Genomic DNA, 144,179 nt, shown 5'->3' with positions numbered 1-144,179 from the left:
CTGTACCACTTCAGACTGGAGTGCAGATAGTCACATGACTCTCTTCCCTGCTATGCAGTCAGTAAAGCATGAGGCTCCTAATCCCAGGGTCTTGGGTTCAAGCCCCACGTTGGGCAAAAGAGTCCTGCATTGCAAGGGGTTGGACTAGATGACCTGCATGGTACCGCCCAACTCGACAATTTTGTTTGTTTTATTTCTTTATTTTGACATCCTCGTATCCTGCTTTTGTTCAAAGGGAACCACAGTGACTAAGAATAATAATTTTGCATGGGGTGGTGGTGGTGGATGCAAAGGAATTTACTTGTGCTTTTTAGTCCCGCTGGAATTAACTAACTTCCTCTGCATCCAGTCCATAATAATCAAAACAACAAAATCGCAACTGTCAGAACATCACTGTAAAAGAAATAAACAAAGATTTTCTTTTTTATTAAAAAAGCAGCAGCAAAAAATATAGAAGCAATCAGCAGAAAGGCAAGAACTCCCAATATAATCCAGTGAAGTTCTTCTTGCAATGTGCCCATTTCTAAAAAAAGTGACGGGCTAGGAGAGGTTCCCAGGGGACATAGATAAATACCGTATTTTTCGCTCTATAAGACGCACCAGACCACAAGACACACCTAGTTTTTGGAGGAGGAAAACAAACAAAAAAATATTCTGAATCTCAGAAGCCAGAACAGCAGGAGGGATCTCTGCGCAGTGAAAGCAGCAATCCCTCTTGCTGTTCTGGCTTTGGGATAGCTGCACAGCCTGCATTCGCTCCATAAGACGCACACACATTTCCCCTTACTTTTTAGGAGGGAAAAAGTGAGTCTTATAGAGCAAAAAATACGGTAGTTACAGCCCAGTCCTTGCCTGTCACACTCAATTTCTGATGGGAGCCGTCGCCCGTGCAATGCCCCACCTGCATTCTGAAACCTCAGAATGACCTGACTCTGTGATGAGCTGTTGCTGTCCAGAGAGGCTCTCCATGTTGGCTGTACATACCTTATGGTGGCGTGTCAACCCATGATCAATGGTCTAACCTGTTCTGCAGGTATGCATGGTGCTTTGAGCTGTATTTTGGGGAAGCAGATAAAATCCCTAGGATAAAAAAAACCCCAGCACTAGAGGTATGCGCATTTTGATATAACTCAGGAGCCTGCCGGAAGTTAACACCCATATACACTGTTCTAACTCAAGTGCAGTCTGGCAACTTTCTTTTTTAAAAGGTCTTTGTTTCCAGGGCTGCCCACCTATTAAATAATTTTGAGCTGAATAATCAGCTGAAATAAACAGTGCAGGTTTCTGCATGCTTACTCAGAAGTCTGACTCCTTTTTTAAAAATCAGTTGTAATCAATAGGCTTTATTCCTAGGTATGCAGCCCAGATTAAGCAAGTTCACATACTAGCAAACTCCCAAATGGTGCTTTATAAAAAGGACACTGAAGAAGGAAGCACTATTTTATAGATATGCAATAAAACTCCAATATTCTCTAACAGTTACCATTTACCAAACATAGCCTTTTTTCTGACGTCTTTTGCAAATCCCTGGCCGCAACAGAATGAGGCACTAAACCAAATGGATATGTTGTCTCCCAAGGAGGAGATCGTGGGCACTGGGTTCTTTGGTCGGTATAACAACTAAGTTTTGTCCTACGACAAGTTTTGTCCTGTGATTACAAGATGTGGTAAAGGAGGAGAGACTCACGTGAAGCAAAGCGATTGCAATCTCCTCCGCAGGGGCCAAAATATTTATGTGCTCATGGTAAGCCATTTTCTAGCTTACCGTGTTGTACAAACCACACCACTACCCCGTTTTGTCCAGACCAGGGATGGCTCCGGGTTGGAGTGGGCATCAATCAGTATCAGTACTGGGAGGCCGGTGACATTGCAGAAAAGCTTTCTGTTTCTGTCACCCATTGCAAACCCACTGCAACCAGTTGTTCAGAAAAGACATCTCTTTTCTTTTCTTTTCTTTTTGATGATAAAAAGGAGAGAAAAGTAATAATAATAATAATAATAATAATAATAATAATAATAATAATTTATACCCCGCCCATCTGGCTGGGTCCCCCTAGCCACTCTGGGCGGCTTCCAACAAAACACTAAAATACAATAACCTATTAAACATTAAAAGCTTCCCTAAACAGGGCTGCCTTTAGATGTCTTCTAAAAGTTTGGTAGTTATTTTTCTCTTTGACATCTGATGGGAGGGCGTTCCACAGGGCGGGCGCCACTACCGAGAAGGCCCTCTAACTTTTATGCTTTCTGTCATTGTGCATACAGTGGTACCTCGGGTTACAGACTCTTTAGGTTACAGACGCTTCAGGTTACAGACTCTGCTAACCCAGAAATAGTACCTCGTATTATGAACTTTATCTTAGGATGAGAACAGAAATCGCTTGCCAGCAGCCCGGCAGCAGCAGGACATCCCATTAGCTAAAGTGGTACCTCAGGTTAAGAACAGTTTCAGGTTAAGAATGGACCTCCGGAACGAATTAAGTTCTTAACTTGAGGTACCACTGTACTTGTGAGGGGGGCTAAAACGAGAAATTAAAAGAAACAGCAACAAACTCCTGGTTTTTTTCTCTTTCCTGTGCTGATAGTAAGCCAGGACTGGGTTGCAGGAGCCTGGGGGAAAAGGATAAAGATGGACTTGGGCAAGGTTACAAATTTGGTTACAAGGTTACAAAGCCAGTGTGGTGTAGTGGTTAAGAGCGGTAGTCTCGTAATCTGGGTAACCGGGTTCGCGTCTCCGCTCCTCCACATGCAGCTGCTGGGTGACCTTGGGCCAGTCACACTTCTTTGAAGTCTCTCAGCCCCACTCACCCCACAGAGTGTTTGTTGTGGGGGAGGAAGGGAAAGGAGAATGTTAGCCGCTTTGAGACTCCTAAAGGGGAGTGAAAGGCAGGATATCAAATCCAAACTCTTCTTCTTGTTATCTGCAAGGGGAATGAGAAGCTAAAGGCAGTCTGGAAATGGTGCTGGAGAAGTCAAAGTCCTGGCAAATGGCACCTCTCTATTGTCTGCACCTGCTGTATGTGGCAGGGTTTTCCTCAGCATGGAGCTGTTTGCTTTGATCTGATGGCAGATGAGCGTACCAGGTTCTTCATCCCTGAGCAAAATTGATGGAGCATGAGGTGCTTGAGCGAGCCCTGCTATTTCTGGAGGCTGATGCGTTTTCTGGAACCATTTCAGCTGGGCCTCAGTTCCGGGCCTCAGAAGCAGCCAACCTCAGGTGCCCTGGCACTATCTTTCACCAAAGGCAGAGGAGGAGGGTGAACTTGGTTGCGTTGGACATCTCAATGGCTTTGGTTGGCACCTGGAACTGCACCACAGAATCACAGACTTGTGGAGTTTGAAGGGACCCAACAGTCATCTAGACCAACCCAATGCAGTCGGAACAATTATATCAACTATGTCAGCCATTCACTTTCTTGGGATTTCGCTACCATCACTGGTGCCTTGGTAGCCATGCTTGTTTCTTTATGTTAAAGTATTTCTAGGCCAACTTTCTGAGTGCCATTCTTAGTTGGGCTGGCATTTGTCTGTCTTGGGAAGCAGTGCGCCTTTAGGAGTGAAGTGAAACTGTTGGAAGGTTGCAGCGCCTGAAGTGGCAGTAGAGCGGGGGTAGGCAACCTAAGGCCCGGGGGCCGGATGCGGCCCATTTGCCTACTCAATCCGGCCTGCGGACGGTTGAGGAATCAGCGTGTTTTTACATGAGTAGAATGTGTGCTCTTATTTAAAATGCATCTTTGGGTTATTTGTGGGGCATAGGAATTCGTTCAGTTTCCTCCCTCAAAATATAGTCTGGCCCACCACATAGTCTGAGGGATAGTGGACTGGCCCATGGCTGAAAAAGGTTGCTGACCCCTGCTGTAGAGGCTGACACGAGAAAGAGAGAGAGAGAGAGAGAGAGAGAGAGAGAGAGAGAGAGAGAGAGAGATGTTTTATTGCATGTGCAGCAGATGAAGCAGTCCAGTTGTACCATGGCATTCTTTCTCTCTGTGCTCCTCCCAGCAGTCATTCCTCCTCTGGTCGCTGCAATTCTTAGTGGTTCAGCAACAAAACTGCTAGGCGCGTTTGCAAAGCTAAGCAGGGTCCAGTATGGTTTCAAATCGGATGGGGCACCATGTGTTGAGATTCCTGCATTGCAGGGGGTTGGACTAGATGACCCTTGGGTCTCTCCCAACTCTACGATTCTATGGCTGATTTACATGGAGTCACTTATACCCGAAACTGGTTTGGAAGCTGAAGTTTGCCTGTATGAATACAGGAGGATAACAAACCTGTCATTATTTTCAGGTTACGGAAAAACTCGTGACGCACAAGGGTTTGCTTCTTCTCATTTAAGCCTCTTTTTAATGCACTAACCTCTACTTCCCCTTTGACAGATAAGCATCTTGTTTTTAGAGTCAAATGGCCAAATGTGGATAAAGGGAGGAAAACAGCTTTTATTCATTCCTTTGGCTTTGCTTCCGAGTTTAGATTTATGGCATGGGAATCTCTTCCTCTTTCTCCTTTTCTCTGAAAGCGCTTCCTACCACACAGCAAGCCAAAGGGTGAAGCTTCACATTTTCCACCTCGGCATGCACTCTGCACATGGACGAACCTCTTTCAAGAATCACCAAGGCTGCTTAGTTGTCTCAAAACGTAAGATCGTAAGAACTGTGCAGGATCAGGCCAGTGGCCCATCTAGTCCAGCATCCTGTTCTGACAGTGGCCAACCAGTTCACAACACAGCCACAGGGATCAGCCAGCCAGGGAGGGGCCACTGAAGAACCCAAGAACACATTTATTTTTTATTCTCCTCCTTATGTCTTCTTACATGCTGAGCAGCATAGTAGTAGCCAATGAAACAGTCAAGAATGGTCTGTGATCAGTTTCCTTTTTAATATCTGACATGTTTTTAGTTCCTTCCCTTTACAGCAGTTGGTGTGAACAAATTTAGCACTGGTCCGAATTTCCCCAAAGAGAACTTTGGGCTGAATTGGGTGGGGAAGGATTTCATAGGTGTTTGGGGGCACCCAAAGCACCCCCAAACAAGGGGGCAAAAGCCACTAACACTTCTCTGTGCTCCTCCTGGATGGTGGCTGCTTTGCTTGTTGGCTGAATATACGTTTCTGCAAACCGTGTGCAATTTCTTGTATATTCCTCCATCATTCTGTGTAGATGGCAACTTTTGCATTGTGAAGAGCTGTGCTGTTCCAGCCCAGCTTTGTCTTATGTCTCCCGGTTTTCATTATCTATTTATGCATATTCATGGCTGTCTCTTTTTGTAATTGTTACAAGAGGACTTGTCCCCAGTAAGCGCCGCAGATGAGCAACTATGTTTTCATTGCGCCTGAGTGCTGTGACCTTGAGCCATGTCTCACCAGATAGAACTTCTGGCCTTCAGAGAATTGGGAGATTGCCAATATGCATATGCACTGCATAGATAAACCCTAAGTGGATTGGGGAGCACTTCAAGCCACTCCATGTGGCAGCTGTTTCTGCTTCAACATCATGCCTGATGCTGAATTGCAGGGCTGGCCCTCCCGTAGGGCAGAGTGAAGTAGCTGCCTCAGGTGGCTCAGAACTGAGGAGCTGGGAAGCTCCCATTTCCCCTGAGACCTCTAAACTAGTATGCTTGCAGTCTTCTGCCAAAGTGGAGGGTCTGGGCCATAGCTGTCAACTTACCAATTTGAAAATAAGGGATCCGCAGCCCAAATAAGGGATTTTCCGGGCACAGGTATGTTCAGCTTCTGAGCCCCTCTGAGCCAAAGGCAGAAAGCCCAGCCAGCAGCCAAACGAAGCCTCAAGCGGTGGTTCCCACAATGCAGCAACCCGGCAAAGGGGATGCAGCAAGGGAAACCACCGTCACCTCTCCGCTGGGAAGCACTGAGCAAAGGCGAGTCCCCAGGCAATGCGGCCGATTTGATCGGCACAAGGCATGCAAGCTCCACCCCCCCGTCGTTCTTAGACTCCGTATTGGGTGAGCAACGCAGCCAAGCAACACAGTTGGAGCCTCCCTCCTCCCTGGCCGGCAGGGAGGGAGGGAGAGGAGCTGCTTCCTTTGAAACCCGGGAAATTTAAGGGACATCGTCAATAAGGGACAGCAGCGGGACACGGTGCTGGGATAAGGGAGTTTCCCGCCAAATAAGGGACGGTTGACAGCTATGGTCTGGGCCCACTGTGAATGTCGAAGTGAGATTCCACTTGCTGACCAGGTTAGTTTAGGAACAGAGGACGCTTATACAGAGTCAGGCCCTTGATCCATCTAAGCTCAGTATTTTCTACAACGGCTGACAGCAGCTCTACAGAGTTTTCGGGGAGGGAATATTCCTGCAGATGTTGGGGATTGAACCTTGGGACCTTTCTGCATGCAAAGCGGGCAGTGTACCCTTGAGATACTGCCCAGGTCTATGTGGAATGTGAGGTCACAGTGCTGTCAGGCAAGGAATGCCCAGAGTGAGGAATAAACTCTTTATTGTGCAATTACAAGTTGGGAAAAGGCATGTTCATCAGTCCCATGTCTCTCAGCTGCTCCTAGGTGTGCAGCCAATGAGGCAGTTACTACAACAGAGAGGCAGGCCACACTCCCCACCCTGGCTTATGTACCTCCCCTATCCGCAGGGACGGAGCAAGGTGGGGGCGGTGCGCCCCCGGTGTCATCTCTGAGCAAGGTGACATTCGACACGCTGGCCGCCACTCCCACCTACCGTAATCTGTCTGGGGTACGGATTCCCCCCTTCCTTCCCCCTTTGTTTTGACATCCTGTGCCTGGGTTGCAGGAGGAGGCATGCAGGCATGCAGGGAGAGGATGGGAAGGAGGCAGGCGAGAAAACAAGCGGAGAGTGGAAGGAACTCTGGACCCAAACCCAAAAAAGCTCAACAACTTTGACCAACCCTCCGCTAATGGGTAGATCACAGGCAGTCTTTTTATACTGTGAGTAGATCGCAGTCTCTTGGGAGTCTAACTAGATTTCAATGTATGTGTGTGTGGGGGGGGGGTTTACAAGAAATTTTCCGCACTGGTACCACCTCACTTTGCTACGCCACTGCCTATCTGAGCTACACATAAGCAGATGGAGACTCCACCTGCATGTAACCTCTGCTCCTCCTGCTTCAGTCCTCTTCTCATCCAGGGAGACTGTGGGGCAGGAGGAGGATATGTGGAAGTCCTTGACTCTACACCAACCTAAGCTCTCTCTTTCTCCTCCCTGCACCTGCTCTTCACCAGGGCCTTGCAGAGCCAGGCAGAGGCCTGGGCCAGGTAAATAATGTGCCCCCCCTTTTTTACCCTGGGGATAACTGAAGTCTTATAAATAAATAAGTATATAAATAATTTTCACAAAAGTTATGCTGACAAATAACTTTATTTCAAGGCTTGAACCATATCTGCATATAAAGACAAAATGGAAAATATAGATATACAATAGTGCTTTTTAAAAATACATAGGGAAAAGGATTATTTTAAGTGTTTACATTTAAAAATGCTTTCCTAGCTTTCTTTTCTGCAAATTCTTGAATTACGCAGGAAAAATCAAGCAACTTCGCCTTATCGTGGTTTATGTTTGCACCTCCGCGTTCGCCCCAGTGCATCCCCTGCGATTGTGAATATGCTGACTGAGGGCCCCTTTGGAATCGGAGGCCCGGGCCAAGTGGCCCATATGGCCCCCCTCTGTCTGGACCTGCTCTGCACTCTCTAATCTTGCAGCTTCTCCCGCCTCTGATTCTCATCTCCTGGCTGACTGTTACAGGCTCCCTCAGATACCTGATCCCTTCTTCCAAACCAGTCCCCCAACCAGCCTTCTCCTAGTGCCCTCTCATCAGTCTCCAGCCGGCGCTCCTCAGCCCCGAGTCAGTCCCTGACATCTGAGGAGCATCTTCTCCTTGCCATTTCTGTTGTACCTGCAAATGGCTTTGCGCAGCTTCAGACTTGTCCTACCAATAAGCCTCTGAGCTTTAGCCGAGCAATGGCGACTTCAAGGCCATCGAAGTAGCATCGACAGTCACACTGGCCACCGGTCACGGTGCCTCACGGCTCTCACTGCCCATGAGCAAGGAGGAGGCGCTGGTGAGCACATCACTTACGTTGCCAGACTGGCTTGTGAAGAAATACTTAGTATTGTACATTCTCCTGCAGGACGGGTGGTGCAGCCACAGCCCCGGGGTCATTCTCTGGGGCTCTTGCTGTGGAAAATAATAGAGCGCTTCAGCCTCCAAAGCATTCTTGGTTTAATTGTTCTATTTTGAAACGCCGCCTGTCCCTAGTTACGTGGACGCCTGCCAGAGAGGGAGAAAGACGATCATTTTCAGAAAGTTTAAACAATTTATATTGGGGTCTCTCCCTTCCTCCCAGCCCTGCTCTTTTTAAATATTTTTTGGTACAGATTCTGAAGCTACATAAAGGGGAAGAGGAAGTTTTGAAACTGCATGTTACTTGCCACCAGCAGCAGCCTCCAGGATCGGGCCTCCAGGATCGGGCCAAGCTTGTAGGAAGAGTATTTTTGCTTTCAAATACAGGCAACTCCCTGTTTACGTGAGGGTTATGTTCCAAGGCACTGCACATTTAAGTGAAATTGAGTATATAGGGAACACCATTGGAAAAGCCTGCAAACACCCTCTAAACTCCTGCAAACCCTCGAAAAACCATTTCAAAAACCCACCAAACTCCACTACAATCACTCCCTTCGAAATCTCCTTGCTCAAATTCCCCAGGCCTCAATGGTCGGTGCAGAGGCTCCTGGGATTGCATGATGCCTTTATGGTTTGTGCACGTGGCCTAACACAGCAGAGTGCATTCAGCTATTAAATGCTGCTTGTGGGAGTGTGGGGAGGGGAGATGTAAGGTTCTGGACAGCAGCTGGCAGGTTTTCTGGTACCAAAAGATGGGGGGAAAGACACGCTTGCTCCTTCAGGCAAGGTGGGCGTCTTCTCTTTCAGCAAGAGCTTAATCCAGAAACTGGAAGATTTCAGTTAACATCTGTTCACTCCAGTAACTTGGCTTTTATGGTTTTAATTTTATGCCAGCCCAAAAAACTGGCCACTGGAGTCCAGGGCGTTTCTAATATTGTACAAAGAACCTTATTTTGAAATTTTAAAAAAGTACAGGCTCCTACAATGGCAGAAAGAGGACCAAAAGACTTCCTGGGACCCAGAAAACTTGGAGGCAGCCCTGAGGAGAAACCAGCCTCACATAACAGTCTGCAGCTCAAGCAGAGGCCGAGACAACTCCCGAAGGAACCAAAGTCTCCTGACAATTATTTTACGACGTTGCCCCACTGAACAGAGAGGAAGATCCAGCCGCTTTTCATAACAGGCATCGCTTCTTTTCAACTGACGGAAGAAATAAATATTTCCCTCTCTATATTTAGATCCTTGCTTTGACGGCTCGGCCCTAGGGAGTTTGTGTAGCCATAATGGCCAGTGCCTTGTGAGTTTCTGCACTGTTGCCAGCTTGTTTAGCAGCAGTAGCAGCTCCCTGTTTTGCATGCAGAGCCAAACAGCTGGATGGATGTCTTTGGTGAAGGACGTCCCCCTGGCTGTTTTCTAAAACCAACTGATCAAGAGGTGGAAGGGAGCAGCAAAACAGAAAGAGAAAAGGCAGAGGCAAATGGAGGAAAAATGGGGGAGTGGGAATGTTGTTTAGTTGTGTCTGACTCTTTGTGACCCCATGGACCAGAGCATGCCAGGCACTCCTGTCTTACACTGCCTCCCGCAGTTTGGTCAAACTCATGCTGGTAGCTTCGAGAACACTGTCCAACCATCTCGTCCTCTGTCGTCCCCTTCTCCTTGTGCCCTCCATCTTTCCCAGCATCAGGGTCTTTTCCAGGAAGTCTTCTCTTCTCATGAGGTGGCCAAAGTAGTGGAGCCTCAGCTTCACGATCTGTCTTTCCAGTGAGCACTCAGGGCTGATTTCCTTCAGAATGGAGAGGTTTGTTCTTCTTGCAGTCCATGGGACTCTCAAGAGTCTCCTCCAGCACCATAATTCAAAAGCATCAATTCTTTAGTGATCAGCCTTCTTTATGGTCCAGCTCTCACTTCCATACATCACTACTGGGAAATCCATAGCTTTAACTATACGGACCTTTGTTGGCAAGGTGATGTCTCTGCTTTTTAAGATGCTGTCTAGGAGTGGGAATACCATATGTATCTACAGACATACCAATTTTGTTAATGATTGAGTCATGGTTTTAATGTTGCCTCTGCCCCAAGACAGAGTAGTCTGTACTTTCCAAGGCAGCCTTCCCCAACCTTTCCAGATGTTTTGGACCACAACCAGGGCCAGCAACAGGAAATGGACATATTGAAGCTCTCCAACTCCCGTTTGCCCTGACCTTTGGCCAGCAACATCTGGAGGGCCACAGGTTCTCCTCATCCCTGTCCTACAACGGTATCTTACGCCTTCTGCATTTCCAGATGTTGGAATGTACAACAAACAACTCCTTCTGCACAAGAACCGATTCTGACCAATGTTAAATCAGCCGGCAGTTTCCCGATCTCATGCCAGACATTCATCACCGTGAATGTCACCATGGGCTTGGGGGGACTTTTAAGTGTTTGTTATCTACGCCGCTGGTTCATTTCCCAATGAAACTGGCACGTTTATTTCTCCACTGTTTGTGGAGACAAATGGGGCACCAGCCATCTCTATTGTGGGCATGCCTCAGCTTGCCTCCCCTACAATAACCCGCCTCAGTTGAGTGGTTTTCCCCCTCCTCCCCTTTCATGTTTGCTATTCGTTTGACATTTATAGTCAAGAAACAATCAGCATATTTACCCAGAAGCAGAGTCAACATTTCTTTAATGGGAATTGAGCAATTTATCAGCGGCCAGCTGGAAACGGTTGCCTCCAGTGTAGGGCGAGTAGCTGCAGCAGTTTTAACTGCACTTGGATGGGGACAGCTCTTACAAAGTGTTGCGTATTTCCGAATGCCCAGTTTTAAGTCCAGTTCAAAGATTTTGGTTGTCATCACCACCACATAGAGGCTGCTGGGATTGGGGGGTGGGGTTTGCGCCTGGCACTAACGCAGCCTGTATACGCAGTGTGCGTTTAAGGCACATTCATTCAGTGTAAAGATTCTTGGGAACTGTAGTTTAACCCCCCCCAACAGAACTACAATTCCCAGCACCCTTAACAAACTGCAATTAGCAGGATTCTTTTCATGCGCTTTAAAAGTATGGCGTGTGCTCAGCCTCTCATACCTTTTAACATATTAATTTTTCCACAACGTAACAGCAGAACAGCAAAAAAAAAAAGTGTACCTTATTGTATAATCTTGTAGAAAAAAACGTTACAATGCAAACTCATGAGTGCTCCATTTTGTTCCCAGTCTTGCTTATTAGGAAGAAGTGTGCTTGAGTTCTAATCCTGTATTAAGCACATAAAACAACATAAAATCACAATACAAAAACACAAAATACATAATAAAAGCAAGAACAGCCCAATAATCCCTCCCAAACACATTTCAAAAGGGCACTGGATGTTAATCAGCCAAAGGCCTGATTAAAGAGGAAAGTTTTTGCCTGGTGCCTACAGGTGTATAATGAAGGCGCCAGGCAAACCTCCCTGGGGAGAGCATTCCTCAAACAGGGGAGCCACTGTAGAAAAGGCCCTTTCTCATGTTGCCACCTTCTGGATCTCTTGGTAATAGATCCTGGAGAGGTGGATTGGGGCCACCTGAAAGGGAAAGTTGCAGCAAAACCTGCTCTACCCGAGGAGTTTCCCTAGCGGAACTTCACAGGGGTTGTGAATCAGGGTTGGTGAGAGTTGTGGTTCAAGAATGTGAGTGGCCTGGTGAAAATCACTAGAGAGGAAGGTTGCTTTTTGCCCTAGAGCCTGAGGTTCCCCATTGCGTAAGCAAGGCATAACCATGCATTTCCTCCTCAGAATAAAGACAGCAAGCAGAGAGGAAAACAGGAGGAGATACGGAATTGGCACATTTTAATGTGGGAGCTGCAGCTGATGTTACTATGGTAGACGGGGTTGGGGGGCAGGAGGCCAGATGCGAGCATGAATGTGCCCCTAGACCCCAATCCTGGCCTTGTTTCATAAATGGCACCAGACAGAAGAGCTGCAGGGCCTGGCGCTCTCTGTCTACAGCCATCCCGCCTTTTCTGGCCGCCCTGCCTGGATGTTGGTAGCTGTGCAAACAATCCCTGGCTGTCTTTGTTCGCCCAGCGTTCACGGCAGGTGCTATTTGCATTGTCTTCCCCAGCCCGCTTGTTCCTTGGCAAATCCACCACAAAGCCTACAGGGTTGGTTGCTATTTATTTTCCTGCCCCTCGCCTGCTTTGTTCCCTGTGACCAGGTGGGCAGGTGGTTGCTTGCTTCTCCCGGCCATTTGTTAACAGGGCCAGAGGAGACGTTAAGAGAGCTATTTGCATAATGGGTTTCAGGAGGCTGTTGTTGCACAATCACAAGCGAAACAGAGCTGTTGAGGAAAATGCAAGCCAAGAATTTCTAAGGCCCTGGGTTAGCTTTCCTCCATCTGGTGCCTTCCAGATGTTTTGGGGCTATAATGCCCATAAACCCTAATAATCAGAGCTGGGTTGGGGAGCACCCCTCCAGACTGGGGTTGTGTTTTTTATTGGGGAGATGCAGTTGTATCCTGCAATACGTCACTGATGGAACAATAGTGTAAATAAATAAATAAATCCAGTAGCACCTTAAAGGTTAAGGTAAAGGGACCCCTGACCATTAGGTCCAGTCGTGACATACTCTGGGGTTGCGGTGCTCATCTCACTTTATTGGCCGAGGGAGCCTGCGTACAGCTTCCGAGTCATGTGGCCAGCATGACTAAGCCACTTCTGGCGTACCAGAGCAGAACACGGAAACGCCATTTACCTTCCCGCTATTTATCTACTTGCACTTTGACGTGCTTTCAAACTGCTAGGTTGGCAGGAGCAGGGACCGAGCAATGGGAGCTCACCCTGTCGCGGGGATTTGAACCGTCAACCTTCCGATCAGCAAGTCCTAGGCTATGTGGTTTGACCCACAGTGCCACCCGCATCCCTTATCGCCACCCGCATCCCTTATATCCCTTAGTAGCACCCTAGAGACCAGCTAAGTATGTTCTGGATATAAGCTTTCATGTGCCTGCACACTTGTTCAGATACACTGAAACAGAAGCCACCAGACCCTTATATATAGTGGGAGGGTGGGGTGGGTTTTTTCTCAGTAGGGTAGTAGGAGATGGGTGATTGACTCAATGGGGATGGTAAATCAATCACCCATCTCCTACTACCCTACTGAGAAAAATCCCACCCCACCCTCCACACTACTTAGCTGGTCTCCAAGGTGCTACTGGACATTTTTATTTATTTATTTTGACTGTGTCAGACCAACACGGCTATCTACCTGAATCTGGAACAATAGTGTGTTAGTGGTGGATTGATACAGGACTGTCCACACTGCATTCACTTTCTTAGTGATTCTATGTTAATTCCTCAATGTAATTGGATTATTGCTTTCTGGAGGGGCAAGCAAAATGAGACAACAAAATAAACAGAGCTTTTGTGATAGAGCAGATTACAGGATACTGGTAGAGGGCATGCATTGATTGGCAATGAAGCAGTGTATCTTCCATGAAACCTTTGCAAGCACAAACAGTATCGAAATCAGGACCTCAGCCCTGTTTAGGGAAGTTTTTAATGTTTGATGCTTTATTGTATTTTTAATATTCTGTTGGAAGCTGCCCAGAGCAGCTGGGGAAACCCAGCCAGATGGGCAGGGTATAAATATATTATTATTATTATTATTATTATTATTATTATTATTATTATTAATGGCCTGATATAATCATGAACATGAATTTTGGCACCTGAGGTGAACCAGAGGTCTGTTCTTAACCTGAAACTGTTCTTAACCTGAGGTACCACTTTAGCTAATGGGGCCACCCACTGCTGCCGCACCACCGCCGCATGATTTCTGTTCTCATCCTGAAGCAAAGTTCTTAACCCGAGGTACTATTTCTGGGTTAGCGGAGTCTGTAACCTGAAGTGTATGTAACCTGAAGCGTATGTAACCCGAGGTACCACTGTACTGGGGAAAAGGATATCTGAAGGGGCCCAAAAGCTGATTTAGGTAATCTGCACCCAACATTTCTCAACCAGATTGTACTCGAAGCAGAAAACACAAGAGAACCAGCTTATCTCTGTCTACTTATATGGAGTAACCAAATTATGGATGCTTCACTGCTTGCTCCCCACTTTATGGGCCCTACATGCACATCATTTGCACACCAGATTCCCCTGCACCTGGAGGGCCAAAGGTTCCTCACACCTGGCCCTTGAATATGCGCCGCAGGACTATTGCAGCATTGCAGAAACAGTGCTGGATCACGCCTTCAACATCTAGCTCCCAATGAACCAATTGAAACTGGAGTAAAAGAATTGCCTGGACTTTTACTGGATCCGCACCCGCACCCCAACTTCACCGCCCAGAATCTTGGCCCAGAATCTTCCCCGTATCGTGACTAATCCAGTGTCACAAACTATTACATCACCGCTCAAGTTACAGAGCAAAGCCCAAACATCTCTGCTAACAAATGTTAGGCTGAAAACCTATTTTAGGCATTCATGGAGGAGCAAAGGTATTAGTTTTTAATAAGGTCACTGCAACGCTTTTTGAAAAGAAGTGGCTTCTTCCCAAGATTGAAAGGGGGGAAAAAAGGAATCAGCTGAAGCATGGCCTTAGCAAATGTACCAATTTGTTCTGGTTTTCAGTGAGCAAGACATGGGATCCAACTTGGAACTGACCTCCTGGTGACCTGCCCTGTGACTAAGTCATTGCAGCTCCTGCTTACAGGAAATGTGTTCAGTTGGAAGACGATGAGACTTGTAATCTCAGGGTCATTGAGTTCAGTTGAGCCTCACGTTGAGCAAACTAATCCTGCACTGAAGGGGGGTTGGGCTAGATGACCCTCAGGGTCCCTTCCAACTCTGCATTTCTATGATTCAACCAGCACCAGTTCACTGCCTGCCAGGACTGTGGCCATCTCCTCCAAAGTTTCCAGCTGACCAGACAATAACCAGACTGGTCTGGTCTTGTGTCTTTAAGAGCAGAATGATTTATAGAAATGGAGGAAGAATTTACAGGGTGGAGATAAATGTCCACACATCAAACTGCTATTAAAGGCACAGCTACAGAGTTCATGGTGGTCCATTATCAGATAATGGGGGGGTTTGGGGGGGAGGGGTGCCTGCACTATGGGATGCGGGTGGCGCTGTGGGTTAAACCACAGAACCTAGAGCTTGCCGATCAGAAGGTCAGCGGTTCGAATCCCCGCGACGGGGTGAGCTTCCGTTGCTCCTGCCAATCTAGCAGTTCGAAAGCACATCAAAGTGCAAGTAGATAAATCGGTACCGCTCCTGCGGGAAGGTAAACGGCGTTTCCGTGCGCTGCTCTGGTTCACCAGAAGCGGCTTAGTCATGCTGGCCACATGACCCAGAAGCTGCACGCCGGCTCCCTCAGCCTATAGAGCGAGATGAGTGCCACAACCCCAGAGTCGGTCACGACTGGACCTAATGGTCAGGGGTTCCTTTACCTTTACCTGCACTATGGACTTAGGGTGGTATTAACAGAAAACCTACTGGAATGAATGAACATTGACTATGCTAGGTCCATTAATGTCAACAGGCCTACTCTAAGTGAAACCTACTTGATTACTACCCATAGACTGGTTTTAATACAGGGGTAGGGAACCTTTGGCCCTCCAGATGTTACTGAACTACAACTCCCATCCACCCCAACCAGTATGGCCAGTGGCCAAAGACTATAGGAATTGCAGTTCAGCAACATCTGGAGGGGGCAGATGTTCACCACCCCTGGAGTAAGTAGGGGAATCCAGCACCCAATTGATGTGCATGTAACCCCCAAAAGGGAGGGGGAGTGAAGCACCCATATAGTCAGGACTTTTTTTCAGCCACAAGTCAGTGGAACTCAATTCCGGCACCTCTCAGGTGGGCGCCATTGCCATTATAAGAGAATGAGGGAGGTGTGAATGGTAAGTTCTGGCACCTCTTTTTCTAGAAAAATAGCATGGCATACATTTCCTTGTAGGCAGACAGAGAGAAGCTGATTCTGTTGTGTTTTGTGCTCCTATTGCAAATCTCGGGTGCAAATGATTACCTATGCCAGCCTTGCAACCAAAACATCAGGAGCAGGGTAACTACATGGTCAGGAAAGCAAAGAGTTAAAGAAAGGGACTCTGGAAAAAGCAAGGTTTTCAGGGGTCTTTAAGGGGAAGGAGAAACCACAGGAGAATTTTTTTTTTACTTGGAGAAGTCCTGGAGTAAGGCAACTGAAGAAACAGCAGACTCTGGAAGAAGAGAGCTTTTCAGGGATATCTAAAAGGAAGGAGAAGTCCAGGCACAAGGGGCCACTGAAATAGAAGGAGCCTTTTTTTGCCACTCCTTGAAAGTTCTGCACGGGAACCGTGTGTCTAGCTCACAATTGGATTCTCTCTGTGAGTGTGTCTCTTTTGCTCTACGAAAGCTTTGCACAATTCCGGCTGTAGCCTCTGTGATGATGCTTTCTTTTTCTCCTGACATTAAGCCAAGGCATTAAAGGCCCTTATTTGGCTGTTCCCGGGACTATTGTTAGCTTGTGCAGTCGGATGCCCCGTCCCTGGAAAAAGAGGATGTTGGTGTGTTTGCAGCTCCTGCTACCAAGGGGATTGGGTTCCTTTGGCCCAGGCCCCCTGGTCTCTCTCAGCAAAGGGTCAGCTGGGGTCAGCTTCTCACAAGTCCCTTTGCCATTTCTTGTGTGTGTGTGTGTGCGTACAGGAGGGGATGGAAGCAATTAGGAGGCAACCGCGTGACGTGCTCACATATCCATGCATGCTCTGTGGGGAGCCTGCCACGCTTTCCGTCCTGCAAGCTCCCTCCTCCCAGCCGAGGGGATTCCCTACCTTTTGCCTATATATGGCCTGCGAACGACAGTGCGACCACAACAGGAGAAGTTGCTATCCTTCATTCAGCATTGTTTAAAGAGGCTGTTTGGCACCGGGCATCGAGAGAGTGTCTTGTTAAAAAACCTGGCACCAGGCATTGTTTGACAGATTTTGGCATTCCAAAGGCTTTACGAGGAGCATGCGGGTGGGATGGCGAAGAGAAAGGAGGCAGCGTGCATGTGTGTTTTGTGTTTTTAAGACCAAATGTTCACTTTCCCGTTAAGTTTGGGCAGAATAAGTTCGGACAGCTTTATGCAATGTGGACATTATGGGGAAGGGCTGTAACTCAGTGATAGAGGACCAATTTTTTTGCATATAGAAGTTGCAAAGTTTTGATTCCTGGTGTTTTTCCGGATAGGGTTGGGGGAGATACACCCTATTGTACAACCCTGACGAGCAAGTTACTGTAGACATTGTGTGCATGTACTGGATCAACAGAGCTGCCTTCCTTTTTAAACTGTCCTTGGGAGCTGTCAGGGTGAACCCCTGCACTTCAAAATTCACCACTACAATCAGTGGTCCCACACAAACATAGAATCATGGAATCATAGACTTGGAAGGGACCACAAGCGTTATCTAGTCCAGCCCCCTGCAAAACAGGAATTTTTTGCCCAGTGTTCCCCCCCCCCAAAAAAAAATGTTTAGGGGTACTCTCATTTTGACTCAAGAAAATAGAAAATCACCATTTCATAGTTCAAACCGGGAAAAATAAATACAGTAAATGGACAAAAGTACAAAGAACATGCATTACACCGGGAAAGGAAATGAAGCCGCCATCAGAGGTGGTAACAACGAAACTGACCAGCTGTTAGATTCCAACTCCTGCTTCACACATTAAATGCTTGCTTCTGTCGGAGACTCAGGAAGCGCCATGACAGGAAATGAGGCCGCCATTGGAGGTAGCAATGGAACTGACGATTCACCGTGCTAGAGAAGAAACTATTTTCTAAAAATGAAAATAAAAATAAAAATAATTAATTTCTTCTCCCGTTAGATTCACAATTTTTTTAGGGGAATGTGTACCCCTCATCCCCACAGAAAAAAGGACTGCTTTTGCCCAACATGGGGCTCAAACCCACAACCTTGACATTAAGAGTCTCATGCTCTCCCAACTGAACTATTGAAGCTGTCTAGATATTCACCCAGACTAGTATTGTTTACTCTCAGTGGCAGTAGCAATACTAGGTCTAAGCCTTTCCGAGTCATGCTCAGGGCATCCTTGTTGTTGTTGTTTAGTCATTTAGTCGTGTCCGACTCTTCGTGACCCCTTGGACCAGAGCACACCAGGCACTCCTGTCCACTGCCTCCCACAGTTTGGTCAAACTCATGCTGGTAGCTTCGAGAACACTGTCTAACCATCTTGTCCTCTGTCGTCCCCTTCTCCTTGTGCCCTCCATCTTTCCCAACATCAGGAAGTCTTCTCTTCTCATGAGGTGGCCAAAGTCTTGGAGCCTCAGCTTCAGGACCTGTCCTTCCAGTGAGCACTCAGGGCTGATTTCCTTAATAATGGAGAGGTTTGATCTTCTTGCAGGGCATCCTTAGGCAGATGCAAAGGCACCCATGTGCTGATGCCCCATTTTGCCCTCCCACCTGCCCATTTCTCCAATTCTGAGCTTACTTGGAAGCAGCAGCTGGCTCTGGGAAGCTGCCTGCCACTTAGATTTCCCACAGTGCCCCAGAGCATTCAATGCAGTGTCCCCCAGGAGCACTCTGGGAAATTTATCATGGCAGGTGGCTTCCTAGACCCAGCTGCTGTCTCTGGGTGAGCCACAGCCAGGGAGAAGACAGCCTGCAGGTAAGAGAAACACTCGCCTGGAGATGCCAGGAGTTGAATTTGGGGTCCTTGACATGTAAAGCCTACTTTACCACTTAGCTACAGGCTCTCCAGTTGTAGATTACTGATGCAGTCAGGGATAATCCGGTGAAGCTGTAATAGCTGGAACTGGAAGGCAGAGAGACTTTTCTGTGGGAAACCTCTTACATAAATATACAATAAGAGTAAAGTGACTATGGGCGGAGGATGCTTATTCTACTTGTCATGGAAAATGGAACCCTCAAATGGTCTCTTGATTACCTAGGGATCCGCAGTCTTGCAATACCAGATGCTTCCAGATGCCCTGTTCATTGGGTAGAGATGGATGAATCTGTCAGCGGTGGTTCTCTCAGTTCCTCATCTTTCAATCTTAAATTCAGTGCACCACATTTCTGAAGCAATTTGTGAATTTTGATTAAAATAATCCTCATGAAAATTCACCAGCAATTCAGTGTGAATTTCTGCCAATAAACATCTTTTTGTAAGCAGTTTTGACTACCCATGTTTGCAAGCAACTCCACCCAATAGAATGCAATTTTGTATGCTGTTTATATGCATTTATATGCACGCGGGTGGCGCTGTGGTCTAAACCACAGAGCCTAGGACTTGCCGATCAGAAGGTCAGCAGTTCAAATCCCTCCGACGGGGTGAGCTCCCATTGCTCAGTCCCTGCTCCTGCCAACCTAGCAGTTCGAAAGCACCTCAAAGTGCAAGTAGATGAATAGGTACTGCTCCGGCGGGAAGGAAAACGGCGTTTCCATGCGCTGCTCTGGTTCGCCAGAAGCAGCTTAGTCATGTTGGCCACATGACCTGGAAGCTGTACGCTGGCTCCCTTGGCCAATAAAGCGAGATGAGCACCGCAACCCCAGAGCTGTCTGCTACTGGACTTAGCGGTCAGGGGTCCTTTCCCTTTCCCTTACCTTTGTACACAATACTTGTACACATGGCAAAATTCAGAGAAATGCGAATTTCAAAGGAAGGCTGTGTTTCAGTTCTCATCCTGTTTTTGGAAAGGGCAGCATAGGCTTGTTTACTGCAGGATATGAACTGAATCAAATTTCTCCTCCACCTGTATTATTAAGCATTTATCCTGATCTTTTTGCAGGGAGGATGCAAGTGTCACCCCACACTTTCCAGGGCATTTCCCCGTCACTTTCCTTACCGCAAAAGACCTATCTTTTGAGGAAGTGGGCTTGTTGCTTATGACCTTCAAAATCATTTCACAATCTGAATTTGCCAGGGTGTGGTCAGACCCAACCCCCTGCAAATAGCGACAGCCTGGAATCGCCCACTGTTAGCAAGTCCTCCCCATGTGATGATACCCTACATCACGCTATGCTAGGGCTGCCATACGCCTGGATTTTCCAGGACATTAGTGGGATTTCAAAGGTGGAATTGACGTTCACAACCCGAGCATCGACTGTGATCTTGCTTTCTGATTTGGTCATCTGCTGTAGCCAAAGTATCACCATCCAGGCACCAAAAGAAGCTGTCAGGGAACCCGAGAGAAAGATACCGCACCATCGAATCTAATGCGCACCCCAATTTCCATGATGCGATTTGGCAAAAGAGGTGTGCATTACATTTGAGTAAATACGGTAAATAAAAACCTTCAGGGATAATAATAATAAATGCTAAGAGGGGGAAACCCAAGCAGCAGCGACTATGATGGAGAAATGGAGTGTCTGGCAGGGGCGGGTTGTAAAACCAAGGGAGGGGGAACGTGGTTGGCTGGCATCTTGAAGAGGAGCACACCATGCTGCAACATTTTGTTGCAGCATAATAAATCACCATCCAATTCCTGACCCTCCTGCACCCCATGCTCCATCTAGGCCCTCAGGTACACAGAGCTTCATTAAGTTAATAGGGAACAGGAAGGAGGACCTCCCCCTTTGCGCGCCAAGCAAACTTTTAGGGTAATTGATTTCTTTTGCATTGTGCTGCTGTCGCCGCTCGTAAATCCCGATTCAGGGGGGAATTACGTGCTGCTGCGCTGTCCGCTCCGAAATCTAAATTGCCGGTTAGCTCCAGCAGCCAACGCTGGAAAGGGCACTCGCCTCGTGGCTCGGCAGCGAGAACAGACCAGTTAGGAGAGCGTCCGCCAGGGACTGCAGATTTATAGGCTGTTTCTCCTCCGTCAGGCAGCTCAGGATAATAAGGCAACATAAATCCCTCCCTGCAAAAGGGCATCGTCTTCATAAAAGCACAAGTGCTGAGGGCTGCAGTTCAGGGTGTTTGTGAAAGTCTCGGTGCCTCCCTGTGACCTGCAATTTCCTCTATGACTTCGCTTTGCTCGCACAAGAGTGGCAGCCTGCAGGGAGGTTGACTGGCAGGTCACATCTAGGAGGGACCAGGATGCTGGTGGGCTAGGACTGGTCAGGGCCCTAGGCCTGTCCCCTGGGTGGTATTATTATTATTATTATTATTATTATTATTATTACTACAGTGGACCCTCAGGTTACATACCGCTCTGGATACATGATCTTCGGGTTGCGAAAGTGGCAAACCTGGAAGTGTATTCTTCTGGGTTTTGCCTCTCGCATGTGCACAGAAGTGCTCTATTGAGTCATGCTCATGCACAGAACCAGCAGTTACAGATTTTTCAAGGTGCGCACGGACCCCTGAAACGAATTAAATTCATAACCAGAAGGTCCACTGTACAGTGGTACTTCGGGTTAAGAACTTAATTCATTCTGGAGGTCTGTTCTTAACCTGAAAGTGTTCTTAACCTGAGGTACCACTTTAGCTAATGGGGCCTCCAGCTGCCGCTGCTGCCATGCGATTTCTGTTCTCATCCTGAAGCAAAGTTTTTAACCCGAGGTACTATTTCTGGGTTAGCGGAACCCGAGGTACTATTTCTGGGTTAGCGGAACACTTCTGTAATCTGAAGTGTCTGTAACCTGAAGCGTCTGTAACACGAGGTACTACTGTATTATTATTATTATTTGTTAAATTTATATACCGTCCTATAATCAGGGGTCTCAGAGCAGTTCACACAATAAAATCGAGATATAAAACCACAAAATACAAAATGAAAACAAGCCAATAGCCACCCCCCCCCAATAAAACACATTTTAAAAGGGCATAGGATGTCAGTCAGATGAACCAAAGGCCTGGTGAAAAAGGAATATTTTTGCCTGGCACCTGAAGGTGTATAATGAAGGTGCCAGGTGAATCTCCCTGGGGAGAGCATTCCACAGACAGGGAGCCACTGGAGAGAAGGCCCTGTTCTCATGTTGCCACCCTCCGGACCTCTGGAGGAGGAGGCACACGAAGAAGAGCCTCAGAAGATGATCTCAGGATCCGGGTAGGTTCATACGGAAAGAGGCAGTCCTTGAGGTATTGTGATCCTGAGCCATTTATTCCTGGAATACCAGCCAAAATTTCAGATCTGGTGCAGATGAGCATCAGAGCTCATGGGAGCACTGACAGTCTCCAATAGCTGGTGGATGAAGAGGAAGAAAAAAAATCAGGTCGGGTCATAGAACCATAGCATTGCATAGTTTCTGCAATGAAAACAGTTAAAAACACAACAACAACAGATGCATTTAGAATGAGAGTAAACCCTACAAATTGGACACTAATGGTAAAGACCCATTGATTCAGCTGGGAAAGCAAGTCAGAACAAACATGTCTTCAGTTGTTTCCCCACTCTCTGGAGAGGAACCTGACATAGAATCATAGCTGTCCCTCAGCAACCATAGAAACGGGGATATCCTTGTTTGACTGTTGTAGCAAAGAGAAAGGAGAAAGCAGGTGTTGTGAAAGTGTTTTTAGAGCTACTGTGCTTGCGGCACCGATTCCCCATTCACTCTGCACCTCCAGCCCTGCTGAAAATTCTATTTTTAAAAGCTTGTGACTGTTTTCTCTCTGGAGCAGCCTGTCTGTGGGCCCCCTCCCTCCATCTCTCGCCCTCTCAAACTTATTTTAAACAGGAGACGGAACACAGCGGCTGATAAAGCATGAGAGAAGAGATATGGCAACAGAGGGGAGAGATTTCAAGGCTAATGGAAGAAAAGCAGGAGACGAAAGAACAAGGCCCAGCTCTCTTGAGGAAAAGGACTCAGGGGTGTGTTCAGAACCGTGAGAAGGTTGCAAATAAATAAATAAAATGAAATAAAAATAAAGACATACGCAAAACTGTCCCATTTTAAGTGGGACATCCTGGATTTACCACTGTGGCTTCCAATTCCAATTCCTGTTTTAGCTCCTGCTCTCTGGCCTTGCATTTTTTGCTCTGGCCCAAGTCAGTTAGCTCCCACCAGAGTGCAGACGGGACCAAAAGATGTGCTCTCACCTTGTGCATGCCTGCCGCCCACTCCTCTTCCTCCTTCCAGAGGTATCACATGGCAGGACAATGTTTTGAATAGAGATGTGCTCTCTCAAGCCCACATTCCCAGCACGTTCACACTCCTGTCTCAGCGACGTCTACACTGGCTTAGTCAATAGAATATGACAGGATCCCTAAGGACATGATCTATGGGACACTGGCTTCCGGCACCAGGCCCCTTGGCAGACCAACTTTGCATTACAAAGATGTCTGCAAATGTGGCATGAAGGCTGGCGACGTCATCCCCGCCATGTGGAAACACCTTGCAGACGACCGCAGTGCCTGGAGACAGGCAGTCAGGTTGTGCATCCATAGCAGTGGCCAGAGGAGAAATGAGCGCTGGGAGGAGCACAGAGAGAAGAAAAGCCCTGGCGCATTTGCAGTAGCACAAGTGGACGCCTTCACCTGCCCCAGCTGCAATGAAACATGTCTCTTCAGCCACAACCTCCAAACAGTTTGACTTTACCCCCAAAGGCGCACTCCTCCATTATCTCCCGAGACAGACGGATGCCAACAACAACTCATGTGTGTTTGGTGTGGCGTGGGAGATGAAAATGCTTGCAAATTCCTCCTGTGGGGGCAGAGGTGGAAATACAGCATGCTGTGCGTTTGTTTGCAACTCCCACATAACCCACAGCTCTCATGAGTCGACCGTCTGATGGACATTTTTTAGTCCAAGTTGGTCCTATTTATTATTACCATATTTTTCCGTGTATAAGACGCCCCTATGTATAAGACGACCCCTATTTTTTTGAGCCCAAAATTAAGAAACAAATATGTTAAACACCAAAGAGAACAGCTTTGATATTTTATTAAATGTCCAAAACGCGGTATATTTAGCACCGTGTATTTAAACATCAAACAGTGAGGCAAGCTGTGTAATGGCGGCTGCTCCTGTCAGCTCAGTGTAACTCCACTGTAGCTGAAGCTCTCCTGCCTGTGTGTTGCACTTTTGTCTCAGTATTTAGAGTATGTACCGTGTTTACTCCACGAGCGCCGGCAGATGAGAACACTAATTGAGGAGCTGCGACTGCCAGAGCTGCCTGAGTGAAGAAGAAGACGAGTTTGGATTTGATATCCCGCTTTATCACTACCCGAAGGAGTCTCAAAGCGGCTAACATTCTCCTTTCCCTTCCTCCCCCACAACAAACACTCTGTGAGGTGAGTGGGGCTGAGAGACTTCAGAGAAGTGTGACTGGCCCAAGGTCACCCAGCAGCTGCATGTGGAGGAGCGGGGAAGCAAACCCAGTTCACCAGATTACAAGACTACCGCTCTTAACCACTACACCACACTGAGTGCACTTGGGGAATGGGGGGGGTCTGCATAGCCAGGGGGTGGCTGAGGGAACCAGGTGGAAGGGTCAATGTCCGGAGTGGGGGCTGCTGGGCGGCGGGGGGGGGGAGTATCAGACCAGGGTTTGTCATGAGGCCAATAGTGAGGGGAGGCTGTGGGGAAAAAACATGGATGGCAACATATATTTATTTATACAGTAGCGCCTTGGGCTACGTTACCCTCGGGTAATGTAATCTTCAGGTTTCGAAAACGGCAAAGCCAGAAGTGTTTCGCCACATGCGCATGCGCAGAAGAGGTCTACTGTCGCATGCATGTGTATAACAGTGATCCTCAGGTTGCGAAAACCTCGGGATCCGGCCGGACCTCTGGAACAGATCCCGTTTGCAACCGGAGGTACCACTGTATATTTAATTGCAACGTTCCGTGTATAAGACAACCCCCAATTTCAAACTTTATTAAAATGGGGGGAAATATCGTCTTATACACGGAATAATACGGTATTTTGGTGGGAATGCATTTCACGCTACAGATTTCTCACGCTGCAGCCAAAACACTTTAATAAGTCAATAAGCTGGAGCATACCTCCTGCTGCTCCACTGGCGTTGAGCGAACCTAGATCAACCTGTCACTCACTCTGCATATGGTATGGGCTAAACTTCATTAGCCAGCCGCTATCTGCCTGCTGATGATTATAAGGGGGGGGGGGGACGACGACCCAGGTAAACCGTATTTATTGCCTCTGAAGTGGCATAAGCTGATTAACCAGCAGCAGTCTGTTGCTTGTTTCTTAAGAATCCATTTCAGTCTTTTCCATTGGCAAAAGTCCCTTGGAAAGACAACGCACGGCCATTCTGGTCCATAGATCCTCGCAGGCAACTGCGAGCTGTTTCTATCTGCATGAGAATCTCTGTGAATGTGGTCACAGAATGTGGTCGTCAGAATTAGAAGGGGGTTGCAGGCATCTCCCCCAATAGGTGCCATCACTGGCTGGGTGAGGGAGAATGGGCATGGATCCAGCCTTTCTTTCCTCCTACATAGGGCGATTGGCATTACTCTCAGAGATGACCTCTGAGGGGGTTCAGTGCGGAGAACTGGCAAAGAGATATGGGTGACTTGAGTTTTGCAAACAGAAGGGATTTTTCACCCCATAAAACACTTCTTTTCAGAAGGAGATCATATTCTAGATAATAATCCCATCTACAACCCTCTGAACACCAGGGACAAGTGACCTCAGTAAAGTTAAAATGTATGAAGCCCATAAACAAAATAGATACTAAGAGTAAAAGTCACAGTATATTTTTTATTGTTATTTGATTAGCAGGCAGTCTATATAAGTAAATTGCATGCTTCATATCTAAGCATCCAACTGTTTCATTTATTATTATTATTTATTATTTATAATTTTTTTAAATGTATTTCATAGAATCATAGACTCATAGAGTTGGAAGAGACCACAAGGGCCATCGAGTCCAACCCCCTGCCAAGCAGGAAACACCATCAGAGCACTCCTGACATATGGTTGTCAAGCCTCTGCTTAAAGACCTCCAAAGAAGGAGACTCCACCACACTCCTTGGCAGCAAATTCCACTGTCGAACAGCTCTCACTGTCAGGAAGTTCTTCCTAATGTTTAGGTGGAATCTTCTTTCTTGTAGTTTGGATCCATTGCTCCGTGTCCGCTTCTCTGGAGCAGCAGAAAACAACCTTTCTCCCTCCTCTATGTGACATCCTTTTATATATTTGAACATGGCTATCATATCACCCCTTAACCTCCTCTTCTCCAGGCTAAACATGCCCAGCTCCCTTAGCCGTTCCTCATAAGGCATCGTTTCCAGGCCTTTGACCATTTTGGTTCCAGGCCATTGACCATTTATTTATTTTAAAATGGTTTCTTTTTTTTATCAAGGTAACTTTGTTCAGACAGGACTCAATTCTGTTTTTGTGATGTTTTTGCATTTTATATGATCTTTCACACAAATGCAGAAGCCGCTTCTGGAGAGTTAACAGAGTCTAGTGGTTCTTTCTTGTTAATTGTTTCCAGGGGGGCGGAGATCTGTTTGCAACCCCATTAATCCAGAAAGTCGTCAGTTGGGCAGTGCTCTGGCACACAGTTTCCCCCCAACATTTTTACTGGTGAATATTGGGAGAACAGAAGCCAGAATGTGCATAAGGAGTGGTAGCATGTCCACCACACACACTGGTGCAAATGAAATTTAGCATGACATGGTGTAGCGGTCAAAAAGCCACAATTCCATAATGTAACAGTAAAACATCCACAAAACTCTTAGATGACCATTACTACAGTTTAAGAGCAAAGGTTCATTATCATATGTGGCAGATTGAATTGCTCTTCTGATTTGTCCTTCTTTTGATACACCTTTATTGATTAGTTTATTGTCTGTAAGAAACTTTCCATAAAGGATGTAATCAATCAATGGCCTTTTAAATGTGTCTGGGCGTGTTGTTTTTGTTGTTGTTGTTGTTGCTGCTGCTGCTGTTGCTGTTGTGTTGTGTTGTGTTATGTATTTCGTGTTTTATAATGTTAACCTGCCTTTGATCTTTGGATGAAGGGCAGTAAATCAATCAATCAATCAATGTCCTGATTTCTAATATTCCTTTAACACTGCATTATTATCTGTCTATCATCTATCTATCTAATTAGATAGATAATAATGCAGTGTTAAAGGAATATTAGAAATTAGGATAAAATAAATAAATAAATAAATAAATAAATAAATAACCAACCAACCAACCAACCAACCAACCAACCAACCAACCAGGCCAGGTAACACAATAATCCCCAGGTATGAATTCACCCTTGCTGATGTGCATATAGAAAAATGTAGAGGTACTTCAAAATCTTGTGAAGAACTTTCACCTGAGCTGCTAACTTTGGATTCCTAACTTAGCAAGCTATTTATGATAACTGATGGGGTATGTTCACCCATCCCTATTTTTAACCCAGAGCTCAGTTCCACAAACTAACGTCAGGTTATATTGCACATATTAATCATAAGCCAGCGTCGTTGCCAGGAATATGTTCTTCCCTGAGAATAGAACTTTGATTTGCTAATTACTACCAGAGAAATGCTGAAGGCTATTTATTATTATACACAAGGCCAGAAAAGTCCCGAGGACGTAATGTTTTGATGTCATGCACCGAGACATTTCAAACATCTTGTGGATCTTGATGGGGCTAGTGAGGAACTTGAGTATAATGCTTCAGGCAACCGATAGCAAAGAGTGAGTTAGTATCTTATGTGCAACCTCTTTATCAATAATTATCTTCCACTTGTGGCAAGTAGCCGGTGGGTCTCAAACCCTCAGTGAGTTAGGACTTCCTCTGCATGTAAAGAGAGGCTCCGCTGGATTGAGCAGGTCCAACAGTCAACAAGGTGGTTTCTGCGTGTACTGCAGTGTGAAGTGAGGGGCAGATGGGGCTCATCAACCTGATCCTAAACCTCAGCTACCTTACTGGATATTTTCAGGAGAAGAAAAGGCTATGGAGCAAACCCTACAGAAATATGGACTGGAGTCCCTAAGAAGGTTGGATGGCGCCTTGTACGCCTCCTCCCGGCAGCTCCTGCAGCCAAGTTGGTGCCAAACATATTGTTCTGCTTTCCTTTGACCACATCAGTGAGGCCAAGAGAGGGCTTGTGTCGTCTGGGCAGCCCAGGACCACCAGACACACTGCCCAGGCTTGCACCCTGAGGAGGTCTCTTTAGCGCTCCTAACACAGCACTTCAATTTCACCCCTCTGAAGGTATACTCCATTGTCTCTCAAGACAGATGGATGCAGGAATTTAGAGAATCTGGCCAACTGTTATGTACTGAAGTTCTCACCCTGGGCCAGCAGGGGGATACTGTAGATAGTTTTCACTCAGGTCCACATATGCAAATAAGGAATTGAAAGTGACCTTCAGTGATTGGATAGTTACAGAAAGTTGTTACTGTTGCTTTGTAGTGGAGCTCTGTATAAGCAGGCTGGCTGAACCCTTCAGTCCAGTTCTGTTCTGGGCCTGTGAATAAACAAGAGCTGTTTGAAGAATCGCTGTGTCGTCTGATATGTTCACCCACAACTTAACACCAACAGAGCCCAGTTTGGCTAAAATAAGTGGGACAAAGTAGACAGGACCCAAGGAAAGTGTGGTTGGGGTAGAGGTGGAGCAAATGAGAAAGCAGGGATTCATTGGGGCCTTAGGAAAATGATGTGCACTACTGTATTAGCAGAAGTAGAGTGGACAGGCAAGGGTGAGTTGGAAGACTATGAGCGAATTGAGTTGGTAGGGAGCAAAGCGGGCACCACTGCCTGTACTGTACATTGCTGATTGGCTGGCGCTTGTGACATCATCAATCCACCTTGGTTCTTCTTCCCTTTAAAAAAAATGTGATTGCTTTAAAAAAAGGGGGGGGGGAGACACCATTCAAATTGCATAATTATGCAAGTAGTGCTTTCTAACAATGCAAAAGGCAACCCTCCTGGAGCATGGGGACCAAACAGGGAGGTCTAAATGGCAAATGCATCTCTCAGCTGCAATGCAAAGGCAGGGAAGGCAGGCTTTCCCTGCAGGAAGAAAAACAGGGCCGAGTCCTTTGTTTAGGTACACTATGTCGTGTCATTTAAAAAACATGAGCTACTGCCAAGAACCGGGAAGCATCATTGTTTGCTTCAGGTCTCAAAATGCCTGCGGCAGACCCAGCTCTCGGTACAGGCGGAATTGCTTCATGTGGAATGCTTAATATGATTGCCTAACAGTTTCAAACAGAATAATTAAAGTGTTAAAAAGCTATATATGTATGAGTGCATGAAAGATCCAAGAGAAAATAGAGATCAATTGCTTTTTTTAAAAAAAAAAAGCGTGGTGATATGGGAAAGCAGCTGAAAAGATACTCCTCTCTCTTTTAATACCATTTCAATGTATGCTAACTCTCAAAAGATGCATTCAAATGCGTAATTGGGCATAACCAAACTGCTGAAAACTGCAATATATGGAGAAGTGCAAAATTTAAATTCTAGTCTGCACATGGCATTTTGGAGGTTCCTTAAGGCTCTACCTTAAGGCTCAATCAAAGACTAGCTGGAAACTTGCTTGTACCAGGGGTATAGGATGGGGTGTGGTGGGGGCAGTCCACCCCAGGTGTCATCCCTGAGGGGGGTGACAAAAAGGCACACTGTGGTGCGCTTGCAGCTAACTCCGTCACTGACTTGTACTTCTTTCATTTGCTTTAAAGCATATCTACCATATTTTTCGCTCCATAAGACGCACCTTTTTCCTCCTAAAAAGTAAGGGGAAATGTGTGTGGGTCTTATGGAGTGAATGTAGGCTGCGCAGCTATTGCTGAAGCCAGCACAACAAGAGCGAGAGCTGCGCAGTGCCTCTTGTTCTGCTGGCTTCAGCGATAGCTGCGCAGCTTGCTCTGGCTTTTCAGGGGGGTGGGAGAAGGGACGGAGGGCAGCCCGTCTGCCCCTTCTCCCACCTCCCGGAAAAGCCAGCAAGAGCTGCTCTATCTTTAAAGAGCCACGCTGAGCGAGCGTGTCTGTGACTCTTGCTGGCTTTTCTTGTTTTCCGCCTCTAAAAACTAGGTGCGTCTTATGGCCAGGTGCGTCTTATAGAGCGAAAAATATGGTGCGTTTCTTCTTCTTCTTCTTCTTCTTCTTCTTCTTCTTCTTCTTCTTCTTCTTCTTCCTAGTGGCTCTGCACCACACACCTCATCTCCAGCTAGCTAAGTTGTTGCAGAATCAGCGATGGAGCGTGAGTTGTCAGCACCCAGGGCAGGGGTGTGTGTCCAGGGCTGTGCACATGCCAGGGGAGGGCAGGTGCATGCACTGGGGCGCGGCATGGAGGGTGAAGGAGCCAGCCATAGCAAGGAGCCCAGCCAGCCGCCGTGGCACTTGGAGGAGAGTGCAAAGCAGGTGCCCCCATGCAGGCGGCCCCAACATGGCCTGGCCCAGTGATCCTCTCCGATGCCTGTGAGAGGAGTTCCAGGCCACGCTACGCCCCTATGCAGATTATCAGGCTGGAGAGAGGGAGGTGCTCACCATCAGAAGGAGCACCAGATTGCTGGTTAGTTTTCACTGCACCAACCTCGGCAAGGTTCTAAAAAACATTTCTAGTGCAAGTATTTTTTTTTTTAAAAAGGTAACAGGTGACAAGTCCCATTTTTAAAAAGGCACCCCTGTTTTTTCTCCCAACATAGCATGGAATGCCTTCTCAAATATGACAGCTGTGTACGTCATCTAAAAGCAAAGGAAGTATCCTCCTTTTTTCAGAGCTATTGTTTAAGTATATGTGCGCATTAATGCAATTTTCATTGACTGATGTACCATATTTTTCGCTCTATAAGACGCACCAGACCATAAGACGCACCTAGTTTTTGGAGGAGGAAAACAATGGAAAAAAATATTCTGAATCTTAGAAGCCAGAACAGCAAGAGGGATCGCTGCACAGTGAAAGCAGCAATCCCTCTTGCTGTTCTGGCTTCTGGGATAGATGCGCAGCCTGCATTCACTCCATAAGACGCACACACATTTCCCCTTACTTTTTAGGAGGGAAAAAGTGAGTCTTATAGAGCAAAAAATACGGTATTTGGTACTTATTTATTTAAAAATATTTATATACCGCTAAATTGCAAAGATATATCAATGCCTTTTTCATCTTGCTGCCCAGCTGGAAAGGCTCTCAGAGTGGATTATGTCTGCAATCTGTATATAATAACCAAACCAGCCACCTCTCATACACATAGGGCTAATGCACACTTACTGAGAGATTCAAGTTACAAGAACAGAGATTCTGACTAAACATTAGGAAGAACTTTCTGACTGTAAGAGCTGTTCAATAGTGGAATGATCTCCCCTTGGGGGTAGTAGACTCTCTTTCCTTGAAGGTTTATTATTATTATTATTATTATTATTATTACTTGTACCTCATTCCAAAAATGGGTTGCCCTAACCACTCAGGGCAGCTTCAAACAGAAAATAAAAAACACAACGAAACATCAGACATTAAAAACTTCCCAAAACAAGACTGCCTTCAGATGTCTACAGAAGGTCACATAATTATTTATATCTGTCAGGAAGACGTTCCATAGGGCAGGTGCCACTACCAAGAAGGCCCTCTGCCTGGTTCCCTGTAACCTCACTTTTCACAGTGAGGGAACCACCATAAGGCCCTCGGAGCTGGATCTCAGTGTCCAGGCTGAACGATGGAGGTGGAGACGCTCCTTCAGGTATACTAGGCCGAGGCCATTTAGGGCTTTAAAGGTCAGCACCAACACTTTGAATTGTGCTCGGAAATGTACTGGGAGCCAATGAGATTCCTTCATTGTAGTGGGTTGGACTAGATGACCCTCAGGGTCCCTTCCAACTCTCCACTTCTATGATCCCTGGCATATTCCCCCTGGAAAATTATCCAGAAAGGGATGTTGCTCACCCCAGTCAAAATGATAAGCATTAGAAGAAGAGTTTGGATTTGATATCCCGCTTTATCACTACCCTAAGGAGTCTCAAAGCGATTAACATTCTCCTTTCCCTTCCTCCCCCACAACAAACACTCTGTGAGGTGAGTGGGGCTGAGAGACTTCAGAGAAATGTGACTAGCCCAAGGTCACCCAGCAGCTGCATGTGGAGGAGCGGGGAAGCGAACCCGGTTCACCAGATTACGAGTCCACTGCTCTTAACCACTACACCACACTTAGCTTCTTGAATTTATGAAGTTTAAGCTAAAGCAAGAAATCCATCCTGTTCGGTATTCATTAACAAAACCAGTGTGCCAGGGAAGCATGAATCACTGCCATAGATGTGCTCGTATTTATCAGGGTCACCATAGTGAAGAACGGCTCTAGTATGCCGTAGTTGTGAAGAATTAAAACGAAGGGGTGGGGTGGGGTGGGGGGTCTTACCACACAGCTGGCGTTGCTGGCTGGCCAAGCCCCATAAACCTGTCGTTATGAAATATGACAGCACTGGAGATCATACGGTAAAACTCCGGGGCTGACATGGTTATTAGATGCTAATCCGTTGAGTGTGCATGTCAGCTGCGCGGCTCGGCGTTAACCATAAAAAGCCTCTCTGAGATGGAAAGATGACAAGTGTTAAATTATACTCCTGCCAGGATGGAGTCAGGGTGAATACGCTGCCTCTCCCTGTAACTTTATCTCGTAAATTAAATAGCGTGTGGCTGCTGATGTTCTAACCGCTGAAGGAAAACAAAACTCACCCACCGGATCAGATCATGTGATATACCTCCCCAAATCCCTGCACCTCTCCACCAACTTAAATTCCACATTCTTTCTTCTAATGTTCTCTTTCTTTAACCAGAGTTGTTGAAGTTTGGGAAAAGATCATCGCTCAGTCGTAGAGCACTTCTTCTGCATGCAGCAGGTGCATTTTACATTCAGGGATGTAGAAAGTTGCACCATATGAGGTCTTACTGTTTTTCCTTCTAGACTGGTTGTTTATATGCCAACATATATACAGCCTCAGAAGTTTCTCCTGAACGTCTCCATTACCTACTGTCCATTACCTACTGTCTTAAACTAGAGATACAAGGACCTTCTACATACAAAGCATCTGTGTAAAAACTGAGCCATAGGCCCATAGAACATAGGGATGTGTTCTACTATTGGCTATTTGGAATTGATCCTCACAAACCCTTTTTTTCTTTTCTTACTTAGATACCCAAAGCCTTCTGGATCACAGTGCCTGAGGCAACCCACCCACTCACCCCGTTTAGAAAATCTCCCAGGCAGTCCTGATGATCTCAGATGATCCATGCCCATGGTTGGTTGAACAAACAAGATTATTATCTCCCGTTTTCTTCTTGTTAAACCCAAATTCTTTGCCGATCCTATTAGGAGATTATAGAAAGAGCATCAGTGTATTCCAGCTAGAAGGATTATCCTTTGCTTGCCTGTTGCAGATGAGAACAAAACAAAGGTATTCATCTTCGTGAAACAGGACACATAACATAGCTTCCAGGCTCTGAGCAAATTATTATTTTTATTAGTGGTCTCAGCGACCAGCTGTCTCGATTTAAAAGATCTGAGGGTGTTTGTGGAAACCAACCATCTCCCAGTGGCATCAGAATAGCACCTGTTCCAAGGGATGTCAGATTAGCTCTTCCTGCATGATGAGTGTTTCTCAGTCAAATGATCAGGACAACCACTTTCTATGATGGGCAGTTGGCAGACAACAAAAATATTCCCCCTTATTTATTTTAATTATTGATTATAGTATTTATTTATTAATTCTTTTATTTGTTTATAATCTGTACTTTCATTAAAGCATATCAAGGTGAGTCGCAGCACACAGAGTTATAATAACATCAGCAAAGGCACCCATGAAAACTTCAATAAATATTCATGGGGAAGTTCATACTGCAAAGCTGAACAACATAGTTAAGATGTCTAAAAGAAGACATGGATCATTCCTGTTGGACCTTTGTATACCATGTGCTCCCAACGCTCTTCATAAGAGAACTGTGGCTTGGACAGGAAACATCTTCGTGCAAGAACCTTCTGCAGCAAATTGTCCAGGTGAGACGTAAAGCGCAGCAAGAAAATCATCCTTAGAGAGGATGGTTTTAAAAAAGATTCAGTATGGAAACATAAATGCCTTCAGAAAATAAAGCTTTGAAGATCATGATCAAACAGGAATCATGTGTTAAATTATACATCTAGGAAATCAAAGATTAATTAGCACAGTGAGCTGGTGATAAATGATTTCTCATTTGCTCGAGGCTGTGAACTAATAAACCCGTAATGAACCATTATTTTTTGGATATTATTTTTATTATTGCTGGGGGCTGTGAGCCTGTTGCAGAATTCACAGCTATGTGTAAACATCCAGACATTTTCTATCATATTTATCAGTGTCATAGAATCGTGGAGAAGCAAAGGGTTCAAAGGATAATGTTGTGTTTATTCCATTCCATAGCACCCGGGCGTCTATCTAAACAGAAGTTATTGTCCTGCCTTTGTGGAAAGCAGTGGGCAGAGCAATCCTATGGAGGTTGGGAAAGGAGAGATTTCCTAATGAAGGAGCTACCACTTCTGAAGCCCTGCTAGGCTTGCATCTATCAGGACAAAAAGGATTGCAGCTGGAAAACAGCTACGCCAACTCCCATGCTGGCATAGCTCATTTGTCTTCCTTGTATGGTGCATGCCTGGGATCTGGACAGCTTTGGACCTTGTCTATCCAAAACTTCTTCTGATCCATCTCCAATGCACCCATGACATACAGCCTTTTGCCTTTACTGCATTCATAACACTGATGGCAGAGGAATGACAGCAAGGAACCTTTCCACCACAAGGAGGTCTCTGGGGGCAGAACGTCTCCACCTGCAGAGAGGAGAGTCCACCCTACATGATCTGTAAGGACATAAGAAGGTCCTGAAAAGATCAGATCAAATGCCTCCCTGGTCCAACATCCTGTGCTCACCCAAATGCCCGAGAACCCCACAAGGTGTGTAATATGTGGGATTTGGTAGTCATAATGTCAGGGCAGTTCCAGGTAGTGTCTCTGGTGGGCGCTGGTGATACTGGAGCTACAGAAGATGTACCAGATAAAGACAAGGGTTCTTTGTTTACTCAGCAATCTTAAGAGTACATAGAGTCAGCTACATTAGTAAAAAAAAGTTTTAAGAAGTTATAAATGTGTTATAACACTGTGACACCAGATGGCACTGGAGAGCTAAACTTGGAACTCTTTGAAATTTTCCATTGTGAGCTTTAATACAGTGGTTTTCAGAGCGTTTTTTTAAAAGCTGTGTATATGCGGTCCATGTCTACACCTTTCACAGCACCCAAAACGGTATTGCAAGCAGGCCTTGAGCACAACATCACTCTCACCCCTAGTGATTCACAGTAATTGACACTCAGAGGCACATTGCCTCCTTCCATCAGTGGAAGTAGTATATACGCAGTAGCAACAGTACCTCAGTACAGTGGTACCTTGCGTTACATACGCTTCAGGTTACATATGCTTCAGGTTACAGACTCCGCTAACCCAGAAATAATACCTCGGGTTAAGAACTTTGCTTCAGGATGAGAACAGAAATCGTGCTCTGGCTGCGCAGCGGCAGCAGCAGGAGGCCCCATTAGCTAAAGTGGTGCTTCAGGTTAAGAACGGACCTCCGGAATGAATTAAGTACTTAACCCGAGGTACCACTGTATAAGGTGAACCTCGGCAGAGAAAACAAAAGCTAACACCTTGATGTATTTCCTCCTTTGCCCAGATCTTTAAATATATAAAAATATTATTATTATTTTGAGTTGCCTATTATGTCCCAGGTGATTATGGTTCAGACTCTTTATCATGCATGAATACACTAGAGGAAGCCAGCTATTTCCTGTACCGTAAGCTTACTTCCTTCTCACACTCTTACTAATTTAATCTCAACACTTTCTTCCGGTGGCGAAATGTAAGAATGTAGAAATTATTGCTTCACTAACACGTGAGAGCGTTCAGTTGCAATTTTTAATGTCGGGTGGCCAGGATATGGCATGGTTTCTGGAGGACAGTTCTTCATTTGAGAGAGGACAGTTTCAAGGAGCTCCCTATCTGGAGGTCTCTCTACTCTAAATCCAGTTGAATACTGAAATATACTCAGAATCTAGAGTGGATTTCATGCTCTTTATTCAGCTCATAGTGGTGAGGAGGAATGAAAGTCCCCTCAAAGTATCTGCTTTATATACACTATTTACACAATGGGCTGCACGTGATTGGCTAATTCCGGAATTCTCCTGTAGGCCAATCAGGTTGTGGATTCACTTCCATCTGTAGCCAGATTGGGTGGCTCCTGCAGACCAATCATACTGCTGCATTGTTCTAGGACCAATCAGACTGCTGCATTTTGGATCCTATTGTTCTAGGACCAATCAGACTGCTACATTTTGGATCCTATTCAACTCAGTACATAACAAATACCAATAAGGAAGAGCAGGAGAGGCCTTGATGTTGCCCATCAACAGTTTAGAACTGGATAACAGCCTGAGGAGGCACATAGATCACTTAGTCACAGTCTTCCCCGCTATGGTGAGATCTACTTAAATGATAAGTAAGGTCAGGTGCATACTGCACGTTTAAAGCACATTTAGATCACATGACTTCCCTCAAAGAATCCTGGGGACTGGAGTTTCCTCTCACAGAGCTATAATTCCCTTAATAATCTACAGTTCCCAGAATTCTTTGGTGGAATCTGTGTGCTTTAAATGTGTGTGGAATTTGTGCCGGAGCCAAACACACAACAGTGGCTCAAGCAAAAGAGCAGGGCAGAATTTAGGAATGGGGTGACTCTGAGCACATGCTAATCGCAGGAATTGTTTCCAATCCCATCCGGTTGTACAAAAAGTCCCACTGTATCAGGGCAATGACCCATTTAGTCTAGCATACTCTTCTAGGAGTGAGCAGTAGCAAAAGAGAAGACTATAGAACAGTGGTTCTCAAAGGGTGTGGTCTTCAAGAGCATCAAAGGGTGTGGTCTTCAAGAGCATTGGCTTCTCTTCTACAATTCTCCATGACATATTGTCGTAAATAGGGATTTTCAACTCTGATGCAGTGGTACCTCGGGCTAAGTACTTAATTCGTTCCAGAGGTCCTGAAACCGTTCTTAACCTGAGGTGCCACTTTAGCTAATGGGGCCTCCTGCTGCCGCCACCGCGCAATTTCTGTTCTCATTCTGAGGTAAAGTTCTTAACCTGAAGTACTACTTCCAGGTTAGTGGAGTCTGTAACCCGAAGTGTTTGTAACCCGAGGTGTTTGTAACCTGAGGTACCACTGTAAATATGACAGATCAGAAAAGAGAAAGGCTTCTTTGAGTTCATGAGAATTAGTTTGTCTCAAATTAAACCTAGTTACAGGTAGATGTTGGTCTGCCGTAGTCGAAACAAAATAAAAAAATTCCTTCCAGTAGCATCTTAGAGACCAACTAAGTTTGTTATTGCACACAAAAGCTCATACCAATAACAAACTTAGTTGGTCTTGATTAGACCTAATATAAATAAGTTTACCTGGCAAAAGCAAGCACACACCTCTCATTGAATTTGAATATGTATGTGGTTTGTTTCTAATTGTATTTTGGGAATGATTTGTGTTCTTATGCAGCTGCATTGTTTTATATTTTCTGAATGCCCGGTGATCATATTATAAAGTAGTTGTGTTCTACGTGATAAATCAGTTAGTAGTTGTTTCTTTTTTAATTTCCAATGTATTTCTTATCAATAAAAAAAATCAGAGTGAATCATTTTTTTATTCTGAAAGTATGACCCAGAGAAAGAAGTTTGAGAACCACTGTTTAGAAACAGGATATGTGTAACGTGTCAGTGTCATGCCTCGGGTTCTCACTCTGCCCTCAGCTGTGTTTTACAATGTTGAGATTGGGATGATGCACACTGCAGACCCCGCTAATTCAGCATGCATCAGATAGCCAACAGGCCTGTGGATTTGTGACAGTGGAGATACAGTACAGTGGTACCTTGAGTTACATATGCTTCAGGTTACAGACTCCGCTAACCCAGAAATAGTGCTTCAGGTTAAGAACTTTGCTTCAGGATGAGAACAGAAATCGTGCTCTGGCTGCGCAGCGGCAGCAGCAGGAGGCCCCATTAGCTAAAGTGGTGCTTCAGGTTAAGAACAGTTTCAGGTTAAGTATGGACCTCTGGAACGAATTAAGTACTTAGCCCGAGGTACCACTGTACAGCCAAATAACTGAACCTGCAACTAGCAAAAGCTCAGCAACGAGTCACATTCTAAGTCGGGGTGAGAGCAGTGGAATTTGAATAGGCTTGCTGGCTTGGCTTTAGTAATTGCACATCATAATGCTCACATCGGTGGGTTGTTGCAACTGCCATTCAAATGATAGGGAAATTGCTACTTTATACCAAAGTTCCTTTTAAGTAACAACAGAGAGGGATTAGCAAATGGCTCAGTTGTTATTGTCTTTTCTTTTTTTAACTTCTTCTTTTTGCAATAAGCACTGATAGCATCTGAAAAGCACCTGTGCCTTCATTAATAAGTTACTGTTTGCAAGTTTCCCCCACTTTGCTTTTAGTTTTATTTTGTCGTAGTTCCTTTCGTGCAAGCTGACTGTGGCCAGCGCCCTTGGAAAGAATCCTGTGTTTTTGTTAGCTGTCTGGCCAGGAGAGGTTTGGAAAGTCCGTCCTGAGCCACAGAACCCTTGGGATTAGATGTCATAACCATACTATACCTTGAAATCACTCTTTTGCCACTTTTAACAGTCAAGGCCTCCTGCAAAGAATCCTGGGAATTGTAGTTTGATAAGGGTGCTAACCTCACGGACCCTACAACAACTACAGCTCCCAAGATTCTCTTGTATTCTTAACATAGTCTATGAGTGCTTTATATGTACTGTCAATGTGTCTGACACAGCTGGATTTTCAAAACACCTGTCTGTTGCACCTAGAATCATAGAATCATAGAATCATAGAGTTGGAAGAGACCACCTGTAATTTTGTTGTTGTTCTTTAGTCATTTAGTCGTGTCCGACTCTTCGTGATCCCATGGACCAGAGCACGCCAGACACTCCTGTCTTCCACTGCCTCCCACAGTTTGGTCAAACTCATGCTGGTAGCTTCGAGAACACTATCCAACCATCTCGTCCTCTGTCGTCCCCTTCTCCTTGTGCCCTCCATCTTTTCCAACATCAGGGTCTTTTCCAGGGAGTCTTCTATTCTCAATAGGTTTGATCTTCTTGCAGTCCATGGGACTCTCAAGAGTCTCCTCCAGCACCAGAATTCAAAAGCATCAATTCTTCGGCGATCAGCCTTCTTTATGGTCCAGCTCTCATTTCCATACATCACTACTGGGAAAACCATGACTTTAACTATACGGACCTTTGTTGGCAAGGTGATGTCTCTGCTTTTTAGGATGCTGTCTAGGTTTGTTATTGCTTTTCTCCCAAGAAGCAGGCGTCTTTTAATTTCATGACTGCACCTGTAATACCAATTGTATTATTATTCAATTTTATTAAATGTCTTCTAAGCCAAGTTTTGCGGCAGCGGCGCAATACTATCAATTTGCATGGTATTTTACAAAGTATGAGAAGACAGGTCCTTCCCCCAGGGAGCTGAAAAATCTAAAAGTTAACGTGTGTTGGCGGGAACCATTAACAAACCATTCCTACCATCTGGGAAGGTTTCTTTTTGTGTTAGCTGGGAAGGGGCTACTGAAGGCAGATCTCCCTTTTCTGCCTGTGGAAAAGGAAGTCTGCAATGCCTTCTTATGACCTCTGGGGCACCTTTGCAGTCGCCACAGATGCTACTACAAGCATACTCCAAGAGTCCTTTAAGCAGCCTAGGGAAATTAGGATGCAAATGAGCAACTGCAATGTGCAAATGGTTTCCAGTAAAGAATGTGAATCTGTCTTTTTCTTCCTCACCCAGAGCTATTTGCACCCACAGCCAGCGAAGAAGAGGAGCAGAGCCCCAAATGTATCTGAATTAGTTTGAAGCATCTCTACATTCCAGTTTCTGCAATGTATTTCACACACAAACACACACACACACACACAGAGAGAGAGAGAGAGAGAGAGAGAGAGAGAGAGAGAGAGAGGCTGTTTAGGCTGTGCAGGGGGAATATTAAACAAAGACCTGCTCTTCTCACACGCCAGCGCCTGAAACAAGCCCTGCCTGTTCCACCTGACCTTTGCTGACCTGCCAGAGTATTTTTAGGAATTGCCCTCCGTGGCAAACCTTGTGCATGAGTGGCTCCTCCTTAGCTGTGAGCTAAAAATATCATCTCAAGGAGAAAGAGAAAAAGAGAGGGACTTTAAAAATGTTGGGAAAGAAAGGGGCTGTTTTGGGCAAAGGGAATACCTCTAGCCTGTCTGATAAATGCAATACATTGAATGGCAATATATTTGGTTGCGGCGTGAGCATACATGGGGGGTTAATTTGGGGTAAGAGGGTGAAATGATCCCCATTTTGGTGGCATCAGGTGGAGGGAAGTACGACAAGGGTTTAGGGCAGGGGTGACAACTGGATGTGGCCCGTCTGGGGAATCATTACCTTCTCCACCCCTGCGGGCCAACTTTGACAGGTGAGTGTTGCAATTCACCTGTCAATCACCTTCAATTTCAAAGGAGCGTGCATTAGGGAGATTCCAATTCCCAACAGACACATTTCTGAAAGTAATATCCCCTGTCCCTATAAACTGGAACTCAAACACTGCAAACCCGGAAGTAAGTGTTCCGGTTTGCGAATTTTTTTCAGAAGCCAAACATGCTCCATTTTGAGTGCCACCCTTACATTTTGGGTGCCACCCTTCTGTTTTGAGTGTTACACTGAGGTCTGTCTGTTTTTGCTATTTATTTTGCGTTTTTGTTTTTGCACCTCTTTTTCGTTTTGTTTTTGTGACTGTGTGGAACCCAGTTCAGCTACTGATTGATTGTGTGACTGCAGTACATTGTTTATTGCTTTCATTTTATGGATCAATGGTCTCTTTAGATAGTAAAATTAATGTTCAATTGCTGTTTGAAGATTTGTTTTTAAAAGTCTAGAATGGATTAATCCATTTTGCATTACATTCTATGGGAAAGTACGCCTTGGTTTTGGAATGCTTTGGTTTTGGAACAGACTTCTAGAACGGATTAAGTTTGAGAACCAAGGTACCACTGTATAGGTGCTAACTAACTCAGCAATGCTAAGAAGGCTCTGTTATTACCAAATTCAGCTGTAGTTTTGACTAGTATTTTTGCAAGCAATTTCCCCTGTATGCTGTTTTCTCAAATCCATGCATTTACAGGCACATGTGACCTTAGCATATGCATTCTCCTATACATTACTTGGCCAAAGAACTGCACTGCAAAATTTATAGATTTGGAAGGATGGTTGTGGTCTGGATCACGAATTGTTTCAGAAAGTGCAAATTATTTAGGTTTAAATGTGAGCTGAATCAAATTTCTCTGCCACCCTTTGCCAAATAGCATAGCAGTGCAATTAAAACTTGAACCCCAGAGGTGGGGTTTTCAAAAGGAGAAGTGGTATGAAAGTGTAGAATCAGAACGTACCAGGATATTTGATTCTGTTTATATGGGGATGAAAACCAACTATGGTTTCCTGTCCCAATACAGGTGTTAACTAACTCAGCAATGCTAAGCAGGCTCTGCTGTTACCAAATTCAGCTGGTTTTATTTACTTTGCATAAACTTCAGTTGCATTGTCGCAGACTGCAATTCATGGCATTTCATGAGTTTCATGACATTTGAGCCCATTGCTAACTTCCTGGGTTAGATGCCACTGGTACGATCCAAGGAGCTGGCGCAGGGCTGGATCAAGACATTTTGGCACACATAAAATATGCACAGCCCAAATGAACAATGGTTGGAAATGAACATTGTTCATTTGGGTTGTGCATATTTTATGTTTTATTTATTGTTTATGACTACTTTTGTAGTTATGTATCTTTTTTCCATATTGCAAGTCGCCTTGGCTTGAACTGTGGAAAGGCAGCATACAAATAAAATTCAGCATGTATGTATACATTCTGCCCTTGTGGCTCTCGTAACCTGAGGCAGTTACCTCACATTGCCACATGGGTGTGCCGGCCCTGAGCTGGAGCAACTTCCCTACCAAGCAACGTTATGACATTTGGGCTGAACTACAGTTCCCATACGGGATGCGAATGGCACTGTGGGTTAAACCACAGAGCCAAGGACTTCCTGATCGGAAGGTTGGCGCTTCGAATCCCTGCGACGGGGTGAGCTCCCGTTGCTCGGTCCCTGCTCCTGCCAACCTAGCAGTTTGAAAGCACATCAAAGTGCAAGTAGATAAATAGGTACCACTCCGGCGGGAAGGCAAATGGCATTTCCGTGCGCTGCTCTGGTTCGCCAGAAGCGGCTTAGTCATGCTGGCCACATGACCCGGAAGCTGTACACCGGCTCCCTCGGCCAATAAAGCAAGATGAGCGCCGCAACCCCAGAGTCAGTCACGACTGGACCAAATGGTCAGGGGTCCCTTTACCTTTTTACAGTTCCCATCATTCCCTGGGAAGAGAGAGTGATTGTTAAACCACTCTAGGAATGTTAGCTCTGTGAGGTGAACTGGGGTCTCTTAACAACTCTCAGCACCCTTAGCAAACTGCGGCTCCCAGAATTCCTTGGTTGAAGCCATGGCTGTTTAAAACGGCATCATAGTGCTTGAAATATGTTTTTAAAAGTTTGGCCTTTTACTGCCAGTAGGCCTATTCAGTTCTTTAAAAATTTCCAAGATGAGACTGTCCTTTGTATGAGAATACCTTGTACTGTTTTTATTCCGGTGTTGAGTGTTGCATTGCTTATTTTGTCGGACACTTCCTCAATATTTTACATGAGGGGACGGCCTATTAATATTTTTATAAAAAATATTTTAAAAATATTGGTTGCAGCTCCCCTGCTGACTGAAGCAACCAGGTTTCCCCTGTGTGTGATGTGTGGAATGGCCCTTTGCTTGAAGATTGGGTAGGAAATGGACACTGTCACTCTGACTTGTGCAATTTAGAGCCATTCCGAGTGAAAGGTGAACTATTTCAGGGATTATCTCCATCTGCCCTGAAGTGTTTCCTTTCTCTTTTCAAGATCTTGCCCGTTGTCAAGAGCACAGTCCTGGTGGGGACGCGCAGGGTCTGCCTTCCTTCAGCCTTGCCTAAATGAGAGATCAGTGGCTTGACTTGAGACGATCTGCAGTAATGAAGAACAGGCAGCAAGCTCTGCAGTTCCACTGAGGTCAAACTACTAAGATAAGTTTCCATGTTGCCGGTGGGGAAATCATCCCTTCTGAAGAGAATGTCTCCCCCCATTCTCATTCTCATTCTCTCTCTCTTTCTGGCACTATGGTTTGGTTCCACTGGTGCAATGGTGCCCTCATCAGGCGGTACCTAAAAGTGTCCAGGGAATCCGATGCTATGGCTATTTTTCATAGAATCACAGAATTGTAGGGTTGGGGGAGGACCACCAATGATCATGTAGTCAAACCCCCTGCAATGCAGGACTGACAGCTACTGGTTTGACTGATTTCAATGTTGTATCTTTAAATTGTCCTAACCTGCCATGGACCTCGGGGCGAAGTACTGGTAAGAAGACTAATAACAGTGAATAATGATAGTAATATTCTAGGTGTTGCTTCCTTTTGGGGAGTCTTTCAGGGCCCAGCCCCACAAGGCCTTGATCCAGCCCCTATAAATCTAATTTTCAACAGGTAGCATCTTGAGATCCATTGTTTTAATCTAATCTAAGTGGATTGAAGACTGTGGTCTAAAGTAGCCGATCTACCAGTATATCTGAAGGAGCATCTCCACCCCCATTGTTCTACCCGGACACTGAGGTCCAGCACCGAGGGCCTTCTGGCGGTTTCCTCACTGCGAGAAGCCAAGTTACAGGGAACCAGGCAGAGGGCCTTCTCGGTAGTGGCACCCGCCCTGTGGAACGCCCTCCCACCAGATGTCAAAGAGAACAACAACTACCAGACTTTTAGAAGACATCTGAAGGCAGCCCTGTTTAGGGAAGCTTTTAATGTTTGATGTATTACAGTATTTTAATATATTTTTTGGAAGCCGCCCAGAGTGGCTGGGGAAGCCCAGCCAGATGGGCGGGGTATAAATAAATAATAATAATAATAATAATTATTATTATTATTATTATTATTATTATTATTATTATTATTTTATTATACATTTTAATATGGTAAATATATCCTTTATTGCAGATATAGCTGGGAAGACGGTAAAAGGCAAGTGACTGGATTTTATGTTGTTCTATTTTATTATTATTTCCAAAATTCTCACTCGCTTTAATGAGCCATTGCCAAGCAGTATAGACTCGGCTGAACTATATGGGCCCAATGGTCTGACTCTATAAGCAGTTTCCTATGTTCCTAAGACTGGTGGCAAAACGATTGAAAGCTGAAAATATGCCACTGTATATCATCTGCTCACTGAATGCAACACATGCCAAAGTCTTGCTCTCTACCCTTTCTCTAATAGGATCCTTCACATCTGTGCACCTGCAAATTTTGCACAGGAGGAGGGAAGCCGTAAACTGCAAGAGACAAAAACAGGCAGCCGAACTTCTCAAGTCACACCATGTTCCTCAAAGGCACACTCCAAAGAGTGGCTTACAGTAATTTCCTGCAATTTAAAAGTATTTATTTTTAAAACACTGGCTGCCAAACTCCATCTGACTCTCATACTGAATTTCACCATCCAAACGCAGCAATTTATTTGGGATCATCCGACTCAACCGGTGATTAAAATGTCTCGGTGTTAAATACCGCTCAGCGATGGTGAGAGCTTCAATGCATCCTCAGGGCGCTCTCTATAATTAATGCTACGTACTTAAAGCAGGGCACTTTGCTGATCGCCGTGCTAACCCTTTGTTGCCTGAAGGTGTGTGTGGGGGGGGGGGGAGTGCAATATATTCTAGCAAAAACATTCCCATTTTGCATATGTTTCTTATTTGGGCACTCAAAGGCTACTTTGTACTTATATGGTGTTTTAATAATTCACATTATTTGCCTCCTGTCCAATCGTAGGCTGGGGTGTCAGTGTGTGTTTAGAGGGACTGATGCTGTCTCCGAAGGCTGCCTCCTAGATCTATTATTCCAGTGGAAGTAGGAATGCATTTAAAGCATATTTGCTCTCCCAAAGAATCCCGGGAACTTTACTTCACCCCTCACAGAGCTGCAATTCCCGGGACCCTAAGCAAACTGCTGTTTCCAGGATTATTGGGTTGGGGCAAATGTATTGTGTGTGTGTGTGTGTGCAAGCCAAGGCTTTGTGGCTCACAGCTCACACCCTGTATGTGAGGCGCCTGGAGGGGAAAAGAGGACACCCAGACACCTGTATGGTGCTTCCTGCAAGAGCAACACTGTGTTTTGGCCACGAACCTTACAGGCTGCGTCCCAGCACCTGACTGAACGCCCTAAGCCCATCTTCAGTAAGTCATAACTGCTGCCTCCTGCATTGCTTCCACTGCATTTGCAGCACCAAATGACCTCTCTAGGGTGCAAGCCTGGGCGGTGTGTATGGAGGTCCTGGGCTTTTAAACTGTTGGGAGCTGCCTGGCGTGGCTGGAAAAATAATAAATTAGAAATAATAAATTATTATTATTATTATTATTATTATTTATTTAGTTAGTTAATTATTATTAAGCAGCAACTTTAGAAGACTGCTGGGTAGGAAAACTGAGGATTTAAATAACAAGCCTCAGTTTTTATGCAATTTATCTATGCAATGTATAAAACTGGCCAGCTGCCCATGTCTTTGGATTAAACCCACGGCCTCTTCCCTCGTGCTTAGGAGACAAGAGTGCCCTGGACATGGATTTAACCTGTGCCTCCATGGACAGCTGTGAGTCCAAAATGACTCCCAGGCTGTGCACCTGGTCCTTCAGGGGCACAGTTACCCCATTCAGGACCAGAGAGTCCCCCACACCTGCCCGCTCCCTGTCCCCCAGAAACAATACTTCTGTCTTGTCAGGATTCAGCTTCAATCCATTAGCCGCCATCCATCCTCCAACCGCCTCCAGGCACTCACACAGGACATTCACCACCTTTACTGGTTCCGATTTGAAAGAGAGGTAGAGGACTGGGGACAAGATGGGGGACAGGTGAGGGAGATGCGCATCGCTGATGTGGTCCAAAGGAAAGAGCAATATGTTTGGCACCAGCTTGGCTGCAGTTGTCGGAAGGAGGCACTGAATTTATCCCGACTGTTCTATGCATAATTTCATTTACTTCTATCATGTCCCCTCTTACACACTTTCCCACCCCTAAACTGAAAAATCCTAAACATCATACCCTTTCTTCAGAAGGGAGTTGCTTCAGCCCCTTCACCATTTTCCAGGTCTACAATAATAGCCCTTTTGATATATTATTAGCACATTCTGGCAGCATCTTACTGAATGTTCCAGTCGCAGCCCATGGTGTTATGAGATACACAGTTCTCTTAAGACCTTCTTCATTGTCTTCCTAGAGGAGGAACATGCCTAGACAGGCAAACGATTCCAGCACGTATTAGAGCGGAACACGTTCTTGTTTAATGCAGAGCCAGGCTACACAAGCAAAGCGTTGCTTTCTCTGCCGCCCTCCAGTAACCAAAGCAAACCATTTTTACAGAACTGGAAGGCGTTTCTATCTCAGTGAGGGGCGGGGGGGGGGGACGGAAGAGAAGTTTGTTCATACCGAGTTTGACTTGCTGGTCATCATAGCTTCTACCAAGAAACCTATTGCACAGTCGTGGAACAGCGTGAAAATTTCTTGAATATGGAGGGGGGATTAATAGGTGCACATGCTGATCGAAACATGGATGAAGCGAAAGTATGAATGGGCCCCAAATTTTATGCAGAATTGAGCGCGGCATCGAGTGTGTCTTTATGACAAAAATGAAGGCTGAATGCCATTAGGCCTTGGACACTGCAGTACTCCTTAAACTGTCTCCTTAAATTAGGCCCAAATGCTTAATTTTCAAAAACCTTATGTGCATATGGTGGTTGTGCTACTGGTGCGCTCCACCATAGGTCAGGCTGTAAACCATTGAGCCTCTTGGGCTTGCCAATTGGAAGGTTGGCGGTTCGAATCCGCACAGCGGGGTGAGCTCCCGTCGCTCTGTCCCAGCTTCTGCCAACCTATCAGTTTGAAAGCATACCAGCTTAAGTAGATAAATAGGTGCCACTTCAGCAGGAAGGTAAACGGTGTTTCCATGCGCTCTGGCTTCCATCACAGTGTTTCGTTGCGCCAGAAGCAGGTTAGTCATGCTGGCCAAGACCCGGAAAGCTGTCTGCAAACACATGCTGGCTCCCTCGACCTGAATGTGAAGATGAGCACATCCCATAGTCGCCTTTGACTGGACTTAACCGTCCAGGGGTCTTTTTCCTTTACCTTTGACCTAGGCTGTGACCCAAGGGAAGAACATGCATTCTTCATCATCCCTTCTTATTAAGTTCTTGCTGCGGGTGATCGTTTTTACAATTTGTTGCTCAAGTGCTATAACCTCGAGAACTCCTAAGTATCCTCCCTGCCTCCCTTTTTCATATGACTAATAGTTGGCCTACAGCCAATCTCATGTGCTTGCTTTTCCAGGAGAGCATAAAAGGTTCTTTGCACTTGCTAAAAGAAAGATGAGAGAAAATGAACAAAGCTTGGCTATTACCAAAAGCAAATACTGAAAGTCCTTCCTTTTGTTTGTACAAAAGGGGAACGCTGCAAGTTTTGAAGGCCAAGTATGGAAGTTCTCTGTCAGGCCTGTGTTTATCATCAGAGGGCTACAGCATAAATGCATCTGATGGGTCTCGGAATCCTCGGGATATAATTATAGCAATTATCCGGATGGGATCTTCTCATCAATAACCTTTGCCTCGTCCCTTGCAACCTGTCATCCCTCATCAACGGGCCGCAAGAGCAACGTATTGTTCCGACTCGTTCGCCTGCTGCTGTTGAGAGGGAGAAGCTGTCAGCGGCAGGACAGTCCGCCGAACTGTACGCATGACCTCCTGGAGCGAGCAGCCATCTGCCAGATGGGATGGCAAGGCACCAAACGCTGAGCAGCTCCTCGCCGCCCGGGCTCTCCTCTTCCTGACAAGGAAGCGAGGCAAACACAGCTGCAGCTCCTCTCCAAAGAACTTTGAACGCTGCAAACTCCGAAGGCTGTGCTGCTTACAGATGAATATGCAACTCGTGTGGCCCAAACTGAAAGAACAACAAGCCTCTTCTCATACACAAATGCCCATCTTAGCCGGATAGTCTGATGAACAGGCCAATCTTTAAAGTCCAAGTTTCCACTGAGGAGTAGTGTTTAGTGCCATACAAGGACTGGGGCAGTGGGACTAGGTTCAAGTATTGATTCTGCCGCAAAGCTTTCTGGCTGGTTTCTTTACCAGAAGGAATACCCGTCAACTGGTTTTTCCTGCAAGAGCAAGGCGGCCATTTTGGGTGCCTTGCTCCTGTGTGATTTTGGGGCGAGATCTCACCCCCCAAAAAAGTATTTCTTCAGGTCCACGATCTCGCACAGTGCCCCAAAATGTGCATGTTTGGGCTCTGTGTCCAAAAAAGGTGCTTTTTCTGGGCCCACAATCTTGTCCGTGTCAGGTGCCTCACAAGGGATTTTGGACCCAAAAGACAGTGTATTGGATTTTGGCCGCATTATGTTGGAGGGAATGGGAAGCGGGTAAAGAAGCTTTTATTCCCTTCTTTCCAGGACTACCACCACATCTCTTACGCTGTTTCTAATCCCAGCTCAGAGTGCTTTTGGGGCCTCCAAGGCATGTACTTTGAAGGGAAATTAGCGTACCTGTCTCGCCTCAGAGACAAAAGTGGCTGGCGGTTCACTATCAAATCTCATTCATACAAGGATCAAGGAATGGGTTTTGGTCTATGTTTGGATATCATTGGACACCATATTAAATCAAACCACTGAAAAACTATGGCTTCATACAGGCTTCTCCAATTCAGGGCCTCAAAGATGTTTTGGACTACATGTCCCAGTCAGCACAGCCGAAGATGGGAGGTGAAGTCTAAAACATCTGGAGGGTACCAGGTTGTGGAAGACAGGTCCAGCAGTGTATCAGAGCCAGCCCTTCAAAATATCAAGGAAGGCTGTGCTGTGCTCACCACCCAAATGACACAAAATCTAAAGAGGAAGGCAGAGTATGACCCTTAGAGAACACTAGAAGTCAAAAGGGCCGTTTGAAAGGAGGAAAAACTGTTTCACAATGAAAGGCTGGCTCAAAATGCTGTGGAACCTGTTAAAATGCCCTGTTGAAAATATTGGACCAGAAACTGTTAGTGTTCTATACTGTTTAATGATAGATATGCAGCCCACAGCTAGACAAAGTTCACTCATTCCAGTGGCTGAGCGCAAACAATAATGCAACTATTTAAAAGCTCCCAAAAGAAAACAGAGGGGACTGGTGCCATTTGCTGGGAGTTGCTGCCTTGTTAAAGAGTTTTCTAGGGTTAGTGTGCTTGCCCAGTACAAAACAGCAATGCCTCCCACAAGATGTTACACAATTCAGAGAACGCTGTGAGGGGGTTGTACTGGCCTGACCATGGCAGCCGTTTAAAAGCGTAATCTATCACAGAGCCTGCCACGAACTTATCTCCTGTGCCAAGATTCCTGGGTGTAACTGGGCAATGGATATAGGATATAATATAGATTTAAACCTCTGCAAGAAACTTTGGAAGCATGATCTGAAATCTACTGCAATGCTACACACTAAAATTATATGAAAATGATCCATAGATTGTATTTAACTCCAAGTAGATTGGCTAAAATGTATAAGGTGGAATCGGACTTATGTTGGAAATGCAAAGAAGTAGAAGGAACTTTTCCCATATGTGGTGGACATGCAAAAAAGTTAAAGTATATTGGGAAATGATATACAATGAGACGAAAAAGATGTTTAAAACAACTATCTCAAAAACCCCCAGAGACATTACTGTTAGGAATTGTTCAGACAGAGGTTCCCAGGAGTCAGAAGAACTTATTCATGTATGGAACAACAGCAGCTTGGATCTTGTTAGCCCAAAAATGGAAAGTGAAAGAAGTCCCTGGTAAGGAAGACTGGAAACTTAAGATGATAGAATATGCAGAATTAGCAGGCCTAACAAGCAGAATAAGAGAACAAGAACAGGTATTTAAATAGTGGATTTTTTTTGTCAAGTATATTGAAAATGATTGTGCAGAGTTAAAAGCTCTGGCAGTATTAAAGTAATTCAACAGTATAACATATTTTGAACTGATGTAAGATAGGAAAATTAAATTAGATGGGTATCTTAAAATATGCAGGGATGGTGGATAAGTTAAATGAACCTTGGAAGGGGAGGGAGGGAAGTCAATGAATATATGGTATAACAAAATATGTTTAATTTGAAATGTAAAATTTGAAAATTTAATAAAAATGATTATTAATAATAAAAAGATTTCTGGGTGTAACTCTGTAAGCATGGAACTTAAGGTGGGTATCACCACCCATGTGAATGTAATGTTTAAAATGGTGGGTTTTCGAGTTTTCTCTCTCCAAGGCGGGTGCGGTGAGCTTCAGGCCCAGCAGTGGAATGTGGTCCTCAAAACCTCCTTCATCTGGCCCTCAGCACACTCTCTAGGCCACCCACCAAGTGGTTTTGCCTGACTGGAATCTGCCCTTGAACTCTAACTTTCCCCCTTGCTTGTCTGAAAGGACAGAGAAAGGCACGCACTTAGAAAGGAATTTATATTGTACAAAAGCAAACTTTGTATTAGTTGCTGTGCTGACTTTTGCGTTTGCCCTTGCTGGTTGTGACCCTAAAAATGTTGCCCAGAAGAGAATATGGCTCTCGAGTCGAACAAGGTCCCTCCACACCTACTTTAAGGGAACTGGTTCCTTGGCTGCTTGTCTGCCACCAAAACTTGCAAGTCCTACCTGCACGCTCGGTTCACATTGGGCAATGGACAAGCATGCTAGTTGGCCATTCTCCTGCACGAACAGGGAGTATGAGCTAGAGCACTTTCAAGACCCACAGCTATATAACCCACAGCTATATGTTGCAGAAAAAAATTTACATTGGCCATTTGCTGGATGGCTTCGCTTCCCCAGTTTCCTAGGATCAACATGGCAACATTCCCTGCTCCCAAACCAGCCTCTTTAAACCTCCTCGCTTAACACACAAGTGAAATTAGATCACCACCTTGAGGCAAGCTCTCAGCACTGCACTCCAACATCATTACTGAATTGATAAAATAAGGTTATTTGTCAGGTTGATCCTGAAGGAAGTGCCTGGTTTGTGTGGAGTCCTTATTTCTGAATTTTCTGCAGACGCTGGCCCACGAACTAAGTACTATTTTTAACTAGGCTTAGCGTACAGAGATGTCCCAAAATGCGTGGAACTGCCATAGGCACCCAAAAGCAGCTTATTGCCTGTTATCCTGTATTTTATTCTGTGAACCACCCCGAAATCTTACGATGAAGGGTAGTATATAAATCGTAACAACTGCCCAGACTTTCCCTGCTCCATATGACCCTGCTTTGTTTGAACCTTCGGGATTTCTGCTTTATTCACTTCTCATAAGACTTTTAGAATTGGAAGGGACCCCAAGGTTCATCTAGTCCAACCCTCTGCAATGCAGGGATCCTTTGCCCAACATGGGGCTCAAACCCACAACCTTCGTTTGTTTTTGGTTGTTAAGCTTGTTAACGTTGCTAATACTGTTTTGTGGATTACGAGCGCTGCGACGCTTTGTGAACTTTATGGTTTTTCTTGTGCTTGAGCCTATTCTTAAAGTTGCTTTGTTAATGGCGTTTCATAGAAGGTGGTTGTTTTCCTGATGATTTGTTATTACTTCGTATGGCTTATGTTGCAGTTGTGATGCCCTACGATGTTATTATTTAAGTTAGCCGCTTGGTGACTCGTTTGAGTGCAAAGCGGCATAGAAATGCAACTGAAATGGGGAAAAAGGGGTTTGAATATAAAATCTGTAAGAATCCCAAAGAAAGCATCATGAAGTATTAAAAGCATCCATAAAAGATAAAGGGACCCCTGACCATTAGGTCCAGTCGTGGCCGACTCTGGGGTTGCGGCGCTCATCTCGCTTTACTGGCCGAGGGAGCCAGGGTACAGCTTCTGGGTCATGTGGCAAGCCCTAGGCTCTGTGGTTTAGACCACAGCGTCACCCGCATCCCAAAACCATCCATAGTAATATAGTTTTATTCCATTTAATGCCAAATATAGGAAGCGGGTGGCACTGTGGGTTAAACCACAGAGCCTAGGGCTTGCCGATCAGAGGGTCGGCGGTTCAAATCCCCGCAACGGGGTGAGCTCCCGTTGTTCAGTCCCAGCTCCTGCCAACCTAGCAGTTCGAAAGCACGTCAAAGTGCAAGTAGATAAACAGGTACCGTTCCAGCGGGAAGGTAAATAGCGTTTCCATGCGCTGCTCTGGTTTAGTCATGCTGGCCATGACCCGGAATCTGTATGCCGACTCCCTCGGCCAATAAAGCGAGATGAGCGCCGCAACCCCAGAGTCGGCCACAACTGGACCTAATGGTAAGGGGTCCCTTTACCTTTACCTTATAGGACACCCAGGTGAAGATATATTAGAAACCCCTAATCACCTGAAAGCTTCAGAAAGCCAATGGGTTCCCCCCACAAAAAATTGCAAGTACCCATTAATGTTGGGGCCATTCATACTTCCAAGGGGAAGGAGTTCCATAGGTGGGGCACCACTACAGATAAGACCCACCTCCAGGTCCCCACACAGAGAGCACCACTTGTTTGTAGGGCCACCAGTAAGACCCCTCTGTTGATCTTGGGCCTTGGCATATCCAGCCCAAGATTTACAGAGATTTGCTATGACTCTGGATACTTTGCTTCGGATTTCACATCAGAGAATCTAGTTTCTGAAGGCACGACATGATTAAAGAGGCCAGCTAAAAGATGATGTTCAGAAAAATCTTTATTGAACGCAAAAAGCCCATTTCCTCCCAGAGCAAACACTAACGTTTGCCTTAAAATGGTTGTACTATTACACTCTTATAAACTGTAGGCAAATCAAGACATCAGCATTCATTGCAGCTGCATCTTGTCTTTAAAAACGAGTAAACGTTAAAAAGGAGAGAACACACCACCGCAAAGCATACTGTTATCACACCTTATTGCAATAAAACAAAATAGGCAGTATGAACAATTCTGATTCATTCTGGTAACATCTCAGTGATGCTGCAGAGGTTAGCAATTTCCAAGGTAAAAACGTTAACAGACTTGAACGCTGTTTTCCTTACGCGACGCTTGCACCCAAGGATCTCTGCTGCTTAGCTAACCATGAAGGTTGTCTGATTTGGTCGGTATTTACAGAGGTGGGATGGGTGCTGAGAATTAGTCTTTCCCACCTCCCGTATTCAATTAATCGGCTCTATAAAACTGAATGGCAAAATCCATTGCATGAGAACTACTGAGAAGAATGCAACTGGGAAAGAATTCCTGGGAAATGGTGGCAAGTCAAAATTAATTCATTTAAAGTAAAACTCATGCCAGCAAACCTCTGCGATACTGAAGGATGAAAGCATTTCTAACTGTTTGTGTGTGAGTTCTGCGTGACAAGGGGAGGGATGGGCAGAGTGGGCAAAAGAAGTTTCATTTCCAGTTCTGATTCCCATGTCAATAGACATAATACAACAAGCGTCGGCATAGCCAAAAACCTAGGGTAAAAAATGTAGAAAACATAATTATTTCTTTCTACAACCTGAGGGCAATTGAAATAGCAGCTTGCTATTCAATCAAATCAATAAGAGACAGAGGATTATTGGACCCGGTCAAAATACAAACTTGAAGACGGCTGCCACTGTCAAAATGGCTGTGAACATGTTTCCCACAAGAGAAGAAAACGCCTCTCTCCGTAATTATTTGTGCGAACAAGTTAAACGGAAATACACGATATGCAAACTTGTTTACAGATTACAATAGTTCTCTGTGTTTTCTTTTCTTTTTCAATACACTTTAAAGGTAAAATGCTCAGAACGCACTGCAACCTTAAATAAACTTTCTTCCTCTTTTCAGTCTGTTTATAGACTTACAGAATTTAAGCGGCGCAGCTGCCGACAGTTTGCCTGTTCTAAAGAATGCTGGAGGTGTTATGATAGAGGCACTCCTTCTTGTGGGGTAGGTACACTTTGCCTTGTGGGTCAAGCAAGTTTCTGAAACACTGTTTAGTTTAGAAAGGATAAGGGGATGAGTACATCTGTTACAATACCGCTATAAACTCTCTTTTAAAAAATCATCATTGTCTCCTGCCACATTTGCTAAAGAGATCTGGGATCCATGCCATAAAGGAATCCATTCAAATTGTATTATAATTCCAGCTCTTTATAACTAAACTCGTAACGCTGAATGGAAGCTATTTGAAATCCAACAATTTATTCAGAGGTGACTTGTCCTTGGCGAGAGAGCCAGAGTTATTTGGAACGATTTCGCTGAGGCAATTTACCTCCACGAACCTACTCTTGACTTCTTGCGTGCCATTAACAGAACAATGGCAAAATGTAGGCAGTTTCAGCAACCTTCAGGGAACAATGCTCTACAGATCTGCCAATCGAGCTTAATGCCTCGATGTATTTACAAGCAGACAGAAGAGGTGTTTAACTGCATCATTTGTCCATCGAGTCGAAGATCGTCTCACAAGTCACCCCAGTTTTCTCGTTGTCCAAAACAACTTCCTTTTTCTCCCACGTTCCGACAGGGATACGAGGAGCGAAGAATTGAGAGTTAACACAAGGAGCTCCTGGCGAGGGGGAGGAGAGAGAGAAAGGACACTTGTGGATGCATACACAGGAACGTAGAACTGTTGATGTCAGGATGCTGTCAACGGCTCCCGGCTGGTTGCCCAGGGAAGTATAAAGACAAGGAAAAGCTTCTTACCGTCCTTTTTTATTTCAATCTTTACAGAGAGAAGCTATAGGACCCAGCCTCTTGGATAATGGTGTTGTCCCAAGTGAATCCCCCCCACCCCACCCCCTTCCTCACTTCTACGGGTGCTGCTACGTGCCCTCTGTCTTTGAGCTCTTTGCTCTCCTACTTTTAAGGTTCGCCGGGTTCTGGGAGATGGAGGGTCTGGAATGCTTTCTAATGACAACTTGTCAGCTGGGTGTTGTTCCGGCTCTCCCAAGATTTCACAGCTTTCCCCCTCATCTGCCTCTGAGCTGCGACCTCCCTCAAACCCCTGTTGTAAACCTATACTGTCTTCCTCTTTCTCCTCCCTGGAAGGGTCAGGATGGGGAGGCGGTCTCCACCATTCCTCCTCTGCCCAGTTCCTGACAGTAGAGTTGGAAGGACTGCTGGGGGCCATCTATTCCAACCCCAATGCGATGCAGGAATCAGTTATAGGATCCCTGACAGATGGCCCTGATCTGTGCACGCATGACTGCAACTGGAGCTGCACGCACGTAGCCCTGTCACATAATAATATATGCAATATATTGTATATAGTTATGCTAATATACAATGCAGGTATACAATGAGACCTTTTAGGCCCAGGCCAATGCCAAATCTCCCTTGCCAAAATAATAAACACATGTTGCGTGCGGCTGTGTGAGCAGAAAGCTGCATGCTTGCAAGGAACAACTCAGAGCGATCGCGGCACGCGAACAATCGCCCTTTCACCTGAAGTCACCTCAAAGATTACCTCCTTCTTTAGTGTCGTGGCTGGACCCCTTGTTTTCTTTCTTTTTATTCTTGTTCCCTTTGCTAGGTTGAACGGTCCTTAACTCGCCACACTTTTCAGCATGCTTTCGCATATTATTCTGCTCGGAATAAGGGATAAAAAACACACACCAAGATTCACCTCTCTAGTATATTATGCACAATATCCATCCGTCTGTCTGCCTGTCAAGAGTTAGGGCTTATAGTCACTGATTCAATGAATTGTATCAGGATCAATGTCTATTAGGATCAATATAATTCAATGAATTATATAACTTAGGATCAACATTTGACCATGATTTCTGCATTGTAGGGGGCTGGACTAGATAATCCTTGGGGTCCCTTCGCACTCTAGAGATCTATGATTTAGGCTCGCGGTGGGGATATACAAATGGAAATATTAAATTTGGTTCTGAAAGGTCATGTGTAACAAGGTAACAAGTGACCTCAACTGACTTTGTGGGATTTGACATAGATTTGTTACACCCTCCCTGTTCTTTTATACTAGCGTGTGCTATATTTTTGAAATATAAATAATAATACGTATTCATTCCTGATAACATAAACATAAGATTCCCCAAACTGTTCTCTTTTACTGATTGAGTCCTTGTTTCTTAACGGATGCGTTTCTTTTGCATTTTTGGTTATAATGCCACGATACAGATTTCTTATGGTTTTTCTGTGTTTTTCTCTATTTAATTCTGCTGGATCTGACTTTTACTGGATTCCTTGGAAAAGCAAAGTGTGCACGCATACACACACACACACACACACACTCTGATCCAAATGTGCCCAGGGGCCTACAAAGCTTGGCAACCCCTGGTTTATGATAGCACTGCCTGCCTTGACTGGCAGTGCCTCTATCAGGGTCCTGATGCCCCCCTCTGTCTTGATGCCCAACAAAAAAGCACAATAGCAGCTGAAACTGCCACATGGCTGAATTTTGCAACCCATACCAGATATTGTTTTGCTATTGTGCTTGTATGTAACCCACGGAGCACACACAGTTCTGGATCTGTTTGACAGGAGAGACATTTCCTTTACAAAGCAAAGTCAACTCACCCAGCGAGAATAGCCTTTGCCACATTTCGGGCATTTGTACACTCTTGGCTGAAAACTGGAGTCGTGGTACTTCTTGAAATGGACCATCAGGAGCTGTTTCTGTCGAAAGTGTTTGCTGCAAGATATGCAGACGAAGGGCTTCTCGCCTGTATGTGTCCGTTTGTGAATAACCATATGGCGTTCCTGGTGGGGAAGGAAAAGGAGGAGGACTGACTGGAAGGAGAGCCAAGCATTTCAACAGCCACGCCTGGAAATGTACAGAACCAGAAGAGGGATGAAAAGGGCAGAGGAGAGGTTGGCGTCACGGAGGCGCAGTCTCCGACTGCTTGGGAAGAACCCTGGAGAGGAAGGTACTTAAGACTGCTGTGGGGAGGTGGGGACTTTGAGTCTTGGCAACTGATTCATGCGACAAGACCTACCAGGGATGCTATGCTCATTAAGCCGCCAAGTCTGTGCAGATTGTGTTCTTGCTAATCAAGAGTTAACTCCAACTTGCAGTGTGATTTACTGCCGGCTCACTCCTGACACCTACGGAGCTACACGCTCCTTGTGTTAGAGTTGAGCAAGCTCTCCAGTCTCATGAGGGCTTCCTGCATGCATTCCCTGAACGCCACTGACCCTATCTGCTCCAACCCATGTGTGTCTGCTGACCCCACCCCATGAAGGTCACTCGTTTTCGGCAGGAGGACTGAATGGGGAACAGAACTGGAGCCACACTTCAGGAGGTCCTTGCCACGGTGCATCTGATGGCACATTCCCCCGCCATGTGGACACGACTGTGCAGGCTGCCCCACGCCTCTGCTTCAGGGGCAACAGCATCAGCACCCATCAGCCTCCCTTGGATGGCATTTTAGTGCTGGGCAGGCGGTGGTTTCGCTTTTGAATGGGAGCCGAGCTCAGCTCCCATCTGCAGTGGCCAGCCGCCATCTTAAATTTAACCAGCATCCAATGCCTCCAGCCTATAGATCTCTATTTTTTTTTAAAATGATATTTATTAAAGTTTCAATAAAAGATTAAACATAAAACATAAAAAAGAAATACACAATTCAAAAATACACAATACATAATCCAAGAGAAAAAAAAGAAACAAGAAAGACAAAAGACAAAAAAGAAAATAGAACAATTAAAAACAATATCACCTTTTCATTTCCATCTTTAAATTTACTTATTTTCTGGACTTCCTCATACCTCCCTCTTTTGTATTCCAATTCAAATTGTTTGTTCAGCAATTTCATACCCTCTTTTTTATTCCCAATCTTTAATCTTAATATAATATAACATTAAAATTTTGCTTCTTAAAAGCCAAATTCCCATTTCCTTAAATTTCTTTAATCCTAATCCTTAATCTTAGTATATCTATAGCTTTAAATCCTGTACAGCTGGAAACCACTTATTTTCAATCCAACATCACTCTAACATTCTTTAATTTTACAGTGTTTCTGTAGATAATCTTTGAATTTCTTCCAATCTTCCTCCACCGACTCTTCTCCCTGGTCACGGATTCTGCCAGTCATTTCCGCCACAGCCTATAGATCTCTAGACTGGGTTTTACAGACGTTATAGATCTATAGGCTGAGGCAATGCATTCTGGGCAGGTACACATGGCGGATGGGAGCTGCCTGCCTAAAAGAGGAGTCTGGGGGCCCAGCAGGGAGGTCAAGTTCGTGAGGGGCCCTTCTGAGAAACTTGGAAAACTGATAAGATAGGGCATTTGCTGAGAAATAATCTGAAAAGCCCAAATGAGCAACTAGCTGCCAACAAGGACCACATTTTGAAGGACTAGCAAGCCTGGATTTCTCACTTACTTCTGCATGGACCCGGATAAAGGCAAAGGGGACTTTACCCCTTCCAACTCCTATGCAAACAGCATGGGCAAAGGTCTCCCGTTGCATCCTTTGGTAAAGGTAAAGGGACCCCTGACCATTTGGTCCAGTCGTGACTGACTCTGGGGTTGTGGCGCTCATCTCGCTTTATTAGCCGAGGGAGCCAGCGTACAGCTTCCAGGTCATGTGGCCAGCATGACTAAGCCGCTTCTGGCGAACCAGAGCAGTGCATGGAAACGGTGTTTACCTTCCCGCCGGAGCGGTACCTATTTATCTACTTGCACTTTGACTTGCTTTCGAACTGCTAGGTTGGCAGGAGCACGGACCGAGCAACGGGAGCTCACCCCGTCATGGGGATTTGAACCGCCGACCTTCTGATCGGCAAGTCCTAGGCTCTGTGGTTTAACTCACAGCACCACCTGCTTTGGTACTCGCTGCCATTTGCCCGTGTCCTGCTTCATGTATATGTAAGAGGGGGCAGAAGAGCATAAGGTGAGGGACAGAAGCGAATTTAGCCTCCGTCGCTGTTTTCCGTGGGGAGGAGAAAGCCGAAGAGCCTTTGCCTATGCCAAAACACAGGAAGTGGCTGAGGTGCAATGTTAAGTGCAAAGGAAGCTGCTTTATGCAGATTCAGACCATTGGTCCATCTATCTCAGTACTGTCTCCACTGACTGGCAGCAGCACTCCAGGATTCCAGGCAGGGGGCTTTTCCCAGCACTGCCTGGTGATGCTAGAGATTGAAGCTGGGACCTTCTGCATGCAAAGCAGGTGTTCTGTCGCCCTGATCCAAGGAAGTGTCTTTAGGAGCAAGGATACAACGTTGGGGAAGTAGGAGGGATGAAAAACTGCTGGCATCTGTAACTTGGCCCTATTTTAATGCCCGTTTTCTACTACTCGAGAGTAGAAAGAGCACGACTGGAAAACTCTTGCTTTAGTTCCAAGTTTGTTTCAAAAATAAATTAATCCTTTGAAAACACACACGTGTACACTAATCTCATTATTTGAGAATGCCAGGACCAGTTCAAACAGAAGTAAAAAAAAAACCCCAGTTGTGTTGAAATTAGTAATGCAACAAGACAAACAAATAAATGCACCATGGAGAACTGGCTCTACTGAATTTATGCATTTTAATTCCAAACTCTCTCCCAAAGTCGGGCAAAGAGGATGAAGCATGCATAATTCGTTCATTTCTACATATGCGTAAGCTAGGAAATGAGGAAAGTATGTACCCTGCTTTTCATTTATTTATTGGTATTTATTTAGTTTGGTGGAGATATGATCAGAGAACATAATGGGGGCAAATGTCCGAGACCCAAATAACACATATGGGGGGAGGGGAAACTTGCTTAAATGGGACATTTTTATTCTGAAAACAAAGCAACCGCAGAGATTCAATCCAGAATGTGTTTGTGAGGCTACTCACTGCTTTCCCTTCAGTATAAGGGGTTGTATCCAATGCTGATGGGAGGGTGTTCCACAGGGCGGGTGCCACCACCGAGAAGGCCCTCTGCCTGGTTTACTGTAACCTCACTTCTCGCAGTGAGGGAACTCCAGAAGGCCCTCAGAGCTGGATCTCAGTGACTGGGTGCTCTAGCGCTTTCACAGCCTTAAGTTAAAGGTAAAGGGATCCCTGACCATTAGGTCCAGTCGTGGCCGACTCTGGGGTTGCGGTGCTCATCTCGCTTTATTGGCCGAGGGAGCCGGTGTACAGCTTCCGGGTCATGTGGCCAGCATGACTAAACCACTTCTGGCAAACCAGAGCAGCGCACGGAAATGCCGTTTACCTTCCTGCCGGAGCGGTACCTATTTATCTACTTGCACTTTGACGTGCTTTCAAACTGCTAGGTTGACAGGAGCTGGGACCGAGCAACCGGAGCTCACCCCGTTGTGGGGATTCAAACCGCCGACCTTCTGATCGGCAAGTCCTAGGCTCTGTGGTTTAGAGGCTCACAGCCTTACCCCAAAGCAATTATAAAAATTTGCATATGGCAAATCTTTTGTCCTACCACTAAGTTACAGCTCCTTTTGAAGCAAACCAGCTTTTAACGTATTTTCAGCTCCTTTAAAAGCAGGAATCAATTAATTACCACTTGATCACATGCCAATATAATTTTGTCCATTTTCATTCTCGCAGTTCAAATATTATTTCTGGCATGTGGCAGAGAGAAGCGACTTCAGATACAGAATTTCTCCTCTGATCATGTCGACGGCGAGCATCTCTGCTTAGAAGCACATCAAAAACTGCAATACTTAGTATAAATATCCCCTGCTTCTTGTACCAGAAAATCTTGGTTTTTTTAAAAAAAATGTATAGGACTTTAGCGACAGACTGCGGCGACAAATATTTGCATGGTGATCAAAGGAAACACATCTCCCACAGCAAACTAATCCCATCAAACCCACATTCAGACCCAGACTGTCTTAAATACCTGCTTGCATGCGTAACTGCACTCGTCACATCTGAATCTCTTCTCATTTGTGTGGGTTTTCTTATGCTGTCTGAAAGCGTAGCGCTCGTGGAAGACATTTTCACAGTAACAGCACTTCAGCGGCACTTCGATATAGGAGTGGAGGTTTCGCAAGTGGATTCCTAAGGAGAACAGCATCATCGCAACGATCCTTTCGAAAGATGGAGGGGAGCTTCTTCTTTTTTGAAAAGTATTTCTACAGATTACCGTAGTTTTCCGTGTATTAGACGCTCCCATGTATAAGACGTCCCCTATTTTGGGGGACTCAAATTTTAGAAAACGGGGGGAGATGGCACAGAGTTGTTGAGCTTTTTTTAGGGAGGACTGCCAAAAATCGCTCACCTGCATCGCAAAATCCACCTCCCTCTCATCTGTCCCCTCACTCGCCACATTGCCACAGCGTCAGTCAATCAACAACACCCCTTGACGCAGCAACCAATGACACGCCCAATAGCCACTGACAGCCGCGGCAGCAACCAATCAAACGTCCACCCTATGCACTACCCATGTATAAGACGTCCCCCACTTTTTAGCATAATTTTTAAAGGGAAAAACCTACACGGAAAAGTATGGTATTTTCCCAGAAAGTTTACATACCCAGAGTCTCCTTGAGCAGATGCATTGATCCAGCACAGCTGAAGAACTATGGGCTTCCAAAATCCAGCCTCAGATAGAGACAGACGCAGAAGCCACAAGACCACAATTCTCACGGTAGCAAATCCAGATTTACCGCTGAGTGTACAACTCAACAGAGACGTGCAGCAAATCATACCTTCACAGCGAGAGCACCTGCATGGTATACCTGTTAGTTCCACTCTAGCTTTTTAAAGGTTTGCACATATAAATCGCCTTCTCAATCCAGCCCACGGACGGTCTGGGAATCAGCGTGTTTTTTCATAAGTAGAATGTGTCCTTTTATTTAAAATGCATCTCTGGGTTATTTGTGGGGCATAGGAATTAATTCATCCCCCCCCCCCATATAGTCCGGTCCAACACATGGTCTGAGGGATGGTGGACTGGCCCACGGCTGAAAAAGGTTGCTGACCCCTGCCCCATAGAGCTGTTTTTTACCCTGCTATGCTGGCACAACAGCCCCCTAGGAACAGTGGTCTATATGCCATGCAATATTCTTTTAGCTCGCATCTCAGCGTATCAAGCCGCAGCTATGACAAATAACTACCAGGGGTGTTGCAAACATTCACAGAGCTTTTTAAAAAGGGAGAGCCTGTGATCAGATGCTTGCAAGCAGGAACTAGGAGGACCAATCTTTGCTCAGCTTAATAGTAAGCAGGGCTGGGCTCTCCATGATGCTGAGAACCGCTTCTTCCTTACCCTACTCCCACGAGCCCAGAATAGCTACCTGGGACAGCGGAAGGTGGCAGGCACTCCATGTCCCCAGTACAGCATCCTTCTGCCATTCCACCATTGCCTCTCCTTGCCCTTGCAGGGTAGGCACCGACAGCAGAGGCGGTGGAGAGCTCTGAAATGTCTTTTGCAAGTGCTCAAACCAAGCAATCGCAAAAGCTCCAGCCATTTTGGGTTGAGCAAAGGGCTGCCCAGTGCATCCTTAACGGTACCCGATAGCACAGTCTTATAACATTTTAATTCTATAGCAGCAATTCCAAATGTACTTGAAAAGCTCCTAGTTACCAGATTACGACCAAATAATAATGTGAGGGGCTTTTTTCACCTTCAGATGGAAAAGGCTCTGATATACTGTGCTTTGACTTCCACCCCAGTCCCGAAGCAAACCCGGCCATTGCAATAAGATCCCTTTGCTGTAACATGTGCTATGATTCTCTTGTATTCAAAAATAATAATTCTGCTACACTGGCTTAATGAAATTTAAAAGCAGCCAGGGCTTCCAAGACTCATATAATCAATTAGTGTTTGCTATGCAGATATAAGAGTTCAGATGTTAATGGACGCTCTGGGCCAGACCCATGCGACAATAAAAGCCCACAGAAGAGACTCTCCACAACTTCAAAGGAAGCATTCCCTGAATTGATTTTCATTGCCATTCCACGTCCTCTTTCAACTCTCCCTGGACTTGTGCTAAGCGATGCAAAAATAGAAATGAAAAAAATTACCTCCACCAAAAAAAAAAAAAAAAGTTCCAGGAAAATACAGAAGTTGGGACGCCAATGTTTCTATGATCTACAGCTGAGCTATTCAGACCTTTCTACAAATTGAAAAGGCATGTCTTGATTCTGTTTTTCAGTAGAATAACCACGTATACTAATAGCAATCTCTGCTCTCCAAGCAACCTTAACAAACTACAGCTCCCAGAATTCTTGTCAGTGGTATAATACTGCTTTAAATGTACCACACAGTTGGGATCTTTGTTTCAGGCCTCACCTCTCCTATATTACCTTAATTCTGCCCAATGCCTTATAGCGTCACCTTCCATTTCTTGCACCGACGACTGGGGAACGCAAATCAAACCCCAGTTACCCAGGGGGCGATTCTTCCCTCCTTCCTGCGCACATGTCTGTTATGCTATTCCGAAACTGGGTGCAAGTCAAGAGTTGAGATCTAGGACTAATAATCTTGTGATCCAATGCCCACAATAAAGGTAAAGGTAAAGGGACCCCTGACCATTACGTCCAGTCGTGACTGACTCTGGGGTTGCGGCGCTCATCTTGCTTTATTGGCCGAGGGAGCTGGCATACAGCTTCCAGGTCATGTGGCCAGCATGACTAAGCCGCTTCTGGTGAACCAGAGCAGCGCACGGAAACGCCGTTTACCTTCCCGCCGGAGTGGTACCTATTTATGTACTTGGGACTTCATGCTTTTGAACTGCTAGGTTGGCAGGAGCAGGGACCGAGCAACGGGAGCTCAACCCGTCGCGGGGATTTGAACCGCCGACCTTCTGATCAGCAAGTCCTAGGCTCTGTGGTTTAACCCACAGCGCCACCCGCGTCCCACAATAGGCATATGTTATATTCTGCCATTTCTATTCATAGTGTCTTACAATTCCACGGGGAAAAAGGTACACTCAAGACCAAGGTTTAAGTGGGTTCATGAGACACTCACCAACCCCAGTCAGACTGGAAATTATTCACAGAAGATAGATAAACACACACACACACACACACACACACACACACACACAGGTTTTCCACCCCCATAATGCTAGGCTGGCCTAGCATTAAGAAAAAGCACTGTCTTCAGCTGTTCCTCCACTTTTGATGAATTTCAAGGAAGGAAACCTCAACTTAGCTTTATGGGTCCCCACCCCACCCCACCCCACTTGTCAGACTAGCAACATTGCCCAGGACCCACACCAAAGACACGCTTTCATTGACTCTGTGGATTAGAACACAGCCACAAATGTTCCTGCAATTCAGAACTGCCACAAGGTGGTGCCAGTTCTCTTTGCTACAAACAGAAATTGGGGAAAGTTGCCTAGTCTCGCAGGCCTTGTATTGCTCCTGCGTAAAAACCTCCCTTGGAATAATCGGAAAAGCTAGGCGTAGCAGGGTTTGAGGATGCAAAAGCACCACGACTGCTGGAGTATGCCAGAAATTAATAAATGGTAGAATTCAGATAATATTCAGAGTACAGTGGACGCTTGGGTTGCGAACGTGATCCGTGCGGGAGGCACGTTCGCAACCTGCAGCGTTGCGTCTGCATGGGTCGCGATTTGGTGCTCATGCGCAAAGTGTGATTTAGTGCTTCTGCGCATGCGCCGAAACCTGGAAGTAACCCGTTCCGCTACTTCCGGGTTTTGGCGTGTCCGTAACCCGAAAATGTGCAACCTGAAGCGTCTGTAACCCGAGGTATGACTGTATTGAAGGGAAGACGCCAGACCTCAGATTTAAAACAGAGGCTGAACCAATTCTCCTGTTTGGGAGATCAGTGATAGCAATGCCATTAAGAACAGGAGGAGAACTAAGTACCCGGGCCATTAAAGAACAATTTACCAGGCAGGGGCTGCTGCCTGTTAGTCAACAGAAGGAAAGGCAGCTGGGAGAGTGAGGTCACACAGGGAAAATGTGCCCTTTTTGAAAAACAGAGGGGAGGGGAGACAGATGGGGAGAAGTGGCTTAAAGCAAGCATCCTTGGGAAGGAGGAAGGTGGAGCCAGGGACCCCCAGGTGGAACCACCTTGGCAGGCTGGGACACGGAGACAGCATGTAGGATGCCTTGGACTCCAACGTAATAATAATAATAATAATAATAATAATAATAATTTATACCCCGCAATCCCCGGCCAGAGCCGGGCTCAGGGCGGCTAACACCAATAAAATAAAATCACAGCAAAAACATAATAGGGGGGGAAAAGAGCGAGGGGGGAAAAACCCCAATTTAAACTACAGGTTAAAATGCAATTTAAAATGCAGCCTCATTTTAAAATAGCTGATAAATCAAGACCATAAGGGAAGGGAAACATAAGGGTCAGACCGAGTCCAAACCAAAGGCCAGGGTCTTGCAGGCCCTGCAGAAAGATGTCAAGTCCCGCAGGGCCCTAGTCTCTGGTGACAGAGCGTTCCACCATGTTGGGGCCAGTGCTGAAAAGGCCCTGGCCCTAGTTGAAACCAATTTAACTTCTTTGAGGCTTGGGACCACCAAAGTGTTGTTATTTGTGGACCTTAAGGTCCTCTGCGGGGCATACCAGGAGAGGCAGTCCCGTAGGTATGTGGGTCCTAGGCCGCATGTGTGCAATAAACCCTATTTCTTAAAAGACAATAGTCTTTTCCCAATGGAACCAAAATCCTGGGGACGCCCTGGAAGCCTGCTCCCGCTTGGCAGAGATTGGGGGAGGCACGCCACTTGCATAACTAGGCTGGGTCAGACCAGTTTAGTCTACACTTGCTCTCTGGGATTTCAGACAGACTTCTCTACTAGTGATACCTGCAGCTGCCCAAGGCTGAACCTGGCACTTCCGCATGCAAAGCAGTTGATCTACCGATGAGTAGACTGGACTACATCTGTTTGCATTTGGGAAAGAAAGTAAGAAGTTCTCCTGGAAGTTCACCAGCTTTTCGGTGCAATTCTCTCCCCCCCCCCCCCCCCAATATACAATTTGTGTATTCAATTGTGCCTAGCACACACATTCCTGCAAAGCAATTTATTTGTTTATATCCTGCTCTTCAGTGAAGCTGCTCTTCAGTGAGTATTTTCAACCCCAGGGCTGGAAACAAACAAACAAAAAATAAGAGAAATTTTGATGGGAGAATTTCATAGGCATCTTGGACTCAACTGATTTGTACATGCATTGGAATAATGCTTGCTGGCCTCTTCAAAAAGCCTTCTTGCTGCTCGCATTTGAGAAATCACAGTTTGCCTGATGCAAAGATTTCAAGCTAGGTATTCATTTGGAACCAATGAGCCAGATTAACAATATATCTGAGGTAGCAGTTTCTTAAGTTAAAATGATGCCAAGCCTAATTCTCCGTCAATTTCAAAGAACGCTTAAAAAAAAGAAAGAAAGAGGTAATGGGACTTACTTAAATCACCCTTTCTGGCCACAGACGTGTTACAGTGTGGACACTGGTATTTTGGCACATTTTCCTCGTGTTTGTGCAACATGTGGAACTTCAGAGTTCCAGCCTGAGTGAACCTGGCCTTGCAAATCTGACACTCAAAGGGTTTTTCACCTGGGAGGAAAAAGATGGAAGATGTGAATTAGCAAGCAAAATGTCACAGCTGAAAAATGCAGTGATGTTTTACACACAGACTTCTTTTTTGTTTTACTCCTGATTTTACTGCTGTTGTAAATGTCAGGTGTGTATTTCTCCTCTATAGCATCTTTAACATGTATTAATTTCATTTAGATTTCAAGAATTCTGGTTTGTCTGCTTGATTCATCCCATGGTAATCGCACGGAACGGGAACATGTGCCACATAAAACTCGCAACACGTCACAGAATCAGAGGTGGAAGGGGCCACGAGGGTCATCTAGTCTAACTCCCTGCAAAGCAGGAGTCTTTTGCCCAACATCAAACCCATGACTCTGTGATTAAGAGTCTCGTGCTCTACCAACTATCCAACATAATAAGTGGTATATAAGTTTCGTCAATTAATTAAGTACCAGTAAGTAAAACTTAGATGAATGCCACCCATTGATTTTAATTTACCCAACGAGAGTTTTGGATTCAGGATGCAAGTTTCTAGGTCACACAGAACCCTTCCTCAACTTAATGTTGAAGAGAAAACAACTGTTTCTGTGCAGATCATGGATGTCACCTAGCTAACTCATACCTGCAGTTGGAGAGTGTGATTTCGAGCCAACACTAATCTAGGATATAAACAGGACACGTTGGTAGGGTCTTGGTGTTCCACCAGCTACGCCAATACCTCCCTCTTGTTTTTCATTGGCCCTGAGTTGACTTCTATCCTGTTGGCACCGAGCACCTGAGTTTGCTAATAGCGGGAACGAAGACAGCTCTGTATACCTCCCCTCCAACTGTTCCCAGGGAGCTTCTTGCCCTTTCCTCCTTCTACGGCCCGGCACTGTCTAAGACTCTAAGCTCATAGAGGGAGGCATCGCTCCCCTCCTTCAGTGAAATATTTCCATGACAACTGCCGCATTCCTAATTCTTACCAGAGTGAGTGACCATATGCCTCTTCAGCTTGTAAGTGTCCCTGCTAGCATAGGTGCAAAGGGTGCAGTTGTACGGGCGCTCTCCTGTATGCGAGCGAATGTGACGCTTCAACTTGCTGGCCTGTGGTTACCGACGGGAAGAAATTAAAAAGCATGATAGTGCCAGGCACCCTGCCAGAATAACTCATCACTAAAAAAAAATTTAAGTTCGCTACTACAAGTGTTATAAATGTCAGTGATTGCCATCGTGACAAATGGTTGGAAATTCCAAACTTTTTCTTAAAAAAATATTAGGTTTAGTTTTCCCCTGAGCTGAGAGTAAACTGGTGGAACTCACCACTTCATATTACAGAATGATAACCTGGCTGGTTTTGTATCTGTTTTTAAGACTGCGTGTTATTGCCAAATGAAACAGATTAAGTTACAGTGGTACCTCAGGTTAATTCATTCTGGAGGTCCGTTCTTAACCTGAAAGTGTTCTTAACCTGAGGTACCACTTTAGCTAATGGGGCCTCCTGCTGCTGCCGCGCCGCCAGAGAACAATTTCTGTTCTCAACCTGAAGCAAAGTTCTTAACCCAAGGTACTATTTCTGGGTTAGCGGAGTGTGTAACCTGAAGCGTATGTAACCTGAAGCGTATGTAACCTGAGGTACCACTGTATTTCTCCAGGTAGTTCTGGGGAATCTGTGGCCTTTCAAATCTTGCTGGACCTCCCATCGTCCCTGATAGCTGCCTATGCTGGCTGGGGCCAAGGGGAAGTAAAATCCATGACATTTTTCGGTACAGTCGTACCTCGGAAGTCAAACAGAAACTGTTCTGGAACGTTTGACTTCCAAAGTGCGGCTTCTGATTGGCTGCAGGAAGCTCCTGCAGCCAATCGGAAGCCATGGAAGCCCCGTCGGATGTTCGGCTTCCAAAAGAACGTTCGAAAACTGGAACATTCACTTCCGGTTTTCGATTGTTCGGGAGCCGGAACGTTCGACTCCCAAGGTGTTTGAGAGCCGAGGTACGACTGTACAGGCATAGATGAACCAACGACCTGGCTCCCTATGAATCAGCGCCCTCTGTTCCTATTGCTGCCTTAATTTTCATTGTCTTGTTGGCTGTTCCCACCGGCCCGCCGCACATAAGCCACCCGCAAAGCTTTAGCCACGTAAATGCTGCATACGAACAGTGAACGTCGCAGGCGAAGAAACAGAAGTGAGCGCGCACATTGCAAGTGGCAGGTGCCTCTCTCGGAAAGCGTCCTTCCCTCTGAAAAGCAAAACAGAAGCCTGTCCTCTTTACCAAGTACGGCACTCGGAGCGGTTCTCCTGCAAGCGCCGCACTTACCTCCACACTACAATAGTTGCAGAACGAGCACTTGAAGGGCTTCTCAAGGGTGTGCTTGTACCGCCGGTGCCGCGAAAGCTCTCCGCTGGTCACGAAGGCCATGTCGCATTCACTGCACTTGTACGGCTTAGTCCCTGTCGGGAGAAACCAGACGTGAGGAGGGGGCTGTTGGCGGCTGCTAGCCGGGGTGGCTACCCTCTGCCCCCGCAGCTGAAGGCAGCGGTGGGTCGCTGGGAAGTGCAAGAGGGGAGAACTCTCTTGCTCTCATGTTCTGCTCGCTGGTTTCCCATAATGAGCATCCGTTTGACCCCCACGAGAGCAAGATGCTGGACTCCCCTGGACTACTGCACTGCACTCTATGTGGGGTAACCTTTTTTTTTTTTTGAATTTGCATTTTATTTATTTGTTTACATTCTTATATTACATCGGTAAACGTTGTTATATTATATTACAGGACTTACTATAATTTCCAACACGTATACATAAATTATATACAAATTTTATATATCTGGAAAGAAAATGAAACTAAACAAAAAACCGAGAAAAAACAAAAACAAATCCCCCCCAAATCATATACATACCCACACACTAGACTTCCTGTCTTTCCCGTTGTTTATTCCTTTTTTACAAATGAATGTATTCTTATTATTATATATTTCTTTACATATTATCTAATACATTCCTATATCAATATGTGCTCTTAGTCTTATTTCTCAACTCAGTCTCATTCCAATGTCAATCAAATGCTAGCATAGATAGCGAACCTTTACTGTATTTTTGAACATATGTTTTATATCCATCCCACTTTTCCATAAATTTTTGTTTTGAATTGCCTCTCAGGGTATTTGTTAACTGTGCCATTTCAGCAAATTCTTGTAGCTTGTAATGCCAGTTTGTTATTGTCGGGGTTTCTTGTTCCTTCCACCCCTTTGCCCCACTTTGAAGGCGGCTCGGAAACTGCAACTAATTCCGAATGCGACCGCTAGGCTGGTGACCAGGAGCGGCCGCCCACGACCATATCACACCAGTCCTGAAAGATCTATGTTGTCTCCCACTTTGGCTCCCAATTTGCCGGAAGCCACGTGTGCCAGTCCGTACCTGTGTGCGTGTTCACGTGGTTGCGCAAGAGGGAGACAGTGCGGAAAGCCTTAAGGCAGAGGTGGCATAGGTGGGGCTTTTCCTCAGAGTGCTTTTTCACGTGGCGATGAAGGCCTGACGCGCTGAAACAGGCGAACGCGCACAAACTGCAACGGTGCAGCACATCCCCTAGGAGAACGCAGCTGGTTTCAGGCCAAATATGCCACAGACAAGATCCTCTGCACCACTGGTGCAGAAGTTAAAACCATCTTCCCCCCCATCGCGACTCACCCCGCAAAGGCAGTTGCCTCTTTCTGGGGCGGCCTTTCCGTGAGTCAGCCTGCAAATATTACCTGGTGGCCTGGATGAGCTGAGCAAATTTGTCCTCTTCGCCAGTGATTCATGCCCACACAAACAATCTTTCACTAGCTCCGAGTTTACCAAGGACGTTTCCTCCACAAAAGTTAAGCCCAAACAGGATAAAAGTAGTGAACTTTCCCCTTCCTCCACCATTAACTTCTTTGTGCCTTAATAACAAGCGCTATGGAAACAACAAACCGCTCGGTGGGCTGAGGGCACATATTATGAACTGAGAAAGCAGGTCGGCAACGAGACGCAGGCACTTTTAATACGGCCATCCTCCCCCTCAGTGCAAATCCTGCATTCCCCTTTCCGTGAGAACAGCCCTGCTGGATCAGCCTAAAGGTCTATTCAGTTTCAAGCTCCTCTTTGGACAACCAGATGTCTCTGAGAAGCCCACCGTCAGGGCACTGTTACTGACCAGAGACTAGCATTCAAACAGGCGCTCCCCCTGGTTCTGCAGCTAATATGAAACCCCCCCTCCCCCCGTTGGAGTCCCACTGGCCTGTCGTCTTGACTAACACCAGGCACTCTGGACAGCTTTCAACATATATAAAAACTTAATGAAACATCAAACATTAAAATAAGCTTCCCTATACAGTGGTAAGGTAAAGGTAAAGGGGACCCCTGACCATTAGGTCCAGTCGTGACCGACTCTGGGGTTGCAGCGCTCATCTCGCTCTGTTGGCCGAGGGAGCCGGCGTACAGCTTCTGGGTCATGTGGCCAGCATGACTAAGCCGCTTCTGGCAAACCAGAGCAGCGCACGGAAACACCGCTTACCTTCCCGCCGGAGCGGTACCTATTTATCTACTTGCACTTTGACGTGCTTTTGAATTGCCAGGTTGGCAGGAGCAGGGACCGAGCAACGGGAGCTCACCCTGTCATGGGGATTCGAACCACCGACCTTCTGATCGGCAAGTCCTAGGCTCTGTGGTTTAACCCACAGCGCCACCCCCTCGGGTTAAAAACTTAATTTGTTCTGGAGGTCTGTTCTTAACCTGAAACTGTTCTTAACCTGAGGTATCACTTTAGCTAATGGGGCCTCCTGCTGCCATAGCCGTGCAATTTCTGTTCTCATCCTGAAGCAAAGTTCTTAACCTGAGGTACTATTTCTGGGTTAGCGGAGTCTGTAACCTGAAGCGCCTGTAACCTGAAGCATCTGTAACCCGAGGTACCACTGTACAGGGCTGCCTTCAGAAGTCAGCTAAAGGTTGTATGGTTACTTATCTCCTTGGCTCAGGGTTTGCATAACTCCATGCCCTCCAATATTTCTCCTAAGAAAATAGGGACATCCTGAGGGAAAGCGGGACATTCTGGGATCAAATCAGGAACTGGGATGGCTTCTGTAAATCTGGGACTGTCCTTGGAAAACAGGGACACTTGGAGGGCCCGAAGTACCATGCACGAATGAATAACTATGCGTAAGAAAGAACAGCAAACTAACGACATCCCATAAAACAGCGGTTCTCAACCTGTGGGTCCCCAGATGTTGTTGGACTACAACTCCCATCATCCCTGAGCTCTGGCCTTGCTAGCTAGGGATGGTGGGAGTTGTAGTCCAACATCTGGGGACCCACAGGTTGAGAACCGCTGCCCTAAAAGGTGCCCAAGTAGCTGTCCAACTGGATCTGAACAAGGGTCTACTTACCCCAATTTCCTAACTACAGTCATCCACACAGCAGGCACCATCAAAGAACCAGAAGCCCTTACAACAATCTGTATTTACAAAGGAAGTGCAATATACACTGTTGTGCAGGCGACTCCTTACCTTCTTGCCTGTTGCTGTGGGCTTTCATGGCAGCATTGGTGCTTGTCACAACAGGACGCTGTTTTGATGCAGGCGCCTCATTCAGGTCCTTGTTTTCAGAGCTGTGGCACAGAGAGGCAACTCCTTTTATTCTGCCACTCAGAGGTTTTGCCTCCTCCATCGCAAGGGAATGGCCGATTCCGTCTTCCTCTGCTACAAAGAACTGCTGGTCCTTGCCACCAGCTGCAATTGCATATTTACTTCTATCCTTCTGCTTTTAAGACAAAAAGGAGAAAGAGCATTAACTCAAAATGTGGCGAATCGTAGGCACACAACACACAGCTCCAGATGAGTGATTTGCTTCTCGGCCTTTTGGCCAAGATCAAGCGTAGTGTGCAGACTGATGATTCCATCCCAGGCAAAAATTTGCGGAGAGCGTTGGAACTCTTCTTAAGTCACGACTCCTAACACTGAGCACTGCCTGGCAGGGCTTAATGCACCAGTGGAGCTTCTGTTACACTTGCAGCAGCTGCTGGGCATTGTGACCAGGGTAGCGGGCTGGCAGACTGCTGTACCAGCATATGACAGCAGTGGGGCCAACTTGAGATCCAATGGGTTGTAGGCTGGATGCAAAGCACAGTAGCGAGACTAAGGGTACCTAAAGGTAAAGGTAAAGGGACCCCTGACCATTAGGTTCAGTCGTGGCCAACTCTGGGGTTGCGGCGCTTATCTCGCTTTAGTGGACAAGGGAGCCAGCGTACAGCTTCCGGGTCATGTGGCCAGCATGACTAAGCCGCTTCTGGCGAACCAGAGCAGAGCACGGAAACACCATTTACCTTCCCACTGGAGTGGTACCTATTTATCTACTTGCACTGGCATGCTTTCGAACTGCTAGGTTGGCAGGAGCAGGGACCAAACAACGGGAGCTCACCCCGTCGTGGGGATTTGAACTGCCGACCTTCTGATCGGCAAGTCCTAGGCTCTGTGGTTTAACCCACAGCACCACCATTTTTAAAAGGAAATAATTATAGGAAATACTAAAGAGGAACTGTATTTAAATCACCTCCCTCCCACCTAATAATAATAATAATAATAAATTTATACCCTGCCCATCTGGCTGGGTATCCTCAGCCACTCTGGGCGGCTCCCAAAAGAATATTAATATTAATAATAATAATAATAATAATAACAAGGCTGCCTTCAGATGTCTTCTAAAAGTCAGGTAGTTGTTTATTTCCTTGACATCTGATGGGAGGGCATTCCATAGGCGGGTGCCATAACCAAGAAGGCCCTCTGCCTGGTTCCCTGTAACCTCACTTCTCGCACTACCGTTGGTTTCAATTCCCTTGATTAAAATCAACCCGCCCTGGACAGAAAGCCAGTGCAATCCCCTTTGCTTCCAAAAGGTCTGAAGCATATTTATATCCAGGTTCTCCCACAGCTGCCTTACCGACTGCACATGAACCCGAAGGGCGTCCGGGGTCTTCTCCGCTGACCTTTCACCTCCGTGATTTAACGCCTGCACTTCTTTCAGGCCGTGGGTGTGCACCCCTTCCGTTTCATGGACTGCATAGAAAACCTCCGGCAAACTTATCACCAGGCTTTCCTCTTCTGCAGTTTCGCTCTGTGGGACCACCTCAAAAGGATGCAGGATGCTTGCCTCTTGTTGCGTCAAGGTGTGCTGATGGGCAGGAGGAGCCACCTCAAAATCATCCTTACCTTCCTTCAAATGTACCGTCTTCAGCAAAACGAGGCTTTTCCCTCCCTCTCCTGTAGACGGGGGTAGCTGCGTATCTGAACCCTCTTCCAGCTGTCCTTCTTCTCTGCCAATCTTCCGGACCCTTTCGGAACCTTTGATTTTAGTGAACTGCTGACTGGGTTCTGCGTCCTCCATTGCTGGGCTCAGCAGACGGATGCTACCAGGGAACAAAGTTTATCCAGGTTAGAGAAGCGCCACAGAAGGTCACGGGGCCAAAGCAATCAGTCCTTCGCAGCGACCGACCGCAGAGGTAAAAGGGGTGTTTGGTGGGAATGCTAAACAGAACCAGCTGGCAGGTCGCTTGCAAGTCGGGGAAGGGGCTCTCCAGCCCTCTATTTTTCACCCTCCCCCAAAACAGAACTTTGCTTTTTTAAAAAGGGGGGGGGGTGCTGAGTAGGGATCCCCCTTCCCTCATGTTTAGGCCATTTCCCTGTGCTTTCTGCATCTGTTACTTTCAAAAATAAAACCTAAAAACTTGAATGTCGATCTCATTCCAAAAGGAATGAAAGGGGTTACGTTTGCTGCATGTAATGTATTAAAAGAAAACATCATGAAAATGATGTACAGATGGTACTTAATCCCAGTAAAATTAGCAAAGATCTGCCATATGAATGATAATATATGTTGGAAATGTAGAGGAAAAGATGGTACCTTTTTTCATATGTGGTGGAAGGTGAAAGACTTCTGGGAAAAGATTTATAATGAATTGAAAAAAATGTTGAAAAACACATTTATTAAGAAACCAGAGGCCTTTCTACTTGGAATAATAGGAATGGAATTGCCCAAAAAAGATGTTAGACTATTTTTGTATGTCACCACAGCGGCAAGACTGCTGTTAGCTAAAAATTGGAAATCCCAAGAAATTCCAATGGTGGAAGAATGGCAGATGAAGATGTTGGACATTTTGGAGCTAGCCGACCTGACTGGAAGAATCCGCGACCAGAAAAAAGAGGAATATCAAGAAGACTGGAAGAAATTTAAGGACTATTTAACTAAATATTGTAATATAAATAATTAGAAGTCACTTGAAAGTGCCAAACAGGCCGAGGATTAAAATAAGATTCAATTGTAAGTAATTTGGATTTAGAATATCAAGAAAAGAGAAGATAGGTAATTGTTGGAAATAATTTTAGTTGAAGGATGATATTTGAGAGCTGTTATATGCAGATACAATGAAATTCAGAAGGGAGGGATTCAAAGAAGTCAATTAACAATGTAAGATAATTTGGGTTTTTCAAATGATATGTGTTTAATTTTTGTTTTTGTTTTCTATTTTAAGGTGTCTTCTCTTGTGTGTTTTCTTTTCTTTTTTCTATGTTATATTTGTTATAATTGTGAAAAACTTAATAAAAATTATTGGGGGCGGGGGAGAGAAATGACGGTACAGATGCAGAATATAAATTGTGGCTAATGGGTCCACACCGCTTCCTAAACCAGCCATGGGAACACACAGGGTGCAGAGTAAATGGGAGTGTGTACACAGCCTAAATTGCAGACTGGTGTTTGTTGTGGAATTGTTGCTTCTAATGCATGCAAGGTATTTATTTATTTTTGCTGGAGCTTTTGTTTTGTTTTGTTAGCATCCAGTGGGAAAACACAGCCATGGCACCATCCAATCGACTGTAAACAACATGCAGGTATTTGACAGCCCTCTTCCCCAAATAAACACAGATGCATAATTGTGGAAAGGATAAGGTTTGCCCAAATATCCTGTACTCACACTGGACCCATAATTTAGATTTAGATTTAGATTTAGATTTAGATTTAGATAAATTTATTGTCATTGTCCGTATATACACAGTATACACAACAACGAAAATCAAACACCCACCCAAAGACCGGGTTCACATACACATTTGCACGTATCTCCAACACTCTCATCCTATTCAGACATAATCTATAAAAACATATCATACTCCAGAATGTAACATAACCTATTAAAGGCATAACATAACCTAAAAACCTGTCTCATTCCTTCCTACTCCCTGCTTGCTATTTCTTGCAACTGGCCCTGAGATCATTATTTAGTGCAATCAGAGCTCTTGGATAGAAACTATTCCATAGCATCATTTAGTACATGCACATACAGTCTGAAAGCAAGACAGAAAAGCAGGTGTTTTCAAAAGCCCCACACCCTAATTTCCTCTGCCTTCTGTCCTCTACCCATTTCCCTTCTGTTGGATTCACCCAAAATGTTTTTAATACCAAATTAGAGCTGAAAATTCCAACTAGTAATCCTAATCTAATGCCAGGGATAATGTACCCTTTTATTCAGTTCCAAACTATCCCTAAATCATCTGTATTGTTCTACAACCCAGAACCTCTTCTGCCAACTCACAAAGCCCCTTTTTCTTCAACTACAAGGTTCAGGCTTCACTTTCTGAGTTTGTTCAGTTGCCTGCAATAAGTAAAAAAAAAATCCCGCAAATGAACAGACCGGAATTGTGTGTGTGTTGAAAGAGATATGTTTCTTCCCTCCTTCTAGTTTAGATTCTATATAACCTTCAGTACGTTAAAAACGCTACCAAAAATCTACGGAGGTTTATGTGCATTTTTGGAAGGTAGTCTCGTAATCCAAATCTAAACATCTCACTTTAATAATTTCTCTCTTCGGCTGGAGGCGCCCCAGCCCAGACTATCCTTCTAATGACACTGCCCACCAAGAATTTATTACTGATAGCAACCTCTTCAATGCTCATCTTGCATATGCGCCATCCCATATTTTGCTCTCTCTTTTTTTCTAAACTCAAATACAGCACTCCCCCACGGTAATTCCTCTACCTGACTTGCAGTTCCCCTTATTATCTCAAACCCTAAACCTTTCTAATCCCAATCCCATCCTGAAATTTTGCTTCCCAGCCCCCGGACACCTTTAAGAACGTAAGACAAGCCTGGAAAATCTGGCCAGTGGCCCACCCAGTCCAGAATCCAGAGCTCAGAGCGGTAAACAAAATAGTTTGTGGGAAGCCCGCAAAGGAGGACATAAGCACAACAACCACACTCGGCCTTTCTTGGAAGCGAGTGCTGCTAACTTAATTATTTATTTGTTTACTCAACCAGTTTAGGCCTCCCATCAACATGTTCTCTGGGCCTACTGCAGAAATGATAAGAAAATCCACTGTAGCCACTAACTAGTGTGCCTTATGTGGTTTTTGTTTTGATTGTGTATTTTTTGTTTTGATTGTGTATTTTTTTTTTGTTGCGAACCGCCCTGCAAACTACTGATGAAGATTGGTATACAAATTTAATAAATAATAATGTGCGCTGACTGTACATGCATGCATGCTTTTTTGCTCTGTGCACATAAACTAGGACATTGAGACTGCAGGCGGGCAACCGCGATCCTAGGCACAGGATCACAATCTGCGCCTGACTTCACATCAATCCGTGCATGCAATTGCTTTGCCCTTTGTACAAAGCAACCTTGGATCAATGGATTACACCGGATCTTTAAAAATGTGAGGCTGCTCAAAAGCATTCCTATTGAAATCAGTAGAACATGCTCCAAAGTAAAAGGCTTGAGACCGGGAAGATCCAGGCTGCAAACTTATGCACGCTTTACCTAACAGGAGCAAGCCCAACTGAATTCCGTGGGACTTACTCTTGAGTAAACACGCATTTGAGATTGCAGTATGTTTCAGTCCGATGCACGGCATCATGGTAAGTGCCCACAGGATTGAAACCTGAGTGCTTGATCCCCATACAGATTTACTCAGAAGTAAATTCCACCAAGTTCAAGCACACAATCCTTTCCCCACGCTTACTTAGGGTGAAAGCTTACTTCCAAGTAAGCATGCATAGGATCGGGGCCCCACCCGGCATCTTTCTATCCTGCTCCTGTCCCATTCTTCATCTGGGATGACCGGATCACTCCGATTCCCTCGAAAATCCCCCCCCCCCATATCGCCATTAGCAATCGCAAATTCCTTTCAACTCTCAATTTGTCACTGGTTCACCGCAGCCCCACTTTGCAATTATCACCCATACCCGGCATCTCACCCCTCATTCCCTCCCTGGATCCCACCCCCTTGAGCCTGCAGGGGCCCTCCCCTCCGTCCTCACCCCCCAAGAAGCGCCAGACGCCCCCGCGTTCATCCAGCAGGGCGGGCCGTGTGCGCAATCCGCAGGGATCTGGCTGGTCTCTCCCGGCTGCCTGGCGCAAGCAAACGTTGCAACAACCAGCGAGCCCGGGGATGCGATGCCAAAGGCGCGCGCCAAGCAAACACTGCAAGGCATGATCAGACATCCGAGGGCAGTTTGCACAGGTCCAGCTGCACCTCTGCAGATCCAGGCACGCGGCTCGCCACTGATGCGAAAGAAGCACTATCCTGTGCCTAGGATCGCGGTTGCCCGCCTGCAGCCTCACTTGCGCACGGAGGCGCCGTTTAAACTCAGTGGGGCTTGCGCAGGGTTGGAGTGCAAGGTTGCAGCCGCAGTTAACTACGAGTAAAGTGGCATGCGGTGTAAACGGGTTTGCTGGGGGGGGGGGAAACAAAACCCTGTGCGCGCTTTAAATCCCGCATCAATGGGATTGCGCCTCCAAAGGACGCCTGGGTGGGTTCAGGGATGCGGGAACCCAGATGTTGTTAGGCTGCCACCATCCCAGAATGGGCAATGCTGGGAAGGCGAGTACACCAGCTGGAAGCCGCAGCCTCCCCGTCAGCCGCTGCAAAAGGCTTCTGCAAGTGGACCAAGGGCCTACCACCAAAGCTATGCTCATTTTGCACGGGGTGCACAGAACCGCGAGAGACAACCTGAGAAAACGCTCAACTTGCATGCTGGCTGAGAAGCGGGGAGCAACTGGAACAGCCTCCATCAGTCTGGCATTCTCCATATGTTTCGGACTGCCTGATAGGAGTAGTAGAAGCAAACCATTACTCCTTTTAAGGGCAGGCAGTCCAAATATTGCTCCCATCAGGCCCTGCCAGTGTGATCAGGGATGATGGGAGTTAATCCTGGCTGGAACAATGAGCCTTCTGCACGGCAACATTCTTGCAAGCTCCACTTGTTCTCTTTCTGTGGCATTCCCAAGCAAGGAGCTGCCTAGCCTCTTTCCTGTTACCTATTTGTGAAATTAGTCCCCATTAGTCCGTGTTTTGGAGGCAGCAATAACTAACATGTCACAATTTTCTTGACCTTCGCCTCTGTTTTCTAAGTGTTTCCATTTGAAATCACTTCTGCCGGTTTGTGTTGAAATGGCCTGTCGGAAGATATTCCCAGAGAGGGAGGGAAAGAGTTTTATAAGAGAGAAAATTTAACTAGCCAATCCTCTGCAAGCCTTGTCACTCACTAGCTGCTGGTTTTTATAGTTGCATTGATCTGTATTCTAGGAGGTTGCCTAGTGCAACTCAAAATGGTGAGTGGATCAATCCAGCACGTAAGTGGTCCTGTTCTCAGTGGTTGGTGGCCTCACAAGCCCTAGTTGCCGTATCTGTTTATGATACCCTGCTTGCAGATAAGAGAAGCAAGGAGCCTCAGGGCGCATGTGAAAAGAACAGAAGAAGAGCTCTGCAGGATCAGACCAAAGGACAATCTAGTACAGCATCCTTGAGGGATGCGGGTGGCGCTGTGGTCTAAACCAATGAGCCTCTTAGGCTTGCCAATCAGAAGATTGGCGGTTCGAATCAGGGCTGTAGCTGTGTGTGTGTGTGTGAGGTGGACCCTCCCCCCCCGGGGCGCAGGCGCCCCCCCCACAAAATTAGCTAAAATATTCCGTCATAAGAAAAGGTTTTTAATAGAGGGTGAATTGAATGCGGGGGGGGGGGGGGCTGGAAGAGGTGGAAAGAAGAGCTAATTTGTCTGTGGTTAGGGGGTACAATCTGGACGGTTCTGCCGGGGGCGCAAGATCACCTAGCTACGGCTCTGGTTCAAATCCCTGCAACGGGGTGAGCTCTTGTTGTTCGGTCCCTGCTCCTGCCAACCTAGCAGTTCGAAAGCATGCCAGTGCAAGTAGATAAATAGGTACCACTGCGATGGGAATGTAAACAGTGTTTCCGTGCGCTCTGGTTTCTGTCACGGTGTTCCGTTGCACCAGAAGTGGTTTAGTCCTGCTGGCCACATGACCTGGAAAGCTGTCTGTGGACAAATGCCGGCTCCCTCAGCCTGAAAGCGAGATGAGTGCCGCAACCTCATAGTCACCTTTGACTGGACTTAACTGTCCAGAGGTCCTTTATCTTTCCTAACCCAGTATCCTGTTCTTGCAGTGGCAAACTAGATGCTTACGGGAAGCCCAGAAACAGGACCCAAGTTCAACATCGCTCCCCCCTCTTCCGTATGGTGTTTGGTCCCCATCATGCACTCAGTTCTCAGCTGATGAGACAATTTATTTGGTGGCAAGGAAACTTCAGGCTGGATGCAGGCATACATACAGTAAAGCCTTGGTAGACCTGTTGTCTTTGTCCATGGGGCTCTCTTGGCAGGGGTACTGGAGTGGCTTGCCAGTTCCTGCTCCAGGTGGATCACGTTTGGTCAAAACTCTCCACCATGAGCTGTCCATCTTGGGTGGCCCTGCACGGCGTAGCTCATAACTTCTCTGAGCTATTGAAGCCCCTTTACCGCGGCAAGGCAGTGATCCATGAAGGGAAGGCATTCTTAAGGAAATCAGCCCTGAGTTCTCACTGGAAGGAAAGATCCTGAAGCTGAGGCTCCAATACTTTGGCCACCTCGTGAGAAGAGAAGACTCCCTGGAAAAGACCCTGATGTTGGGAAAGATGGAGGGCACAAGGAGAAGGGGACGACAGAAGATGAGATGGTTGGATAGTGTTCTCGAAGCTACCAGCATGACCAAACTGCGGGAGGCAGTGGAAGACAGAAGTGCCTGGTGTGCTCTGGTCCATGGGGTCACGAAAAGTCGGACACGACTAAACGACTAAACAACAACAGACCTGTTGTATGGACTAGAGCACAGCTCCCATTAGCACTCCCATTCCTTAGAAGTCAGTGAAGAGCAGGCAAATACTTTCCCCACACCTTTATTCAAATGTGACGGAGCCACTGGGAGTCAGAAAGGTGTTGCATACAAGTGCGATTAGTAAGAAAATGAGGAAAGAGGAAGGGCCACATAGTTCAGCGCTTGAGCATCTGCTTTGTAAGCAAAAGGTCCCAGCATCTCAATTCCCAGCACCTCCAGGTATGGCTGGGAAGAGATCCCTTTTTTGATTCATGGAGAGCCAAAGTGGAAAAGTACTGAGCTAAATGGGACAAAGGCCTGGCTAGCTATAAGGCATCTTCCTTTGTTCCTGCGATAGTAAACAGGAAAATAAGGTTGCATTCCTGTACATTACTTACCTGAGTGTCAGTCCCAATGAACTCAGTAAGGGTCTGACTTTTGAATAGACTTGTGTAAAAAAAAAGGTAAAGGACACCTGACAGTTAAGTCCAGTCGTGAACGACTCTGGGGTTGCGGAGCTCATCTCGCTTTACTGGCCGAGGGAGCTGGCGTTTGTCTGCAAACAATTTTTCCAGGTCATGTGGCCAGCATGACTAAGTCGCTTCTGGCAAAACCAGAGCAGTGCACGGAAACGCCGTTTACCTTCCCGCCAGAGCAGTACCTATTTATCTACTTGCACTTTGACATGCTTTCGAACTGCTAGGTTGGCAGGAGCAGCGACCGAGCAACGGGAGCTCACCCTCTCACGGGGATTTGAACCGCTGACCTTCCGATCGGTAAGCCCTAGGCTCAGTGGTTTAGACCACAGCGCCACCTGCGTCCCCTAGACTTGTGTAGGATTGCTTTATAAGCCTTTATAAGCCTATACATCCTTGATTTGGGGGTTCACATTATCTCACGAAAGCCACTGGTGCCATCCTGTATCACAACAGCACTCCTTGTTGCGCATGCGTTTGAAGTGGCTGGCGCACGCACGGGGTCAGTGTTCGAACAAATAGACATTGGGTTGCCAAGCTAACCGCATCTCCTAATTCTGGCCTCGCTCAGTCAGGTGCAAACACTCAGAGGCAGAGAGGCTTCTCAGCAAAAGTATTTGCCTTCCCTTTTATAGATTTGCTTTGCTTCTATTTTAGCCCGGCCGGCTTCTCTTCCCTACCTGCCAAAAGGAACTTGAGTGTTTGTTGCTGCTGTTTGTTTTGGACGCTCCAGATGTGCTTTACATACTTACTGGGAACAACTGCAGACACCAGGCAATAATAATAATAATAGGAATAATAATAATAATAATAATAAAGATTTAAAAATTTGCACTAAACAACAACAAAAGCTGGTGTGTGCGAAGTCAAAACTAGTCCACTGTACAGAGATTCAATTTGCATTTGTTTTCCCATCCACTTTTGGCCTCTAGCTCTGCCCATGCGGCCCTCAAAAGGTTGAAAGAATGGAATGTGGCCCTCGGGTTCCACCTCTGCGTTAAAGGAACAGAGGCCACCTCTGTTGCAATCTTATTGCCATTGTTTCTATTTAAGTTATACTAATAATTCCAATATTTTTAACATCTATGCATATATACATTAGCATGTTCTTTCTTTCTTTCTTAAATCTGTGTCTTCTTTTCTCAAAGTTTGTGAGTCTGGCGAGTTAGTGGGCCATCAAGTGCCCTAATGGCAAATAACAACAAAATAACATCATGGAAAGAATTGCGTAGTTACAGCTCGATTCCATATATATATTCTTTTATTTTATTTTTTAAAGTCTTTTTTCCTGGAAACAAAACAAGCAGTGTCACAAAATTCTCTGTTTTGTTTCAGAAGACGACGGCTGGAACATTTAGATCTGCAAAGAACAATGGAGAACAGTCTGTTAGAAAGAAGTCATTATCCACCATCAGTGACTTTCAAATGCCGTGAGATGCTTTGTTGTACTCATTCCTGCAGTAATGAAGTCTAAAAGTTTTTCCTCCATCTTCTTTGACAGCTCCTTTCCTCCCCACTCCCCAGCAACAAAGCACATCTGCACTTCCCTCTCCCCAGGAATGAGCTGTGGCAAATCAGCTCCTAAATTGAAGTGCTCAAAACCTTTATTTTGAAAAGCTTGAATGGTGTCCATCACAAGTAGGAACCCTGAAAACCTTCCTTTTAAGGTGCTTATGGAATGCTCTTATCTGGTGCGGAGAGAGATTGTGGGGGGGGGGGGGAGATGTCAGATTCACGCTCATTTAAATAATTTGACAGCTTCCAAGAAGACATTGATGAGCATCGCATTCAAGTGTCAAAAAAGAAAGATAGAGTAGATGAGCACACAAAAAATAGTAAAAAAATATTAAAAATCAGGATTTGCATTTAGCTGTTAAATGCAATGCATTATAATCCCATTAACGCTCCAGAAGTTTAGAACCAGGAATAAATTTGCAGTGTGAATGCTTTTGAATTGAAAACTCTCTTGAGCTTCTCCTCCCCTCTAGAAATGTGGAGAACATAGGAAGCTGCCTTATATTGATTCAAACCAATGATCCATCTTGCTTAATATTGTCCCATCTTCTGCTGATGCTAAGAAGGATGTTATCTGCCAGGTTTAAGTCATCTGCCAGAAATTCAATATACCATTGAAACAACACACACAGGAAGGGAACCCAAAGTAGAAATTACGGGTTGTTTTCAGCTAAATTTTACTCAGATTCGACCTATTGAAATGAATTTGCTTAAGTTAGTGATTGATCTTCACTGATTTTAGTAGATCCGTTCCTGAGTAGGACGTGGTTGACTCAATGTTTGCAGTACCAAATTTTAAACACTTCTACAAAGACTGGGGGGCAGGGATGGAACTTGTGGCTCACATAAAGGGATGACCTACATTTTCTCACATAATCAGAGTACAGTGGTACCTCAGGTTAAGAACTTAATTCATTCTGGAGGTCTGTTCTTAACCTGAAACTGTTCTTAACCTGAGGTATCACTTTAGCTAATGGTGCCTCCTGCTGCCATAGCCGTGCAATTTCTGTTCTTATCCTGAAGCAAAGTTCTTAACCCGAGGTACTATTTCTGGGTTAGCAGAGTCTGTAACCTGAAGCATCTGTAACCTGAAGCGTCTGTAACCCGAGGTACCACTGTACTGATCTGAGATGCTGTATAGGTGTTCCCTATGGTTACATTTGCCCTACCCCCCCTCCCAGTTTATTGCTGCTTTGGTGAGCTACAGTGACCACGTTTCCATGTAACAGTGAGCCAGGCATGAGGAACCTTTGACCCTCCAGATGTTGCTGAAGTACAGTTCCCATCAGCCCCAGCAAGCATGGCCAATGGCCAGGGATGATGGGAGTTGTAGTTCAGCAACCGTGTCCTACCAGATCAAATTTTTATCTGTAGTCTCATCTGAGACATTGCAGAGCAGACAGTATAGAGCTGGCTGGACCAGTGGTCTCAATATAAGACAGCTTCATATATGTATTCACATGCGCCGGGGGCATGCATGAATAATGTGTAGAACAAATTCACGTGTACGTTCAGCATTGTTGAAATTCAGCACTAAACAAATCTCATCAAGCCTGTTGTCAGTAATTCCTAGTGTTATTTCTTGGGAAGAGTCCAAGGAGGGGAGACTTACAGTACTTTGGTAAAAACATCAGATGCTCCTTTCACCACAAGCAAATGAGGTACGATTGCACAAGCACTTTGAGATTCTGTTTCTTTGCACTCAGCAAACTCTCTGTTTTCTCTCTCTCTCTCTCTCTCTTGGCCAAAGAGATCAGGCCTTCCTTTTGATCTGTGTGTACTACTTCCCAGCTAGTTTATTAGCTGGAAAGTAGCAAACAATGCCATCCAGGAGGTCATGTCAGTTTCTTACAAGGCTTGCAGCACGGCATTCGCCCTGCTGGCTCCACAGTTCGTTGTGGGGATTACTGCGCAATCTGATTTATAAGAAGGGATCTCTGGGGACATAAGCCCCCCCGTATAATTGAGCAGGAAGACTGTTTACACCGAATCACACCAGAATACCAAAGATCAAAGTTGATTGCTATCGCTTGCCAACGGTGCAGAACTTTATCAACCTCCAAGCTTTGGATAGCAGCAATCGCGCTAAAATTATGAGGCTGGAACATAACCCGAAAGACTGATCCCTGCCTTGTGGAACCTCCTGTGTGTCTTAAACCACAACCCTCCCAATTCGCTTTAATCTCCCTATATCCTATCTTCTCTAATGATCCTCATCCTGATTGGAGCACGCCGTAAGCAAAGAGGAGATAGAAATATGACCCTGTAGCAGAACCACCTGTCTGATGAGAGGAAAGGCCAAATCTCTGCATGCAGAAGATCCCCATTTCAGACCTCAGCATCTCCAGGTAAGCAGGAGAATGTCCTCAGTCTGAAATCCCAGACAACGCTGAACTAGATGGACTGAGAGCCTCACTTAGTATGAGGCAGCTTCCAAAGTTCCTCAGAATTGTATTAACAAACTATGGGGGAAATGAGACCAGGAACTCACGAGATGGAAGAGTGGTAACAAATGCCTTCACCAAATCCAGACATAGCTGACCATCAACTTTTAAGGCTGATTCCAGTCTGCTTACAAGTCAAATATGGTGGTTAGTTCAGCTTTAAATACCAAAGGAAACCTTCTCTGACTTCAGATGGAACTGTTCTGTTTTATTTTGGGTGTTGGAAACACAAGCAGACTATGAAAAACTCAAAAAGTTTATCTCCAATCTGAACAAATGAGCAACAAAACAAGAAACAAGGACTTACCAACTCCTACATTTTCTCTGCCCTTTCCAGGTACAGTCCATGCCTAAAAGCTCTGTGTCTAAGTGCCCTTTTTTTGTCCCAGGGCTTTCCCTGTGAAAACCTGCTCTTTAAAACTCAATTGGAGCAAACGGCAATACACAGAAAACCTGAACAGACGTCTGCTGCAACCAAGTGCTAAAGAGTGAATTTTCGCAGGGAAAGCTCTGGGGCGAAACAAAACTAAATGCTCAGACACAGAGCTTTTAAGTGTGGATCTGTGCCTGGAAAGAGTGAGGTAAAAGGTAGCTGTGGATGTGTCCTGGGATTCTGAGCAAGTCCAACCTTCCTTTTGTGCCACACTTTAAAGCGCCGTGTCTGAGCGGGTTTTGTTTTCATCCTGGCACTTTCCCCCAGGAAAACGGGTGGTTTGCTGCTGAATCTGAGCAAATGGCAGCTGGGTTTTCCTCAAATTGCAGTTTGCTCCTATTCAGTGGTGAAATGCAGGTTTTCCCAGGGAAAGATCCGGGATGAAAGCAAAAAACACGCTCTGACACAGAGCATTAAAGTCCAAAAGAAGCACAAAAAGAAGTCTGGGTGAGCCCTCAGTGTAAGTAAGAGCAAAATGCAGATAAACACAGCAACCTTGAACTTCACTTATACTTAAATGATGCCTGACCTTGACTGTAATTCAGGGAAGAGACTTGGTTGAAGATGGATGGCACAGTGATAATAACCATATTTGGGCATCTACAAACCATGTGATTCCAATCACATGAGGGGAAGAGAGTGGGCCCATGCTTGGTATACCCCCCCAAAAAAAAACCCATCCACATGTTGCAGGTCAGGGAGAGGTCTGAAGTTAAGGGGTTGGCTGAACCTGTATAGGCTCCCTTGCAATTCGGAAGCCGGGGCAAACCTAGGAAAGGAGATGTAATTCTTTCAGACTGGATCTGAACACTTGTTCCTTTAACATTTTTTTAAAAAACTCCCATTTTGATTTCTCTCCCTCCCACCACCCTCAAATAGTTATATAGAACTTTTCTTTGGGTGGGGGCATAGTCGCCAACTCCTAGGGGCCAAGGTCTCTTTGGCTCCCCTCAATGAAATATTTGAGGTGGCCCACCAGTTGATTGGGACGCGGGTGGCGTTGTGAGTTAAACCACAGAGCCTAGGGTTTGCTAATCAGAAGGTCGGCGGTTCGAATCCCCGCAACAGGGTGAGCTCCCGTTGCTCAGTCCCTGCTCCTGCCAACCTAGCAGTTCGAAAGCACGTCAAAAAGTGCAAGTAGATAAATAGGTACCGCTCCGGCGGGAAGGTAAACGGCGTTTCCGTGCGCTGCTCTGGTTCGCCAGAAGCAGCTTAGTCATGCTGGCCACATGACCCGGAAGCTGTACGCTGGCTCCCTCGGCCAGTAAAGCGAGATGAGCGCCGCAACCCCAGAGTCGGTCACGACTGGACCAAATGGTCAGGGGTCCCTTTACCTTTACCAGTTGATTGGCATTGCCATTCAAAGGGTATGCATGTGCCACATCTTGTGATCAATTATTTGAGGCGGGGCTCAACTGAGGGCCCCCCATATTTAAGTTGGTATCCCTGGTCGGGGGACAATGAAATATACCCACTGCCGGGGGGAACCCCCTTCAAGCATGCGGTGCAATCTAGTATGCTTCTGTTCAGACAGCTGGTGACCATTGGACCTGGTGGGGCAGCCAAGGGGGTCACAAGAGACAGGACCAACTTGTTCTGGTTTTCTTTCCATTCTTCTCCCTGTGGACACTTAAGCAATGCAGCAGTAAAAATACAAGTTGGGCTCTGCCTGACCTTGCCCAGGGAACTAGCCTCACACACTCAGAGGTGAAGAATTCAGTGGGGCTTACTCTGAGCTTAGTGGGTACAGAATTGCAGCATCAAACTGTAGATCTAAGGCAGGGATGGGGAACCTGTGATCTTCCAGGAGATGTGGAATTGTAACTCCCGTTATTCCTGACCACTTGCCATGGTGGCTGGGGCTGATAGGACTTGGGAGTCCAGCAGATTTCCGGACGAAAGGGCAGAAAATGAGCTCTCCAACATTCTGTGCAAACATTGGTTTATTCTAATTCACAGCATCCTCCTGCTATTCTTATTACGTATGTAAGTCCAAAGTGTGGGAAGCCTGACACCCTCTGTTAAATTGCCTTTGCTTTGACCTCTTTTCGATGCAAACAACCTCTTGGAGCAAACCCGCAATTTCTTGCCTTACGTGGCTCGCATTTTATCAAGCATGTTTGGCCTTGGTGCCATCAAGGACGCATCAGATTGCTTCACTGTTTTCATCCTTAACTTTTGAAAATATAATAAAAGGATTTAGAAAGGAAGACAAAAACACACTTCTGAGATATGGGGCAAGTCACTGACCACTGGTTAAAAACAGTACAAGGGTTTTAAAACAGTCTGACAGTATGAATGAAGCTAACATGCTTGCCGACGAAATGAGTTAGGTCTGAATAGTTATACTTTTAATTTATTTTCCAATAATATTAGATAAAATATATGGTCCAACTTTGTAATATTGCAATGTAAAACATTTCCCAGACAAATCAGAAGAAAGAGTACGTTATGACTAATTTATCAATTTTGGCAATATCAAAAATGCTATAACTATTTCCTTGCTACAGACTTTCTGGGTTGCCCAGCCACTCTAGGCAGCTTCCAACATTTATAAAAACACAATTACCGTATTTTTCGCCCTATAGGGCGCACCAGCCCATAGGGCGCACCTAGTTTTCAGGGGGGGAAATCAAGGGGAAAAATATGATTTCCCTCCCCCCGCAGCTCTGGGAGCAGCGGACAGGCTGCACGCAGCCTGTGCGCTACTCCAAGACCTTCTCCCTGCTTTTGCGGGAGGTGGCGGAATTCCCCCACCTCCCGCAAAAGCCCACAGGAGGGAGAAGGGACTGACTCGGCCAGTCAGTCCCTTCTCCCTCCTTGGGGAAAAGCCCCCAAGAGCGGTGCGCTCTTTAAAGGCTGCATGGCTCCTGCAGGCTTTTCTACGAGGTGGGGGAATTCATAGAAAAGCCCGCAAAAGCCGCGCAGGCTTTAAAGAGCGTGCGGCTCCTGCGGGCTTTTCAACCCAGCTTGTGGGGCTGGCGGTGGGGGGAAACGCTGCTTCCCCCCCCCACCAGCCTCAAAGCCGGGTCGGAGAGTAGCGCGAAGGTGTCGCACGCCTTCCCGCTGCCCCCCGATCCTCTGGGGCTGGCGATGGGGGGAAGCGCTGCTTTCCCCCACCGCCAGCCTCCAAACCAGGTCGGAGAGTAGCGCGAAGGCGTTGCGCGCCTTCCCGCTGCTCCCCAGCTTGTGGGGCTGGCAGTGGGTGGAAGCGCTGCTTTCCCCCACCGCCAGCCTCAAAGAGCAGACTCTCCTGGCTTCAGCGAAAGCAACGCGAAGCCTCCGGAGTGCAGGCTTCGGAGGCATCACGTTGCTATTGCTGAAGCCAAGGAGCCTGTATTCGCCCCATAGGACGCACACACATTTCCCCTTCATTTTTGGAGGGGGGAAAGTGCATCCTATAGGGCGAAAAATACGGTAAACATTAATTATACAGGGCTGCCTTCAGATATCTTCTAAAAGTTATATAGTTGTACTCATCTCCTTGACATGTGATGGGAGGGCATTTCACAGGGTGGGTGCCACTACCAATAAGTCCCTCTGCCTGGTTCCCTGTAGCTTCACTTCTCACAGTGAGGGAACCACCAGAAGGCCATCGGAGCTGGACCTCAGTGTCCCGGCTGAATGATGGGGGTAGAGACACTCCTTCATAATGATGACATGGTCATTACCATTCATGCAAGCAATGAAAATGAAGTAGATTACATTTCCTGGTTATGTTGGACACTTCAAACAACTCTTGGACTCTGGCTGCGTTATAGAAAACACAATATATAGGTTCTAGGCACATGTTGAGTTGACCTAACTATGGTTGTTTTCCTTATTATCGTTATTAATGATTAAATGTATTGCTCAACTTTCAGCATTGGGTCCCAGGACAGGTTACAGTGGTACCTCTGGATGCGAACAGGATCTGTTCCGGAGCCCTGTTCGCATCCTGAAGCGAATGCAACCTGCGTCTGTGCGGGTCGCAATCCGCCACTTCCGCGCATGCGCATGACGGCATTTTGAGCGTCTGCGCATGCGCGAGTGGCGAAACATGGAAGTAATGCGCTCCGTTACTTCCGGGTCGCCGCGGAGCACAACCTTAAAATGCTTAACCCGAAGCTACATCAACCCGAGGTATGACTGTACAACAATTTAAAATTCAGAATTTAAAAACAGTTAAAACAGATTTCAGTCACAGCACTAGGGTGGGCAGGAGTAGGGAGAAGCACTGGCAGAGGAAGAGGGGTGTGTGGGGAGCGCACCGCCTCTGGCACCACGATCTTGGTGGGGTGCCATCACGGCTGCCCCCCCCACGCTGGGCACCATGCCCCCGCAGGCGGTGCGCCACACCCCCAGGATGCACATCATGCCCCTGCGGGTGGTGTGCCATGCCCCTGGGACATGCACCAGCCACGCCCATGCCTGCTCTTCGTCGCCGGTGTTGGAGCATGAAGCTCCGCCACTGAGGAGAGGGCACATGATTGCATGTCCTCCTGCCACCCAGGCCCCACATTCAGGAGGACATGAAGAAAGTGCTCTAGTCCCACAGCTCTTTACAGTAGATAGAAAGTGACTGAGCAGTGGGAGGAAAGCAGGTACTTGCAACTATCCACGGAAGACAGAAATGGGCTCAAATCTGTGGTCATGTCCACATCATGCAAAGTGCATGGCTTGCCCCAAAGAACGATGGGAACTGTTGTCTATTGAGGAACTGTTTCTCTGTGAGGAGCAAACTACAGTTCCCAGAATTCCTTGAGAGGAAGCCAACCCCTCTCAATGTATGGTATGGCTGTGACCTGTGCCAGATATCTGGAATCCCCCTTTGGCTAGAGATCAAATTCAGCTTTTGGGGTTTGCCCCTGCCTTGCGCAAAAGAAAAAAGAAGAAAAAGAGGAGGCCTCTGTGAAAGCAAAGCCAAGGCCAAGTAGAACGGAAGCATCTTTATAACGAACTTACAAACCTGACTCTCCGAGCCAAATTAAAACTTTCCCATTCATACGGGATATCATGGGAACTGGTATGTGTGAACTGAATGCAAATGTTGTTCCCTTCCTCTCCCTCCGATTGCTATTCAGACCTGCTCTTTTCCCCCATGCCAAGGGAAATTTCCAAAAGCAAGTAAACACCCCTGGGGCGAGCCTGCAGCGAGCAGTTGCTGTGACTACAAAACCTGCTTTTCTATCTGTTGCACACATAACTGCCCTCTGAGCCTCGGCTTCTGCAACCATCTGGGGGGGTGGGGGGGTGGGGGGGTGTGCTCAGCCTTTCGCTTGCATTGAGAAATGGCAACCGTTCTTTTTCTTTCTTTCTTCCCTTCTTTCTTTGTTTTGCAACAGGGACAGGGACAGAATGAGGCCAAAGGTTGACCTAGCCAGGATATTTCGTAAACTGGCTTGAACGGCGCGCAAGCACTCATTAATGGAACCAGTTAACAGATAAGCTCTTGGGGACGACTAGTTCGCTTCTGAGGACACCCATCTAGGCAACGAGCCAGAAGACACGTTTCCATGCCGTGACGTCAGAGGCGAGCCTCCAGACGGTGGGATGGACTGCGACCCAAGAAGAGTACTTAAGCAAGGAAGCTGCTTTCTGGAAGACCAGAGGTTTGGGACAGAGCTTGTCCCTAAGCAACACCTTACTGCTTGAAAGAACCTGCGAAATCCTCTCCGAGCCTGAGAACAGAGGCAGCTCCGAAAAGGTAAGTATATAGCTTGCATTCACTTCTAACCTTGATATAGACACTTTCAGTTTCAGATGACCTCTTGTTTCTCAATCTGATGCTAGGTGCTTCTTGATCATGAGGAAGGGCTGTAGAAGTTGAAGAGCACCTGCATTGAATGCAGAAGATCTCAACCTGTTGGGAGTGACTGACTGCCTGAAACCCTGGTGAGCCACTTGCCATCGGTGTAGACCAGTGTTTCTCAACCTGCGGGTCCCCAGATGTTGTTGGACTACAACTCTCATCATTCCTAGCCAGCATGACCAGTGGTCAGGGATGATGGGAGTTGTAGTCCAACAACATCTGGGGACCCACAGGTTGAGAACCGCTGGTGTAGACAATACTGAGATGGACCGATGCTCTGACTCAGCATAAGGCAGCTTCCTATGTTCCGATCACTGCAAGTATTTTAAACTAAGCCTTCCAACCCAGATCTGTTACACTACATACTGTCTCTCCCCCCCAGCCCCCTTCCAGCTTGCAATTCCTATTACGGACCCCCAACCCCAAGCCTTGTCCTTGCAAAGAACGGGCGATGCCATCCCAGCTGCGGGCACAGAGGAGCGCCACCCCAAAGTTTGTCCAGGGAGACCCGAAGAGCCTGGCGCCAGATGTGAGAGACTTTGTTGAAAGCAACGCTGAGCTCTGCCAGCCAGAAGCTGTCCACATCTGCGATGGCTCAGAGCATGAGAACAAAAGGATCTTGGAGCTCATGGTGGAGGAAGGCATGATTAAGAAGCTTGGCAAATATGAGAATTGGTAAGTGGGGTGTGTTTTGTGCGTATTTGTGTGTGCATGCCGTGAGGGTGGCTGAAGCTTAAGATGGGATCCCTTTAGCAGCTGCTGTTTGGTCTGCCTTAAGCCTGGGGTTTGTTGATACCATCAGTTTTAATGTCCCTGCTTGCTAGTTTAATAGAGTGCTGTGCTCAGTGTTTCAACGTAATCGCTCCAGCCTCGCTGATTTATTTTGCTAAGCAGATGGCAGGTTAGTGGTCCAGGATGGTCAGGAGATGTTTCTTAAATGGGACCTAACGTTTGGGGGGGAGGGACAGCTGGGGGGGGAGTTTTGGGAGTGGGGTAGCTTGGGAAAGGTGGCGCATCCTACAGCCTCCATCTAGTGCAGGGTGGGAGACCTGTGGTCTTCCAGATGTTGTTAGACTGCAACACCAATCAGCCCTCACCAGCATGGCGATGTTCAGGGTTGAAGGGAACTGGTGTCCAGCTACATCTTGAGGGTCACAGGATCCCCACCCCAGTCTAAAGGGAGGAGCAGGGGTGTGTGGGTGGGTGTTTGAGAGACAGAGAGGGCGGCTGTGTTGTAAATAATAGTCCTTTCATACTCAAATATCATAGTATGGTAGAGTTGTACTGGAATCTTGTAATTATTAATATCAGGCAGAGCAACCCAGAAACTTTTGTGCCAGACTGGATTGGGTCTCGCCGGATGAAGATGGAGCTCACTTTCCCACCAGCTGCCTGCCAGGCGTGTGGGTTAGTGGAAGTGTTGCTGGAAATCCACAAAACAAGGCTTTCCAGGAAAGGGAGCCAGGTTGGCAGAGCAATCTCCCTGTTCCCCCCACTTCTGCCTCAGCTCCCGTGTGCCGCAGGGCTGCAGATACGGCGGTGGCTCCTTTGCTCTGCAAAGCCACACCAGGCAGGGAAGGCGTTCAGGTTGTTTCCTAAATAGCTGAAGTGCAGGTGTCCTGCTCCTTCTCTCCACAGCTTTTTGGCTCGTACAGATCCGAGGGACGTGGCCAGAATCGAAAGCAAAACTGTCATCGTCACTCAGGACCAGCGAGACACCATCCCGATCCCGAAGAGTGGGGTGAGCCAGCTGGGAAGCTGGATGTCTGAAGAGGACTTTGAGAAAGCCTTCAGCGTCCGATTCCCTGGGTGCATGAAAGGTGCGAGAGTTTTCTCTATCGCAAAGCCAAATTCCTGCCCTCGAGTTTAGATAATCGTCCTCCTGTGCAAAAGAGGATTCCTTCTAATGTTTTGAGTGCAAAAAAAGTTAGACTCCCCTGTTTTTCAAAATACCATCTAAAATAAAAGGAGAGAAGAGAGGGTTTGGGGTGGTAAGGAGACATGTAAGGTACAGACTCCCAGCTTACGTTTACAGTGGTCTTGGTTGCTATTTTGAAATCCTTTTTCGGCTTCTCTTTTGCAGGGCGCACCATGTATGTCATCCCTTTCAGCATGGGGCCCATTGGTTCCCCTATATCCAAGTTTGGGATTGAGCTGACAGATTCTCCTTATGTGGTGGCCAGCATGAGGATCATGACTCGGATGGGGACGTCTGTCCTAGAGGCCCTGGGCAACGGGGAATTTGTGAAATGCCTCCATTCAGTTGGGTGCCCTTTGCCATTGAAAAGTAAGCCATTCTCAGTGCAAAGTCTTCGTTACTTTATGGTCCTGGATGCTTTACTATACAGGGTTGCCAGGCATCTCGTCATCCCGATGGACCAGAAATTGCTCACTGAAGATGCTTTGGAACAGCTGGGTTTCTTTTTAATGTTCTCCCAGATCTTGCTTCTGCAGATTCAGTGCCATCTGGTCTTACAGAAAATGGAGAGAGTTTTGCCTACCTCTCTATCAAACAGAATGTTTCAAGAATTAACTGTTTTCCAAAACCACTAGTTGCTGATATTGCTGCTGTTAGCTGTGCAGACAGCACTATAGTGACACCTAGTGCTGGAAAACAAACATTGAAATTAAGTTTTGCTACAGTAAGACTGCCTGCAGGGGTTACATTCTGGGGATCGTGCCTAAAGCTAAAATCGCATACAGTCAAAACGCATTGGATTCAAAGGCAGGTGGGATTGCCAAAATCATTTCCCCCAGAACTCCACCCCCTTTTAAATTTATATATATTTTTGCCACATGCATAAAGCTGAATGCGCACAAGTTGTGGGCTTACTGTGTACCAAACAAAAGTAAAAGAAATATGCATGTGGTCCAGTTTTAAAAGGATGCATCTTAAAAGAAGGAGAAGGTTGCACTTTTATCCAGGTCACCAATCCCAGTAAATAACGTGTTTTGCTTAATTTCTTTCGTAGAGCCTCTGGTCAATAACTGGCCCTGTAACCCCGATCTGACTCTGATTGCTCACATCCCGGATCACAGAGAGATCATTTCCTTTGGAAGCGGCTATGGAGGAAATTCCCTCCTGGGAAAGAAGTGCTTTGCTCTCCGGATCGCCAGCAGGATCGCCAAGGAAGAGGGCTGGCTTGCTGAACACATGCTGGTAGGGGAAAGTTTTAACAATAAATGTGTTGCTTGCACTGGTGTTGTTGCAACCGAAGGCACAGTGAACGGCAGTAAACGCCTTCATTTCTATGGAACAAGAAAGAGCTTGAAGGCATGGGTGGGATGCCCGCAGCTAAAAAAATCATGGCTCAGCAGTGAGATCCTTCAATTGGTGACACTTGGCAAGTCACTCTCACTCAGCCTCAGTTTTCCATCTGTTAAATGGGAATAATCATATTGACTAACCTTGAAGTTTTTTGGGAATGTTTGAGATTCTCTGAATTTCCGTAGTCTTAGGACATACGTGTTGTTACATGCCATAAGGAGAGAAGGGCAGGAGGAAAGCAGACCTCTATTTAATCTTATAGGGGTTCTTATACAGGGGCTCTCTCTTCATATAGGGACTAGATCAGAGCCTGTTCAATAGTAGCAGTAATATATTTAAATACAGAAAACCTGTGTGTAGTGGCTGGAGTGTTGGGCAGGTCCAAAATCCTCAGTCAGTGGGCCAGTGATTCTCTGTCAGCCTAAACCCGCAGGGCTGTTGTGAAGGCAGCCCAGGGGAGAGCACTGGGTACTGCCCTGACCCTGAAGGAAGAGCAGAGCAGAATGCTAAATACCTAAACAGAGACTAAATGGGGTTGAGAAGTCCATATTCTCCAGGGATTGCAAATTGTGCACAATTTTACAATGTTCTAAAATCAAATATTATATTTCCTCCATGACATTTCAGAACTTCACTTGGTAGCTTTGCTCTTCAGTTTGAAAAAGTCCCGCAGTGGTTCAGAGATTAGCTGGTTTATTACTTATGCTTTGCAGTCGTTAATATTACTGTTTTGGCCTGAATATAAGCTTCACTCCTGCCCCCCTCCAAATTCTGAACTCGAAAAGTTAAAGTGTCGCTTAAATCCGAGACCTTACGAAAATTGGCTTTTACAAGATCGCTGCTGAAACAGACATACAGTAAAACAGAACGGGTGTGAGTGCCTGTGGGATTTTAAGGGAGCGGCTTAAATTCGGGTATTGTCTTTTTTTCTCTCCCCCTCCCCCCCCATGAATTTTAAAGGTGTGGCTTATATTTGGGTGCAGCTTATATTTGGGCCAATACGGTATTGTTGTCAGCTGCATGGCACTCCTTAAGAGAGTGGGGTTTTTTCTCCCCTAAATAGATATTGGGTATCACAAATCCGGAAGGTGAAAAGAAATATTTTGCTGCAGCCTTCCCAAGTGCATGTGGGAAAACCAACTTGGCCATGATGAACCCAACTCTGCCAGGGTGGAAAATCGAGTGTGTTGGGGATGATATTGCTTGGATGAAATTTGATGACCAAGGTAACCTCTTTAGCATCCAAGTGGGGATTTAGCCAGGGATGTTGATGTTTGATATCAGTGGCTGAAACCAGCAGTTGAGCCAATAGCAAAAGTTGGGTGAGGTAGACAGTTTCTGTTGGCTATTTGCAGTTTAGTAGCGCTGCAGAGAGCTTACTAGGGAGACCATGCATAACAAGGAACTCAAAAAAAACTTTAACAAGGTTTTAATAACAAAAACAAAAACTCCTTTTACACTAAAGATAACAACAACAAACATGACCCAACCTATCCCCCAGGGTAATGGGAGAGCTAGGTGCTGCTCCTTATATACTATGCCCAAATGCTGACACAGCTTAATTAACACAACCTAGCAGCACCTGCTATGTTTCACAGCTGTAAGACTGGGTCTCGTTATTTGCCCTGGCCCTTAAAGACATACACAACTTGTGAAACAATAATGAACCTTCACATTTTAAATTGACCATTCAACAGTTTCTTGGTCCCATCTGGTATGGGGCAGTGCCACAGTTTCTTGTCGGCAAACTCAATCTGACTTCGCTATGGTGAAACAGCCTTGTGATCTTTCAACAGGTTTCCAGGCCATGTGTTCGCATGACCCAATAAAACTTTCTAAAGCGAATTGATCAAATATGCATTGGCTGCAACATGGACACATGTTGAAAGAACCATGTATCTGGTTCACCATGTCAATGCAGTGAAGACCACTTCACTGAATAAAAAAATGCACTGATAATGTTTGTGTGAACAGACTGTACTTGCTGTCAGGAAAGCCTAGTGTCAGATGATGGAAGAACAGATATTTTCCTACTCACAACCTCCGGTAGTTAGGGGCACTTGCTCTAGCTTGTTTCTGAGGCAGATTTCACACATGCTTCTCAAGTTATTTTCATTTTTACACCCTCTCTTCCTCCCACATGTAACAAGAAATGCAGCGTTAAGTATATTTGTATTGGGTTCTTAAATAATCTGGTGGCCATTCAGAAATGTGGGATAGCTCAGTCGGCAGAGCATGAGACTCTTAATCTTTGGGTTGTGGGTTCGAGCCCCACGTTGGGCAAAAGATTCCTGCATTGCGGGGGGTTGAGCTAGATGACCCTCAGGGGTCCCTCCCAACTCTATGACTCACAGTGGCATTTTGAACTTCTTTCATTTTTTGTGGCCCCTGCGTTTGAAGTGATCAGATGAAATGCATTTTGACCCTCCCTCTCATCACTTTTTCAATACAACTGTACCCACTTTGGAACAGCTTGTGCTTACATTTCTCCCCCCCCCCCCCAATAATTTTTATTATTTTTTTCCAAATGTCTTAAACACAATACAGTTTAACAATATTATTCTCCTTTCAATCTATATCTTATCCGAATTAACTTCCCTCCACCCCTCTTCTGGCTTCTCTACATTGCTCTTACTTAAGTGTGATTACAATATTTGTTGTTTAGTCGTTTAGTCGTGTCCGACTCTTCGTGATCCCATGGACCAGAGCACGCCAGGCACTCCTGTCTTCCACTGCCTCCCACAGTTTGGTCAGACTCATGCTGGTAGCTTCGAGAACACTGTCCAACCATCTCGTCCTCTGTCGTCCCCTTCTCCTTGTGCCCTCCATCTTTCCCAACATCAGGATCTTTTCCAGGGAGTCTTCTCTTCTCATGAGGTGGCCAAAGTATTGGAGCCTCAGCTTCACGATCTGTCCTTCCAGTGAGCACTCAGGGCTGATTTCCTTCAGAATGGAGAGGTTTGATCTTCTTGCAGTCCATGGGACTCTCAAGAGTCTCCTCCAGCACCATAATTCAAAAGCATCAATTCTTTGTCAATCAGACTTCTTTATGGTCCAGCTCTCACTGTATATGTACATATACAATATATACATATATGTATATATATATACTCTGGCTTCTCCTCAGATCGTATAAATCTTTCGCCTTTTGTTTCAAAGCCCTTCATGAAGAACTACCTGTGTGTTCAAAGTCTTGTCAGTTTCACCATTGCTGAGAAAACCAGCAACCCACTCACCTACTCTTTTTTCCTGTCACCCTTCCTTCTTCTGCTTCAGGATGTGGAAAGAGAGCAAATATATTTTTAACCCTACAGTAAAACCATGTACGTGCACTTCAGTGTTACAAAAAGAAACGGATAAGGCTTTCTCCTAACTTCAAGATTTTTTTTTCCCTGGAGGGTGGCAATTAGGAAAAAAAAATAGCAGTGGTTTAGGTTGGAAGGATACTTACAGTATGGCATTGCATCCAAGTTTAGCCCCATGCAAGATAGGCAGGTGGGGAAATATTGTCTCCTGCAGAGCAGTGACATTTAAAGAGGGAATATCTCAGAAACCCATGTAGTATGTATCCATTAATTGATGCAGGGAAGGATCCCAAGTGAGTGCTAATTAGAGCGCTTTAAAATGCATTTGCAGTTTTGGCATAACCAGATGGGAACCATCAGCAGTGGCTCCAAAGTTGAGAAGCCTGAAAATAGTATTTGTGAGCGGAGGAGCAAAAGAGTTTTGTTAAAGAGTTGGAAAGGATTGAATGAGGAATGGGTGTGTATTGGAGAGGTGGGGAGTGACTGAAGCAGAGACAAGGTCTCCGAACCTCACATGCTTCTAAAATTCCCCAGGTAACCTCAGAGCCATCAATCCAGAGAATGGCTTCTTTGGAGTGGCTCCTGGAACGTCAGTGAAAACAAACCCCAATGCTATGAAGACCATACGGAAGAACACCATCTTCACCAATGTGGGAGAAACCAGTGACGGAGGCGTGTACTGGGAAGGCATGGAAAAGCAGTTTGCGCCCGGGGTGACACTCACTTCGTGGAAAAACAAGGAATGGACAGCCAAGAGCGGTACAATTAACTCCAGTTAAAGGCTCCCTTTTTCTTTTATTGCCATTGCATTTTCAGTTAATGGTGCCACTATAAATATCTGTTATATTTGCACAGGGGAACCTTGTTCCCACCCCAATTCCCGGTTCTGCTCTCCTGCCAACCAGTGCCCCATTATCGACCCTGCCTGGGAGGCTCCAGAAGGAGTGCCAATCGAGGGGATCATATTTGGAGGACGGAGACCTGAAGGTAAGAGTCTCAAAAGGGGGCTGTCTGTTCTATTTTATAATAATAATAATAATAATAATAATAATAATTTATTATTTATACCCCGCCCATCTGGCTGGGCTTCCCCAGCCACTCTGGGCGGCTTCCAAAAAAAATATTAAAATACTGTAATACATCAAACATTAAAAGCTTCCCTAAAAAGGGCTGCCTTCAGATGTCTTCTAAAAGTCTGGTAGTTGTTGTTCTCTTTGACATCTGGTGGGAGGGCATTCCACAGGGAGGGCGCCACTACCGAGAAGGCCCTCTGCCTGGTTCCCTGTAACTTGGCTTCTCGCAGTGAGGGAACCGCCAGAAGGCCCTCGGCGCTGGACCTCAGTGTCCGGGTAGAACAATGGGGGTGGAGACGCTCCTTCAGGTATACAGGACCGAGGCCGTTTGTGCTTATTTGCTGCATTTACATAGGATGCCCATACAAAAATTACCTGGGTATCTATTAGATGTTACAGTGGAACCTCAGTTCCCAAATGTTTTGTTCTCGAACGCTGAAAACCCGGCAGTAAATGCTTCTGTTTTCAAACGTTTTCCGGAACCCGCACATCCGACGCAGCTTCCGCTGAGTGCAAGAAGCTCTTGCAACCAATGGGAAGCCACGCCCTGGTTTTCAAACATTTCAGAAGCCGAACGGGCTTCCAGAATGGATTTCATTCATGAATCGAGGTACCACTGTACCACCAAGTACACAGTGCTGCATCAGGTGTAAATTCTTTTGCAAACTATCCTGAAAACCATTTTTTTTAATTATAACTGTCAGAGCTGCTTCCAGATCCTAGCTCACAGAGGATCACGCTAGCCAGCGATCATTAAATAAAAGTCTTTATTGAGTTACAGTTTCCATTCTCAAGCTGCTGCGTGCAACTCTACGTCTCATGGTTAGATCGGCGAAGCTCCATCTGAGTCTCCGCCCCTTGTACACCAACTTAATATCCTAGCCTTGCTCCACCTTTTCCGCCTGACTGTTCTTCTCTGGGTCCCTCTGCCCCCCGGGGTCTCTTCCTTCCGGGATTCCTCTGACGCTGACGCTGACCCCCCTGACTCTTCTCCCTCCTTTCGGCGGGCTTTAGGACCTGGCTCCCTTTCCGGGCTGCCTACTGCGCCACCTTCCTGTGCATTTGAACTTGGCACGCGCGCCCAACCTTCCACCTTCCGTCTGACCGTTTCTTCGCTCCCCGATGGAGGTGTGGCCACTCCTGACTCGTGCCCTCCCCCCTGTTGTGAGCTGCCAGCGCTTGATCCCTGGCGCCCTTCCTCTTCCCTGCTCTCTGGCGGTGACGCTGGTCCTGATTTCCAACTGCTCCCCTCTGAGTCCCCTCTGGCTCTATCTTCCTGGGGTGTCCCCCTAGGCTCCCCCCTTGCCCTGGCCACTGGTGCTCCTTTCTGTGAATCTTCTGATTCACTGGAAAGACTCGGAGATCTCGGGTCGTCGTCATCACTCATCTTTTCTTCTGCCTCCTCTCCCTCGCTCTCTGTTTCCTCCCTTGCCCTTGCCTCTGCTCCTGAACCCCTGACAATAACAAAAATATAAACCAATAAATAAATGCCAAGGTGAGGGTGAAACTTGGGTACATGGCTCCCATTTTCGGTATTTTTGGCTATGAATTTGGGATATGAATCTATGAATTTCAATTTTGCTCAGTTCCTAATTTTTCCAGACTTCAGTTCTCATTTCTGCATCTGTTTACATTTTTTAAAAAATAATCCTCATGAAAGTTCATTAGCAGCTTAGTGACTGTTTCGCTTAATAAAATGCATTTCGGCACTTTATTTTCACCAACATGTGCACACACTAACAGACGTGATGATTTTTGCATGCATTTTTATTTGCAGAACTGAATCGCAAAACTGCAAAGTGCAGTTTCCAAAGAATAGCTGTGTTTTGGTCTGCATATAGTTTGGGGAAGTGTGCATTAGGTATGTCCGCATTAAAAATACTAGCCAGACTAAGTTTCTGCTCCATCCCTAGTGTAGAGTAATGCCTAAGCTCCAATCCATGAGAATGTGTCAGGATGCTGGGAGCACACACAGCCTCTTTAGTGAGGAGGGACCAGGGAAAGTGGCAAATGCTCACCACCCGCTGGACCCTCTTGCTACCCTTGTCACTGCTCAACAGTTGTTTTAAAGAGGCAGAGGCCATTGGTAACCTAAACGTCCCTCCCTGACTCCTTGTATCTTAAGATAGCCTAGCCTCTTGATTGAACTGTTTAAGATCTGAATGGGTTAGATAAACCACAAGAAGGAAGGATGCGCTGTAATCCCAAACTCACAAATTGCTAGCTCCGTGCCTCCTCCTGCTGCAGTGTTGGAAATCATCAAAATTCATAATGTGTGGCACTGCAAACCTTTAAATCAGGGTGGTCTAGCCTGCAGGTTGCAAGAAGCCTATGAGGCCCTTATTGGCGACCCTCAGCAATGTTAAAGAAGAGACTAGATTCAGGTAGGTAGCCGTGTTGGTCTGACGCAGTCAAAAAAAATAATCAAAAAAGCTTATACCCAAAACTACTTAATTGGTCTCTAAGGTGCTATTGGACAATTTTTAAATTTTTTTAAAGAAGAGACATTAAACATGAAGCATAATTATCTATTTTTGTGCAATGCGCATATAACTGTGTATTAAATTTGTTTCATAGTTAAAGATATTAAATCTAATAATTGTATATTTCATTATATATATATAATTATATATATTACAGTCATACCTCGTGTTGCGTCCGCTTCATGTTGCGTCTTTTCATATTACGTCCTGCGGCAACCCAGGAGAACCGGAACGGGTTACCTCCGGGTTTTGCCGCTCACGCATGCACAGAAGGGCTAAATCGCGCTTCGCACATGTGCAGAAGTGCTAAATCGCACCACGCACATGCACAGAAATAGCACTTTGAGTTGCGGGTATTTCACGTTATAGACGGGCCTCTGGAACGGATCCCGTCCATAACACAAGGTACCACTGTAATTGTGTACAGTGGTACCTCGGGTTACATACGCTTCAGGTTACATTCGCTTCAGGTTACAGACTCTGCTAACTCAGAAATAGTGCTTCAGGTTAAGAACTTTGCTTCAGGATGAGAACAGAAATCAGGCTTCGGCGGTGCGGCAGCAGTGGGAGGCCCCATTAGCTAAAGTGGTGCTTCAGGTTAAGAACAGTTTCAGGTTAAAAACGGACCTCCAGAACGAATTAAGTACTTAACACAAGGTACCACTGTATATTAAATACAGTGGTACCTCGGTTTTCAAGCATCTCAGAAGCCGAGTGTTTTTGTTTTCAAACGCCAAAAACCCAGAAGTAATTGCTTCTGTTTTCAAACACGCTTCAGAAGTCAAACGGTTTCCGCTGCATGTTTTTCAGTTTTTCTAATTGAACTTGCAGCTGGTCCTTTGCGCCTCAGTTTCCGAACATTTCGGAAGTCAAATGGTCTTCTGGAACGGATTACATTCGAGAACTGAGGTACCACTATAATGCTAAATATATTGCAAACACTGATGTGGAATTTTAATTCAGTGCGTGCGGCCCGCGGGCTCTGTGTCAAAGTACTCTTGCGGCCCATTTGGTATGGAAAGTTGGACTGCCCTGCTCTAAATATTACAGCTGTTCCTGTTCTCCCCAGGTGTGCCTCTGGTGTACGAGACCCTTAACTGGCAGCACGGAGTATTCGTAGGTGCAACGATGAGATCAGAAGCAACAGCTGCCGCTGAACATAAAGGTAAAGCAGACTATAATAACGCTTCCGCATTTAAATAGCCCGTCTCATTATTTTCACCTGGAAATTGCTGACACTTAGTTGCTGGAACTTATTTCCTTTCTCTCTTAGTGTGAATATATTGATGGCAGCGTAGCCGTTGTGAGTAATTAGGGCTGGTGAAAAGATCTTATGGTTCCAAGGTCTGGAGAGATTTGCAATCTACTAGTTTAGGGGTTGGGACATGGGTGGCGCTGTGGGTTAAACCACAGAGCCTAGGACTTGCCAATCAGAAGGTCGGCAGTTCGAATCCCCGCAACGGGGTGAGCTCCTGTTGCTCGGTCCCTGCTCCTGCCAACCTAGCAGTTCAAACGCACGTCAAAGTGCAAGTAGATAAATAGGTACCACTCCTGTGGGAAGGTAAAAGGCGTTTCTGTGCGCTGCTCTGGTTCGCCAGAAGCGGCTTAGTCATGCTGGCCACATGACCCGGAAGCTGCATGCTGGCTTCCTCGGCCAATAAAGCGAGATGAGTGCCACAACCCCAGAGTCGGTCACGACTGGACCTAATGGTCAGGGGTCCCTTTACCTTTACCTTAGTTTAGGGGTGCGAGGCAGGGACTTAATGACGTTGCTTCTTTGGTGTTTGTGAGAACCAAGTTACCCACTGGCAGCCCATTAGCCAAACTTTGCTCTCCCCCGGTTGTTGTCCCACACAGGCAAAAGGATTTGGGGCTTGCCAGTAGTAGGCTTTCGTGCATCTTGGTGCATGAACCAACCCCAGAAACTGGTGTATCTAGACCAGTTTGGAGGAGAGAGTTGATGTTCTTTTTCTTTTGCACAAAAGCACACATTCTACTCATGTAAAAACACGCTAATTCCCGGACTGTCTGTGGGCCGGATTTAGAAGGCAGTTGGGCCAGATCCAGCCCCCGGGCCTTAGTTTGCCTACCCATGGGCCTAAAGTCACCCAGCGAGCTTCATGGCAGAGAGGGGATTCAAACCGTGGTCTCCCACGCCCTAGTCCAATACTCTAACCATTACGCCACACTGGATCTTAGATTGACTGACTGAAAATGAACCTGTGCATACTTGGGATGGCACCTGGAACCTTTTGCATGCATAGCACTTGCTGTGTCCCTGAACCACGATGGGCATTCCCCAGTCAACCATAGAATCGATGGTGCTCTGAATGTGGGCAAGAAAGACCCTCGTAACACAATCTTTCCCCTTCTCCCCACAGGCAAGATCATCATGCACGACCCCTTTGCCATGCGGCCTTTCTTTGGCTACAACTTTGGCCAGTACCTCTCCCATTGGCTCAGTATGGCGCACCGGCCTGCTGCAAAACTTCCCAAGATCTTCCATGTCAACTGGTTCCGGAAAGACAAGCAAGGGCGGTTCCTGTGGCCTGGCTTCGGCGAGAACTGCCGTGTGCTGCAGTGGATGTTCAACCGAATTCGGGGAGATGCGAGTGCGCAGCTGACAGCCATCGGCTACGTCCCTGATGACATGGGCTTGAACTTGAAAGGCCTGGAAGGTGTCAACACACAGGAACTGTTTGCCCTTTCCAGAGACTTCTGGGAAAAGGAGGTGGAAGAAATCAAGAAGTATTTTGAAGAGCAAGTCAATGCTGACCTCCCCTACGAGATGGAAAGAGAAGTTATTGCTCTGGAGCAGAGAATAAAGCAGCTGTAACTGATCAAAACCGTATTTGTGGCTTGGTGTGAGAGGGGGAATGAAATACCGTATTTTTCACTCTATAAGACGCACCAGACCACAAGACGCACCTAGTTTTTGGAGGAGGAAAACAAGAAAAAAAATATTGTGAATCTCAGAAGCCAGAACAGCAAGAGGGATCGCTGCGCAGTGAAAGCTCCCTAAGACGCACACACATTTCCCCTTACTTTTTAGGAGGGAAAAAGTGAGTCTTATAGAGCAAAAAATACGGTAAATGCTCTCTTTTCTAGTGACCATGTCTGGAAGCACACACACACACACACAAAAAGAATTAGGATGCAGAGCTATAACGTCTATCGGCCAGTTGAAGTTCTCAGGCTTATCAGAAAATCAAGCTGATGCAGCCTCGATCATCAAGTTGATCAGAGTTGTTGCCTGATAAGCTTGTTTCCACTGTTACTGCACTCGCAAGACAAGAAAGCTGGCCCATGATATCTGCAGTTCTCATGTAACATCATAAATAATGAGGCAGAGAAGGTGAGAGAGTCTTCCCTACCTAAACCTAAGCAGGTGAAAAGGAGTGACCATGTTACTTCAACTGGACCTGGGAACATGGGCATAGCCAAGGGAGGGGGGAGTAGCTGCCCCCCTAAATCCTCAAAAAGTATTGAAAAGTATTACAAAAAATCTCAATTAACTGAGGTTCTGCCTGCCTCCTGTAATGCCCCCCCCCCACGCCAAGAAAAGCCCTGGCTATGCCCATGCCTGGGAGCATCCCCTTGGGTTTAATTTCCAACCGTTATCTAAATTTCCAACTGTTAACATATTTGCTCACATGTTAGACTTTGTGTGTTTTTTTGTTTGAATCACATGCTCTCAGCGACTGTGGTCGATGCTCAATGTGTTATGCTTAATATCACTGGAACCTGCCCCTGTGACATCACTGCCCCTAGGTCTCGGCTTTGGGCCTTGAAATCTCAGGGTCTGGGGTGCTCTAGGGCTGGGAACCCTATGGAGGAGGAAAACAAGACACAGCTACTCTAGCCAGGGTCCAGCACTACATTCTGAAAATTCAAGGTGTCAGCCCCCCACCCCTTTCCAATTGACTAGCACTGTACAGTGGTACCTCGGGTTAAGAACTTAATTCGTTCTGAAGGTCTGTTCTTAACCTGAAACTGTTCTTAACTTGAGATACCACTTTAGCTAATGGGGCCTCCTGCTGCTGCCATGCAATTTCTGTTCTCATCCTGAAGCGAAGTTCTTAACCCGAGGTACGATTTCTGGGTTAGCAGAGTCTGTAACCTGAAGTGTATGTAACCTGAAGCGCCTGTAACCTGAGGTACCACTGTAAAGGTTTCAGAAAACCCAGATTCTGCAGAAAGAGGAAACACAGACAAACACATTTGTGGTCTAGGGATGATGGCTTCTGCAGGCAACCACCCAGCCTACAAATCTCGTTAAGGGCGGCTTCATGCAAGGTGCTGAGTAATGTGCAGGGTGGCGATAAGTTTATAATGTAAGAGGAAGCCAGAGCCCCCTGCCCGTCCAGCTGCCTGCCACTCTGATTCCAGCCCATGACAGACAACCTGGGGCAGCTCCAAAGCCACTTAGCACAGCTGTGGAGACTGGCCAGGAGGAAACAGATGCTTGAATCGAGGCTTGTGTTTCTATTTGTTTTTTGGCAGGCCGAGCCCTGTGCATCCGTAATTGTTCGAGAGGAGGATACAGAGGCTGCAGCAGCTTCAGCGGTATCTGTTGATGGCTTTTCAAAAGTGGCTTCGCCCTAGGCAGGAGGGGACTCAGGTGCGAGCAGACAAGTAGGAGAGGCAGTAGTGGCATGGAAAACAAAGCCAGCTCCTTTGGTTGCTGAGAGTGTAGATAGCGAGAGACCAGGGCCGTATTTCGGTTTGATGAGGCCCTAAGCTACTGAAGGTAATGGGGCCCTTTATATGTCCAGCTGTCCTTTGTCAACTAGCAGGCGGGACCCATTACTGACATAGGAGCCTACACAACACAAAACACTGTTGCTGTATGTAGGTTTTATTTTATTTGTTTTTTTATCTTATATTTTGGAAATGTACATCCAGTTTTTTTCCTTTAATTTTTTTGGGGGGGCCCCATGAGCGCGGGGCCCTAGGCTATAGCTTATACAGTGGTACCTCTGGTTGTGAACGGGATCTGTTCTAAGCCCCGTTCGCAACATGCAAAGAACGCAACCCACAGCAGTGCATCTGCAAATGCACGGGTTGTGATTCACCGCATCTGCACATGTGTGTGACATCATTCTGTGCTTCTGCGCATGTGTGAGCGGCAAATCCCAGAAGTAACCCTTTTCGGTACTTTCGGGTCGCTGCGGGATGTAACCTGAAAGAACGTAACATGAAGCGGATGTAACATGAGGTATGACTGTACAGAAATCCGGCACTGCGAGAAACACTTAGCCTTCACATGGATTCACCGAATTGAATTCATTTGCCTTGAAATTCATGAAACTGATCTATTAGACATCAAGATTGTTGTCCCTCTTTTTTTGCCGACTCCAAAGAGCTAAACAATTAAACCCCTGTGTTGCAAACAAATATCAGTAATATCCAAAGGCAGCACAATGACCAAGTACAACAATGCAAAGTCAATATAAATTCTTTACTGACTCCAAAGAACTGGCAGTAACTGGGTGGCTTCCAAGGCAGGAAGACGCAGAAGAATGCCACTCACCCAATTCAACTCTCTGTCATGGATTTGGGTGCTGCAGCCAGCAAGGGGACTCCCACAATATCTGGGAGTTCCTAGTTATCATAGGATGATGCAAGGACAGAGGTTTTATTAGGAGCCTGAGGAATTCTGGGTCTCGCAAGTTTCCATAATGACATTTGGGGATGCTTGTTGCTGGACCACAACTCCCATCATCCCTGAACATTGGGCATACTGGAAGCGGCTGATTCATAGAATCATAGAATTGGAAGAGACCCCAAGGGTCATCAAGTCCAACCCTCTGCAATGCAGGAATCTCAACTAGATCTTACGTGACAGGTGGCCATCCATCCTCTGCTTAAAAACCTCCAAGGAAGGAGAGGAGAACCGTGGGGGAGAAGAACCATGCAAACTGCCTTGAGCTCTGAGCTCCTGGGAGAAAGGGTGGGATAAAAATGGAATAGCGGGCAAAAAAGAGAAAGAAATGGCAGTGTGATTGTGAATACCAGATGTTCAGGAAAAAAGCCCATAACTGTGAACATCCATGAGGCATCTAGCCTGCTGCCACTGTTGGAGACAGACTTTGGAGAAGGATTTTGATCTGGTCCAGCAGTGCTCCTTGGGACCTGTGATGCTCCCAGGTCTGCTACAAATGCCTGTATCTTTGGTAGCAACTGAGAATACTTTTGCCCAGGGAAAGAACTTTCAAGAAAATATGGCTGTTTTCTCTGATGTGGTTATTTTTGAATTCTCTCTCTCTCTCTCTCATCAAGATGATAAAAGTGAAGGGCAGTGTCATTGAGCATACTGTTGCATTTGAAGATAATGCAAAATACAGTGGTACCTTGGGTTAAGTACTTAATTCGTTCTGGAGGTCCGTACTGTTCTTAAGCTGAAGCACCACTTTAGCTAATGGGGCCTCCCGCTGCCGCCGCACTGCCGTAGCACGATTTCTGTTCTCATCCTGAAGCAAAGTTCTTAACCTGAAGCACTATTTCTGGGTTAGCGGAGTCTGTAACCTGAAGCATATGTAACCAGAGGTACCACTGTAATGTATTCATTCAGCTACTTCATTTCTAATCTGCCCATCCTAAGGGTTTGGGAAAGCGATGAAAATACCAGAAGCCAAAACCAGAACATACCAGCAATCTGATAAAACACCATTAAATATTGGGGGTGGGGGTGGGAGGTGGAACTACGATGCAGTGAAATAAAAAGAAAACATTAAAAAGCTGTGGTGCAGTAAAATAAATACCATACTGATTTAAAATCACCAGTGATGCGTAAAACCTACAGCATGGAATTCCATTTCCAATTAGTTTTTAACGAATCCCCAGTGGTGGGTTTCTCCGGAAAATCCATCCACCTTGGGTGCTTTTAAAGGACACATCCATTTTACCCATGGTTGCACAGCATCATATGTCTTGCGGTCTTGAGGGGACAGGAACTGGGCAGGATCCAGCTACATTTAAACACTTTAACATCCCCACGATTTCAACAGGAGATAATTTAGCAGCACCGGGGTTGTTAGGATTCAGTAAACGGTTCTGCAGGAAAAGAGAGCGGTTTCTATATGACCCAAGACCACTGCAACGCATTATGTGTAGGGGCCGCCTCTGAAGATGGTTCAGAAACTTCAGCTGGTGCAGAATTTGGCAGTCAGGTTGCTCAACTGTTTGAGAATATCCTGGCCCAATAGCTGCCAATTAGCTCCTGGGCCCAATTCAAAATGTTGGTTTTGACCTATACAGTGTCAGGAGCTCACCCGACACTCGAGTAGGACCCTGGCAGAGACACATGCCTGACTGGCATGTTCTCTCCCTCCTGGTCTTTCGTTCGGGAGCTTCAAAAGCTTTCTTCTGCCCAAACATCACAGCGACCGATGCCAACCGACACCGGCACACTTAGGGATCCGCAGAGTCTGCGCAGCTTATGTGACAGACCTCAGCAACTCAGCATTTTAGCTAATATACTTTATTTACATATAAACACACACGGAGCACTGCAACATGGCTCCCTCTCTCTCTAGCATCAGACAGCAAAGAGAAAGAACAAAGGACAATAGTCCCACTGCACAGAACACAGTAACACCAACATCCTGTCTCTGTCACATCCCACTCTGTGGAGTCAAAACATATACCGTCATGTGATAGACAACAATCCCATGACTGCAATCATGGAACAGGAATTCTAACATACAGTGGACCTCGGTTCTTAAACTTAATCTATTCCGGGAGTCTGTTAGACTCCTGAAACCGTTCGAAAACCAAGGTGCAATTTCTGATTGGCTGCAGGAGCTTCCTGCACTCCAGCAGAAACCATGTCGGACGTTCGGCTTCCAGAAAACGTTTGCAAACCGGAACACTTACTTCTGGGTTTGCAACGTTTGGGAGCCGATTTGTTCTGCTACTAAGCTGTTCGAGAACCACTGTAAAGCCTTAAATGGCTCAGGACCACAATACCTCAAGGACCTCCTCTCTCCCCATATGAACCAACCAGGACCCTGCATTGGAGATCCTTCTTTGTGTGCCTCCTTTGGAGAGGTTCGGAGGATGGTAACACGAAAATGGGCCTTTTCTGCACTGGCTCCCCATTTGTGGAATTCTCTCCCCAGGGAAGCTCACCTGGTACTTTTATAGGTGCCAAGTGAAAACATTTCTCTATAACCAGGCCATTGGCCAATTAAACAATACATGGCCTTTTTAATGTGTTTGTGGGAACAGGGTTATTGGTTGGCTCTTGTTTTTTGTTGTTGCATATTTTGTAATTTTATATTGTGAACCTCCCAGTGATCTTCAGATGAAGGGTGGTACACAAATTTCATAAACAACAACAACAACAACAACAATGAATTGTTTCTTAAGTTATTGGGTTGTACACTGCCTCAGTATTTTTGGTTTTATAGGAGGTATATAAATGTTTATCACAACAAATAAATAGCTAATCAATAGTTTGGCCCTGAGGTTAATCAATAGATTGGCCATTGGCCCATCTGTTCCAATATCATCTGCCCTGACCCCCTGGCAGAACTCCAAAATCTCTAGCGGGGTCCACACCTGCTAGCTATCTAAAAATCATTCAGTAAAGATTAACCTGGTACCTTATTACGCATGACACACATGCCCTTGTAGCAACAAGGCCAACCTTCCAATCTCTCCTTGTTTTAATCCTGCTCTTCCTCGCCTGCCCTACATGTTTTTGCATTTTCACTTTCCTCTTGGCTCATCTCCCTTAATTTGCAAACAGGAAATTGATTTCTTATACACCTGTTACAAAGCAAATCATTACTTTATTACAATGAGGATCATGCTTCATAAAGCAAGCCATGGAAAATTAAAGGCGGCCCCCTTTTTTTGGAAGGAAAAAAATCCCTTTCCTTTGAAGAACTCATAGGAGCAAGTTGCCATTTGCTGCCTGTTGCGCAGTGCGAATAGCAAATTAACTCTTTGCAAAATGTCGTGATCCTGGGCAATAGATCTGAAGGCCTCTTCTCTCTACGTTCCTCTCCCTGAATCCCGATCTCCCCTGAAAGTTTCAGATCTTTGCCTGCTCACAGTAAGAATGCAAACAGCAGGTCTCTAATTAAAAGGGAATGGAGCTTGCCTTATTAAGGTAAATAAAACATCAGAATTACCGACTCTGCTCTGTCAACAAAAAAATTGGAAGCATGCTTGCATGCATAAACAGGTACCTAAGTGATACTATTTAATATTTATAGCAAAATAATGCCCAGAGGATCAAATCAAGGTTGCGACACTCTGGGCAAAGTATAAACACATGAATAGGGGACAGTGCAATTTGTATAAATACATTAAAGGGGAGGGGAATTGTGTACTAATTAAATGGGCCTAAGCCTGGAATAGACAGATCAAAAGCACAATCATTTTCCTTAAGGAAAACAGGAGACTTCTCAGCCTGAGTTGACAAAATTCAGGAAAACTCTCTCCATACCCTCCAACATTTCTCCAAAGAAAATAGGGACATCCTATTCCAAAACATCACCTTGCCGACAAAGGTCCGTATAGTTAAAGCTACGGTTTTCCCAGTAGTGATGTATGGAAGTGAGAGCTGGACCATAAAGAGGGCTGATTGCCGAATAATTGATGCTTTTGAATTATGGTGCTGGAGGAGACTCTTGAGAGTCCCATGGACTGCAAGAAGATCAAACCTCTCCATTCTGAAGGAAATCAGCCCTGAGTGCTCACTGGAAGGACAGATCAATCCTGAAGCTGAGGCTCCAATACTTTGGCCACCTCATGAGAAGAGAAGACTCCCTGGAAAAGACCCTGAAGTTGGGAAAGATTGAGGGCACAAGGAGAAGGGGACGACAGAGGACGAGATGGTTGGACAGTGTTCTCGAAGCTACCAGCATGAGTTTGACCAAACTGTGGGAGGCAGTGGAAGACGGGAGTGCCTGGCGTGCTCTGGTCCATGGGGTCACGATGAATCAGACACAACAATTCCAAAACAACAACAACAACAATTTTATTATTTATACCCCGCCCATCTGACTGGGTTGCCCTAGCCACTCTGTGCGGCTTCCAGGATAAATAAAAACATAATAAAAAATTAAACATTTATAAACTTCCCTATCCAGGGCTGCCTTCATATGTCTTCTAAAGGTTGTATAGTTACTTATCTCCTTAGCTTGGGAGTCACATACTGTAACTCCATACAGGTCTGTTCTGGCATATGAGCCTTTAATAGTCTGGATATTTAATAGGATGCACTGCAGGGGGATGGACCAAATGACACTCTCGGGGGGGGGGTCCCTTCCAACTCTCCCATTCTATGATTAACTTCGCGGTTGGTCATAGATTTGAACCCAGGTCTCTCCAGAAAAAGCCCAGTACTTGTATGCTCCATATTCTGATTCTGTCAGCTGGTCCTTAAACAAAAGAGCTTTATGTTACGAAGCGCTGCTGTTTGTGAAATTATGAGTACTTACAAACAGGAGCTTCATTTGCAAATGGGTCATTGAGATATTGTAAATGTGTCATTTTAAAAATATATTTATTTCTTAGATTCCCCCCCTCAAAAAAAGGGCAAACCCATAATAAACGGGGGCAAATGCAACCTGAATTTTGTCACCAACGATGTGTAGATGCTTAAAAAGCCAAATCAACTTGCATGCATTAGTAGCCACCCCATAAGAAACACCCTCCCGGAAGTGTCCCAAACTAGTTGGATCAAGATGCCTGCATTTTTTGACTGTCTGTGGGGGCATGGAAATGCTTGTTGTGATGTGCTTTGGCATGTCAAAATTTACACCACTGGCTTTGCTTTGTAACTGTTGGGCTTCCTAAGCACCCTTATTTGACATACGTGTGTGTGTGTGTGTGTGTGTGTGTGTGTGTGTGTGTGTTGCAGTTTGATCTTGAATATTGGTATCTGAAGTGTGCATGCACACGAAAGCTTATACACAAAACTAACTTAGTTGGTCTCTAAGGTGCTACTGGGCAATTTTTAAAAAAAAATTTTTTTTGAAGGGTCTTTTTAAGGGATTTTTAAAAAGAAATTTGATTATTAATTTTTTTTAAAAATTTTTTTAAATCATCTTTGTATTTATTTCGACTACGTCAGACCAACACGGCTACCCACCTGAATCTAGAATCATGGAAGGCACCACATTGAGCTGCATTAAATGGAAGTCCATCAACCAGGTATCTGAAGAAGTGTCCATGCACACGAAAGCTTATACCCAGAACAAACTTAGTTGGTCTCTAAGGGGCTACTGGACAATTTTTTAATTGAATTTTTTTAAAAAAAAGATTTTTCAAAGAACGTTTTTTAAAAATCTTTGTATTTATTTTGACTACGTCAGACCAACACGGCTACCCATCTGAATCTAGAATACTGAAGAGCTGGCATTCAAACTTAATTGATAATCTCTCTGACCCCTCCCATTCTCTGCTCTGGAACGACTTGCTGAAATGACACTACTTGGTGCACATTCAAATCAATAACATCATAAATGTAAAAACTGGACTGCCATTAATGGTATTGGGGGGGGGGGACACACCCAAAAAGGTGCAACCTGCTGGACAAAATCACTGGTGATAATTTTATAATCCAACTAAGCTTCACACAGCTGCTCTTATGTTGACAAAAAACAGAAGAAATAACAAAAGAAGGAAAGAAAGAAAGAAAGAAAGAAAGAAAGAAAGAAAGGGAAAGAAAGAAGTTCAGAGGAAAATACAAGACAGAGCCTTTGATGTGCTAATTAAACTATTCAACCTGTCACAGTACACCATCTAAAAATAATAATAATTGCAATCATAATTTTTGCCTGCAGAGCAGTTTTGCAAAACTCAACATTTTGCTTTATCCTCATACCTCCACTAACAAATTAGTCTGGTAAAAGATATCTATAAACCGACTCGGTGTCTCTGAAACAGAAGTCTGGGGAAAATAAATGCAAATACAAGACTAAATCTGGTTCCTGAAATCTTTACAGGTTTTGTGTTTTAGAAATGAAACGTGCATGTTGTAAGAGAGGTCAGCTAGCATGACCCAATGGGTGGTCAGGATCATGTCCAAAGGCACAGAAGGCCTTTCCGTACACCCCTTGAAAACGCACCATTCCCATTTTCCACATTTGTGCACATTTTGCACATTGTGGCCCTCTGTGCTTCCATATCGCAGGTGCTTGTTAACTGACCTCACATTTCTTGTAACAGGAGGACCCATTCTGCTCATTTCATTCTCAGGTCTCATAGAATCAAGTGTCGTGTTTCTCATTTTCATCCTCCTCTGAGGCCCTTCTTTGTGTGCCTCCCCCACGAGAGGCCCGAAGGGTGGCAACACGAGAACGGGGCCTTTTCTGCAGTGGCTCCCCTTTTGTGGAATGCTCTCCCAGGGAGGTCAGCCTGGCACCTTTATCATAAATCCTTAGGGAGCAGGCAAAAATGTTTCTTTTCAGCCAGACGTTTGTCTGTATATGTGATAAAGGGGAGCCATACCAGGATGAAGGAGTCCTCCTGGTTTGTCCCCGTGTCTGTTTCAGTCTGTCCGTGAGCTTTTCTAATAAAGCTGTTTCCCATACAATTTTTTTAACAGTACTCTATGTTTTCTCCTGACAGGTCTCTCCAATGTGTAGCTATGATGTTTCTGGCTGCTGAGAGTACGTGGGTTATAAGTTCTTTATAATGTGAGTGGGCATTATGATCTTGGAAAATGTTCAATAGGGCCAGTTCTGGGGTGACTTTTAATGCCTGTTTAGTTATTTTGCTTATTTATTGTAGGACTGTTGTCTATGACCTACAAAAAGCGGGGGGGGGGGGGAGAGACACTGCACGTTCTTTTGTAATTTGAGAAAATATTTAATAATTTTTTTTAAAAAAAAACCCCAAACCCCAATGCATTCAGCTGATTAACATTCTATGACTTTTGAAATGTGTTTGGGGGGTGTTATTCATTAGTAGTAGTAGTAGTAGTAGTAGTAGTAATTTATTTATTTCATTTTGCATTTCTCATTTTGCATTTTTCCAATCACCACCACCATCATCATCTCTCTCAGTGGTGGGACAACTCTTGTTTACAAGATGAGTAGAAGAAGAAGAGTTTGGATTTGATATCCCGCTTTATGACTACCTGAAGAAGTCTCAAAGCGGCTAACCAGCAGCGTAGCGTGGGTTGTCAGCACCCGGGGCAAGGCAAGTAATTTGCGCCCCCTAACCCGGGGCAAGGCAAGTAATTTGCGCCCCCTAACCCCTAACCTGCCGCCGCTGCCAGCTTCTTCTTGCTGCTGCCTGGGCTGGTCTGGTGTGGTTCTCTCCCGCGCTCAGCGCTGCGCTGGGCGGCCGCTGCACTGTCCCTCCCCCAGATAGTCCCTCGCTCTCTCTCCGCACCGCACGCCTGGCACCCACCCCCTTCACAGTGGGCGGCGACCCAGCGGCTCGGATCGGATTCGCACAGCCAGCACTGCAGTGAGAGAGAGTGAGTGAGCCAGGTAGGGGCAGAGAGCTGCGAGTGCGAGCGCGCCCCACCCAGATGTTGCGGCCGGTGCGGCCGGCCCCCCCTGTACCCCCCACGCTACGCCACTGCGGCTAACATTCTCCTTTCCCTTCCTCCCCCACAACAAACACTCTGTGAGGTGAGTGGGGCTGAGAGACTTCAGAGAAGTGTGACTGGCCCAAGGTCACCCAGCAGCTGCATGTGGAGGAGCGGAGACGCGAACCCGGTTCACCAGATTACGAGTCTACCGCTCTTAACCACTACACCACACTGGCTTTATGAATTTAACAAAAGATTTCCCCCTTCAAGGACAATAAAGTCATTGCTATTTATAAACAAATGTGCCTCATTTATGTGTGTAGGTGTTGGAACCTGTATATAAGGTCATACCCTTCTCCACCACCACCACCCCCCGTTATTTTTCTGGGTTGATAAATAAATAAGCAAAGGGAACAAGTTTATTTGAAGTGAGTTCAGCCTCTGAAAACATGCAATCCATTTCACCAGATCCATGTATCAAGTTGTTGTGCCAGCAAACTTAGATAATGTGATACGCTGTTTAGACCTAAGTAATTTGCTAAAGGAAATTAATTCATCACTTTGATTAGCTCGGCGCTCACTTCAAATAGTAATTGGCAATCCTTTTCCTTTTTTCATCCACCGGGTTATGCGTCCCCAGGTTCTTTTATATGGAAAGGATTTTGCAGAGCTGGCCAGCTACCTCCTGCCATAGATCACAAACCTTGATTAAACTTTGCAATCAAATTCAAATCTAAACTTTGCAGCCAATGATGGAACGTTCCCATTAGGGAGAAGTTTAATAAGTAAGCAGTGCAGGCTTGCGGGCGGTTCTTAGAATAACTGCTGGCTTTATCAGAATGTAAGCTTCCTGGATAGATGCACTGTAAGTTCTGCGTCCATCCTAATAAAACAAAGTATTTGTAAGGCAAATGACTTATAGGAAAGCATGAATAAAGGAGATAGCACAGTATGTTAAAATCTGCTATAGTTAACTGAAATGGGCTGGCCTCTTTCTCCAGCTTGGTGCCCTCCATATATTTTGGACTACAACTGTGATATTTTTTAAAAAACGAGTCCACGAAAGGCCTCCATTCTTCTATAAAAAGTTTGTCGTGTTGACCTCTTAATTTCGCTGTCAGTTTTGCCATTTCTGCAGAGTCCAATACTTTCAAAAGCCACTCCTCATTCAAAAGCCACTTCTGAATGTTGATCATTACCAACATCCCAAGACCTTTTGCTTCCCAAGATGAAGGACAAGACGTCTCCCCTGCAGCCTCTCTCTCTGCTTCTCTCTCCCTTTGCCCACTGCTTCTCTTCCTCCTCCCTTCCCCTCTGTATCAGGTATTGCCTAGTGTAGGGTTACCAGACGTCCGCAGTTCCCGGGGACAGTCCCCGGATTTGCAAATCTGTCCCTGGACAAATTCCCTCCCCGAACGTCCCCGGATTTGCAAATCTTTCCCCGGGAAACGTGGCAGCGGCAGCCTCAGCAGCCCGGAGCTAGCCTGGTAGCGCAGTTGGCTCTGGCTGGCTTCAGGAGCTGCTCTGTGCGACGCCACCGAAGGGGAACCGGGGATGTCTGGCGGTACAGATCTCCTGCCCCCTTTGTTTTCACAGATCGGGGGAGGCTTGGGATGTTCGGGCGGGTGGGCATTGCCTAGTTTTTTAAAAAAAACTCTGCGCATTTATGCTTCACAGGATGCAAAAGAAGGGCTTTGCACCTTGCCTGGCAGAGAAACCGCGTTCCTTGTGCCCCTCCTGGGCAACGGCCACCCGCCCGCGACTCCTGAGCCTCCCCCGATCTGTCAAAACAAAGGGGGAAGGGTGCAGGAGATTGGGGAAGGCTCAGGAGTCACAGGCTGAAGGCACGCCGTTGCCCAGTTTTTAAAAAATCTCTGCGAATTTATGTTTCACAGGGTGAGAAAGAAGGGCTTTGCACCTTTATACAATATGCGTGTGTGCTTGGGCCCAGGGTCTTTTGCCTCACCATCCCCACTACTGACTCCCTGTTGCTACTCAGCTTCAAAAAAAAAAAAAAAAAAAAAAAAAGGGTCCCTGGATTCATTGAAAAAAATCTGGTAACCATAGCCTAGTGGCTACAGCAAGGATGTTTCATTCCTTGCTCTTCAGACGGAAAGCACTCACACCACCACTTAGCTGTGACGGCAGCAAACTAAAACACACTTTTTAAAATAAAAAAAGGAATTTGACACCATTATGACAAAGCAGCAGCAGAACAAAGGCTCTGTAAGCAACTTCAGTCATTCTGAAGAAGGATCCTTTCCTCAGGAATGAAGAGCCTGCATTGCAGCAAGTGGCCAGACAGGCAAGAAAGTGAGGAGAAGTGGGTACCACCAACAGCTGTGATGTGTGGCAGCTGTGCTGTTCTGCCAGACAAGGCTGTCAGGACAGGCGGATAAACAGCAACCCCACGCCCACCCCAATCCAGTGTCTGAACCAGGTAGTTTAGGGTGGCTCACAAGAGGGCCGGCCTTGCTACTGGGTAAGTAGGTAGGGGAGGCCCTTCTCTCGGTCCCATCACCCTCACAGGCCCGCTTGGTAGGGGCACCGGAGAGGGCCTTCTTGGTGGTGGCTCCTCCCAGACTTTGGTACTCCCTCCCTGGAGAAGCTAGACTGGCTCCCTCCTTGCTGCCCTTCTGCTGACAGGTGAAGAACTTCTAGTTTCAACAGGCTTTTGAGAACTGACTGCTTTTAATGAAAGGGCTGGCGATGAGCTGTTTTTATTATAATTATTTGTAAGTTTTAAAATATATATATGATTCTTTCCCTCCCCCCCCCCCAAAGTTTTTAGCTGTTCTTATTTTATCTGTAGGCTGCCTTGAGACCCTGTTAAGGGGAGAAAGGTGAGGTATAAATAAAAATAACAACAAGAACGTATTGTTATATTTTTTATTATTGTCATTAATTTATTAATTGCCTTCTACAAAATATGTTTCAAGATGGTGTACAGGGGAAATAAAACAGTTTTAAACACACAAAAAAGCAGCAGATGCATTTAAAATAGAAAAGAATGGGAAATTTTTGGCCCTTTAAGTTCTCCAGTTTCTGCAATGGTACTCCTCTCCTCTCCTGTTGGATTTCCAATCTGCCTTGGATTTCCCCCCAGATTTGGGGGGGGGGGTGTCACACGGGGAGAGGAGAAGACAAGGAAGTCAACTTGCAAGGGCAGAAGCCCTTGTTCTAGCAGGCAAACTTCACTGGCTACAGCCCTGTGACTTTTGCAGTTGTGTTTTCAGGGAGCGAAAAGGCATGCGCACCAACCACGAATGTATTTTGCTCTCAAAAGTCCAAGTCACTGGCATATGCTGTCGAGGACACTCACCCAGGAATGCAGATTTGCTCTTTGATGGCGTAAGGTGCTTATCACATTCCTGTTTGCGGCGCCCTCTACTGCTCCTATGGCTGCACTTTGGCCCCGGATAATTTCATTTCAAGACATTAACTGATCTGCCATCAACTAGAGTAAATATTTTCTCGCGAGTGGGACGCGCACACACTGCTTTGTTAAACAAGCAAATAGAAAGCTTTTACTTTGTTTGCATTTTCGGCAGATTTGCGCGCTATTCAGGCGAACCGGCGTTGCCAGTTGTGTCATTCGGTGGCAAACGTGCAAACACCTTATACACTCAGTGCAGAATTTAGGTAAAAGGTTGGAACAATTTCAGTGTCGAAAAGCAAGGAAAAGCAACGCCAGTGATTCCTTTTCTGAACGGTTTACATATCGTTCTTAATAATGCTGCAAAGTCTTTTCATAATACTGAGCATTGCTTTTTAAAGCACTTTTAAAGCAGCCATTGTTGGCATCCGCCTGTCTCAGGAGACAATGGAAGAGTGTCCTTTTGGGGAATGAAGTCCAAACATTGGAGAGTTATAGAGCCTGCTGTGGCTCTCAAGACAGTAACTTCCAACCTCTTAGTTTAATGTAGGTTCAGAAAATTCTCTGTCCTGGAAACTTTCCCAGGTGGGAGTTGAAGAGACTCACTTACTTGTAAGTGGATTGAAGATAAGGGGACGATTTGGACAGAAGGCTATATATTGGAAAGAAAGACTTCTTCTTTCCATTGGATCCAGGCTCTTGGTTATGTTTAGACCAGGGACTGGAGGATTCCAGGATTGTAGGGTCAACTTTGTCTTTTACTAGAACCCCAAGCAGGGTGACTCTGAGCTTAGCCTAGTGTTAAGTTGTGGGTGAACATATCAGACGACACAGCGATTCTTCAAACAGCTCTTCTTTATTCAGATGCCAGAACAGAACTGAACTGAAGGGCTCAGTCAGCCTGCTTATATAGAGCTCCAGAACAACGTAACTGTTGCAACTTTCTAAAACTATCCAATCACTGAACATCACTTTCAATCCTTCATTTGCATACATACTATCCAATCACTGAACGTCACTTCCGATCCTTCATTTGCATAACTATCTACAGAATCCCCCGCTGGCCCAGGGTGAGAACTTCAGTAAATAACACCTAGGAATCTGTTTTCAGTACCCAACCTAAACTGAGCTCTCAGTCCTTTCATGAGGGGTGGGCAAATAGTGTCAATTCCAGTTTCTCGTTTTTCCTGTTTGCTCAGTCAACTGTAAATAACTTGAATTTGGCCAGAGCTCCCTGAATATTATCTATCGGCAGTGATTTTTTCTGGGGGTACGCAGGGGTACGCATACCCCTAAACATTTTGTGAATCTTTGTACTTTTGTCCATGCCCACATCTAAAGGGAGAGGGAGAGGGAGATGAATGGAGGGGGAGAGAGAGAGAGAGATCCATACCAAATATACAAATATACAAAAACACAGGTGGGGCAGAGATAAAGGGAACATCTATGTTGGTCTTTGATCAAGCAAACACACCCCTATTTCTTTCCTTTCCTTTTCTTTTTTCTTTTTCTTTTTTAGTGACCTCTGCTGGTTACCTTTAATTAATGTGGCTTTAAATGCACACAGAAAAAAACTAAATTTCATAAAGCCAGGATATCTGGAAAGTGAGAGAAAGGGGAAGGAAGTGGTTTGAGTGGCACCAGAGTACCAATTAGGTTTTGAACAGAATGTGAACAGAATCATAAAAGGCCAAACAGAAGAGAACCATTGTGCAGTCTGACCCTCATCTTCATCCAGGCATTGTGTCTTCAGGACTCCCATTGCACATTTAAGCCAAGGTTATTTGGCTTGTCTCGCTCTGTTCATGCAAGAACCATCCCCATCTCAATTGCCAAATGGAAGGATGGTTGCTAAAGGAAGATGGAAGTTAGTTCAACTTTAGAAGGGAAAATCTGTTTCAGAAAGCTTGAGAAATAATGTTTGAAGGGAATATACCGAGACGATGCATTTTTAATTAATTTACTTTTTGGCGCAACCCATTTCTAATAACATTCCTGTTGAAGATATAAATGGTTGCCTCCTGGTTGTAGGAACCCAGCGCCCAAGCTGCAAGTTTGCTGATTAAATGTTTTGCCTCACATTCCTGTGGATGAAATTGCTTCCTTCGCTCCAAATATATGTTGGTGCAGGTCTTTTGTGTTTTGAAGAGTCCACTTAGGTTTCTGCCTTGCAAACAAAGAGGCTACTTAGATTGCCATCTTGTGGTTATCTACTGTACTGAATGGTAACCATCCCTGCGCATTTTGACTTAAGAGGACGATCAGTTTGCACAGTTTTCTCTTTTGCACCTTTCAATACAGAATTTAAACCGGACTGCAGTCTTGCACAGTCTACCTTTTTCTTTTACTGAAATCTCCATGATCCACTACTGTGTTTTACATTTACAGAGAAAGATAGCATGGTCAAGATCTCCCAACAGTGAAGGCGTGACTTATATATTTTGCATGTTAGTGAATAGTTTTATTTCATTGTTGCACTTTAAACCTACCCTTCCGCTGCATAGGGCAGAGTGCAGGATTCTTTCCATTTTAGCTTTGCAACAACCCTGGGAGGTAGCTTAGGCTTGAGTGATGGCCCAAGCTCATCTAGTGAGGATACTCCCAGACAAGTTGTTTATTTGAGTGTTTACTCCTCATTACTCTGGAGGATGTCCAGTGAGTTGAATGGGGCTTGGTCGCAGGTGTGCCTAGGGCTGTGGCAATGGCAGCCTTTATTTCTAAACCCGGACACTTCTAAGCTCCATCTCTTCAAACCCTCTTGAGTTTTGCTTCTACTTCAGGGCTGCGCTTTGCAAAAGGAGCGGCTCCTCGCTCCCCATCGGCCTCTATCCCCTTCCCTTCTCTGGCAGGCCTATGTTATTATTATTATTAAAGACATTTGAATCTGCAAATCAAAGACTGACAGCAAAAGAGCAGGTGCTGCCGGCTGATAAATTGCCAGGGCATTATGCGGATCCAGCTGTACCACATAAAAGTGGCGCTTTTATACCACGCTCCGATTTTCCATGTGGCATCGTATGGTCCCAGCATCTGGGTGTCGCTGCCAATGCCTCTCGTATATTTTGCTGAGAACTGTCATTACAATAATGAAGAAATTGCAGCAGACGTTAATTGCTGTTCCTGCAGGCTACTGCAGTGGGGAGAGGGGGGCAAGGGATTAGCACAGCAAACTAGAGGGCTGTTTCCTGGTTTCAAGGGGCACCTTTGCTTTCTCTCTGCTTCAGAATGAGGAGGGCTGAAAGCACCATTTTCGTTTGTATATTTTTTTAAGCGAGCAAGACTCTGGATCTCACAGAGAAATATTTGATAACTAGTGCATTTTTTTTTGTTGGGACGCGGGTGGCGCTGTGGGTTAAACCACAGCGCCTAGGACTTGCCGATCGGAAGGTCGGCGGTTCGAATCCCCGCGACGGGGTGAGCTCCCGTTGCTCAGTCCCTGCTCCTGCCAACCTAGCAGTTTGAAAGCACGTCAAAGTGCAAGTAGATAAATAGGTACTGCTCTGGCGGGAAGGTAAACGGCGTTTCTGTGCGCTGCTCTGGTTCGCCAGAAGCGGCTTAGTCATGCTGGCCACATGACCCGGAAAAGCTGTCTGCAGAAGTGAACAAACGCCGGCTCCCTTGGCCAGTAAAGCGAGATGAGCACCACAACCCCAGAGTCGGTCACGACTGGACCTAAGGGTCAGGGTTCCCTTTACCTTTCTGGTGCATTTTTTTATCTGTTTTTAGGCCAGTTGCTCCAAAACCAACCAAATAGATGGATAGATGGATAGATAGATAGATAGATAGATAGATAGATAGATAGATGATAGATAGATAGATAGATAGATAGATAGATAGATAGATAGAGGGACCTCTGACCATTAGGTCCAGTCGTGGCAGACTCTGGGGTTGCGGCGCTCATCTCGCTTTATTGGCCGAGGGAGCCGGTATACAGCTTCTGGGTCATGTGGCCAGCATGACTAAGCCGCTTCTGGTGAACCAGAGCAGCGCACGGAAACGCCGTTTACCTTCCGGCCGGAGAGGTACCTATTTATCTACTTGCATTTTGACATGCTTTTGAACTGCTAGGTTGGCAGGAGCTGGGACTGAGCAACGGGAGCTCACTCCGTCACGGGGATTCGAACCGCCAACCTTCTGATCGGCAAGTCCTAGGCTCTGTGGTTTAACCCACAGCGCTACCCGCGTCACCGATAGATAGATAGATGATAGATAGATAGATAGATAGATAGATCAACCCAATATCATCTCAGAGAATCCGTGTGCCCACAAAAACATAAAAACATTTACTGGTAGTACTCTGCCTTCTGACACGGGAATCTGTGGCCTGAAATTTTAAATGGGGGGGGGGGACACCATTTTAAAAAATTACTGCTTGTCATAGGCAATCAAGCTTGCTCTGCCCTCTCAGATTACTATCCTTTGTCCATTTGCTTTTTTACAGGGTATCCATAACGCATAGCTGTCAAATTGTTGTGGAGCTTGTTGGGGTTTTTTTTGCTTTCCAATATTTTAATTTAATTTAATCAATTGATTGGCTGATTTGATTCATTTTATGAAGTGCTTCCCATAAAATACCTCGAAGCAAATTCACAGCAAAAACATCAACAGTCAAAAGACAATTCCATGTACACAAACAATTAACAACTGTTACATATGTAAAAGTTATTTTAAATCAAATTCAGATAACAGGCTGGGATAAAGCTTTTCCCCCGACCTGATCTGTGGCAATTTTTGGGCACAAAAACGCAGCTTCTGCATTAGCCTGTGCTTTGTGGGCAAGCAAAGTTTTAAAGGGAGGCATACTCTTTTTAGGGCTTCTGCGCCTTTAAACGGCATCTTTCAATTCCAATTCCAGCCAACTGCAGAAAAATGATGTCTCAGCAGCACTTAAACAGACTGGGACCTGGGAGACCATGGTTCAATTCTCCATGAAGCCCACGCCTCTGCCTCTCTGCCGAACCTACTTCGCAGGGTTAGGAGAGCAGCAGAACCAGGTATTCCTCTTTGAGTTCCCTGGAGGAATGGGGGCAGGGGACAGGACGACTCACATGTATTAATAAAAAGAAGTGATGTTGTTTCACATGTGGTGGACTTGTAAAATGGCAAAAGAGTATTGGAAATAATCTACAATGAATTGAAAAAAATGTACCTTTTTTTAAAAAAGAGTGCTTTTTGTTGGGGATAATTTAGACAGAAATTCCAAGGTTAATTACGGTATGTATGCCACTACTGCGGCCCTGTGTTTTGTTAGCTCCAAAACGGAAAACAAGCGAGGTCCCAACCAAAGAAGAATGGCAACTTAAGCTGACAGAATATGCACAGCTTGCAGACTTATAGAATTAGAGAACAAGAAGAACATACGTTATGAGAAGATTGGAAAGTGTTTACAGTATTGAATACATGGGGGGGGTGTACACTTGAAAACGCTGGCAGCATTAAGATAAATTCAACAGTGTAAATAAGTTTTGATGGATGTAATAACGGAATACTGAATAGTTTGGTTTTTGTAAAACATGCAGGGATTTATGATATGCAAAATGAACCATGGAAAGAGAAGGGAAGTCACTGATATTTTAGGATGTTTAAATGAGCATTTTTAAATTGTAAAACAGAAAAATTAACTCTTTCTCTCTCTTAAAAGAAGTAATCATGCTTGCTGTTATTTACTTTAAAAACAACAACAGGGAAACAAATTACTCTGAGCATCAGCGATTTCAGATTTTAACATCGCTTGGGCCATAGCAACATCATGAGAACAACCATTGGCCCATCTCGTCCAGGATCCTGTTCTCATGGTGGCTAATCAGATGCTTGTGAGAAGCCTGTCAGCAAGACCTGAATTCAATAGCACTCTTGCCTCCTATGGTTTCCAGCAACGGATATTCAGATGTACAGCCATCACAGCTAGTAGCCATTGATAGCTGTACCCTCTATGAATTTGTCTCGTCATCTGCATACTTGCTGCTGTGCAGCAACAGAGAAGCTAGGCTGTTGCTTCATGCTCTTCTGGTCAGCTTTCCAGAAGCGTCCGGTTACCCGGGGAGGAGAGCGCTCTGGAGCTTGGCTCTTGCTGGTGGCTTTCTGTCTAGCCACTTGTGAGACTAGATGGCCCATTGGTCTGATTCTGATTTTTTCCTATGTCAGCATTTTCACCTGCTTACCCTGCGACGCTGCCGTTCTATTTAAACCACAGTAGTTAATTCGAAAATTGCACCTATACTTATACATCGGCTTGTGCAGATGTTGCGCACATCTGTGCCCTCTTTTGTCCTTTTGTGTATGGGATGCATTTCCTCTCCTTTGGCACCGCGTAAGTGGCCACCCTAATTCGCTCCAGCAACAACTAGGAAACCAATCAGAATTTCGGCGGTGCAAATGATGCCCATTTGTATGCATTTGCTTATTTGGCATAATTGGTCTTGCTTCTGCTAATATGGGGGAGTGGCAAGGAGCTATCCAGGGCAATGAAGCCTCTCTCTCCATCCTCCCACAGAAATCTTCCATATTCTGTCTGTTTTGGTTGTTACTGCTTTTTTAAAAATATTACTACTACTACTACTACTACTACTACTACTAATAATAATAATTAACTGATCTTTTCACACCAGATCCCTCTGCAGCCTTAAGAACTACAAACTGTGTTTTTAACGAAAAGCTGAAAGTCTCAGGATGCCAGCTTCTGTATTCAGCATGAAATTCTGAGCGTCTTTGGTGCTTGGGTCGGTTTAGAATCAAAAACGCACAGAGCTCTTCCTAACACCCACATCTTCTGTTTTGCCTCATACTGCTCAGTTAGCCATTCCAAAGCTGGAGTCCGTTCCTCCTCATCCCCTTGTAACTGAATCAGTGGTGGAGATTCATGCTCTGGCACTGGGGGGCGGAGAGCAGGCAGGGGCGAGGCTGGCATGCGTCGTGGGGGCATGGTGCGACACCTGCAGGGGCGTGGTGCGCATCTTGGGGGTGTGGCGGGCAGCCACGATGGCACCCCACCGGGATCGCGCTGCCAGGGGTGGTGCGCTCCCCCCGCACTCCTCTTCCTCCGCCAGTGAACTGGATATTTCCATTGCATAGGAATCCTATAGAAACTTTTTTCCCAGTGCTGCATGCTCAGCCATTACTATCTATGCTACTTGCAGTTGCTTAGATTGCAGGCTGCGTGCACCAGACCCTCCAGGTGTCCCTATTTTGCAGGGACAGTCCTGGATATACAGAAGCTATCCCAGTTTTTTATTTGAACCCAGAATGTCCCACTTTTCCTTAGGACGTTCCTATTTTCACCAGAGAAATGCTGGAGGGTATGGAGTTATGTGAACCCCCCGAGCCAAGGAGATAAGTAACTCTACAACCTTTAGACATCTGAAGGCAGCCCTGGATAGGGAAGTTTTTTAATGTTTAATGTTTTATGGTTTTTTTATATATTTTGGAAGCTGCTCAGAGTGGCTGGGGCAACCCAGTCAGATGGATGGGGTATTATTATTATTATTATATAGGACTTCCCTATTTTCATGGGAGAAATGTTGGAGGGTATGCATACATACCACAGACTTAAAGCACATTTCCCGCCAAACGATCTTAGGAACCATGGTTTGTTAAGTGTGCTGGGAATTGTAGCTCTGTGGAGGGTAAACTACAGTTCCCAGAATTCTTTGCAGGTGGGGGGGGGACATGCTTTAATGAATAAACCAATTTATGCAGCCATAAATTGGTTTAACAGCCACTCCTTCATCCCAGGGAACCTTATTATTCTGGAAATGAAGGGAGCCAAGGAGCTGAAGCAGGCTTCCTCAACCTTGGCCATCCAGCTGTTTTGGGACTACAGTTCCCACCATCCCTGACCACTGGTCCTGCTAGCTAGGGATCATGGGAGTTGTAGGCCAAAAAACATCTGGAGGGCCAAGGTTGAGGAAGCCTGAGCTAAAACAATTCCTGTAAGGAATAATTTGCAGGACTTTTTGAGGGAAAACAATGGGAACTAAACTGGTACAAAACAGATTTATGTTTGCCATGCAGATGTACTATAATGGCCGTTGATTTAAACGTTCTGAGCAAGTATTTCAATAGCTTTGCTCTTGCGCCCCCTTTTTGCCTCTGCTGCATTGGCAAGAGAGGAGAAGAGTCCCAGGAGTCGGTCGGTCCCAGGAGAAGGAAGATCCATACCATTGCCAGTCCTGGCTAACCTACGGGGCGGGCAAAGCTGAAGTGAAGAGCATGGCAAGGTTCCTTATTCCCTGGCCATCGTAACCAGGACTGACTGGAACGTGAACTGCTTGCCTGACGATCCTGGCCCTGGCACCCACCCAAAGAAAGGCATACGGGAGAGATGCCAGGGCAGTGGCCCAGAAATGCTCGCTGCAGTCTGTGGTTCAGGGACTGTAGACGCTCCCTTCTGCTGCTGAGTTCACATTGCACGCAAATTAATTAAGTCCTCTGTTTCACCTTCATGAGAGCCACGGAGAGGAGGCTGCCGGCTGGCTGATGCCGCCTTCTCGTTAAACTGCCTCTTTCTCTCGCCTGTCCACCGTGCCCGACGGGGAAAGCGTGGGAATCAACGATACCTGATCGGCAAGTTAATGCTATCGTCGGTGGCCGGCGGAATAATATTTCATTAAGCAGAATGCTGTGATCCTGAAGTCCTTTGAAACGGCGGGTTCCTTCTCAAGCAGCCCCGTGCGGACAACTCTCAAAGGGCACCCTTCCACATGCTTTTCCTGGCAAAGATGCCCATTCAGCAGAAGCCTGGAAGCTCGTGCAGGGAATTGTGCCAGCAAACACACACACTCCTTTCTGCATCTGCACGCGCTTAACATATCTGTGCGTGTGCATTTGAGTAAGTAAAAAAGTAAAGGGGATTCCAGCTGTTTAAATAAGGAATTTCAGAAGCAGCTGGTGCCATCCACGAGTTTGCTGGCTGTTTTAATAACTTGTTTGGACACTGACCTGCTTTGCATGTACTGTAATGCCGAGCCAAACTGTGGCTCAGCGCAAAGGTGGTAGGAGGCAGCATGGGTCGGCTGCCCCACTCACCTAACCTTCCTCCAGCTGAGCTGATGGAGAGAGGTAGGAGTGAGGCAGCAGCAAGGTAGTGTCATGGACTGGCTGGAGGCAGAGGTGTGGTGGGAGGCACCAGCCAGGGAACCCCCAAGGGAAATCCCAGAGGAGGAAGGCTCAGAGCCAAGGGATTGGTGGTGGCGACACCAAGGAGAGGTCAGAGGGAGAAGAGTGGGAGGAGTTGTTGGATGCTGAAGAGACGACAGGATTTAGTGAGCAGGGAGAGCCTGTGACAGGGAGCAGTTCCAACTCAGAGGCTGAAGCAGAGGAGGGTGGGGGGAAAGAGGCTGCAGAAGACTATAGGGGGCCTGGCTCTCCTACTGCAACAAGCTCCCCTCCCCGCTTGTCTCCAAGGACGCACAGAGTGGTCCTGATGCATACCCCCCAACATTTCTCTGATGAAAATAGAGATCTCCAAATCCACACCATCCAACACTTCTCCGATGAAAATAGGAAAAGCCAGGATGGCTTCTGTAAATCCAGGACTGTCCCTGGAAAATAGGGACACTTGGAGGGTGTGGGATTCCCCACCTCCCACCCCCGGAATGAACTCTCAGAGGCAGGAGATTGGTGGTAGGACAATGACAAGTGGAGAAGAGGGAGAAGAGGGAGAAGAGTAGGGGGGGAGGTGTCAGAAGCTGAAAAGGCAACTTGGTTTATTGAGCAGGAAGAGGCTGGGGCAGAGATCAGTCCAGAACTAAGGGCAGAAGTGGAGGCTGGAAAGGTGGGGTCAAGAGGCAGCGATGAGGTGGGCTGAAGAAGCCAGGCAGTCTCCCCCTCTTGCTGCGACCAGTTCACTTCCCCCCATCTCCCAGAACACACAGAGGTATGAAGAGGGTGGAACAAAGGCAGACAAGGCAGAGAAGTCTCAGGTTGCTTGTAAGGAGCCAGGGAAGGCTTAGAGAGCTGTGGGAAGGTGGAGACCTTCAGTCCAAGATCTGCTGGGAAGAGTGGCTGTGCTCACTAGACCTGAGCTGTTTTGTTTCCTTGAATAAAGAGGTAACTTCCTTGACTCTGTGTGAGTCATGGCTGACTTGCTCCTGACATCCTCCCTAACAGGTAGGCACAGTTCAAGCATGCCAACAGTGCAAGCATTCTTCTTAGAGTGCTTTAACAATCCATCGCTCTTCTAAGGGAATTCTGGGAATGGTGGCTCTGTGAGAGGAAAAGGGAAGTCCTCACCACCCTTAACAGACTACCGCTCCCAGAATTATTTGAGATGAATCCACGACTATTTAAGGTGGCATAGTGCTTTCATCGTTATGGTGTGAATGTGACACAGTTGGTGAGCCTGTTATCACTGCTTGAGTGGGAGCGAGGAAGTCAGTAGGCTCTCAGCCTCTGACCCGTTCTCGGTATGAATTTTCTGCCTGCATTTCCCAGCTGGCGAGCTACACACAGGTGTGCAGGATGTCACTAGGACACAGGAAGGATCCAACATCCTCTTTCTCTGCATCTTCTGTGAAAGGGCAGTGCATGTCTGGCCAAAATAACTTCCGTTCTCAGCTGCAAATGGGTCCCTCTCTGCACACAACCTAGTGAAAACAAACCCAGGTTTTATGCCTTTTGTTTAAAATTAAAAAATAAAAGCAAAGAGACTCGTGGAACATAGTTCTCCTAGTGTACTGGTGAAACTTTTTGCCATGCTTCTTATATCCCCAGCCATTTCATGTTTATCCAAGGCATCTGGTGTTCCCTTCTTTAAGTTACATCCAAAGTGGTTGAAATGATTTCTACTGTAATTTTGGAGGAAAGCGAAATATTGGAAGTTTGTGGTGCTTGGCAGAAGGCTCCAGCTGATAGATTGTAAGTCACTGGTCTTTATTGCCTCAGCCATAGGTCGTAGCAATTTCCAAAAATGCAATAAATATGCAGAAACACATAATGTGTTTGGCACTTAATGCAAAGTTCATGCCATTGTGAAACTTAAATGGGCTCATATAACCAAGAAGAAGAAAATGAAGCTTAAATCGCACATGCTAATAATCAAAAAGGTACATACATATTATAATAAACATTATTCATTGCTCCCTTGCCATCTCCACCCTGCTGTCTGGAGCAACAGAGAATAAGTCTGCTCCATCCCCTGCATGACAGCTCACCAGATATTTCATAGAATCATAGAAGTGTACAGCTGGAAGGGACCACAAATGTCATCTAGTCCATCCCCCTGCAATGCAGGAATCTTTTGCCCAACATGGGGCTCAAACCCATGACCCCGATATTCAGATTCTCATGCTCTACTGACTGAGCTATCCCTCGCTTTTTTTTAAAGGTAGTTCTCATGTCTCCCCTTAACCTTTTCTTCTCCAGTGTGTAAAGGTAAAGTAAAGGGACCCCTGACCACTAGGTCCAGTCGTGGCCAACTCTGGGGTTGCGGCGCTCATCTCGCTTTATTGGCTGAGGGAGCCGGCGTACAGCTTCGGGGTCATGTGGCCAGCATGACTAAGCCGCTTCTGGCGAACCAGAGCAGCGCACGGAAACGCCATTTACCTTCCTGCCGGAGCGGTACCTATTTATCTACTTGCACTTTGATGTGCTTTCAAACTGCTAGGGTGGCAGGAGCAGGGACCGAGCAACAGGAGCTCACCCCGTCGCAGTGATTCAAACCGCCAACCTTCTGATTGGCAAGCACTAGGCTCTGTGGTTTAACCCACAGGGCCCCCCCGTCCCTCTTCTCCAGCATGTATCCATGGTTAAGTGCTTAAAGAACCTGAATCATCAAGAATGCAATTCTGATTTATATACAGTGGTACCTCGGGTTACATATGCTTCAGGTTACAGATGCTTCAGGTTACAGACTCCACTAACCCAGAAATAATACCTCGGGTTAAGAACTTTGCTTCAGGATGAGAACAGAAATCGTGCTCTGGTGGTGCGGTGGCAGCAGAAGGCACCATTAAGTAAAGTGGTGCTTCAGGTTAAGAACAGTTTCAGGTTAAGAACGGACCTCCGGAACGAATTAAGTACTTAACCCGAGGTACCACTGTATAATGTTCCAGGACTCAACACCAAAATATCTATCTTGCAAGTCCAACAGATAAATTTGAGACATGGGGTTCACATCTTTCTGCAGATTATCTCCGCAGGCTCCCATGCAAAGCTACTTTATCCAGGCATGTTGTTTCTCCACGCTGCTCGTTGTCCTCCTGTCCTCTGCAGATGCCATCAATGGGAAAGAGGCTTCTGTAGCTTCCAGCAGAAAGCGAGGCGACCCACCCCGTTGCCTGGCACCTGTGTCGCAGCAGGGCACGGGTCCAAGCAAGTTGCGAATGGGCAAGATGCCATTGCAACAGATGGGCATGAGCGAGCTTAGGCAGACTTGGGCCCATGGAGCTACATCCAGCCTGGGGTGTTGACTGTTTAGGGCAAACATCTCCCAGCTGAGATTGCCGAAGCAGCTGCTGGCCTCAAATTTATACACCTATAATTAAGGCGCTATGCAATTTCTAATCCTGCGGCATGGTTTGAGCTGGATTAATTGGCAAGCTATAAATAGCTCCCATGACCGTGTACGGCAAGTGTGGTTTAAATGCAGCAAAGTTCTGGGGAACGAAGGAACTCTCCCTATTGCAGTCGGACCCTTTCCTCATAAATGGCCAGGTTCCTTGAAGTGTCTGGAGCTTGTTCCATCCCTTGGCTGCCACAGAAGAACTTCAGAACTTCTGTGGGGAGCTGCTCTTATGGCTGCTTTTATTACTGGGACTGCTGTGCCATAACTCAGGGGTAGAGCACCTGCTTTCATAGGCACCAACCCTAAGGGGTCCCGAGAATTCAAAATCTAACCACAAAATCTTGCTGTATCTTCTCAGGGGCAAACTGGGGGACATTCTGTTGTTGTTTAGTCATTTAGTCGTGTCCGACTCTTCGTGACGCCATGGACCAGAGCACGCCAGGCACTCCTGTCTTCCGCTGCCTCCTGCAATTTGGTCAAACTCATGCTGGTAGCTTCGAGAACACTGTCCAACCATCCTCTGTCGGCCCCTTCTCCTTGTGCCCTCAATCTTTCCCAACATCAGGGTCTTTTCCAGGGAGTCTTCTCTTCTCATGAGGTGGCCAAAGTATTGGAGCCTCAGCTTCACGACCTGTCCTTCCAGTGAGCACTCAGGGCTGATTTCCTTAAGAATGGATAGGTTTGATCTTCTTGCAGTCCATGGGACTCTCAAGAGTCTCCTCCAGCACCATAATTCAAAAGCACCAATTCTTTGACATTACTCTAGGCCTAATTTCTGGGGCTGATTTAAAAGTGCCGCTTTTGACCATTAAATCCTTTGTGGTTTGGGTTCTTGGTAGCTAAAAGGATTCCCACTCCACACAGATATCTACCCTATGGCTGAGTCACAAAGTCATAGAATCATAGATCTGTAAAAACACATGGGGGGGGGCAAGAGCACAGCGTGAGAATGTGCAAGAGCGCGGCACCCAAAATGGCCACTGAAATCTCATGCAGAAAAATAAAGAAGAAAAAGAGATGTCCCATTTTTTTCTGGGGCACTTGGAAGGTATGATAGAGTTGTTTTGTTTGGAGCAATAGGAAGCATTCTGGCTGGTGTTAGCGCTGGGCAAGCGTTCCTCTTACACCAGAATAGCTTGGATACATTGATATTTTCCTCCTTAAAACTATCAAGTTGTCTCAGAAATTCCCTGAAAGCTCCAATTATGCTACCTGAATGTGAACAGACTGTCTTTCAGAAAGTGGTTTTTGCCCTTGACTGCAAGTTTGCAGTGACTTCATTTCCGGAAAATGTGTGAAATCCCCAGGGAGCATCAGCTTTTCGACTTACCAGGCAATCATAAAATGGTTTTAGTGAAGCCAAAGGACCTCAGCTTCCCTGCCTCTGAAACTATTAGCTGGATCACTGCGTAACTTTGGATACTATGCCAAAATTAATATCTCTGCATATTTGCATCTGTTTTATGCACTCCTCTTTACGTCTTGCCAAGAGCACAAAGTCTACAGATAATACGGAGATCATTTAAACCCTTTGATCCACAGTGGGCTTCCATAAGACTGCAACAAAAGTGAAGCCAACAGTGACAATTTAACAACATATTTTTATTATTTTTTTAAAAAAGTAACAATTCTTTCTTTGCTTTGATGCACCTGCATTGAACCAGTGGGGTGAACAAAAAGCAGAGGGGAAGATTATAATAGCTTCACTTTTGATTGGAAGCCTTTTGAGAAGCCTCCCAGAAAACATGGAGGACCACCAAAAAGAAGCAACCCAAAATAGCAGTGAACTGGCTTAGTTTGGTGTGAATTTTTCAAGTGTGCAGGAGTCAACCATAAACTAGGTCAGGCAATATAGGCCAGTGTTGTCTACTCTCCCAAGCCCTGGATCTCCAGCAGGAAGCCTGCAAAGACTGGCCATAGCTCAGTGGTAGAACATCTGTCTTGCATGTGAGAGGTCCCTGGTCCAATCCCTGTCTTCTCTAGATAGGGCTGGGAGAGAACCCTGCTAGAAATTCTGGAGAACTTCAGCAAGTGTAGACAGCACTGATCTAGATGCACCAATGGCCTCCCTCGGTATAAGACCGCCTTCTATGTTCCTAGACCTTTCCCATCCTCTCTTACCTGATCCTATTGACTGGCGATCCCAAGGATTGAATGGAGGTTTTTTTTGGCATGCAAAGCATGTGGGCTATGGCGCCTTCCCCTGCTTCAGCATGAGCTAGAGAAGTTCTGCCCAGGGCCGGCCCACCTATGAGACAAGGTGAGGTGACCGCCTCAAGCATCAGGATCCACAGGTGCAGCAGCTCCGGCCTCCAAGGAACACATTGTTTGCTGCTGCTACCACTGCTGCGGCAGCAGCAACAGCCATGGCTGGCTCCTTGGGGGACAGATCCACCACCTCTTTTGCAGCCCCTCTAGTGTCAACTCTTGGTGAATAGGAGGCACTGCTGGTCTTCTCTCACCCCTAGGTGTGATTCAGAGCAGGCCTCCTTTGATGATGGCCTTTGAGTCCCACTTCAACCATCAAGTAACGTTGATCTGATTCCTCACCTTGCTCCCAATGTAGAACTTCACACTTTACCACCACTCGTTCCCAGTGTAGATCTTCCCGTGTAGCGGCAGCTAAAAAAGCCAATGCAATTCTGGGCTGCATCAATAGGAGTATAGCATCTAGATCAAGGGAAGTAATAGTGCCACTGTATTCTGCTCTGGTCAGACCTCACCTGGAGTACTGTGTCCAGTTCTGGGCACCACAGTTCAAGAAGGACACTGACAAACTGGAACGTGTCCAGAGGAGGGCAACCAAAATGGTCAAAGGCCTGGAAACGATGCCTTATGAGGAACGGCTAAGGGAGCTGGGCATGTTTAGCCTGGAGAAGAGGAGGTTAAGGGGTGATATGATAGCCATGTTCAAATATATAAAAGGATGTCACATAGAGGAGGGAGAAAGGTTGTTTTCTGCTACTCCAGAGAAGCGGACACGGAGCAATGGATCCAAACTACAAGAAAGAAGATTCCACCTAAACATTAGGAAGAACTTCCTGACAGTAAGAGCTGTTCGACAGTGGAATTTGCTGCCAAGGAGTGTGGTGGAGTCTCCTTCTTTGGAGGTCTTTAAGCAGAGGCTTGACAACCATATGTCAGGAGTGCTCTGATGGTGTTTCCTGCTTGGCAGGGGGTTGGACTCGATGGCCCTTGTGGTCTCTTCCAACTCTATGATTCTATGATTCTATGATCTTCACTTATTCCTTCTTCTCTGGCAGGAAGGGGCATTTTGTGGTTTGCCTCAGGTGCCAAAATGTCTCAGTTCTGCATCAACCATTCCCAGGAATCTCCCAACATCTCCCTCGCTTCCTTGTGGAGAGCCATGACTTAAATGGACGGTGTGAATGTGGCCAAACAAACAAATTGAGATTAATAATACCATCTCTAAAGCAGTGAATAAAAATCAATAGATGTGGTTTAGGGTGGCTAGATGGAAAGGAGGACAGCGTGGGGTGTGTGATGGGAGCTGTAGTCATGCAACACCTGCAAGGCCACAGGTACCCCATCTTCTACTTAAACCATGGAAACAACATATGAGATGACTTCGTTTCATTGATTTCAATGAGGCTGAACTGTTTCAAATGCTTTGCAAGTGGCATTGTGGTCCCTTTGATATATACGAGTCTATTCCTGGCCAGATTAATACCACACTCTGGATGATCTGCAAGGTTAAATTGCTTTTAATTTTAGCTTAATTATGTGCTGGAGCACAAATAACTAACAGCATCGATCTGAGGCTTGGCACCAACGGCAGGTTCCAAATGGCAAGGCGTATTAAGAGATCGAACTATTAAACATGGATAATGAGCAAAATAATTATGTGTTTCCAAGCCGTAAAAGGTTAGACTTTAAAGTTGTCACAGTTCATAAGCAAAGGAAGATTTAATCCCACTCCTAATAAAATATTTATATGATAATGCACTTTAATCAAAACAGTCGCAATTAATTTGGGGGCGGGAGATATATCGTCCTTGTTTGCTGCCTGGATTTTCCAACTGGGGGGAGTGGGAAGGAGAGACAGAGAGTACTTTAGCACAGCATACATTTTCTTACTGAACAGTGGATGACTCCCACTCGTTTGCTTTTAAAATGTAGCTTAGTTCAGGATAAATCGACATAGCCACAAACAGCTATGTTGTTTGCATTCCTTTACCCAAATGGTGATCACACCTAAGATTTTGCACAGTGGTCATTGCTTATGCTGCCATAATTATCTAGAGAAAAATACAAGGAAGTTGCTGGCCACATAGAGCAGCTTTCCCCACCCAGATTATTATTATTTTTAATTACATTTCCCATCAGTCCAACCGCATAGTCAGGGATGGTTGTGGTTGTAGTCCAAAACATTTGAGAAACACCAAGTTGGGGCAGGCAGGCATAGAGAAAAATTGTTATCATGTGTTCCCCATCCAAAAAGTCGATTAATATTGTTAAGCTCCCCGCCACCAAAACCTTCAAGTGTCTCTAGTTTACAGGGACAGTACAGATTTGCAGAAGCGGTCCTGGGGTTTTTTTGATCCCAGAATGTCCCATTTTCCCTTTAAAAAGGTAAAGGTAAAGGACCCCTGACAGTTAAGTCCATTTGCAGACGACTCTGGGGTTGCAGTGCTCATCTTGCTTTACTGCCCGAGGGAGCTGACGTTTGTCCCCTTCTGCAGACAGTTTTTCCGGGTCATGTGGTCAGCATGACTAAGCCGCTTCTGTCAAAACCAGAGCAGCGCACGGAAACACCGTTTACCTTTCCGCCGGAGCGGTACCTATTTATCTACTTGCACTTTGACGTGCTTTCGAACTGCTAGGTTGGCAGGAGCAGGGACTAAGCAACGGGAGCTCACCCCGTTGGAGGGATTCGAACCGCCAACCTTCTGTTCGGCAAGCCCACGAGGCTCAGTGGTTTAGACCACAGTGATAAGTTTTTTAATGTTTAATGTTTTATTATATTTTTTATATATATTGGAAACTGCTCATAGTGGCTGGGGCAACCCAGTCAGATGGGCAGGGCATAAATAAAAAAGCTGTTGTTGTTACAGGTAGGTAGCCGTGTTGGTCTGCTGTAGTCGAAACAAAATTTTTAAAAAATCCTTCCAGTAGCACCTTAAAGGTAAAGGTAAAGGGACCCTTGACCATTAGGTCCAGTCATGGCCGACTCTGGGGTTGCGGTGCTCATCTCGCTTTATTGGCCGAGGGAGCCGGCATACATCTTCCAGGTCATGTGGCCAGCATGACTAAGCCGCTTCTGGCGAACCAGAGCAGCGCACAGAAACACCGTTACCTTCCCGCCGGAGCGGTACCTGTTTATCTACTTGCACTTTGATGTGCTTTCGAACTGCTAGGTTGGCAGGAGCAGGGACCGAGCAACGGGAGCTCACCCCGTGACGGGGATTCAAACTGCCGACCTTCTGATCGGCAAGTCCTAGGCTCTGTGGTTTAACCCACAGTGCCACCCGCGTCCCCCCGGTAGCACCTTAGAGACCAACTAAGTTTGTTATTGGTATGAGTTTTCGTGTGCATCCACTCTTCTTCAGAATGTTGTTGTTGAATAGGAAGTCCTTATTTTCATCCGGGAAATGTTGGAGGGTATGCCACACTTCTCCAAGCAGTGCAGAAGTTCCACAGGTGCAGTATTTCTCTTCCTTTGGAAGAGGGGGGAAAATTGCTGGGCACTTCTCTAGGAAGAGTTAGCCTTCTCACAGTGCTTCCTAAAGCTCAGAGCTCTCCCTCTACCTTTTTCAATGTCCCTGTCAAAACGGCCATTTCTCCCTCAAGGTAAGATCTTGTTTATGTCATGCCACGCATTCAGACATGGGGAATATTGTGTTACTTTCCCTGATTATACTGCTTCTGTCCACTTTCATTCCTTTCACACTGCACTACCCATTGTGTTATGGAACTGTGTTTTTTTGACCGATATACCAACATGTCGCACTGAATTTCATTCACACCAGTGGGCGTGGCGTGGCACAACAATGAACCTCATTGGAGAACGCCACTGCTTTCTGTTCCCCCATGAAAACAGCCATAAAGCTGGTCTACCATCACAAATGTTATCCCTTTTCTCCTGCCATTTTCCAGGTTAAGGGGGCTGCAAACAGATTTTCTTCTTCTTCCTGGAATCAACTAACATGGAAATGAGTGCTCAAGCATGCATTATCTTCCGCTCCTTTTCCATTGTACAAAATTTCAAATATTGATGCAGAAATTAATAGCGAGTGAAACTTTAGCGGAATGGAATGAGCTCCCATGGGAATATGGCCTTAGCTCATGTGGGGACGTGTGTTCAAAACACAGCAGTCTACTACCTGTTGAAGCACATCCCATGAAAAGCCATATAATCAGTCAGGTGACTGAAAGGGGTGGGGCCACTTTCCATCCATCCCTTTATTAGACATGGAGTAGAATTGTTGGTGGCCAGATGATGGAGTACACAGATTAGTCTCAAACCCAGTTTAGCAATTTGAGACAAGCAGGGATAGGTTTGCATGTTAGGAGCAGCCATAGAGCCTGAGCCACGGTGTTAAGGTAAATTCCAAAATACATATTCATTTGCTTAGAAAAATCTCCAGCTTTTTTAATATAGAAAAAAAAACCCCACATACTTTCTCTTTATTTCTGTTTGCTGCCTGCGAAAGATCCCATATGTTTTATCATCGGATGGAGACAGATTTGGGTTAACAGTTGGGTTTTTTGTTTTCAGAAATGGCGGGTTCAACCATTGCTTGTTTCTTTCTAGGGACAGGCCTAGCTGAAACCTGTTTAGCACCCTATTTTGTGAAACTTTGGTTGGCTTAAGACAGGTGTTGACCAAATGTGGATTTTTATTCTCCCCCCACCTTAGGCACAGAGACAGCTAATTTTACTTTTAACATTATTGGTATAACCTATTGGTGTTTCACAACTTTCTGACTAGTTGCAGTACCTTAGCCAGACCTAGCAGAGTAAACACAGAATTCACAAAAGCAATTGGCAACTGGCTACAGACAGGATGGACGAAGCAGGAACTAGGAACTTGTAGTTAAGTGTTTACTATATACAGTGAACTATTTACAGGAACAGAACAGAACACGGATCTTTAACTAGCTCTCTCATACACGACACACAACTCCTACACCGACACTGAACCACTGAACTCCAATTTGTAGGCCATAAATCATCATTCACCGTGAGAGAACTTGACCAATCATGGAGCTGTCTCCATGCCTCTGTATTACCAGGCAGACTTACTCTTTCACGTTGCCTTGGCTGTCTGCCAAACCCTAATTGACTCTGTGTGTGAAGCTGCACGTATTCAGATTCCCAACAAACATTACCACAAAATGGTAAGGCAGCAACACTTTTAGGAGGCACATTTCAATGCCTAATTTTACTTCAGTAGGTATCTGTAGGTGAGTTGCTTTTAAGTCTCAGTAGGTGTGCCTGAGCCTGACCAAACTGCGGGAGGCAGTGGAAGACAGGAGTGCCTGGCGTGCTCTGGTCCATGGGGTCACGAAGAGTCGGACACGACTAAATGACTAAACCACAAGGTGTGCTTTTAAATCTTGTTGTTGTTGTTTAAAAAAGCATAAACACATAGTGAGATGCAACTGTGGAAGGGGGAGGATCTGACTGAAGAGAATTCCTCAAAGTAGGAAAGGGGGATAATTTTTTTTAAGGTTGTATTTTAATGCAAGCCAACCCTGATGACTTTTTATATGCCAATACAGTGGTACCTCAGGTTACATACACTTCAGGTTACAGACTCCGCTAACCCAGAAATAGTGCTTCAGGTTAAGAACTTTGCTTCAGGATGAGAACAGAAATCGTGCTCCGGAGGTGCAGCGGCAGCAGGAGGCCCCATTAGCTAAAGTGGTGCTTCAGGTTAAGAACAGTTTCAGGTTAAGTACGGACCTCCGGAACAAATTAAGTACTTAACCTGAGGTACCACTGTATTGCTTACTGTGATTTCCCCCTCTCAAGCATAGCTTAGTGTTGCTCATAAGGCATCTCTGATGTGCCTTGTTTCTCTTTCCACAACCTGCTACCATACAAAATGGTAACTGTACTTCCAAACAGTGCGCTGCAGCAATGTGAATCAAGCTTCTCCAGCAAATTCCCACATTCCCCCAGGAAAGCCTCTCAAAAATGCCCTGGCAGTGCCAAAAGCTTTGCCATGCCTTTGACACCACCCCAGCCTGCACAATATTTGCCTAGATTCCCAACTCATTTCTCATAGTGAATATGGGTTGTATCCAATGATAGCCCTACTCAGCATAGACCCAGTGGGTGGAATTCTGCCTAATGCTAAATGGGGTTTGTGCACAGGGAACAAGTATGCACATGCAGTGACAGAACTAGAGGGTAGCTCAGTTGGTAGAGCATGAGACTCTTAATCACAAGGTCATGGGTTTGAGCCCCATGTTGGAAAAAGTTTCCTTCATTGCAGGGGGTTGGTGTAGATGACTTTTGAGGTCCCTTTCAACCTTATAGTTCTATGACTTTCCCCTATCTCCTCCCTCCGTGTGCCCCCTAAACTTGTTCTGTGGGTTTCCTCAGCCCCCCAGAGCAGATTTAGGGGGTCCATGGGTGGAGTGAGAGGAAAACCCTGTTAGAATCATACACTGTAGAATTGGAAGGGTCATGTAGGAATTGGTCACGTAGGCCAATCCACTGCAAACTGACCTCATTTTGTGCCTGCAAGAACTTAGTTGAATCCTGTCCACTGCAATGAATGAACATGACTAACTTAGGTTCATTAGTTTCAGTGGATCTTTTCCGATTAGGGCTAGCATCAAATACATCCCTGCGTGTGCATATCTGTATATCTATATCTCCTTTTTATTTTCGCACTTTATCGGCAAGTGTTCCCTTTCTGAGGGGGCGGTGGAGCAAGAAACGCTGAGTCTGCTGTTTCTCTTGGAGTTCAGATGAAAAGCTTTTCAATGAACCATCATTGATTGGAGCAACTTCTGTTGCCTTCGGTTTGGCCAGATGTTTCCTAATTAACTATCTGTCATGTTTTTTAAGAACAGACACTTCCTACTAAATGAAAAGTAGTGTGTGCTTCTTGTCTTCCCCCCCCCCCCCCCCGCCTGGGTGAAATAGGCCAAACGACTTCGCTCTGGCACTGAGGCTCCCCCCCCTCCCACCCCCCTGGAAGATGGAAGCTAACATCAAAAGCTTGATCCTTTTTTATTATTCAGTGCAACCTCTTAAGGCCAACTTTAACAAGTTGCAAATGGCCCATTTAAAAGTTGGTGTTCAAAACTTTGGGGATGAGCGAGGAGAAATATTAGCAATATGTTGCTCGGGTTACTGCAGAGGCCGTTTTCTGCAGCAACTCCAAATAATAAAGCACGCTGCTTGTATTCACGAGAAGGATAGCCTGTGTTTCCCCATGAAAAGACAGAGCTGTTCGCTCTTCTCTTTTACTGGTGCAGAACCAGTGAGATTGCAAGTAGTCGATGAAGGACTCCACGCATGTATTGCTGTGACATTTCTTCAATACCTTCTCCCCTTGTGAAAAAGCCTTCTTTCCAAGGTGGTAAGTTCTGGTGCGGGGTGCAAATTTTACATGGAGGTGCTTTCAAAGAACGCAAGAATCTGCCTTATACTGAGTCAGACCATTGGCCCATCTTGCTCATTATTGTCTACACCGATTGGCAGCTGCTCTTTGGGGTTTCAGGCAATGGTCTCTCCCTGTCCAACCAGGATATGCCACAGATTGAATTTAAGACCTTCCGCATGCAAAGCAGATGCTCTACCACTGAGCTATGACCATTCCCTATAGAAGCAACTTGCCATCTGGGAACTGAGGCAAAGGACTGTAGCACTAGTGAAGATGCAGCTCCACTTGAGAACTGAGGCAGGATATTTCTGGGAGTGGGCAGTTTGTTGTTTTGAGAGATGCAGCTCTCCCTCTGATAACTGAAGTAGTACCTTCCCAGGACTGCAAGAAGATCAAACCTATCCATTCTTAAGGAAATCAGCCCTGAGTGCTCACTGGAAGGACAGATCCTGAAGCTGAGGCTCCAATACTTGGGCCACCTCATGAGAAGAGAAGACTCCCTGGAAAAGACCCTGATGTTGGGAAAGATGGAGGGCACAAGGAGAAGGGGACGACAGAGGACGAGATGGTTGGACAGTGTTCTCTAAGCTACCAACATGAGTTTGACTAAACTGCGGGAGGCAGTGGAAGACAGGAGTGCCTGGCATGCTCTGGTTCATGGGGTCACGAAGAGTCGGACACGACTAAACGACTAAACAACAACAACCTTCCCAGGAGAGGGCTATACCACCTTGGACAGCGAAGGTGCGTTGAACTTTGGCACATATTGGTGAATTTCCATATGAGGACTGAAGTTGTGTGTTCCTGGGAGAGCAGTCAGGCTGCATAAGGCCTTTGGTTGTTCCGTAATGGGCAGGGGATGAGGCCACTAATGCTCTGGTTGCTTAAAGCTTGACAGCTTCGTTATTTTCTTCTTCTTCGGCAGGCACTAAGTAAACCTTTGCTTCTAGCCTCTGTCAAACAGAAGAACTGCTTTGTCAGTGGATTCGTGACAAGCTAATTACAGAGATAATAAATCTCAACAGAAATGAATATTCAAATATACATGCCGTGCCCCCCCCCTCAAGTGTACATTTCAGGGAACACATTCCAATTCTGGAAGCTGTTTTCTTTATATTACACACATTCACACGCACAGATATCCTGCGGGACCTGACATCTTTCCGCAGGGCCTGCAAGACAGAGCTGTTCCACCAGGCCTTTAGTCAGGGCGCAGCCTGACCCCCTCCTCTGGCAATCTGCACAGAATTTTGCTGAATGGTTGCCATCAATTTGATTTGAATTAATTTTATAATGAATGTTTTTAGAATGCTGGATTATTTTGATTGTTGTTAGCCGCCCTGAGCCCAGCTTCGGCTGGGGAGGGCGGGATATAAATAAAATTTATTATTATTATTATTATTATTATTATTATTATTATTATTTCATCTTTCTTTGTGCCCTGTTAGGGTGAAGGCAGGGTTGTTCCGAACCCCTCCAGACATAAACCCCATCAGCGTAGGCTCCACTTAAGAATATTTGCGAGTTCAGTGAAATGCCTGAAAGGGAATCCTACACAAAAGGCGTTCTCAACTAAGTGGAGAGCCTAAGCCAGCGGTCCCCAAACTAAGGCCCGTGGGCCGGATAAGGCCCGAGGGACGCGTTTATCTGGCCTGCGGCGACCCCCGCTGCCCGCTCTTACCGGTGCTGCTCTGCATGGCTGCCCACTTCCAGGTCAGAGGAGCACCAGAAATAGCTTGCGCACATGCGCAAGCATTATTTGCGCATGCGCAAGCGTTATTTCCAGTGCACATCCGGGTCGGAGGAGGTCCGTGCACATGTATACAGTGGTACCTCGGGTTACATACTCTTCAGGTTACATATGCTTCAGGTTACAGACTCCGCTAACCCAGAAATAGTGCTTCACGTTAAGAACTTTGCTTCAGGATGAGAACAGAAATCGTGCTCCTGCGGCGCAGCAGCAGCAGGAGGAGGCTCCATTAGCTAAAGTGGTGCTTCAGGTTAGGAACAGTTTCAGGTTAAGTACGGACCACCAGAACGAATTAATTTCTTAACCCGAGGTACCACTGTACAAGCTATTTCCGGTGCTCCTCCGACCCGGAAGTGCACCGGAAATAGCGTGTGTGCACGCGTATGGGCATGCGCTCTCCCGCCCTCCGGCCTGCCACACGATTGGCACTGGAGACACCAGTCCGAGGCACGGTAAGTTTGCTGACCCCTGGCCTAAGCACATACTGCTGGGTGTGCAGACACACCCCTTTCAAGATGTCACACACAGTTGGGCGTTACTGTTAAATGTTGAGATACCACAGGATATGGGAGCAGTAGGGATGAGCACTCTGACTCCATCCCAAGCCCTCACCACCCTCCAACTTGGGAATGGTTATCTTGCAAAGTGGGTAGCCTTTTGTATTTGTTGTGGGACGTTGTTGCAGTCAAACCAACAATTCATGCTTTGCCAGATGGGCACATGAAGGGGCTGAAGCTCACAGAGCTTTCCTGTACAGATTGCTGGAGAGAGAACTCTGTGAGATCACTTCCCTTTGTCTGTCTTGGCAGGAAGTTGCAACACGACATACTTCCTTCCTGCCTCTCTTTCTTCATCATGCTTCCAAACTGAGCTCTGTAGCTCAGACGCCATTTTTGAACATTTTGTACTTTTGTAACTTGGATAGTAGTTACAAACTGGCCTTTATTTTACTAATGTCACTCCTGCTTTGAGACCTAGATTATGTAAGTAAACACCTCTTTTATTTCTTCACAAAACAATGTCTGTGTGATTGTTGTTTCAATCCTTAAGGGGAGAAGGTGGGTAATACTAGGGAAAATCTAGTCTGCCTTAAAGCATCCTGGATTATTGTTTCTAGAAGGTTAAATCAACCTTGTCTTAGCTTCCAAGTTTAAGCTGCTAAGGATGATATTTTGCTGATCTCACTCATGTGAGCAAGGAAGGATCTAATCAATATATCCTCTTCTAGTGTCTAAACTCATTCCTTTGCTTGTGAAGGCTCTCCATCATTTTACAACCCCGAGTGCAGCAGAGTGGCTTAGTAGTGCAGGGCAGGCCATGGAGCACATGTAGCTGATAGCCCAGTTCTCCAATACCGCACTGCCTTTCCCCACCTCATCCTCTGCTGCCTGAGGCAGCTGCCTCACTCTACCTAATGGTGGGGCCAGCACCATGTACCCTGACACTATTGTATCCCTTTCCTGTGTGCATCTCGACTGTGGCAGTAGATTGCAAATGGGAGATCAGGGCTTTGTGTATTGCATAACATTCAGAAAAGCATCCCTGTAATCTTTTATACATCAATAGGTGGGATATAGGTCACAACTAGAGGGTTGAGATTTTTGCTCACTATCATTTTCATCTTATTATCATTACCGCCACCTGTTCAATGAGCTCTGTTTGGGTTATTTTGCTTTATGTGGTTGCAGATACAATCAGCCAGCTTCTTTAAAAGCCCAGCTGCAGAGTTTATTGTACTTTTCATATTTATATAAGACGCCTCTCATTCTCTTCCGTTAGGCACCTGAGCAATTAACCGAAAAACAAAACATCAACAATAATTATCTTACTTAGCTTAATGCCAGGGAGACAAGATATAGGGAAGGAACAACTGGGGCAGGCCATACATGCCATACTCTGCCTTAATTTTCAGGAGCTGGACTGGGCAGTGCTAACATTTCAGGGGGAAAGAAAGGTGGCCTGTGATTAGGGCTGGATATGCACCAGACCTTTGAAAGAACATTTGATGCACATTGTTTCTGCTCAAAGAATTCTGGGCATTGTAGTTCACCCCTCACCGTTATAATTCCCAGCAACCCTTAACAAACTACGGTCCCCAGAATT

General features: G+C 45.9%; 2 protein-coding genes and 1 long non-coding RNA gene across 8 annotated transcripts; 2 read left to right on the top strand and 1 right to left on the bottom strand.

The window, feature by feature from the left end:
* The first annotated feature begins 44,038 nt into the window (after positions 1–44,038).
* On the top strand, positions 44,039–44,773 carry LOC308479157. The gene is made up of 2 exons (XR_013987514.1): positions 44,039–44,073; positions 44,327–44,773. It is a non-coding gene; the product is annotated as an uncharacterized lncRNA (long non-coding RNA).
* A 7,974-nt stretch (positions 44,774–52,747) lies between these two features.
* Positions 52,748–78,634, bottom strand: CTCFL (CCCTC-binding factor like). Of its 6 annotated transcripts, none has more exons than XM_081011197.1 (11): positions 78,436–78,634; positions 73,373–73,838; positions 71,944–72,193; positions 69,836–70,003; positions 68,738–68,871; positions 67,406–67,526; positions 66,309–66,458; positions 60,818–60,978; positions 56,566–56,748; positions 55,487–55,604; positions 52,748–54,586 (listed from the first exon to the last, which is right to left on the bottom strand). In XM_081011197.1, the coding sequence occupies exons 1-11, from the start codon at positions 78,594–78,596 to the stop codon at positions 54,453–54,455; spliced, it is 2,046 nt and encodes a 681-aa protein (XP_080867323.1). In that variant the 5' UTR covers positions 78,597–78,634; the 3' UTR covers positions 52,748–54,452. The 6 variants fall into 6 exon arrangements, with proteins under 6 accessions (XP_080867323.1, XP_080867322.1, XP_080867326.1 ...); XM_081011196.1 differs by having other exon boundaries at positions 71,944–72,196; positions 78,436–78,633; XM_081011200.1 differs by lacking the exon at positions 78,436–78,634 and adding an exon at positions 77,744–77,884 and having other exon boundaries at positions 71,944–72,196.
* Positions 78,635–90,743: 12,109 nt separating this feature from the next.
* On the top strand, positions 90,744–104,204 carry PCK1 (phosphoenolpyruvate carboxykinase 1). Its single transcript, XM_081011701.1, has 10 exons — positions 90,744–91,124; positions 91,612–91,904; positions 92,868–93,049; positions 93,313–93,516; positions 94,202–94,389; positions 95,561–95,723; positions 98,337–98,561; positions 98,658–98,789; positions 102,428–102,523; positions 103,740–104,204. The coding sequence occupies exons 2-10, from the start codon at positions 91,681–91,683 to the stop codon at positions 104,192–104,194; spliced, it is 1,869 nt and encodes a 622-aa protein (XP_080867827.1). The 5' UTR covers positions 90,744–91,124; positions 91,612–91,680; the 3' UTR covers positions 104,195–104,204.
* Positions 104,205–144,179: the final 39,975 nt, after the last annotated feature.

Source organism: Podarcis pityusensis (assembly GCF_964106645.2).
Source record: "Podarcis pityusensis genome assembly, chromosome: 6".
Lineage (NCBI taxonomy): Eukaryota > Metazoa > Chordata > Lepidosauria > Squamata > Lacertidae > Podarcis > Podarcis pityusensis.
This window is presented reverse-complemented; position numbering and strand designations above follow the sequence as displayed.

Coding starts and splice junctions, on each gene's coding strand:
- PCK1 (XM_081011701.1), top strand. CDS start 91,681: ATGCCATCCCAGCTGCGGGCACAGAGGAGCGCCACCCCAAAGTTTGTC. Junction 94,390..95,560: donor GGCTTGCTGAACACATGCTG/GTAGGGGAAAGT, acceptor TCCCCTAAATAG/ATATTGGGTATCACAAATCC. Junction 102,524..103,739: donor AGCTGCCGCTGAACATAAAG/GTAAAGCAGACT, acceptor TTCTCCCCACAG/GCAAGATCATCATGCACGAC.
- CTCFL (XM_081011196.1), bottom strand. CDS start 78,596: ATGGGAGCAATATTTGGACTGCCTGCCCTTAAAAGGAGTAATGGTTTG. Junction 70,004..71,943: donor CCACAGCAACAGGCAAGAAG/GTAAGGAGTCGC, acceptor GCGTTCTCCTAG/GGGATGTGCTGCACCGTTGC. Junction 54,587..55,486: donor CCACGACACTAAAGAAGGAG/GTAATCTTTGAG, acceptor CCCCCTCGCCAG/GAGCTCCTTGTGTTAACTCT.